This window comes from Ursus maritimus, unplaced genomic scaffold (assembly GCF_017311325.1).
Source record: "Ursus maritimus isolate PB19 unplaced genomic scaffold, ASM1731132v1 scaffold_27, whole genome shotgun sequence".
Lineage (NCBI taxonomy): Eukaryota > Metazoa > Chordata > Mammalia > Carnivora > Ursidae > Ursus > Ursus maritimus.
Genome location: NW_024425230.1, coordinates 3,548,489 through 3,692,667, shown reverse-complemented (window position 1 = coordinate 3,692,667; position 144,179 = coordinate 3,548,489). Strand labels below are relative to the sequence as shown.

Sequence of the window (144,179 nt, the reverse complement as noted above, 5' to 3'; positions counted from 1 at the left end):
GTTTGGATCTTCTCCAGTATGTGGTGTTCTAACTTGGTGTTAAACTTTGATCTGCTTGTTCCAATAACTCTGATCCTATTTCCACTAGCGCTAAAGCTTTGTAGCACTCTCTGATTGGTAGGCTTCATGCATGCCATAGGTTGGGGGGGGGGATTGTGCTGGTCGTCTGGGAAAAGGACCTGTTGTGTTGGTTCTCAGGATGACTTACTCTAGTAAAGATGCACCTACAGGGCACAGTGGAGTGGAGATTGGTATAAGCAGCTCCAGCCTCTACGGGGTGGGGGAGTGTACTGTGTTGCTCACTGAAGTCTGTCCCTATTGATGGGCAGGGAAAAAATGGCATAGCCCTGCTCTCCTGAGAGAGGGGACTTCCCACTCATGGCCGTTAAGGAAACCCTAACAGAAGATTGAAGAATCTCCCCTCATGTCCCAGGCTTCCATCTGATCCTTGCCTTCACCCTGTGTGTGTCCCAGCCTCTGCCTACCTAGAGGCACAATACTCTTGTGTTTTATCTCAGCCCTGTGGCTGGGTTTCAAAAACTCTAAATTTTAGGGACCTGGTGCAGTGCAGACTCATGCTGATCCTCTTGGGAAGGGTCTTGCCTCACTGTAGCTGGTGCCAGTTTGTCCCAGAAAAGCAGTCACGGGACTGGCAAGGACTCAGAGTTCATGGTAAAGCACAGCCAAAAGCTGGCTTCCAGGTTAGCCGCCTTCAGAAGGTGCCTCTACTGCTATGCGAATTAATGTAGCCAGTCAATGGTGCCCACTGTCTCTTATGGCCCACGAGAGGCACTGCCACCTCTCTCAAATGCATTCCAAGAAGAGGAGCTGTTTCTCCTGGTGCAACCCATGCTGTCCACTCCCAGGCCTCTGCCTTCTTCACCACAGGAACACTGTTAAGTCCACCAGGCACAACTCCAGCAATGGCATGGACTTCTTAAACTTCAGACTTTGAGCTCCGCTGCTTGTAAAAAATTGGGATAATCAGATCCTCGCCTTTTCCCAATCAATGGTTTTTGTTTTGCTTTGTTTTATTTCTAGGGTTTTTTATTATTATTATGTTAGTAACCATATAGTACATCATTAGTTTTTGATTTAGTGTTCCATGATTCAGTGTTTGCGTATAACACCCAGTGCTCCACGCAATACGTGCCCTCCTTAATATCCATACCAAGACACCCCATCTCCCACCCCCTCCCCTCTAAAAACCTCAGCCTATTTCCCGGAGTCCACATTCTCTCATGGTTCATCTCCCCCTCTGTTTCCCCCCTTTGTTTTCCCCTTCCTTCTCCTAATATCCTCCATGCTATTCCTTATGTTCCACAAATAAGTGAAACCATATGATAATTGTCCCTCTCTGCTTCACTTATTTTACTTAGCATAATCTGCTCCAGTTCCATCCATGTTGATGCAAATGTTGAGTAATCATCATTTCTGATGACTGAGTTATATGCTATTGTATATATGGACCACATCTATTTTTAAAAAATTTTTATTATGTTATGTTAGTCACCATACAGTACATCCTTGGTTTTTGAGGTAGAGTTCCGTGATTCATTCTTTGCACATAACAGCCAGTGCTCCATGCAATATGTGTGCTCCTTAATACCCATCACCAGCCTATCCCAGTCCCCCACCCCCCTAACCACTGAAACCCTGTTTGTTTTCCAAGGTCCATAGTCTCTCGTGGTTCATTCCCCCTTCTGTTTACCTCCCCTTCGTTCGTCCCTTCCTTCTCCTACTGATCTCCCTGCTATTTCTTATGTTCCATAAATGAGTGAAACCATATGATAATTGTCTTTCTCTGCTTGACTTATTTCACTTAGCATAATCTCTTCCAGTCCTGTACATGTTACTGCAAATGTTGGGTAACCATTCCCTCTGATGGCTGACTAATATTCCACTGTATATATGGACCACATCTTCTTTATCCACTTGTCTGTTGAAGGGCATCTCGGCTCCTTCCACAATTTCGCTATTGTGGACAATGCTGCTATGAACATTGGGGTGCATATAGACCTTCTCTTCACTACATCTGTATCTTTGGGGTAAATATCCAGTAGTGCAATTGCTGGATCATAGGTTAGCTCTATTTTTTACTTTTTGAGGGACCTCCACACTGTTTTCCAAAGTGCCTGTACCAACTTGCATTCTCGCCAACAATGTAAGAGGGATCCTCTTTGTTGGGGATTTGTTGTTTCCTGCCTTGTCCATTTTTGCCATTGTAACTGGTATAAGGTGGTATCTCAGTGTGGTTTTGATTTGAATTTCCCTGATGGCTAATGATTTTGAACATTTTTTCATGTGTCTGTTAGCCATTTGTATGTCTTCACTGGAAAAGTGTCTGTTCATATCTTGTGCCCATTTTTTGATTTGATGATTTGTTTCTCATGTATTGAGTTTGAGAAGTTCTTTATAGATCTTGGATATCAGCCTTTTATTGGTAGTGTCATTTGCAAGTATTTTCTCCCATTCCGTGGGCTGCCTCTTAGTTTTGTTGATTGTTTCCGTGGCTGTGCAGAAGCTTTTTATCTTGATGAAGTCCCACAAGTTCATCTTTTCTTTTGTATCTCTTGCCTTTGGAGATGTGTCATGAAAGAAGTTGCTGTGGCTGATGTCAAAGAGGTTACAGCCTATGTTCTCCTCTTTGATTTTGATGGATTCCTGTCTCACATCAAGGTCTTTCATCCATTTGGAGTTTATCTTTGTGTATGGTGTGAGAGAGTAATCAAGTTTCACTCTTTTGCATATACCTGTCCAATTTTTTCCAGAACTATTTATTGAAAAGACTGTCTTTTTCCACTGGATGTTTTTCCTGCTTTGTTAAATTTAGTTGCCCATAGAGCCGAGGGTCCATTTCTGGGTTCTCTCTTCTATTCCTTTCGTCTATGTGTCTGTTTCTGTGCCAGTACCATGCTGTCTTTGTGATCACAGCTTTGTACTATAGCTTGTAATCAGGCAATGTGATGCCCCCAATTTTGTTTTTCCTTTTCAACATTTTCTTGGCAATTTGGGGCCTTTTCTGGTTCCACACAAAGTTAAGGGCTGTTTGTTCCAGTTCTTTGAAAAATGTCATTGGTATTTTGATCGGGATGGCATTGAAAGTGTAGATTGCTCTGGGTAGCATAGACATTTTAACTATGTTTATTCTTTCGATCCATGAGCATGGAATGTTTTTCCATCTTTTTGTGTCTTCTTCAATGTCTTTCAACAGTGATCTGTAGTTTCTAGAATATACATTCTTTACCTCTCTATTTAAGTTAATTCTGAGACATCGTATGATTTTTGGTGCTATTGTAAATCGAATGGATTCCCTAATTTCTCTTTCTTCAGTATCATTGTTCGTGTATAGAAATGCAACTGATTTCTGAGCATTGATTTTGTATCCCGCCACATTACTGAATTCTTCTATAAGTTCTAATAATTTGGAGGTGGACTCTTTTGGGTTTTCCATATAAAGTATCACATCATCTGCGAAGAAAGACAGTCTGACTTTTTCTTTGCCTATTTGGATACGTTTTATCCCTTATTGTTGTCTGATTGCTGTGGACTTCTAGTACTATGTTGAATAATAATGGGGAGAGTGGGCATCCTTATCATGCTGCTGATATTAAGGGAAAGGATCTCAGCTTTTCCACACTGAGAATGATATTCGCTGTAGGCTTTTCATAGATGGCTTTTATGAAATTAAGGAATGTACCCTCTATCCCTACACTCTGAAGGGTTTTAATCAGGAAAGGATGCTGTATTTTGTCAAATGTTATTTCTGCATCAATTGAAAGGATCATATCGTTCTTGACTCTTTTCTTGTTGATGTGATCTAGCACACTGATAGATTTGCGAATGTCGAACCACCCTTGTATCCCAAGGATGAATCCCACTTGGTCGTGATGGATAATCCTTTTAATGTACTGTTGGATCCTATTAGCTAGGATCTTTTTGAGAATTTTGGCATCCATATTCATCAGGAATATGTGTCTGTAATTATTCTTTTTGATGGGGTCTTTGTGTGGTTTGGGGATCAAGGTAATACTGGCCTCATAGAATGAGTTTGGTAGTTTTCCTTCTCTTTCTATTTCTTGAAACAGCTTCAGGAGAATAGGTATTATTCCTCCTTGAATGTTTGGTAGAATTCCCCGGGGAATCTGTCAGACCCTGGACTCTTGTTTTTGGGGGAGGTTTTTAATCATTGCTTCAATCTCTTCATAATCAATCGGTCTGTTTAAATAATCAATTTCTTCCTGTTTCAATCTTGGTAGTTTATAGGTTTCCAGGAAGTTCTCCATCTCTTCCAGGTTGCTTAATTTATTGGCATAAAGCTGTTTATAAAAGTTTCTAGTGATCCTTAACTCATTGGTGTTGGTTGTGACCTCTCCCTTTTCATTCATAATTTTATTAATCTGGGTCCTTACTCTGTTCTTTTGAATAAGTCTGGCCAGTGGCTTATTGATCTTATTTATTCTTTCAAAAAACCAGCTTCTAGTTCTGTTGATCTGCTCTACTGTGTTCCTGGTTTCTAATTCATTGATCTCTGATCTAATCTTGATCAACTGCCTTCTCATGTGTGGGTTAGACCTGTTCTTCTCTTCCAGCTCCAGCTTCTTGAGGTGAGAATATAAAAACTGCATTTTAAATTTTTCTGTTCTTTTGAGTGAGGCTTGGGTGGCTATGTATTTTCCCCCTTAGGACCGCCTTCGCAGTGTCCCATAGGTTTTGGACCAAGGTGTTTTCATTTTCATTGGTCTCCAAAAATTGTTTAAATTGATTTTTAGTTTCCTGGTTTACCCAATCATTCTTGAGCAGGATGGCTCTTAGTCTCCAAGTGTTTGAGTTTCTTCCAAATTTTTCCTTGTGATTGAGTTCCAGTTTCAAAGCATTGTGGTTTGAGAATATGCAGGGAATAATCTCAGTCTTTTGGTATCGGTTGAGACTTGTTTTGTGACCCAGTATATGGTCTATTCTGGAGAAAGTTCCATGTACATTCAAAAAGAATGAGTATTCTGTTGTTCTGGGGTGTAGTGTTCTGTATATATCTATGAGGTCCATCTGGTCCAGTATGTCATTCAAAGCTCTTGGTTCTTTGTCGATTTTCTGCTTAGGTGATCTGTCTATTGCTGAGAGTGGAGTGTTGAGGTTCCCCTACTAGTAACGTATTATTATCTATATGTCTCTTTATCTGGTTAAGAGTTGGCTTGTGTATCTAGCTGCTCCCCTGTTGGGGGCATAGATATTTATAATTGTCATATCCACTTGTTGGATACATCCTTTAAGAATAATATAGTGCCCTTCTGTATCTCTAACTACAGTCTTTAGTTTAAAATCTAATCCATCTGATATCAGAATTGCTACCCCAGCTTTCTTTTGAGGTCCATTCTCATGAAAAATGGTTCTCTGTCCCTTCACTTTCAGTCTGGATGTATCTTTAGGTTCAAGATGAGTCTCTTGTAGACAGCAAATGGGTGGGTCATGTCTTATTATCCAATCTGCAACCCTGTGACATTTTATGGGAGCATTTAAGCCATTCACATTGAGAGTGATTATTGAAAGATATGATTTTAATAATGTCATTTTGCCTGTGAAGTCTTTGTTTCTATAGATTATAAATTTCTGTTCTGTTTCACCCTTGGGGCCTTTTTACTTTTAAAGACCCCCCCTTAATATCTCTTGTTGGGCTGGGTTGGTGGTTATGAATTCGGTCAGTTTCTGCCAATCCTGGAAGGTCCTTATCTCTCCATCAATTCTGAATTACAGCCTTGCTGGATAAAGGATCCTTGGCTGCATGTTCTTCTCAAACAGAGCTTTGAAAATACGCTGCCAACCCTTCCTAGCCTGCCAGGACTCTGTAGACAGGTCTGATGTTATTCTGATATTTTCCCCTCTCTGTAAGGATTTTCTTCCCTGGCCACTTTCAATACTGTTCCTTGGATCTAATATTTGCAAATTGCATTACGATGTGATGTGGTGTAGGTCTGTTGTCATCGACCTTGGGAGGGGTCCTCTCTGCCTCTTGGACACGAATGCTTGTTTCCTTTACCAGATTAGGGAAGTTCTCAGCTACAATTTGTTCAAGTATCTCTTCTAGATCTCTCTCTTTCTCCAACCCCTTGGGGATGCCGATGATTCTGACATTGGAACATTTCACTGAGTCAGTAATCTCCTGTAAACTACATTCTTGAGATTGGATTTTTTTGAGCCAGGTTTCCGTTTTTACCTTCCCTTCTACCATCCCATCCTCCAGTTCACTAATTCGTACTTCTGCCTCATTTACCTTGGCCATAATAGCGTCTAGTTTAGGCTGCAATTGATTCATAGCATTTTTAATTTCTGTGAGATTCGCTCTCATTTCTGCCCTTAGATATTCTATATTCTCGTTAAGATTTTCATTAATATTTTTTTCAAGTCTACACATCATCTTGACCATTGTTACTCTGAACTCCATTTCTGACAATTTGGTTATATCCATATCCATCAGTTCTGTGGCAGAGGCCACACACTCTGTCTCCTTTGCTGGGAGGGATTTCTCCTCCTTGTCATTCTGATGAGGAGGGGTTGCGGGGATGCCAAATTATTGACCAGGACCCAGGCAGTGTGCACTTGTTTTATAGGGATCTTAGGGATGTGGGCTTCTTGATTTTTCAGCTTGCCTTCTGGGGGAGGGTCCTGCCATGCTGATACTCAGGCAACCCTGTTTGGGTAGAGGTGCCCTGTCCCCTGCGAGGGGGTATGGGGATGGGCACAATGTGAGCTGGTATTTCTGGGCTTTTGTTCTCTGGTGGCTTTCCCTTGCTGTTTCCTGTGACTCTTCTGAGAGTCAGAGCAGCAATGGCCGTATCCCAGCCTCTATCTCAGAACAGAGAGATCGCAGTCTGCTCTCCACTGAGCGCTCCTGGCCACTTTAACTCTGTTTCTGTCGGTGCTGCTAAAAACTCTGCAGTGTCCTGGGTCGTGCGCCCACAGCAGCTCTCCCAGCCCTCACTTTCAGGGCCAGCACGTCTCTGTCCTTTGTGCTTCTGACACTGTCAGTTGTCCCTGGTTCCTGCGCACACTCCAGAGCTCCCTGTTTCAGTGTGGTTCGCAGGCGCTCCAGAGTGTTGGTTTTCAGTCTGACTGGGCACGATCCTGAGCTCCCAGTATCAGTCCGGTTCCAGTGAGTGCTCTGGAGCTCTGGTTTTCAGTCAGGTCACACGTGCACTCCTGAGCTTTTGGTTTCAGTATAGCTCAAGTGCGCGTTCTGGAGCTCCTGTTTTCAGTTTGGATGCGTGTGCGCCCCCGAGCCCCTGGTTTCAGTCCGGTTCCAGTGAGTGTTCCAGAGCTTCAGTTTTCAGTCTGGTCATGCACGTTCCCGTGCTCACGGTCTCAGTCTGCTTTCTAGCAGGTGCCAGTCCGGGAGTCTGGCCACCTCCCCAGTGCAGGTGCCTACCGCTTCCCAGTGCCCGAGGGTGGGGGCTCCCTCCCCCATCTGTTTATCTTCCGATATCTGTGCGCAGATTCACGGCTCCCCACTTCATACCTCAATACCGGGCGGTGGAGATGTTTGTTTGTAGAGATCCAGATGTATCTTCCTGCATCTCAGGCTGATTTTGCGGGTGTTCAGGATGGTCTGGTAGATATCCAGTTGACTCAGGGGACCAGCTGAAAAAGGGGTCCCCTACTCCTCTGCCATCTTTTCTCCTCCAACTATTTATTTTATTTTTCAGAGAGAGAGAGAGAGCATAAGCAGGGGAGCAGCAGGCAGAAGAGAAGCAGGCTTCCCACTGAGCAGGGAGCTCAATGTGGGACTCGATCCCAGGACCCCAGGATTATGACCTAACCAAAGGCAGATGCTTAACCAACTGAGCCACCCAAGTGTCCCTTCATTGTAGAATTGTTAAAAGAGTTAATTAGATATTCTGGATAGACATTTTTATATTTATCCATGTATTTACCCTTACCAGAGATTTTTATCTTCATACAGCTTTGAATTATTGTGTTGTGTCCTTCTATTTCAACCAGACAGACTCCTTTTAGCAATTCTTGTACAGCAAGTTTAGTGATAATGAAATCCCTCAGTTTTTATTTAGGAATGTTTTAATTTCTTCTTTATTTTTGAAGGACAGTTTTGCTGTTTATAGAATTATTAGTTGACAGATTTCTTTTCTTTCAGCCTTTTAAATGTATCATCCCAGTGCCATCTAGCTACCAAGATTTTTTTTGAAAGAATTCAGCTGATAATCTTATTGAAGATTCTTTGTAGATGATGAGTTGCTTCTCACTGCTTTCAAAATTCTGTCTTTGCCTTTTGACAGATTATAATGTGCCTTGATGTGGGTCTCTTTCTTTGAATGTATCTTACCTGGAGTTTGTTGGGATTCTTGGATTTTATAGATTCATGTCTTTCAACAAGTTTGGGTAGTTTTCAGGCATTTTTTTTAAAATCATATTTCCCTCTCCATCTGGGAACCCCATAATGCCTATATTGATTTACATAATGATGGCTTACAAGTCTTTTAAGTTCTTCTCTTTTCCTCAATCTTTTTCTCTTAGCTCCTTGAGCATTTAATTTGTCCTCTATTCAGTTTTTCTATTTTTTTTTCTTCTGCCTGCTCAAATCTGCTGTTGAACCCCCTAGTAAAATTTTCAATTCAAGTATTGTATTTTTCAGATCCAGAATTTCTGTTTGGTCCCTCTTTATAATTTTTATTTCCGTTGATATTCTCATTTTGTTCATGTATAATTTTCCTGATTTATTTGTTTATTTTTTGGCCTGTGCTTTCCTTGAGCTATGTGAACATATTTAAGAGACTTCTCTTAAAATATTTATCTACTAAGTCCAATTTCTGTACTTCTTTGGTGATAGTTTCTGCCAAATTTACTTTCTTCTTTTTAATTGTCTGCCTTTTTACTGTTTCTTTATATATATGCCTTGTGATTTTGTTGTTGTTGAAAATTGGCAATTGTGAAAACAGCCAGCTTTCCCATTCTTTGTAGACTGTTTCTGTGCCAGAACAGTCCTTCTCTGAGTAGCTGGAGCTTCTCTGAGTTTAGGGGTCAGCTGAGGTAAAGCTTTCCAAAGCATGTCTCTTGACTCTGCCTGTGTGTGACTTTCTCAATTCCCCTGTATACATACACAGCTTTGAATGTCTTAATTTCCCAAGAAGTCTCACCTCACTTCAGCTTCTCCTCAAGGGTTTGTATGGTCTGTTGTATATTTCCACCTATAATCTCTTACCCCAGTTGTCTGCATGTCTGTAATACCACTGCAGCTTTCACCACCAGTGGCTGCTGCATTTTCCTATCTGAGATCTGAGTTAGGTAAGACAGAGATCAGTCCTCTAGGGAGCCCCCAGGCAGGTTAGAATGTTGCAAATAAGGTCTGTTTTGCTCCTTCTGGCTTAAGGGTGGGCATTAGGAACTGAGTTTCACTTTCTCCAGACCAAGAGCATACTGTACCAAGAAGGTAGTGGGGCAAGTGGAAGTAAAAAAAAAAAAAAAAAACTACTATAAAATTTCCTACCATTTAGAACATGTTTGGTTTTTTTGTTTTGTTTTGTTTTTCTTGTTTGGGCATTTGATTGGTTGCTATAGACTTATATGTGTTTTCTAGAACTCCTACAAGGTTGTTTTAGACAATTTCTGGTTCTTTTCTGTTGTCTCCATGGGAAAACCACAGTTTAGAGCTTCCTAGTCCACCATTTTGCTGACGTCACTGTTATGTACTTACCTTTCAATATATTTATACCTATTTTATGGCCCAAAATACGATTTATCTTGACAAACATTCCATGTGCACTTGAAAAGTATGTGTATTGTGCTGCTGTTGTATGGAGTATTCTAGAAATGTCACTTAAATCAAGGTGATTGATAGTATTGTTTAAGTCTTTTATAACCTTGCTGATTTTATGCCCATTTATTCTATTGATAATTGAAAGAGATTTATGAAAATTTCTGACTTCAATTTTGGATTTGCCTTTTCCTTGCATTGCTATCAATTCGTGCTTCAAGTCTTTCAAAGTCAATTTGGTGAACAAACACTTCAGATTATTATGGCCATGTTAAATCTATTTCTTTATGATTCTGAAGTAAACTTTATTATCACTACTTATATTCTTTACTCCGAAACATACTTTGTGGATATTAATATACTCATCCCAGATTTCTTTGAATAGTGTTAGCGTGGTATATCTGTTCCCATCTTTTTACCTTTAACCTATTTATTATTATTATTATGTTCAATTAGCCAATATATCATTAGTTTTTCATATAGTGTTCAATGACTCTTTAGTTCCATATAACACCCAGTGCTCATCACAACACATGCTCTCCTTAATGCCCATCACCTGGTTACTCCATCACCCCACCCCCTCCTTCTGTAACCCTCAGTTTATTTCCTGGAGTCCAGAATCTCTCATGGTTTGTCTCCCTCTCTGATTTCTTCCTGTTCAGAGTTCCTTCCCTCTCTCTATGATCCTCTGTGCTATTTCTTATGTTCCACATATGAGTGAAACCATATGATAATTTTTCTCTGCTGGATTTATTTCACTTAACATAATCCCATTCCATTCATGTAGATGCAAATGGTGGGTATTCATCCTTTCTGATGGCTGAGTAATATTCCATTGTATATATAACGATGTGCTTCATATCCATTCATTATCCATTCATCTGTTGAAGGACAGCTCAGCTCCTTCTACAGTTTGGCTATTATGGATATTGCAGTTATGAACCTTTAACCTATTTGTGTCTTTAGATTTAAAGTGCATCTCTTGCAGAATGCATATGGTTGGGTCTTTTTAAAAAATTGTTTGTAATCCAATCTGATATTTTTTGCCTCTCCTTAGAGTTTTTATATGATTTACATTTAATATGATTATTGTTATGTCTAATATTAAGTCTATCATCCTATTATTTGGTTTCTACTTGTCTCCTGGGGTTATTTTTTCCCTTTTCTGCTTTCTTTTGGATTTTGTATTAGTTTCCTACAGCTGCTGTAATGAAGTGCTACAAACAGAATGGATCAAAACAAAAGAAATTCATTGTCTCACAGTTTTGGAGGGTAGTCATCTGAATAAAAATGTCAGCAAAGTCATATTCTCTCTGAAATCTATAAGAGAGAATCTTTCCTTGTCTCTTCTAGCTTCTGATGTTTTTCAGGAATCCATGGTATTCTTTGTCTTTTAGATGCATTTCTCCAATCTTTGCCTTCATCATTACATGTCCATCTTCACCATATGGGTCTCTGTTTTCTTCTAATAAGGACACCAGTCATATTGAATTCAGCCCGAACTTAATGATCTCACCTTAAGTTGATTACATCTGCAAAGGTCTTATTTCCAAAAAAGGCCACATTCACACTTATCAGGGATTAAGACTTCAAAATATCCTTTTAGGGGACACAATTTAACTCATAATAAATGAACTTTATAACTTAATTTTATGTCCTTTGTTGGCTTATTAGTTACAACTCTGCTTTGTTAACTTAGTGGTTGTTTTAGGGCTTATAGTATACATTTTTATCAAAGTCTACCTTCAAGTAGTATTATACCTATATAATATCTGTATAGTTTAAGAACCTGTATAATTTAAGAAGCTTATAATAATATATTCCATTTCTTCTCTCTGGCCTTTAGTCTATAATTTGCATAATTTGATTTACACTTATTTTATAAATCCCAAAATATGCCATTTGTGTTTGAGAAGTCAGTTATCTTTTAAAGAGATTAAAATAAGAAAAAATATATATTTACTCAAGTAGTAACCAGTTTTGATACTCTTCATTTCTTTGTGTATTCATATTCCCACTTGGTTTCTACTCCTTCTGCCTGAAAGCTATGTATAAGATTTTTTTTCTTTATCACTCTTTTTGAGCCATTTCATTATTATGTGTTTTGGTATTGTTTTCTTCTTGTACTTGGAATTCAGTGATATTTTTGATTCTGTGAATTTAGGGGCTTTTAAAATCAAATCTGGAAATCTTTGGCTATTATATCTTTAAATATATATCTTTTTAATTTTCCCTTTGCCTTTCCTGTCCCTAGGGAACTCTAATTTACATCTACCCATATCAGGCTTGTTGAAGTTATTCCAGGGCTTTTTTTTTTTTCTGTTTCATTTTAGATAGTTTCTACTGCTACAACTTCAAGTTTATTAATATTTTATTTTGTAATCTATGATATGCTGTTAACCACATTCAGTGGATTTTTCATTTCAAACATTATTGTTTTAATCTCTAGAATTTCATTTGAGTCCTTTAAAAATATCTTTCATGTCTTTACTTTTGAACATATGAAATATAGTTATAACGTTTTTTAATGTCCTTATGTGTGAATTCTAACATCCCTTTTTTATACCAATGAAAAATGAGTACTTAAAAAAGATGCTTGACATTATTAGGCACAATGGAAATTTAAATTGAAGCCATGAGATACCACTTGACTCTTACTATCATCAAAAAGACAGATAATAACAAGTGTTGGTGAGAACATGGAGAAATCAGACATTCATATATCACTGGTGGGAATCTAAAATGGTTCAGCACTTTGAAAAACAATTGGCATTTCTGATCAAGGTTAAACAGTTACCATCTGACATACAATCCATTTCTGGGTATGTATTCCAGGGAAATGAAAGCAAATGTCCACCCAAAACATGAATGCTAAAGTTCATAGCAGCATTATTCATAATAGCAAAATAGTAGAAAACACCTAAATGTCCATCTACTGATGAATGAATAAGCAAATTGTGGTATATCCATACAATGGAATATTATTCAGCAATAAAAATACGTGAAGAACTGACACATGCTACCTGAATAAAACTTGAACACATCATGCTAAATGAAAAAAAACTAAACAGAAAAGGCAACATATTATGATTCCATCTACATGAAATGTCCAGAATAAGCATATCCGTAGAGAGAAAAAATAGGTTCTTGGTTGCCTACAGCTGAGACTGTTAAAAGCTAATGGGGAGTGATAACTAATGGGTATAGAGTTTCTTTTTGAGGTGATAAAAATGTTCTGAAATTGATGTGGCAGTGGATATAAAACTCTGAACATACTAAAAACCACTGTATATTTTAAATTGGTGAGTTGTATGGTATACTAATTATATCTTAAGAAAGCTGTTATAAAAATACTACAGCATAAAAAGCTTAAAATTATCTGTGTTTCTGTTGGCCTTATACCCTGGGTGCTGCTAGTATTCACTCAGAAACTTATCCCCAGGTAGTCAGCTGACTATATGTTCAAGGGCATTGCTCTACAAGAAGCAACTATACATGCTTCAGTGATTTTATATCCAGTGTACATCAGAAGCTTTGCCAGTGCCATAATAAATGTTAATAATGGATTTTTATTGGTTAAAAATGGTGTTTTGTTAATTAGTGTGATATAAAAAATTGGCTTGCATTTGTAAAATTGAGGGTATTCAAGATATGTATTCTGGCTAAAATACTTTAGAGACCCTCTCCATGGATCAGCAGTTATCTACCTTGATAGGTGGCAAAGCCTGTCTCTGAATCACTTACAAATGATTCACAAAAACTTTTCATGTAAGTCGAAAGGTTGCAAATCTTGAAAGCATGGAGATCTTACAGTAACTCTTATGTGAACATTCCTATGTGTGCTTGCTAAGAAATGTGATTTAATTAATGTCTATGGCACAACTTAATATGACACTGGCTCTTTTTTATAAACTGCTAACAAAGTAATGGGGCAGAGATAACTCTTACCCACTATTTTGTTAGCTATCTCCTCAACAAGGTTATAAGCAGAGGCAACCCAGTATAGTACAGAGTACTGGGTTAATCCCTGGATATGGCTCTATGTGAAAACTTGGCAAGTCCCATAACCTTTTTGGCCTTCACCCCCCTCATCATTTGAGCTGTGTGATCCCTGGAAGCCTTTCTTACTTTTATATTCTGTAATCTCAGAGCCTGAATAAAGTGAGGATTAACCCATAAGGAAGTTCTCAGTTTCTATGAGATCAGAACTCACATAAACACAACACAGACAGAAAAAGCTACAGTATAAAGAGTGAGTCAGAAGATCCTAGTGGTTGATGCCATCAGATATTATTAACTCAAGGTACCAGTTCCTTATAGGTATATACTTCATAGCGAGGGCTATGTTCTTCACAGGTAAGAGTTTGTCCTCTTGGCCATTGGTTCCTCCAGAGCTAGCCTCTTTCAGTCTTTCTGTAGAGATTTCTGAGGCTGCTTAATCCTTTTCATTGATACAGGCCTTCACAAGAAGGGTCAGGGTATTGTGTCATGTTATAGGTCTGGGAATCCTGCTTTGTTAATCTTATTTCCATATTTCCAAATTCTATAGGGCGGTGAAATATCAAGGATGACCACATTGTGGCACTCAGATCCTAAGTCCCAGAAACAGGGCAAAAGATAGACTGAAGGGTCACAAAGGCCTCTTAGTCTATGTGATGGTAACTGGAGTGGTGGCCAAAGAGAAGAGATGATATTAAGACCATTTCTGCGATGATATATATAAGACTAGAGGGACAAATAGGGGGTGGTTAGAAACAAAGAGCTGGAGATGTCTTTAAGGTTCCCAACATAGGTAACATGTTATTTAAGAAAGCATCAACATGAGATTAAGGTATAGTCTATAGTCACTGAAATAAACCATAATTTCAATGTGTTTATTTCATGGATCTCAAGGGTATGGTGACCTGATTATCTGAGCTAATAGTCCTATGACTCCGGGAGAAAATCACATAGATTGGTGTCATGTCAGTGGTAAGTGTAAATGTCACTACCATAATCACAGTGGGATAATGCTATTGTTATTCATCTAGAACTTGGTGCTGTTCCCCATTTTGGTGGTGTTCACCTCCAACAAGGGCTTTTGGGGCCCTTTCCTCTCTTTTCCAACATCAGTAAGTCATTGCACAGCTAATCCTCATATAATAATGTGTTAAACTAATTGATCTCTAAGATCCCTTACAGTAGTAAAATTGTTCTATTATATGGACACATTAATAGACAACTATGGACACATCTCTAATTAAAGGCAGTATTTCAGGGGCTGATGGGTTTTCTGCTGCAATGGTTGTTTACATCCAGCATCTATTCCAGTTGGTTGGTGCCACATTGTCAAATTTTTGGAGATTGTCTATGGATGTTTTAAAGTGCTGGGCTGGGCTCTGTTTACTGTACAACAAACTAATGTTTCTAACCTGATCTACAAAGGCTCAGACTAGGAGAAACCACCATGAGGACGGAGGGAGAGACAGTCAGGTGTAACTGGGTAAATTCAGCCCCTTCACCAGTTGCAATAAGGCATTGCCCAAGCCATTATGATGGTCATCCTGCTATTTAAGGCTGATGAGGTCAAAGAGGGACCCTCCTGTACATTGTGCAGTGGATCAACATAATTTTTACAAGGCCTCTTGTTTTTCTTTCAAACAAATTATGGTACTTCACTAAGAAATAAAATTTTCTTAAGTCAGTTACAGGAGTTTATCAGTGAAGATACTGTTAGCTGAAGACTTCTAGGATGATTGGATGATACACCTCAACCACGTGATTTAAAATCTGTGTTCTGTCCCTTCAACAGCCATCCATGGGTCAGCATTATCTGAAGGCTGGGTGCCGTTGGTGGTAGGAAGGCTGATAATAGAAACTGGAGCCAAGAGAAACTAGAGAAATAAGTTTCCTTATTTAGGTAGAGTATTGCTTCCCAAAACTCATATAAGAGCAAGCACCTGGGTGGCTCTGTCAGTTAAGCATCCAACTCTTGATTTTGTCTCAGACCATGATCTCAGGATCTGGAGATGGAGCCCCACTTTGGACTCTGCATTCAGCTGGGTGTCTTCTTGAGATTCTCTCTCCCTCTCCCTCTACCCCCACCCTCACCTCTTTCTCTCTCTCTCTCAAATAGATAAATAAATCTAACAACAACAACAACAGCAGCAACAACAACAACAACAAAGTAAGCATATTTTTCCCCAAGCTGTACTAAACATTCTGTCATATCTTACAGGTTCACAGCGGTTTTGGCCAGCAAGACTCAAACCAATCACTATGGCAAGACAGGTTTTGCATTACCCTGATAGGCTTAGATAAATCTTCTTATCCCTGGAGCTGAGCACAGTTTGGGGGTCAGCTCTCCAAACTACATATAGCCATTCAGAGAGGAAGGGTGGCTTGGATGTTTGGGAGCAATCTGGATTTATGAAAACTCACTTAGATTTATTTAATATCTTCTCATTGAGAAACCACTTTTATACATTTCATTATACTGATATAAATACCACTTCTACTCTAAATGTAAGCAAAGGATAAGGTCCAGGTTTGTGGGGGAGCAATCAAAGCTTTGTGTTTTTACACAGTAGGGTTTGGCAAAGCAGTAACTGTTAAGGAAGGAGAACAAACACAGGGAAATCTAAGATTGCAAGAAGGTTTAGTGGGCTAAAGGAAGACACAGTTCTATTTTAGGAATACAGGGTTTGGATAAAAGAAGTTGGTGTCTGCTTCCTTTTTTTATTATTACTATTATGTTCAGTTAGCCATTGTATAGTACACCATTAGTTTTTGATGTAGTGTTCAATGATTCATTAGTTATGTATAACTACACATAACAACACATGCCCTCCTTCATACCCATCACCCTGTTACCCCCTCCCCTCTGAAGCCCTCAGTTTCCCAGGGTCCATAGTCTCATGGTTCATCTCCCTCTCTGATTTCTTGCCCTTGAGATTTGCCTCCTCGGTGCTATTGCTTATGTTCCACATATGAGTGAAACCGTATGATAATTGTCTTTCTCTACTTGACTTACTTCACTTAGCATAATCCCCTCCAGTTCCATCCATGTGGTTATAAATAGTGGGTATTTATCCTTTGTGATGGCTGAAACTTTATCTTCTTTATCCATTCAGTTGTTGATAGGCATCTTGGCTTCTTCCATAGTTTAGCTATTGTGGACATTGCTGCTATGAACACTGGGGTACATGTGCCCCTTCTTTTCACTACATCTGTATCTTTGGGGTAAATACCCAGTAGTGCAATTGCTGGGTCATAGGGTAGCTCTATTTTTAACACTTGAGGAACCTCCATACGGTTTTCCAAAATGGCTGTACCAGCTTGCATTCCCACCAACAGTGTAAGAGGGTTCCCCTTTCTCCACATCCTTGCCAACAATTTTGTTTCCTGTTTTGTTAATTTCTGCCATTCTAACTGGTGTAAGGTGGTATCTCATTGTGGTTTTGATTTATATTTCCCTGATGCCAAGAGATGTGGAGCATTTTTTCATGTGTCTCTTGGTCATTCATATGTCTTCTTTGGAGAAGTGTCTGTTCATGTCTTCTGCCCATTTTTTGACTGGGTTTATTGTTTTTTGAGTCTTGAGTTTGAGAAGTTCTTTATAGATCTTGGATACCAACCCTTTATCTGTAATGTCATTTGCAAGTATCTTCTCCCATTCTGTGGGTTGCCTCTTAGTTTTGTTGCTTGTTTCCTTTGCTGTGCAGAAGTTTTTTATCTTGATGAAGTCCCAAAAGTTCATTTTTGCTTTTGTTTCTCTTGGCTCTGGAGATGTGTCTTGAAAGAAGTTACTGTGGCCAATGTCAAAGAGGTTAGTGCCTACATTCTCCTCTAGGATTTTGATGTCTGCTTTCTTGAGGAAAAATGAGAATGGACTGGAAAACAGGAACAAGAGGGTGGGGAAAAAAGGATGGGGACAAGTGACTTACATATTACATGGGCAACACTTAATGGACCCTAAGGAGAGGAAGATTATAGTTGTTAAAAGCTTAGTTGTTAAAAAGAAGAAGAAGAAAGGAAAGAAAGGAGGGAGCGAGGGAGGGACAGATGGAGAGAGGAAGCAAAACTTTACAAGTAACAGTTTTGAGTTGCAAAGTGGCTGGGTCACACACACTCTAAATTCCTGGTAGAACAAATGTAACAGCTTACTTGAAGGTGCTTATGTAAATGGGGCTACAGTTTGAGGGATAAGAGCTGGGGTTAAAAATAATATTTTTTATTATATTATGTTAGTCACCATACAGTACATCCCTGGTTTTTGATGTAAAGTTCCATGATTCATTAGTTGCGTATAATACCCAGTGCACCACGCAATACGTGCCCTCCTTACTACCCATCACCAGCCTATCCTATTCCCCCACCCCCTGGAAGCCCTCAGTTTGTTTCTCAGAGTCCATAGTCTCTCATGCTTCATTCCCCCTTCTGATTACCCCCCCTTTCTTTATCCCTTTCTTCTCCTACCCATCTTCGTACTTCTTATATTCCATAAATGAGTGAAACCATATGATGATTGTCTTTCACTGCTTGACTTATTTCACTTAGCATTATCTCCTCCAGTGCTGTCCATGTTGCAGCAAATGTTGAGAAATCGTTCTTTTTGATAGCTGAGTAATATTCCATTGTATATATGGACCACAACTTCTTAATCCAGTCATCTGTTGAAGGGCATCTTGTCTCCTTCCACGATTTAGTTATTGTGGACAATGCTGCTATGAACATTTCTCGTGTATTGAGTTTGAGAATTTCATTGTAGATCTTAGATACCAGTCTTTTATCTGTAGTGTCATTTGCAAATATCTTCTCCCATTCCGTGGGCTGCCTCTTAGTTTTTTTGATTGTTTCCTTGGCTGTGCAGAAGCTTTTTATCTTGATGAAGTCCCACAAGTTCATTTTATTTTTTGTTTCTCTTGCCTTTGGAGATGTGTCATGAAAGAGTTTGCTATGGCCGATGTCGTAGAGGTTGCTGCCTATGCTCCTCTCTAGGATTTTGATGGATTCCTGTCTCACATCGAGGTCTTTCATCCATTTGGAGTTTATCATTGTGTATGGTGTGAGAGAGTGGTCAAGTTTCATTCTTTTGCATGTAGCTGTCCAATAATAAAAAAATATTATAATTAAAAAAAAAACTACAGTGAGATATCACATCTGTCAGAATAGCTAAATGTAACAACACAGGAAACAACAGGTGTTGGTAAGGATGTGGAGAAAGGGGAACCCCCTTGCACTGTTGGTAGGAATGCAAACTGGTGCAGCCACTCAGGAAAACAGCATGGAGGTTCCTCAAGGAGCTAAAAATAGAACTACTCTACAACCCAGCAATTGCATTACTAGGTATTTACCCAAAGGATAAAAAAATACAGATTCAGAGGGGCACATGCATCCCAGTGTTTATAGCAGCAATGTCCACGATAACCAAACTATGGAAAGAGCCCAAATGTCCACCAACTGATGACACACCAAACAGATTATTACTCAACCATAAAAAAAGAAACTTTGCCATTTGCTACGATGTAGATAGAGCTAGAATGTATTATGCTGGGTGAAATAAGTCAGAGAAAGACAAATACCATATGATTTCACTCATGTAGAATTTAAGAAACCAAACAGATGAACATAGGGTAAAGAAAAATAGAGAAGCAAATCATAAAATAGACTGTGAACTCTACAAAACAAACTGAGGGTTGCTGGAGGGAGATGGGAGGGGATGGACTAAATGGGTGATGGGCATTAAGGAGGGCACTTGTGGTGAGCACTGGGTGTTATATGTAAGTGATGAATCCCTAACTTCTCATGAAACAAATACTACACTATATGTTAACTAACTAGAATTTAAATAAAAACTTGAAACAAGAAAGAATAAAAAAATAAAAATAAATAAAAAATGAATTCTGATCATCAAAAAAAAATTAAAAAATGATCCTGCTCACAGTGAACTAGAAGTGACTCCAGTAGGAGGCTGAGGCAGAGATGCTGGGCCTAGAGAATGAAAGAGCAGGCATACATTGGAGAGAGCTGTCTGGTATAGAAGGGCCAGGAATTTGTGACTTATTGAGTGGGGAACATGAAAGTAGAACGCCCTTCAGTGAGAATCCTGGGATTGCTTCTAGATGTCTAACTTGGATGAATGATAAGATGGCATTTTTTGGTGAATGCTAAAGGAAAAGCAGCAGCAGAAAAAGTCTAAGAATGGCCCTTTAACATTTCACAGTGTCACATTTAAAGTAAACCTGGCATTCTTTTCTTTTCTCAATGAATGAAAATGCATTAATTGAAAACACACATTCACACACATACTAATATCTGCTCTTCTGCAATCAAGTATTTTCTGCATAATGTCTATCTATTCCAATTGAAATAGTGCTTAAGCACTCCAATATGCCTCTTTTGCCAAAAAGAAAAACAGTTGCTGTGATTATGTTTTCACATATTTTAATATATGTATCATCATTGCCAATTATCTGCTTTGCAAATACAAGTTTTCTATATAGTATTTAATATTCCCCTTTATTGAAAATATCATTGTTCAGGGGTACCTCGGTGGCTCAGTTGGTTAAGTGTCTGCCTATGGCTCAGGTCCTGATCCTGGGGTCCTGGGATTGAGCCCCCTGTCAGGCTCCCTGCTCAGCGGGGAATCTGCTTCTCCCTTTCCCTCTGCCCCTGCCCCCAACCTGTTGCTCTCTCTCTCTGTCTCAAATAAATAAAATCTTTGGGAAAAAAAAAGAGCTGGGGTTAAAAATTTAGGGCTTCTGAAGGCCAGCACCAGCATTATCTGGGGGCTTCTGTGGCACACCCTGCTGTGACCCTGTCTGAGGCTGTCTAGAGAAGGTCTGACATCCAGTTAGGGCCACATCTCTTGAGCTCAGCATCCAGGGGCAGACTGTTAACAGCCAATGTGCCTTCAACAAGAGGAGCCTCATTTATCCCTTCTCTTCTTCCTCCTTCTCCACCTCTCCCCTAGCCCCCCCCTTTTTTTCTTGGCTTTTGGGAGGTCTCATCTTTAGATAAAATTCGTATATATCACAGTTGAAGGGGTCCAACTTCAACCAACTGACCAATTTCATCCTTGAGAGGTTCACATAATATAACTATATAAAATACCTTTTTCAATCACCTACATAAACATTCTCCTATTAGATTATACTTTTTTATTATAATAATTTTTTTATTATGTTAGTCACCATACAGTACATCCTTCGTTTTTGATGTAAAGTTCCATGATTCATTAGTTGCCTATAACACCCAGTGCACCATGCAATACGTGCCTTCCTTAATACCCATCACCAGCCTATCCCATTCCCCCACCACCCTCCCCTCTGAAGCCCTCAGTTTGTTTCTCAGAGTCCATAGTCTCTCATGCTTCATTCCCCCTTCTGATAATCCCCCCTTTCTTTATCCCTTTCTTCTCCTACCGATCTTCCTACTTCTTATGTTCCATAGATGAGAGAAACCATATGGTAATTGTCTTTCTCTGCTTGACTTATTTCACTTAGCATTATCTCCTCCAGTGCCGTCCATGTTGCAGCAAATGTTGAGAAATCGTTCTTTTTGATAGCTGAGTAATATTCCATTGTATATATGGACCACATCTTCTTAATCCAGTCATCTGTTGAAGGGCATCTCGGCTCCTTCCACGATTTAGCTATTGTGGATAATGCTGCTAAATCTCGTATCTTTGTTAATAATCTTATTAAAAACTTCCCTATCGTCACTTCCCAGGGAGATAGAGAGAACTAAATTTAAGAAATCTCTAACACCTATAAGTTACTAAAAAGTAAACACATGGACCTTTCAGTCCTGCCTCTGAGAATTCAGTCCAGTCACACAGAGACAGGATAGGTGGTCTTCAAGCCCCCTTCCCCTTGGAAAAGGGACAGTTCTCAGGTGGTAGCTGGGCTTGCAGTAAACAGGCCAGTGAATATGTTTTCCGTATGTTCTTGAGAGAAGCTCTTGACAACCAGACTGTGTGCCCTGATAATCCACAGAGTTCTTAAAAACAAACACTGAAGCCCGGAATAGAACCCTTTGATCATAGTGCCCACATGTCACTAAGCACCATCGCAGGTCTCCTGACAGAATACTGGCTGCCATGTCCCAGGTAGGAAGAGAAATGTCTGATCCCCAGGTCCAACTGGGTATCTTATGGAGAAACCACCAGCAGAGCGATTATCAGAACTTGTTGGACAGCATCAGCAATCAGGGAAACAGACACTATTCTACGGTTGGAGAGAATGTAAAGCTTATGGAAACAGAGAAGTCCTACTCAATTCTGTCCTTCAACTGGAAAGAAGAGAACTTGTTGAAAAAGAAACTCAGTTTTCTGGAGTCCATGAAGAAATATGAAGCTAATGCCTTGCTAATGGAGCAGAAAGCCTTTTATAAACAATGCCACTTGAAGCTCCGAAGGTCAGAGCTAGGACATGCCCGGTTGTTAGGCAACAAGGACCTGGTCAAAAGGCTCACTTCCAAGAACTTGTTGTCCAACTACACCTCCACCTTGGTGGATGAGAGTGAGGCAGCAGTGAAGGCAATAGTCCAGAATAGGAGACGGTGGGAGAAGAACAAGATGATCTCAGACTTAGACTGGATAAGAACAGACTCTACCCACCTCTCAGCAGCAGTCTGTTAAAGAAGGTGGAGACCCAGCCAGCTTCCAGGGCAACTTTAACAGCAAACTCCAAGAAAGAGAATGTAAGGGCAACTGTAAAAATCAGGAGGTCTCCTTCCAGAGAGGAGGGCAAGCCAGCTCTGGTTTTATCTTTAGAGTCTCTGAATAGCCCACAGCAGGAAGCAAAACAGAAAAATCTTCATGTAGACAGCAGGCCATTGCTGGACAGGGAAGGAGTCACGAGGGACTTCTCCAGCAGGCCATCAAGCATTGTGCAGAGCCATCTCCAAGATTCAGCCCTTGGCAGGAAATCAAAAGGCAAACGTCTTAAATAGTGTATGGAGACAGAAGTGTGGAACACCCCAAAAAGAAAATGCCAAGACCCAGGAACAACCCCCATGGCTCAGAAAGTGTGCAAATGGACCCAGCACTGCTGACCCAGATTCAAGCCTTCCTAAGGCAAGAGTTTCTCATAAGTGAAAGAGCTACATATCTGGAGAACAGAATCCAAGGTCTGCCACAGCCCACACATTTTCTCTTTCAAGATTGCTCTTCCAACAGTCCCTTGGAGAAAAGAAGTGAGGGAGTACTGCATGCTCCAGTAATCAGAACGCATGGTGTAGGAAGAGAGCAGAAAATCATTCTTGAAGAGATCAGAAAACAAATTTGAAGCAATTCCATCACCAAGAACAAACACTTTTTTTTTTCCTAAGGTATCCTTCCCCTTTCTACCCGTTTATCATTCAGCAAAAATTTCTTAATACTTAACAAAGAAAGATATTACCCCTGACCTCAAACTGCTTCTGAACTCAGGGAGAAATGATTTTTTCCTCTTCTATAAAAACATGACAATTGAGGCAGGATTTAACAGCAAGAAAGTGGATGTGGGTCACGAGGCTCTGCAGCCCTTGAATATGAAGACATAGAAACAAGCAGAGAGCACAGGCTACACTGGGACCAGGGCATCTTGAACTTCCCACATCAGGCTTCATCTCCACATCAAACAACACTTCTCAAGGAGTAAGAGGAACATGATTCTGGAAAACTTTTTGCCAGTATTGCTTTTACTGTAAAAAAAGAGTGAAAGACAATAATTTGGGAAATGTTAGCAAATTTGCTTCTTCAGTGGCATGGAGAGGGAGTGGGAATGTGAACTTGACTCTAATTTCTCACCTTTTTATAATAAAAACAAACACATGAAAACTAGTTGACCTGAAAACTAGGAGAAATCTCTTTCTCTCTTTTCCTCCTCCAAACCTTCATCCTGAGAGCCTTATGGGGAGCCTCCTTACATTTCGTTAAGCAAAGACAGTGCTGACTGAAGGAGGCTGAAGTTTGTTGGCATGATAATGTGGAAAGAGCATGGAGCGGGAGGCAGAGGCTCTGTTTCTACCTTTATTTATATAAAGGCAATGGCCAGAGTAATCTTGGGCAAAGTGCTTCACAGTCTGACACCTGTTTCCTCATCTATAGTATGAGGGTTAGACAGTATGATCTTTTAGGTCACTTTTACCCCTAAACTTCCTCAGTACAATTACTTTGACTTGTCACAAAAACAGATATTGGATGGCTGCCCTTAGAGGAAAATAAAACATCTTCAGTCTTTTGTCCCTCCAGTGGTCTTTCCAGTGATGTTAGTATTTCAGACTTTTTTTCTGAAGTAACATGAGGCAGTTAAAATCTTTTTTTTTTATCAATTAGATGGTAATGAGATAAATATATAAGGTGGTAACTTTACATTTAAATAAATATTGGTCTCTCTTTAAATATTATTTCTGTATATTTCCTAAATATTTAAGTCCCATGATGACAACAAAGGTAACCTAAGAAAGTGGAATTCATGAAAGCACATGGCTTTTTTTTTTAAGATTTTATTTATTTATTTGACAGAGACAGCCAGTGAGAGAGGGAACACAAGCAGGGGGAGTGGGAGAGGAAGAAGCAGGCTCCTAGCAGAGGAGCCTGATGTGGGGCTCCATCCCAGAATGCTGGGATCACGCCCTGAGCCAAAGGCAGACGCTTAATGACTGCGCCACCCAGGCGCCCCAGCACATGGCTCTTTAATCACAGGTTTAGTGTCACCTGTGAAAATCAGATGGCTGAAATGAGTCCCATTTGCAGGCAGAGGATACTCCTGTCAAATATTGCAGTAGTCTGTGCTTTCCCAAATGACTGCTTCCACTTCATGTGGGTTCAATGTAAATTTTATTAATTTCCTCTATGGGTTACTTGAGTAGAAGCATTGAAAACACTCAGATGGTTATCATGAGAAACAAAAAGCCATCCTTAAATAAATAATGTGATTACAAGAGTGATTTTGGAGTGGGGGGGCTAGGTGGAGAACTGGGGTAGGGAGGAATAAAGCTGCTCTCTTTAAAGTCATTTAGGAAAATATGATCTATTTACTCACCATGTTCTTAGGAATATATGGAAAACAAACTGGTTTTCCTCTTACTGCTTTCCCAAACCAGCTACATTCATAAGGGTTGTGTTGCCCCTGAACAGTGGAAAGAAAGTGGGAGAAGCGCCTGAATGCCAGAAAAGCTCCAAGATCCTTCTTCACATTCAGGAACAATTCTTACACTATCTTTTACTGGTAGTTTCTATAGAGATCTGGAAGTCCAGTTGACAAATCAGGCCCTTCAGCTTCACAAATACAATTTCATTCATACACTCCTTCAACAGTTATGTACTGGACATTGAGGTAAAGAAAACAGACATGTTCATACTCTCCTGGAGTTTACAATTTAAGAAAGGAGTTAGGCAGTAATGAAGCAAACAAAAGAATACATTGTGATAGGCACTATAGAAATGATGAACATTTTGGAGAACACAATTTAAATTTGAAAAATATGTTGGTCCTATTAATAATACATATTGAAGTCAAATGGCATTTTCTCTGGGTTAGATTGCATTCACAGAATGCAAGCACAATGGGGGCAATTTTGAAATGCATTTTTAGATAAAATAACTTCCATATGACAGGCGCAAGTATACACTGTCTAGTTGTGGTGAGCTAGGATTGTCTCCATCTCAGCTTGAAGCACTTGAAGGTTATCTTCTTGCCATTGGTGTTATCTCTGGAGCAAACCTAATTCTTATTTGCCTCAAGCAACAGATTTGATATCACTACTGTTCCCTTTAGGGCTCACTGAGAAGTAGATCAAACCCAGCAGTGTCAGGCAGTGACAGGTCCTGAAAGGTGGATAATTGATGTAATTAATTTTGGAGTTTATATACCACATTTCAAAAGTTTTGAAATATTTTCACCTGGCTGATTTATGTTCATGTGATGTACATATATACCCTTCCTAAAAGCAAGGGTAAATTGTAAGAGGAATTGCAATTGAGGGGAGGGTGTCAGTCAGTGGTGTGCAAAGGTACCACAGTGAGGATGGAGAGGAGTTTCTGAGACACCAAGGTTGCTGTGTAGCTCCATAAAACATGTTTACATTCTGCTGTTGGCACTGGGGGCACAGCCATGAATAAGACAAAATCCTGCCTTCATTGGGCTTGGTTTCTAGTGGAGCACAGATAAAAATGAGCAAACGAACAAGAACAACATCAACATTAACAATTTTCCTTTACTGAAAGTTCCTTGTGTAACTCAAATGCTACCATTTTCTGGGGATACTGACCATGTTCTTCTTCCCTCCCTTTATTCCTTTTCCCTGGTTCCTACCTATGGGTTCAACTATGACCTATATGACCTATAGGCTGAAGAGACAACATTTTTATCTTCTGTGTATGCTTTTCTCTAGACACATATATATTTAACTCTCTCTGGACAGCTCCACTTGCAAATCTTTCAGATACTTCAACTAAAACAACTAAACCCAACTGTACTAGCTTTCCCTCCAAAATCTGCTCATTTTCTGTTTAGACCCAACAGCCCCACTATCTACCCAGTTACCCAAATCAGAAATGTGGTCGTTCTTATGACTCCTTTCTGTCCCGTGCAAGAATATCTAATCAGTCACCTGGTTCCAGTCCCTAACATGTCTTATATTGTTCCGTCCCTTCTATCCTCAGCTCTAATACGCATTTCTAGCATTTTGTCAATAGTTTCCTAACTACAAAGACCACATGGCACTTAAGCTCCTCCAGTTTATATTATAAAATAGATATAGAATGAAAAACTGATTATCTTTGCTTCTTAATGTCTGCAAAATAAAGTCCCAAATGTTTGGTATGGTATGGCCCTCCATGATCTGACCTATCATTGTCCTTTCCAATCCATTGACCATTTTATGCCTCATACTCAGGCATATTGAACACCCTCCACTTATCTGCCTAGTATATACCTACCCATCTGTTAAGATTGAGTTAAACCTTTATCTCCTAGTTGAAAATTTTTTGGATCTGAAATCTCTGCCCAAATTGTACCTTTACATACTTCTATTACCCTTAGTGGTTTGTACATGTCTGCCTATTAGATTGTCTCCCCATAATAGACGAAGCAGTTTTGAATCAATCATCTAAAACTTCCAACAAACCTGCAATGTGGCAAGCATTCAATTGGTATTTATTAGTAAGTGTTAATGAAAGGGAAAAAAATAAACTTCACACTTCAGTTAGAACAGGAGAAGATGCGTGTTTGGTACCTCCGGTAGAAATCTCTCCTTATCATATCATCATCACCTTATGTCCCAAGTTCTTTCCATCAGTCTGATTTACTAAATAATAAGGACTGTGTGTGTGTATGGGGGAGAGTGTGGAATAGCAGAAGACAACTTTCTTTTTGCAAACCTACTCTCTGGCTCTGAATTTTTTTTTTCAGGGATGAAATCTCAGGTCATGTAACATTTCTGGTATTAAGTCTACACTAGTGAAACTTTCTCTTAACTGAAAACATAACTCTCACTCAGGTCTTCCTATAGGTGGGAAGCCTAAAAATAGGTATAGGACCAACCAGTTTCTTTTCTCTTCCTCCCTTTACCTTTCTTCTTACTAAACAGCTGTTTCTGGCCCTTCTGGAAGTGAGGGATTTAGAGAAAAGGATTCTGCCATATCCAGTTGGTGCAGCTATAATAGGGTATTGGACCTTCAGGGAGAGGTGGGAGTTAATAGCTTTCTTTCATGAAATATGTCCTACTGGGAACCCCAACTGAGAATCTCTAGTTTGGCTGGCAGCTTCCCATTCTTTTCCCCTAAAAGCTTCTACATTTGATGGTGTTCAGATGTTGGGTGGTTGGCCACATGCAAGAAGCCAACATATGTAGGGCAATTTGCAAGATGGCTCATCTCTTACAACCACATGTGGCATATGGGAAACATACACCTCTGCCCCATTATTGGTGAATGTGCCTTTTATTCAGTTGTCATAGGCCCTGTCAGCCACATCTTACCGAAGGACCCTTTCCAGGAAGAGTCAAGTACCATCCTTGTGTTCCCCAAATCTAAAGATCACAGTGTCAAGGTCTCCAATTAGTTATTTTGAAACATACCTCACTGAGTTTAGGATGAAGAAAAGCCTCCAACTCATTCTATGAAACCAGTACTACCCTGATATCAAAACCAAAGATATAACAAGAAAACTACAGACCAATATTTCTTATCAACACAGATACAAATACTCTAAAAAAAAAAAATACTAGCAAACCAAATCCAGCAGCATATAGAAAGATTTGTGTACCATGGACAGGTAGGATTATCTCATGAATGCAAGGTTGGTTCAATCCATCAATGTAATAATATACCCCTTTAGATGCCGAAGCTTTTGAAATCCAATATCCTTTCTTGATAAAAACACTCAACAAATTAGGACTAGAAGAAAATTTCCTCAACCTGAAGCATCTATGAAAAACTCACAGCTAACATCACACTCGATAGTTAAAGACTGAATGTTTTCCTCCTAAAATCAAGAATAAGACAAAGATGTCTGTTCTTGCCACTTCTATTCAATATTATACTAGAAGTGCTAGCTAGGCACTTAGGCAAGAACAAGCAAAAAGAATCCAGAGTGGAAAGGAAGAAGTAAAACTATTTCTATTCACAGATGCATGATGCTGTTTGTACAAACTCCGAAGGAAGGAAGGAAGGAAGGAAGGAAGGAAGGAAGGAAGGAAGGAAGGAAATCAATATACAATAATCATTTATATTTTATATACTAGCAATTAGCAATCCAAAAATGAACTTCAGAAAACAATTCTGTTTATAGTAGCATCAAAAATAACAAATTAGGAAAATATCTAACCAAAGAAGCCAAGACTTGTACACTGAAATCTATAAAACATCAATGAAAAAAATTAAGGACCTGAACAAATGGAGAGACATCCCATGTTCATGGATTGGAAACCTTTATATTGTTAAAATAGCAATATTCCCTGTAAACACAACACAATCCCTATCAAAATTCCAGTTGTGTGTTTTGTTGATTATAAAATTCATAAGGAACTGCAAGGGACCTCAAATAGACAAAATGATCTTGGAAAGGAACAAAGATGGGGGACTGTCACATCCCAAATTCAAAACCTAGCTATAGTAATTAAGCTATGATAATCAAGACAGTGTGGTACTGGCATAAGGACAGACATATAGATCAATGGAATAAAATTGCAAGTCCAAAAATAAAGTCTAATATTTACAATCAATTACTTCTCAATAATGGTGCCAAGACCATTCATATGGAAACAAGTCTTTCAACAACTGTGCTTGGACAACTGGACATCCATATGCCAAAGAACAAAGCTGGACTCCTACAACATACAATATCCAAAAAATGGATCAAAGACCTAAAACTATAAGACACTTAAAAGAAAACAGGTATGACTTGCAGTAGGTTATTTTTTTCTTTTATCAAAAAAAAAAAAAAAAAAAGGAGAGAGAGAGAGAATTTGGACATCACCAAAATTGAAAACTTTTGTGCTTCAAAGAGCACCACCCAGAAAATGAAAATACTATCCAAAGAATGGGGGAAAAATTTGCAAGTAATTTATCTGGTAAGGAACTTGCATCTAGAATAAATAATTCAGTAATAAAAAGAACCCAATTAAGAAATGGGCAAAGGATATGAATAGACATTTCTCCAAAGATGAACAAATGACCAAAAGCACATGAAAAGATGCTCAACCTTATTAGTCATTAAGGAAATACAAATCAAAACCATGAAATGCATCACCTCCACCAGGATGGCTAGAATAAAAATGTCAATAATAACTGTTGGCTATGATGTAGAGAAATTGGAACTCTCACTGTTGATGGAAATGTCAAATAGTACAGCCACTTTGAAAAAGTTTGATAGTTCCTTGAAAGGAGTAGGCATACGACCCAGCAATTTCACTCCTATGTACATAGCCAAAAGAAATAGAAACTTATATCCACATAGAAACCTGTACACAAATGTTCATAGTAGTATTTATAATAGCCAACAAACAGTAATAATGCAAATATCCATCACGTGAGTGCACGAAAATATGGTATATCAATACAATGAAATATTATTCAGCCATAAAAAGGAATGAAATACTGATACAGGCTACAACATAGATGTACCTTGAAAACAGTGTTCTAAGAGAAAAGTCAGATACAAAAGGCCACATATTATACGATTCCATTGATGTGGAATGTCCCAAACAGGCGAATCTATAGACAGAAAGATTAGTGATTACCAGGGGCTTTGGTGTGTGTGTGGGGGGGGGGGAGGCATTGGGGAAACTATTGAGGATAGAATAAACAGTCCCTCCTAATGGGTAGAGGATTTTTTTTTTTTAACGGTGATAAAAATGCTCCATGTATAATGGTGATGATTGCAATTTTGTGAATATTCTAAAAGCCATTAAGTGCACATTTTAAAAGGGTGAATTTTGTTACGTGGATTTTATCTTAATTAAAACAAAAACAAAAATTAGGGAAGTACCCCTCCTCCACTTTGAGGTGGATGAGGGAGGGTCAACTCCTGCAAAAGATATCATAATTATCTCCAACCTCTCAATGGACTCATTTTAATTGGCAAATATTGAGAGAATTTATCTTAGTCTCTCTTACACCAGGTTGTCAAGCATCTATATCTCAATTTCATTGAATCCTAATAACTAGCAATGAGGTGGGCTTGGGTATGATAATCCAAGGTGAGGGAAGGATGGGGCCAGGACCCAGAGTCATTTGACACTGAAGGTTGTACCCTTGACAGCTGTGTACCATTTACCAGACACATGCTTATCCCATTTTCTATGGTTTTCTAAAGACCAGAAGATAGCTAGGATAATTATTCCAGGTCCTGTTCAAATGAACCTAAGAATCCTGACTTGTGGGTTGATTTGTTGGATGGTTGAATGGTTATGAGGTTCTGGATAAACAGGCATTCATTCATTGTGGTGCTTCATTTAGTATAAAAGGCAGGGTTTGGTAGAGGATTGTTCCTTCATAGACATGAGGGGCTGGCCACAGTGAGGTGGTGTAAGATGCCTGCCCCTATCTCCAATGGGAGAGGAGTGTGGCCACAGACAACGTGTATGCACAGAGGCTCCTTGTTGTGAGAGCACATCCAAAGTGTAAGGCTGAGGAAGTCACACAATCTTGCTCTCAAGGACATCTGTCCTTTTCATCCTTTCCCTCTTACTGTCTTTCCATGGGTTGGAACAGTCAGATCCAGGGGAGCCACTTCCTCCAGAAGCAAGTCCTTTAGCCACAAACATTTAAATATTTAATAATAATAAAAAAAAAACCAAACAAAACTTTTTTGAGGGGGGAGAAGTGACAGGAGACAAGGAGAAAGAGGTCATCTTTAGTGAAAAAACAGGAAGCTTCATTGTAGGCTGAGCCATTTTTTAATCATCCAAGTGGTGACAAGCTGGTTGAAAGATGATTAAAAAAACCACAATCTTTATCATGAATGTGCTCACATCCTGGGTAACGGTTATGTGTGGGTGGGGGGGGGGGAAGACGGAGTGAAAACCCTGGGTACTCCTCACTGTTTAAATAAGGAATGTGCCCCAGGGAGCGGAACTACCATGGGAGTGTGGGTTGCTGCGAGGTCACACAGACACTTGGGGCTCCATGTTGGTGGTTCAGGAAGTTCTTATGGGTGAAGTGCTTTTTAAATTTCCGTTTTGAAGGGTACTTGAGGATATGAAATAATTCTCAACTGAAGATGCTGGGTGGAGATGCAGGGAGAGAAGTGCCTATAACTGATGGCAAATTGGAAAAGCATTTGGGGCCCAGGTTACGGAAGGCTTTGGATGCCATGCTTGAAGAATATTCAAAGGGGAGCAAATTTTGAAGCGGAGGATATTTAAATTAACAAAATTGTTTTAGCAGAATGAGAAAGATTGGAAGAGGTGGTTATACTCAGGGCCGTTAGTTAGGAAGCTATTAAAAGCAACCAGGTGATTCAATGGACCAGGGCCTGAAAGGAAGTATGATGAACAACTGGGGAGACTGGGGGGCGGGGGAAGGAATTGATACACGCTGTGGCAGCTGAGGGATGAGGGATTTCGATGACTGGGTTGACAGTGATCCTTTTAAGGAAGAAACAAGCAACAAGTAGGTAGAGATGCAAGATGAAATTTGATATTAACTTTGAGGTACCAGAACGATTATCCTGGGGATAGGGTCTGAGCAAAAAACATGGATTTAGTCAAGAATCTTCTGGAGTGGTTGAGGTTGACCAGAGAGAACTGGACGAGACAAGAACTTTAAGTAGAATTATAGTATCCATCCAAGATCTGAATGGTATACACCCAACTGAAAAAGGAACAGAGTAGCAAATTAAGTTCGAGGTGTTGGGAAGGTTACACAGTTCACACTGGCAATTGAAGAGATTATGAGTTTCCTTCAGGAGAGCATTTTAGTGGCACAGAAATGGATTAGCAGCATTTCTCACAGTGAGACATTTGCATCAAAATCTTCAGCGTTTAACAAAGGCCAACCTACTGGATTTGAACAGGGAAGGGGGAAAAGCCTTGGGACTTTGAATTTGTTAATACAGCCTTCCCCAGGAAATTCTTTATAGAGTAACAACACAGAGTAGAAGATGAGAGGGAACAAATAGAAGTTTGTTTTAATTCTTTGGTGGCTCAGGGAAGGGGTGTGAAGGGTAAATGATCCTCAAGGAGCTGACAGAGGTTAAAAAAGAAATATATATATAGAGACAGAGAGAGAGGGAGAGAGAATGTGTATGTGTGAGAGAGCAGGTAAGGGGATCAAGACTACAAATAAAGTAGCCTTGGGAAAACAATCCTTCTCCTAAGAGACTCTTATGAAATTCCTGAAAACCCAAAAGGGGCCTGAAATGCCAGGAGTTGTGTTCTTATAGGAACAGGGAGTGATGCTGCTAGATCACAACCAACGAATGAACATCAGCAAGTTCAGTTTGAAACCTCATTTTCAAGGTTTTGTTTTTTGGATATTTACCTCCCTACACAGGTATGCATTCCAAAATAAAGCTAGGGAAGTTGGAGTTGTATGTTATCACACAATTAACCACAACCTAGGAAAGTAGTATAGAGGGCGAGGAAATGCAACTCATTTGCTGAAGCTGCCAGGCTCCCGAAAAGTTTGACAGCAGGTTGTATTTTTATGTTGTATGTTTGAAATTTTCTAAAATAGTAAAACGTAAAAGAAAGCTTCTATTTCATTTGGAAAGCTAATTATTTTAGTTTATGGTTCATTTTTTCCCCCAGAGCTTCCTGCAGACTGTGGGCTGATTCACAGATAACCAAAATATGTAAGAGTGTCCAGACAAAAAAGTACTTTAATAATAAGACATTTAGGGTAGAAGAAGTAGTCATTATAGTCAAGATTTCTGTTTTCCTCTTACTTGAGATATTGTTCAATGGCATTCTAGTAAACAGTAGTGAACAGGAGGCAATGGTAAGAGAAGTGGTAACATGCCCAGGATAATTACTAAGCAAGTGAGAGCAGCTAGTATGGACAACCAATGACTTTTTCTCTTAAAATATTTTTAAGGGTAGGTTTATTTTGAACTGTTTGTTAAAAGTCTATTTGATGTGAATTCTATATCTGATAACCTATACTCAATTACCATTCACAAACTTCATACAGATATGTTAATACAATTATAGAACTTCAATACTGTGATAATAGAACTTGAGAACTGAAGAGCACACATTTCTTCACGAATTTATTATATAAAATGCCCCCAGAGTATTTGATTTCTCTCCTTCTTTCATTATACACAAGCACATGGATGAGACGCTCTTTAAGATGACTGTAGTATCATGAGAGTCCCTTGCATCAAGGTAGTGTACATACCTTAACAGTGTTCTAAAGGCTGGCCCAGAAAACAACAACAACAAAAAAGTTACCTTATCACAGGAAAGCACTGTTTTCTTTTTCCTCTAAATTATGATGAAAAATGTCACTGTTTTATTTAGCATTATGGTACATAACAGATCTGTCTCAATTACTAAAATAATTAAAATAATCCTGAAAGATATCCTTTTTCCCCTCCAGTGATTTGAAAAGCTGTATTTTTCCTGCCAATTTCAAACAAATTATCAGGTTGATCTATCGTAGTCTGTTAAAACAATCATCAAAGCACAAGCTCAGCACATTAGCTGTATGTAGCTTGCAGTAAAAGGATATAACCGTATGTCTCTCCTCAGTTAAAAATACATAATCCTTTTATTTTATATTGCAATAAAAGAAATTAACATCACAGACACAGAAGACTAGAAAGGGGAAACTACTTACTTCTGAATGTCCAGTAATTTAAAACTATTTGTACTTTTCCACAGTACATGAAAGTAAAATTTAACACTTTTTGAAGTAAAACTTAATCTTTGGGGATATACAATGTAAATAGGACTTAAGAGTAATAGTTCCATTCATTTCCAGGTCTGCTTAATGTATGATTAAGTAAAACAAGGCACAATAGCCATCCTTTCCATTATGTTGCAACACTGATCATGTGCCTTGATAAAATGGCTGATTAGACAAGATGATGGCAACATGAAGGGAAGACTTTGGATTGTCTATTTAAAATGCAGGTAATAAGTAATTAATAAAAAATTTATTTTAAGTGCACTTTCACATGCTTTGCGTTTATAATAAACAACAAACTTCCTAGCCTTCTTGCAACAGGCTTGACTACCATTTCTTTTGGCCAAATGCACTTTTCCCCAGTAAACTTAAAACAACAACAACAACAACAACAATAACAACAACGACAACAAAATAATCCCTGTCCTTTCATATACTAAGAAAGAGGATTGGCTACTGAAACAGTTCATTGCAAGACACATGAAGACGACATACTGTGGCATGAGTTGTTTTTAATTTGTTGTGCTGTTACTAAAGTTCTGAGGGCTGCAGTTAAAACATTCCAAGTTCTCCCTTCCATCTTTATTGATTTCAAGATTTTGCACAGAAAACTCTTTGGGGACTAGAACAGCAGCAATTGCATCACACTGTTTTCAAGACTTCAAGTTTCAAAGCAAATTGTTTAAAAAAAAAAAAAAAGAAAAACAACACAGTTCCTGATTTGCGTTAGATACAGGGACGAAAATAGCACATACTTGAAGGTTACACAGTCTACAAATGGTGGCAATATTTTCCTTGGGAGAGTAGTTTTGTTGGTATATATTTTTTAAATACTCAAAAAGGCTCAACTTCAAGCAGTAATAAACACAAGCAAAAGTGATTTAACCCTTAAAATAAATATTCAGAAAAACCTCTCTGTACATACAAGTGAAAGAATAAGTAACACTTTCACGCAAAAAAAAAAAAAAAATTAATAATAATAAAGGATTTGTTCATATAAGTAGCTGAAATCTGCTGTTCCAGCCCACATATCCCCAATAAAGAAGGGAGGCACAGACATAGGTGACTACTGTGGTTCACTATCTTACAGCCTTTTTGTACTGGGACACTATCACCACCAATTTTATCCCTCTTGTTATATTTATTAAAATTTTAAATTTCTTTTTCTTTTCCTTTTTTTTTCATTTTTCTTTTTTATCTTTTTCTTTTCTTTTTTTTTTCTTTTTTTTTCTTTTTTTTACAGCATGCCAAATCCTTTGGCGTAAGTGATGGCCTTCAACAATCTTTCTTTAAGTTTTTCTTTGCTTGAATATTCCGGCAGTAAAAGGACATTAAAGCAAGTATGAGATGTAGGTAACCTAAACAGAGAGAAGGGGGAAAAATAGGAAAATAAATCATGGAGAATATGCGCAGTATTAAAAAATCCTTTTAGATGGTATGTATAGTTGAGATGGTTTGCAATGCAGAGTACACATTAATGAAACCCATAAACTTTTTGTTTTTCCTGTGCAACTACCAAATATCAGTTTATCTATTATTTAATACTAATGATGATGATGATGACTGATAACATATTATATCCACTGAGTTATTATGACATACCAGATATTGTTTTAGGTTTTCAACTGTTAGATCTCATTTAACTAAATCTTCTCACAATAAACCTATCATTATTCCCACTACAGAGTTGACATCACTGAGAAGTTAATTTACTCTAAGATGGAGATAATACTCAAACCTGGTTTTCGAGATGTCAAAGTCTGTGTTCTTTAATGCCAGTTGGAAATATTCTTGGGAATATGTTTATATAAATGACTTAATAACAAATATAAATAAATTTACATTAAAGCTATTATACATCAAAATAATGTGGAAAACTGTAATAGAAATGTCTCCATTCAAACCCTTAAATATGCTACTGTTCATGTATGACACTTACTCAACAAAAACGTTAACTTTTACAATGAAGAAAGAAAATTCAAGGTCAAGATTATGAAGTTGGATTCAAATGTTAAGATTATGAAATCTAGTGCTGAACAATTTTCTGAGCCTCAATTTAACCATTCTTAAATAGATTACATAATATGGCTTTCAATTAAAAAAACTCTGAACTAAAAACTGGATGAATCATATCAATTTGCAAAATTCCAAATCAAGTGAGCCCTGTAACAGTTTAGAACTAGGCCAGTGTTTTAAATATTTCCTCAAACAACAGTAGCAAAATATTCTCTGAACTACTAGTTCATATGATTTGGAGAGCTCCATGTAAAACTCTACAGTGCTCAGAAGCTCCTGGGCAGTTCCCATGTGCGTGATATGGAATGTACGGTTTTTGGTATATAGTCACAACTTAATAATTACCTTTCTGTGTCTGGGCCATTTTTGGCTATAATCATCTTTAATTTTCCTAGTCCGCCCACAGGTGCTCTGTCTGTGCCTGTTGTAAACTGCAAGAAAAGTCTTTTCTGCTCATCTGTAAATGAATGAACGATTTCCCAGAACTCCCTAATGAGAAAAGATAAGAGTACTAATTTTAGTTTGGCATTCATTTATAACTAGTACTAATATGAGTTTATGATTTATTAAAACCGTATTAGAGAGATAACTTGGAAGTTATATCAGAAATCCTAAACATTCATTCCTGTTGGTCAAGGAGCTACAAATTACTTATGCAAATTTATCTCATGGAAATACTTAAAAGCATAGTTCATGGTGACATTACCTAGAACAGTAAAAACTGGTAAACCGAAGTGTCCAATAACAGGAAATAATTATGAAAACTATGGTATACTCATACTGTATAATCAGTAACAAACAAAAGACAAACCCAAAACCCAATCGTGTGAATTGAAAATATGAGATTTTGGGGGGAAAAGGTGATAAAGATTAAGGTCAAAATTAAAAAAAAACATACACAAACATTCGTAATAGTAGGCATACGTTTTTTATATAAACCAGAACACTTGTTTTGTCACTGTGGAAGTGGGGATGGGGATAATTTTGATATTTCTGCTATATGCAATGATTTAGTCCCTGGCATTCCTAATACCTATGTGATAAAAGTCATGTTGTTATAGCGATGCTTGTTATACTCATTCTAAAAACAAAATGCAATTCATTAAGAGCAATCTTGGCATGCTTGTCTGAATAATGAGGTATCCATAAATTTAACATATGCACTAATCCTCAGCTAGAAAAATTTCAAGATTTTAGAAAAAAATGTTAATTGGTCAAGGAATACATTTTAATATTTATTTGAAAAGCTCTTTCCAGAATCTTGGCAGAGAACATCACACTTCCTACATGTGTAATTATAATTCTAGTTTCTGATATCCTAGTATTCCAGTACACAATTTCTATTATTAAAATGCGGGCATTTTTGTTGGTGCAATGCCAATGCTTCTAACAGGGTTAACAGCTTTATTAGACTTCCTGGCTCTCCTTCAATGTCTTCCCACTTCTTTTCCCTGACATTCTAACATCCTCCTCAGTTCCTACAAACCTCCCATTCACCTAGAGAAAACAATAAAGAACTACATCATAACAACAGAAAATTAGACATGGAACTTGCAGATGCATTTTTCAGGAAGAACTAAAATCATTCCACCGTCTAGATCATTCCTACTGGGTGGCTGACAAGAAAAGGTAAGTCTCCTGTGTCCCAGAGCTCTCTACCAGGGCAGAATGGCTCCCTTGCAAATGGGTGGTAATCAAGTCTTCTCACACTGTAAGAGTGCTCTGAAGCCTAACTGAACCAGCCACACCTGAAAAGGCAGATAGAAGGGTACCCTGACCAGTTTGCCTACATTATTTATTTATTTATTTGGTTCTTTCTATAATTTAAAATTAGAATTTAAAATACTGGGGTTACTATCAGTTTATATAATGAAAACATTTACTGGGCAAAATTCTTCTCTTCCTGTAAGTGCTATGTTCTATATTAAAATTCTGAATTAGGAACAACTATTTAGAAAACTGAAAATGAAAAAAAGCTTCTGTATTTCTACACTAAGTGGCAGCTTTATGGGTCATATCCCATTTACATCACCTAAAACCTATTCAGATCAAAAAGGAGAGAAAATCCAATAAAAACACCCATAACCTAAGCTTAGATTAAAACTAGGAAAACAGAGCAGCAAACTCCCAACTGACATTAAGTTATGAAGGGCAGAGCCCTACCCCAAGAGCGAACTACTAAGGAAATGTTAAGAGCACTGGCAACGGGGTGGCTAAAAGGGCAGGCCTTGGAAAAGTACCAGGGTAGAAATGACATATAGGCATGATGCCTGGAAGTGATGGGGAGCACCCTGGGAGACAGAGGTGCCCCTTGAAAGTAGCTTCGCTATAAAGGAATGGAAGCAGCTAATGAAAGAGGCCCTAATTAAACAAGTTAGAATTGAAGAATCAGAAGGTGCTAGGCCACATAACCATATATTAAAGAAACTGCTGTTACCCTAATAACAAAAGAGGGGACCATTTAATCAAGAGACCACTAACGCCACCCAAACTTCTCCCCACTCTACCATGAGATCTACTAATAGCAGGTCCAGAAAAACTCAACCAATAGAAACAGAAATCAAAGAAACAGAATTCCAAAATCCAAATAAAGGTATTATGAAACAAGTCCAGCAAATAAATAAGAAGCTAAATTATCTAGCAGAAAAAAAGTATACTTGAAAAATTCAGTGAAGAATGGAAAACCTTAATTCCCATATTCCAACATGAAGAGAAAATGCAACAGCAGATAGAAAAGAACGCCATTAATTAGAAATACAAAACTTAGACATGAACAAAACTGAAACAGAAATGAGAATACTTAAATACACTCAAGAAATATGCAAAATAAATTTGGAAACAGAAGGTTCACTTATAAGGTGACCAAAGGAAAAGTAGTCTGACCAAAATTTCTACTAGGGACACAGAGATTGGAAACAAAAGAACAAGAAAAAATATATATATTTGGAACATACATATGGAATAATCCATGTATGAGATGATTTACTGTGACATTACTTCTCATAGCAAAAGACTGGAAATAAACACTACATTCATGAATATTAATAATCTATATTGCTTTCACACAGTGACAGTATTCAGCCTTACAAAAGAACATGGAAGATATCTCCACATTGCTATGGAGTCATTTCCAGGATATAATGAAAAAAATTTCCTTGCTCTGTCCCCTGGAAGAAGTCTACATGCACTAATATTTAATAACAAAGGTCATACCTTTACCCCAAACTGACTTTTAAAGATGCCATTCCCCAATAATTTCTTATAAAAATGATTTATTTCAGGCTTAAGAGTTAAAACTGCTCAAGGTGAGCTAAAAATTTCAAAATGTAAAATGAAGTGATGTTAAAAGCATACCAAGACTAAGCAGTTTGAATATTACTAAGAATAATGACTGTGAAACACAATCAATATATAAAAATCCATCAGTTCAAAACAATATTCGGAAAGAGGAAAAAAAACAAAACCAAAAATGAAAACCCCCCCAAAAAAACAAAAAACAATTAAATGAACTCCAAACTCAACCGTCACTATTGAAATTATTACATTAACTTCTTACTCTAAAATATTTAATTACATTTTATTGTGCTTTTTCAGTAAAACTTTTACACAGTAATCAAATAGCAAACCTAATGAGGAAAAAGAATAGCAGGTATATATACAGAATGAACAGAAGAAATTTTTTTTCCCAATTACCATTTTGCAACCCCCAGGGAAACGATGGATTCAGGTAAGGATACTAACAGATACGAAAAATCAGAAGAAACATAGACTAAGGGGTTTAGGGAAGATGATGGTGGCACAGTTATTTTGTTTTCGGTTTTTTTCAATCTTCCTAATCTCTCCCATAAAATCAGAGCTAACTGGATGGAAAATGGAAGACCTACACATAACACCTTCAAAACTAGGTGACAAGATATCCTCCCACAAATTCTTCCATGTAAATGAAAAGGAACACACCACTGACAGCTAGAATACCTAGCTGGTATCCGTGTCACTGGGTGGCGAAGCAAAAGGAAGGCAACTGGTTTCTTACAGCCCTGGGAACAAGGGAACCTCAAAACCACCAACCCACTGGAAAGCACAGGCCAATTTGAGAAGACAGCTAAAAGAGAGTTATTCAATTTGTAGGCAAATGCAAGGGGATCATGATACAGTAAAAGGTCTGGGCCCTTAAAGCTCTCAAACACCAAAATTCCCTTCTAAAACTGAGGAGAAACTGCTGGAAATAAGGTCCAAATTCACCAAATCAAGAATAAAAAGGCCAAGAAAAATTCAAATAAATGTGGGAAAGGAGAGCAGAATAGGCAGTTTCAGAAGACACGAGGCTATACATTATGTACTTTTTTTTCTTTTTTAAAGCATTTTGCAAAAACAAAATGCACAGAGCTTTCCTGAAGCATGAAAACGCTGCCCTGGCCTATCTCTACCTCCTCCAAGCATGAGAAAATTCATCTCACTTAAGAAAAAAAAAGGCACAACAGAAAAAGATCACAAACACTAAGAGAGTTACTAAAAAGGAATAATATGTGCGTGTGTGCATGAGAATGATGTCTTTATAGAGAATAAAATTACACCGAGAGATCTGCCAACAAAACATATGAAAACTGGAAACAAACCTCAATGAAGCTAAAAATTTTTAAATAATAATAGAGGCTATGGAAGGGCAACTAAGAAACAAAATTTCAGAACAAGGGTAGTTAAAGAAAAGATTTTGGAAAATATGACAGAACTAGGGAGTAACTGTAAATAAAAAGAAAATAAATGTCAAATGGAGGAAACTAAAACTAATCTAGAGGAACCATAGGATAAATAAGCACAATGATAATATCACAGAAATAGAAGATAAAAATTACTTGAATCAAAAAGAAAAGAAGCCATGCCTGACAGTCTCCTTCTCAACCCAGAGACACAGTTGGCAGGGGACATCTGCCACAATTGGTGCTGGCCTGGGAAGTGCTCCCCTTCTTGTGAGCCCCAGAGTGCCTCCTAACCCAGAGACACTGAATGGCCATCAGCATGAGCAAAGGGGATCCTGCCACAATAGGCACAGAGCCCAGGAAGAGCTCTCCAGCCCCATGGGCTTGAGACACCATGCACCGCAGCCTGGAGAAGCTATTCATTCGCATCCCTCAAGCAACACCACCATCATGGACCACAGGGAGCCCCCATGGAGTGAGACAAATAAAGCAGAGTAGTGCCACGAAGGCTCTGAAAACTAAATTTGTCACTGGAACTACAACCCACAAAAAGCATGCCAGGACCTGCATGCTACACTTGGAAGAGGATGACTGCCTGCTGAAGTAAAAAAGTGCAAATAGGACCCAGAATCTCCTAACGGACATAATCCAAAACTACAACACGAAGGAAGAAAATCAAGCGGTGTCAACACTTGGATGACTAAGATGTTGGAACTGGGGCACCTGGGTGGCTCAGTCAGTTAAGCGTTTGCCTTCGGCTCAGGTCATGATCTCAGGGTCCTGGGATCAAGCCGCGCATCAGGCTCTCTGCTTAGCGGGGAGTCTGCTCCTCCCTCTCCCTCTGTGCTCTCTCTCTCAAATAAATAAATAAAATCTTAAGAAAAAATAAGATGTTGGAATTACCCGACAAGGATTTTAATGCAGTCATCATAAAAATGATTTTACAAATAAAAGTTCTATTGTTTCACAAATGAAACAAAACATCTCACAAAAGAAACAGAAGTTATAATTAAAAAGAGGCAAATGCAAATTATAGGACTGAAAAACACAGTAAGAGAAAAATACTGGATGGACTCAACAGTAAAGATGACAGAGGATAAAAAACCGAATGAGAGGAAACTGGAAAACAAAAAAACAAAAACAAAACCAAACAGGTACTTGTGGAACAATGACAAATGACTGAACACTGGTAATACTAGAGGCCCAGAAAGAAAGGAGAGTGGGGCTGAAAAAGTATTTGAAGAAATAATGGCCGAAAACCTCCCATGTTGGGCAAAAAACCAACCCACAAATTGAAGAAGCTGAACAAACCCCAAATGGCATAAACAAAACCACTCTTCAGCAATAAAGCGGAAATAAAGATATCACCAGACAAAGGAAAACTACAAGAATTTGTCATTAGCAGACCGGTCTTTGAAGAATGACTAAAAGGAGTGACAGAAGATGGACTCTTAAAGCAAATGGAAAGAAAAAGAGAAATAGCAGAAATATAGGTATATACAACAGACTACCATTCTCATCAATTTTGTAAATCCTATGTGATGACAGATACAAAAATTATAGCATTAAATTATTATAGCACAAAAATTATAATAGTATTAATATTCAACATAACATGTAAGCAAGGTTTCCACACTTCACTGGAAGAGATGTTGATCCACTTTCACATAAGCACACAGCAACCAGGAAGAACGCTATACTGAACAATACAACCCAAAAAACACTACAAATAAATCAAATAAAAAAAAAAGTTTGAGTAACTAAGTAACTCATGGAAGGCAAAAAGACGGAAACAAGCAATCATAAGAAGACAGAAACAGAAAACATAAAATGGTAGACATAAGCCCTAACGTATCAATAATTACCTTAAGTATGAACTGTCTAAATATACCAATTACAAGGCAGGCTGACAGAGTGGATGAAGGAAAAAACAGACTCAACCATACGATGTTTCTAAGAAATTCATTTCAAATTCAGCAATGGATAGGTTGAGAGTAAAACAACAGAAGAAGATACCATACAAACATTAAAAAATATTCATATTAGATTGACAGCAAAGAAAATTACAAATCATAAAGAGGGACCTTATGTAATGATAAAAAGACAAAATAACTCAAAATGGGTATGTCCAAAAAAAGAAAAAAGGTATGTACCAAAACACAGCCTCAAAATACATGAAGCAAAACCTGACAGAGATAAAAGAAGAGATAAATATCAGAAGTAACCTACAGAAATATGCTCAGCTGATTTTTGACATGTGAGAAAGTAATTCACTGGAGGAAAGATAAAGTAGTATGTCTAGACTATGCAAAGAACTCTCAAACTCAACAGTAAAAAACAATCAAGTGCACTCTTGGCATTTATCAGAGAAGTGAAAATGTGTGTTTACCTAAAAAACTGCACTTGATTATTTACAGCAATTTTATTCATAACAGCCCCAATTAGGAACAACCATGAAGTCTTTCAACAGTGAAATGGTTAAAAAGACTGGTGAATCCATATCAAGGAATAAATACTACTCAGCAATGAAAAGAAACTGTTGATATGTGGAAAAAATGTGGGTAATTCAAGGCTGAGTCAAAAAAAGCCAATCCCAAAAGGTGACGTATTATATGTGGTTCATTTAATACAACATTCTTGAAATGACAAAATTAAAGAAATAGAGAACAGATGGGTGGTTGGTTGTCAGGGGTTAGAGACCAGAGTAGGAATAGGGATAGGGTAAAGGTATGGGTATGTAAGTGTGACTGACTATAAAAGAGCAACAGGAGGAATTCTTGTAGCGACAGAATTTTTCTGTATCTTGACTGCATCCTACTTGTGATATTGAAATAATGTTTTATAAAAATTTGCCACTGAGGGAAAAATGGTAAAGTGTACACAGGGTCTCTGTGTGATTTCTTACAACTGTATGCCACTCTGTAATTATTTCACAATAAAAAAAATTTTTAAAAGTGTTAAAGAAGATTAACAGATCAGATAAGCAGATTTTGGAGGAAAGAAAATCAGTGGAGACAGAGAGCCACATCACATACCAATAAAGGATCAATCCACCAAAAAGACATACTAAGGCTCAAAGTGTATGTACCAATCAAGAGATCTTCAAAATACATAAAGTAAAAACTGATAGAGCTGAAAGGAGGAAGGGACACATCCACCATTACAGAGCATTCAACACCCCTCTCTCTGAGCAACTGGTAGAACTACAGATCAGAAAACCTGTAAAATCATCAACGAACAGAATCTAAATCAACATTTATAGAATATTCCACCCACCAACACAGAATACACAAATTCAAAGTATTAGGAGTCATGAAGACTAAGTTCTCTGACTAGAAAAGAATCAAACTAGAAATCAGTAACAGAGAAGAGGAAAATATCCGAAAACCCTGGAAATTAAACAAAATTTTGTTTAAATAACAAAGAGGAAGTCTCAAAATAAATTTTAGAAACACATACATAGGAAAAAAAGGGAAAATACAACATATAAAAAAATATGGGATATAGCTAAAGTAAGGATGAGAATAAAATTTAAAGCACTAAATGCTTACATTAGGAAAGAGGAAAGGTCTCAAATCAATGTTTCTATCCTCAGTAACCTAGAACGAGAAGAGCAAAATAAACCAAAACAAGGAAGGAACTAATAAAGAGCAGAAATCAATGAAATTAAAAACAGGAACAGTGAAATAAAAAGCTGACTTTTCAATATAATCAATAATTTGAACAAATCTCTCAAGCAAGACTAACAAGTTTAAAAAAGAAAAAAAACACAAATTACCACTATGAAGAATAAAAAAAACGGTATGATCAGTTCAGATCTGCAGACATCAAACGGATAAAAATGGAATATTATGAACTCTGTACACATAAATTTGACTACTCTAATAAAATGGATCAACTCCTCGAATAACGGAAATTACCATAACCCACCGAATATGAAAGAAAATTTTAATAGTCTTATAAACAGTGAAGAAATGGAATTTGAAATTAAAATGCACCCCCAAAAAGGAAATTTCTAGGCCCAGATGGTTTCATTGGAGAATTCCACCAAACATTTAAGAAATAATTAGTACCACTTTAACACAATCTCTCCTAGAAAACACACCACTTCCCAACTCTTTATGAGGTCAGAATTAACCATGATGTTAAAAAGAGACCAAGACAACGTAAAAAAAAAAAAAGACAAAAACTACAGACCAGTATTTTTTGTGAACTTAGACACAAAAATCATCAACCAATTACCAAGTCGAATTTGACAATCCATTAATGCAATGTGCCATATCAAATAGAGGATAAAGAAAAATCATACTTGTTTCAATAGATGCAGAAAAAGCATCTGACAAAAACGAAAAGCCTATTCACGACAAAACTCAACAAGCAAGGTATAGAGGGGAACCTCCTTGAATTTGTAGAGATAGCACTAACTACACTAATATCAAGCTTAATAAAGATAAGTGCTTTCTCCTAAATTTGGGAACAAGTCAAAAACAAGGCTTTTGCTTTTACTACTCTTATTCAGCACAGTGCTAAAAGTTCTAGCCAGCATAATAAGGCAGGAAAAAAGAAATAAAAGGCATACAAATTTAAAAAGAAGCATAACTATCCCTATTTACAGAATACATGAATGTCTATACAGAAAACCCCAAGATGTCTCAAGAAACAAAACAAAAATAAAAAAACAAAACAAAACAAAAAACCTTCTAAAATAAGTGAGGTTCAGCCAGGTCAAATGATATACAGTCAACATATAAAAAAAAAATCAATCACACTTCTATATACTAACAACATATGGAAACCAAAATTAAAAATACAATGCCATTAAAAAATAAAATAAAAATACGATACCATTTACAATCACTACAAAGGAAATCACAATCAAACAAAACATGTGCAGAATCTATATGCTGCAAATTACAATGATGATGAAATGAATAAAAAAAATACCTAAATAAATGGGGAACTATACTGTATTCACAGGTTGGAAGAGTCAACGTAGTAAAAATGCCAGTTCTCCCCAATTTGATCTTAGTGTAATTCCTATCAAAATTTCATCAAGGTTTTTTGTAGGCATAAACAAAGTGAATATAAAATTTATATGTTAAAGCAAAGAGTAGCTAAAATGTGGAAAAGACAAGAAATCTTTCATTTAAAATGGAAGTAAGCATTCTATCTGATGTTAATGCTTACCATTTACCTGTACTGTCGTATAAGTACCGTGCGCTAACCGATTGCGCCACTGGAGCTCCTACTATTTACCTGTACTAATAAAGACAGTACAGTACTGGCAGAGGGATGGATATGCACACAGATCAAGGGAAGACCATAGGGAATTCAGAAAAAGATTCACACAAACATTATAAACTGATTTTTGACAAAGATGCAAAAACAATTCAGTAAAGGAAGGATAGCCTTTTCAATAAATTATATGGGAACAAATGGACATCCATAGGCAAAAAAGTGAATCTTGACTTAAATCTCACATATTATATAAAAATCAACTACAAATGGACCAAGACTTCAATATAAAATGTAAAACTATAAAAATTTTAGGAAAAGAGAAAGACGGGGAGGGAGAGAGAGAGAGAGAATGAATCTTCAGCACCTAAGGCTGGCCAAGAGTTTTATATATGACTTCACCAAAAACATGATCCATAAAAGGAAAAATCAAAGCTCAAAATTAAAAACTTCTGCCATGCAAAAGATTCTGTTAAGATGAAAAGATCAGCCACAAGAGTAGGAGAATGTATTTGCAAATCACCCACCTCAAGAAGGACTAGAATATATGAAGAACTCAAAATTCAACAATAAAAAAAAACCAGACATTTCACCAAAAACAATATACAGATGGCAAATAGGTACATGAAAAGATTTTCCACTCACTGCCATTAAGGGTAATTCAAATTACAGTACAATGAGATATTATGACATACCTACCAGAATGGATAAAGCTAATGATTTTGACACCACCAAATGCTGGCAATGATATGGAGAAAGTGGATCACTCATACAATTCCCAGGGAAATTTAAAATGGTATAGCAACTCTGGAAAATAGTTCGGCAGTTTCTTAAAAAACTAAACACGTACTTATCATATGACCCAAGACTGCACTCCGGGACGTTTATTTATACCAGAGAAATGAAAACATGCTCTCGTAAAAATCTTTGCTTAAATGTTTAGTAGCTTTATTCCTAATAGCCAAATACTGACAACATCCCAAGTGTCCTTTAACAGCTCAATGGTTAAACCAAATACGGTACAATGTTGTCATGAAATACTATGCCGCAATAAAAAGGAATGAGCTGTTGATACATGTAAAAACTTTGATGGATCTCAGGAGAATCATGCTGGAGAAGTATAAGTATGCCTACAAAGGGATAGCAACAGGGACCCTTCTGGTGATGAAAAAGTTGTACACAATGATTGTTAATACTGGTTATGCGAATCTATATAATGTAATGAAAGTACGCAGAACTACACATACATAGAAATAAGTGCGTGAAAAACTGATGAAATCTGAATATGGTCCATAGATTGAACCAATATCAATTTCCTGAATTTGATACTGTGCTACAGTAATGTAAAATGTTACCACTGTGGGAAAGTGGATGGAGGGTACACGGGACCAACCTGTACTTTATTTATTTTTTTAAAGATTTTATTTATTTGACAGAGAGAGAGAGAGAGAGAGAAAGACAGAGACAGGCAGGCGAAGAGGGAGAGGGAGAAGCAGGCTCCCCGCTCAGCTGAGAGCCCAATGTGGGGCTCAATCCCAGGACCCTGGGATCGTGACCCGAGCCGAAGGCAGACGCTTGACCGACTGAGCCACCCAGGCGCCCCTCCAACCTGTATTGTAAAAGAAAATTCCAATAAATCTATAGGTATTTAAGATAAAATTTAAAAAAGAACCCAAAACCAAAATACCTTCCAACAAAGAAATGTCCAGGCCCAGACAGTCTCACTGGTGAATTTGAGCAAATATTTAAGAGAAAAAAAATACCAATCTTACAAAAGGAACAGCACTCTTTTCAACTCACTTATAAGGGTAGCAAAAACCTGATGAGTATTTAAAAAAAAGGAAATTACAGGTCAATATTCCTCATGAATAGAGACCAAAAAACCCTTAACAAAATGTTAATAAAATAAACAGAGCAACATATTTATAAACTAACAGGCCACAGCTAAGTCAGGCTTATCTAGAAATAAAAAGCTGATATAGTATTGAAAAATTAAATGAATCACATTAACTGTGAGGAGAGGTTAATGAAACCTGAATTTGACCAATCCTTTTTAAACAGAAACTCACTATCAACTAAAAAGAAACTGCAGTCCCTGCCTCTCACCCAAAAAGACTAATGAGGACCATTTAAAAAGATACTTCTAAGTCTTTCAGTAGTCAAATGAAATCAGGGAGAGTTTTATCAGCAACTGGAAAACATATACACAAAAACTTGATTGAGAGTCAACATTTTCACATTTTATTTTTATTAATGCGAGACTTTTAAATGTTCATGTTTTACATGTAGTTATTTTCTGAATAATTTATTTTCATTAACTATATTAGTGGTAAAAGTTGTGGTAGAATTATATTTTTAATATTAAAAACTAAAATATTTCTATAGGTTTTTTATATTACACCAAATGTTATGCTAATTTTTAGCTGAAATGTATTAAACAGCATTTCACTTCAATGAATTCTGAATATTTTAAATGAAATACCAACCAAGATACCAATATTGCCAATTTTTCCCTGGTATTGTAATAACTATTCCAAGTCTTCAACTTCCTACTAGTTGTAGATTCTATTTAATAAATTAATATTTTCATATATAGGTCGACAAAAAAAGAAGTTTGAATTTTGTTTAAAAAGATTTTAGAATACCATTAATGGTGAGAACGATTTGGAAGTTACTGTAACTCTTTTTCACTTGCCTTTCAAATCACACATTAACATGATCTTAAGATATATATCAAGAATTATGTTATTAAAAGCTAGAAATAAAATTAAAACTTTAATTTAAAAAATAATTTTTCCATAAAGAACACACAAAATATTTCCAAATATTCTCAGAGAAACATTAAGAGGCTACAAAATCCAATCTGTGATCAACATCACTAACAGAGATACTACTGCGAATTTCTTGTGACTCACAAGTGAGATTTTCTTTATCATGTTCTCAACCCTTTCATGTGTCAATTTTGAAACTTCAGGGAAGTAGTGTAATAATGGTTGCTTAGAGTAAATAAGCTCAATTGCTACTAGGAATGACTTAGGGTGTACTAACCTTAGTAACCTCCTACACACCAGGATGAAGAACAAAATAAGTAACATTAGAAAATAATGTAACATAATATAAAACAACATAAAATATTACTCATCTCTAGTTACAGTTGATACTCATTCTGGTGTTCACACTTACTGGAGTTTTAGAGCAATAACCTTCAGAGACAACCTCCAGGAAGTTATGCTTGCATTCCTCCCACCTTATCCCACCAGTGGGCATCAAAAAAGCATCTTTGTTCCCTTTTACCAATCTCCACAAGGGAGGAAGAAGCCTATGTCTTTTAAGATTGAATAGTGTAGTACAGAAAAGCAGATAGTATGGTAGGAACAGCGTTTGTTTGGAAACAGAAAAGACTGGGAATCTTTGCATTTTTCTATGACAATCTGGGGCTCAGTTTCTTCAGGGGTAAAAGAAATACTAATATGTATCTTGGCATGTGATCATGAAGATTAAATAAAGTAACATTTCACACAAAAGGTGCTTCATATGGGGTAGAGAGTAACAGTTCACAAACACAGCATTCAAAAGAAAGGAGAAATATTCAGACGGTAGCTCTATTTCCATCATTTTCTAAACATCAGTAAGCACATACTAGTCAGAATCACTAGGAATATTAGATAATTTAAATCCCAAATGCAGAAGAAAACATGTGACTTACATAAAACACTTCATTCAAGAAAAAAAAATCATAAGAATAACAATAAAAATGGTGATTATATTACAAATACACTTCTAATATTATAGATTGAGAACCTGTGAGTTTGCTTATTTGCTAAGTCTAAAGCATGAACTACACACCCCTTTGATGAATTAAATCTTCCTTTTAAGAATTAAGCACCTCACCTAATCAGAACAGAGTCCCTGGTATAGCCACCGTCATATTCCGTAGTTTCTTCTAGTGCTTGGAAATCTAGATTCTGCAAATTCAAGAAAATATGTCTTAACATATTTACCACACCATTACAAACAATAAATCAATAGGATATTTTTGCAGACACTTTGCTTTCTTACCCGGCTTCCACATATAAGCAATTCAATTTCCTCTGGTCTGAATAAATACTTTAAGGGAGATTCATTGGTCACCATATGAAAACCTCTCCGAAAGGCTTTGAACTGTTTTTCTACTGATTTATTGAGAATGTAGTCAGAATAGAGATTGACAAATTCCTGCAGAAAACATTAACCACAAGAACTTCTTATAATAAACACAACGAGATACTGGGCTACATATCCTTTTGTTTTGTTTTTATTTTCCCAAAGAAAGAGGAACATTCAAGAGTATTTTTAAAGATTCAAACTTTACACATACAAAGGAAAATACAGGCATACCTCAGAGATACTGTGCGTCCAGTTTCAGTCCACTGCAATAAAGCAAGTTATTGCAATAAAGCTAGTCAAATGAATTTTTTGGTTTCCCAAAGTGCATATAAAAGTTATGTTTACACTATACTGTAGTTTATTAAGTTTGTAATATGGTATGTCAAAAAAACCCAATGTATATACCTTAATTTTAAAAATACTTTATTGCTAAAAATGCTAACCATCATCTGAGCTTTCAGTGAATCATAATCACTGAGTACAGATGAAATACAATAATGATGAAAAAGTTTGAAAAGTCTGAATTACCCAAGTGTGACACAGAGACAGAGACAGAGTGAGCAAATGCTGTTGGAAAATGGTGCTGACAGACTTGCTCAACTCAGGGTTGCCATAAATCTTCAATTTATTTAAAAAAAAAAAAAAAGCAACACCTGCAAAGTGCAATAAAGTGCAATAAAACAAGGTATGCCTGTATCTTTAACAATTTCACAGCTCTCTGCAATAGCCAATATTGAACTATAAAAAGGTCATGTACATTAAATATACATATGTTTCAATTTTGATATTATATAAACAAGACAATATAAAAGCTGGGCCTCAATACAATTTTGAGTCTCTCAACCAGATATGCAAACACAAGAGACATTTAAACCATGTATACATCTATTCATAAAAGCTAACGATTCCAAGGTACCAGATTTGAGCAAACCAGGAAGCCTCATGTTGTCTATGCTAGAATATTTGAGAAGCTGCCTACTATATCCAGTTCAGCAAAAATGTTGGTGTTTTACTTGATACATAAGCTATTGTACCAAACCATAAAAGGTAAATGCACTTTGTATCCTAACTTAGAGAATATTTTATCAAAAATTATATTATTATAAACTGTTTTTAAAAGCTTAGTATATATTTATCTTAATTTTCCTGTCATGTTCTGGGTTATTCCCGTTTCCAGACGCATACAGAAAACATATATCTGACTTAAAGAACACTTTTCACTAGTGTTTTTAAGTCACATATGTATGTGTATACATTAAAGGCAACGATCATTTGTTGGGTGAGAAGGACCTTAATCATGAGCTCCCTGTTTCCCTCCCCTGTACAGTCTAGTATCAGAAATACACTGTTTCTTGCTTTTTATTACAACCACACTGTGTCATTCACTATTTCCTAGTCCTGTCCTCTTTCTTAAAAAGGGGTTAAGTGCCCAACTACAGGCTCTCATACCAGCTTATAGCCAAGACTCAGAAAACTGTGGCTATTTCTTTTATAAGAATTTGATTACTTGATTTCTTGAGTTTTGTATGACCTTAGATACTTCTTTAAAAATTACAAGCATATATGCTTTAAAACTGTTAATAAAGAGACCAAGACAATGATGATATTAAAACACTTATTACCTTCCTGTTTTCATTCGTAATTGGAATTTTATCACCATTTTCCTTTAGATCATACATCATGGGATTACCAAAGAGGTCTGTCTGAGATATCTGGAAAGTGATCATCATGTCATCTTCCACATTCCCTTCATATTCCAATAAATCTTTTAAACTCTGATATAGGACCTAACAACCAGAAATGAAAAATTAGGTTACCACAGAACTATAAAATACAACAGTTTGTATCCCTCTTCTTTGGAAGCAAAAAAAAATTGACAATAAGAACTAAAGCATGGAAAGTATCCTCTCTGTCCCCCAAACAGTTTACAATACAGAAAAAATGACAGTTACTGATGTGTCCAATTCTCTGTTGAGAAAACAACAGCGTTGTTTAGCAATGGATTTTTACCACTAAATCAATTTAGCAATGGATTTTTACCACTGTGCTCTATGAGAGAACCTCAAAGGTGTCTCAGTTAGGGAGGAGTTGGAGACAGAAACAGACTTACTAACTGTAGCCAGCAAACCCCTTATCCAGAGCAGCTCTGATTTCACCTGGCAATCTCATGTGGTTTCATTTATTAAAAAAAAACAAACAAAAAACCCCCAAAACCAAAACGACATGTTTAAAAACCCTTTTCTACAGAATCAATCCTACAAAACCTGCTTGCTGACTGTTATACTAAATTTCCCCTTTGAGTTTTTAAGTGTTCATGGTACTTCAACAGATTAAAACAACCTTATCTTACTACGTATAAATATTAAAAAATGAAAATGATTCCAAATGAAAACTTTAAATTTTTTACATAAATTAAATTTTAGTTTTGCTTTTAAATAAAATCTAAACATCAAATAAAAAATTACAGACTTACAGGGTGAGAATCTCCCAGGTCACGAAAAGTTCCTTTTTTCCCCATTAGCTTCCTGTAGACAACCATGGGAAAATGTACATCCAGTATACAGTTATTGTAAATAGCCAGACCCAGCACTATGCCAATTAGAGTGAACTGACCCTCAGTTTCAAAAGAGGATGGGTTAAACCAAAACAATTTTGTAGATTCATCATATGTGAACATACCTATAAAAAATGATTTTAAAAAATAAATTACTTTTATATTTTATTACTGATGAGCAATACAAATATAAATATAAAATAATGACACAATTCATATGTAGTAGGTGTACAAAATTTTTTTCTCTATTACATTAACACTTGAGATATCAAAGTTCAATTATATATGATCGTTACAAATTGTGGTAAATGGTAGTACGTCATTTTAAGAAGCCACGGAAACAAAGCAATGAGCAATTTTGGTTGCATTTTCCAAGAAGTTAGGGAAAATGTTCATTAAAGTTCTCTAATCTTCTACTAATACAAACAATAAATTAATTTGTATTGATATTTTATCCACTGAATGGTTGAAAATAAATACAAAACCAAAGGGAAAAAAGCTTCATAAAAACTTATTAAAACATATTTAATCTACATGTGGTTTCAAAAAACAATTCTGAATTTCATTAAAGAAGTTTCTGTTTTTTCAAAACTGCACAATGATCCCATGAAGTTTTTCTAGCACCTTTCAAAGTCAGGTGAAGCCAAGTACATAAGCTTAAAAAATCTAATGAAGTTAGATTATATCCAAAATCCAAAGCTATTTAATACTTACACATAACTGTGAGCTAATAAAAATAGCTTGCATTTGTAGTTTTCTTTCAATTTCACATGGTCTTCACTATTCAAAACCCAAGCTTAGAGATCTTTTTTGTATCATTCATTTTGAAAACTAGGAATGTTTGGTTTTACTTATCTGAATACCATTACTAAGGCAGAATTATCTTCCCCCCTTTAGACAAATAGAATATCTAAGGAAAAGGATACATGATATTTTTTGAATTTATGACTTTTCTCACTTTGCTAAAATGTTTTTCAATTGCTACTGTGCAACTGAATGAAAATATTTTAAGAATTAGGTCTGAGAAAAGGGCAATTTCCAATAGAACAAACTGTAGAAATCAATATGACACATAAATACATCAATTTATATGATTTTTGAAAGCTTTAAAATGTTTCTTTATTTTCACATTTAGTTTAACTTAAATACAAAAGGAACTGTGATTTGTTCCCTGGATCATAAGAGTATAAAGTAAGATAGGACATTTTTTAAATGAAAGTTAATGTTCATGAAATAAAAGTTTGAAAATTACCCAATTCTTACCTGAATTTGTTTTAGATCTAAACTTTTTTTACACACCCAAGTTACAAGATTCATTGAAGTGCTTAAAACTTCATTTAGATTGTAAATATGTTATTAACAGAGTCAAGAACCGTCAAAAATAAGTACAATTAATTAATAAATCTAGTGAAATCTCACAAATGTATGTCCTTGGTCTCAAGAGCAATAAACTAAAAATTAATCAGAATATAAATTACAGAGGTCATTACTCTCATCTCTGCATATGAAAGATAATTTTAAGATTCAAAGTGATTCCATTTTGGGCACATTTTTGCCAGTCCCTGGAAGAAATGCACCATAAAGAGTGGCTCTTCTAAAATATTCATTTTTGATAGTTTTATCTGCTACCATTTCAATTACCTTACTATCAAGTGGAACTATTAGATATATGTTTTTCTCTTAAAAGTATTTCTGTGTATAACGTTAAGTATGATTTACGACCAATGTTTAATGTGTCGAGACACGAAGGAACCCAGAGTTTAGGTCTACCAAACCTAAGAAGCTCACAAATTAATTTTCTATCACAAAAAAGGCATGGTTTTAGGTGTTCTGATTTACTTTGAACAAATTACATGCAAATTACATAGGCTTCTGATTAATAAACATTAGCTAAAATAGTCTTAACTATATGTCATGAACTCAAACATCTACTTCCATTTACATATATGTATATATACGACCAACTAAGAATAACAGAAAAGTCAATTCAATGTACACACGGAGAATCAACAAGCTCAATTCTCAAAGCTTAACGAAAATCATATTTGCATTATTCTATGTCACATTCTTCACAATTCTGACAGTACCTTTAGGGGAATCCTTTTCCTGTAATTGTTAGGCATTTAGTTTTTAAAAATAAGCAAACCTAGTAACCAAGTTAGTGGCTGTATTATAGAAACTCAATCAGTTCAGCTACCCAGTTAAGACTACAACCCAAGAAGCTGCAGTCTTTTACCAGTTCTACTTTATCTACTTTGTCTATCAGTAAAGCTCAAATCCTTCACTTTCAGACTGACATATGTAGATCAGTTTTTCCCAAACTGTTCAATAAGAAACATTACTTGGAGAAAAATTTTATTAGATGTGGGGTGGAAAAATGGTTCTGGAGTTCAAGAAGTTTGGGAAAACACTGTAATATTAAGCCCCATGAAATCCTGTAGCAAATAAAAGCCTAATTAATTTGATACCAGTCAGGGTTTCCAAACTTTGAGCATGTACACTTGTGAGACATTCTCAATATTCTTCAGACCACTGTTGTATGAACTCTTATTTCAGAAATGCTGTGATTTTGACGAATGTTTAAAAGAGTAAAAAGAGCAAGGAAATCATACCATTCGAAAGTGTTTTCAATTTATTTACCTAAGAGATAACTTCCTGTAGTAAAATATTTGTCTAAGTAATCTAGTAAGAACTTGAATAAATGAGTGATGGAAATCAGTCCCCCAAAGCCACAAATTCAATCATTATCTGTGATTCTAGGAAATCCATACCAAAACCTATTACTGTTCTTTGTAACTGAGAATATTTAATTTTATAAACCCTGGTTAACAAATCCTTAATTCAAAAAGATATGACATCATGATCACATCACTAAAATATTTACCAATATCTGGATTGAAGATTTCCTCCACAACCAGCTGAAAAAATTCTTTGGAAACACCTCCCTCATCAACTCCTTGTTCTCCTTCAAATTCCACATACAACTGTTTCTTCAAGTCTGCAGGATTTTCCATAGCGATCATCTCTAGCTAATGAGTGAAAAGATAAAAGTGAAAAGAAGATGACTGCCAGTTTAAGGATGAAAGCAAAATAAAAATAAGGAGAAGCAAAAAATAAAAACAAGGAGTAGGGCTATGGAGCAAATAAAAAATACTGACTTTTGGTCTGTTTTAAATGGAAACAGGAAGCAAACTGGTAAAAAGCCAGTAAAGGCAAAGATTCAGTCTCACAGATAATGGAAAAATAGAACAGTAAAGAAACCAGCATAGATTTATAAAAGGTTACTTTCTAACTACTGATTTGTTATGAAATTACCATATAGTAGAAAATTAAAATTAGATTTTTTTGTTACTTCTGTATAACAAACCTGGGCTGTAAGGTTAGGACATGGAAAGAAGTCAAGACAGCCAAATACGTAAGTGACTACTCAAACTAAATCATTTCAACAAAAACAATGGAGTGTAGAAGTTTTGACTTGAAATGTTTGTTAGTATTTCTTTATGTTTAATAGAACAGAAACTAAGGAATTAGGTCTTGTTAATCCATTCAGCCATAAATAAAATAATTTCAATTAAGAGAAAAAACACATTGAATAAATAGGGAAACAATATGGTCTCTTATAGTGCTTAGTATAAATTGCCACTTCTTAATGGATCACAACACATCTCATGTACACTTTTTTTTGAAAGCAGATGAGACATACGCTTGCTCATATCCTTACCCTTAATTCCTTACTAAAGTTATCAAATCTAGTATCTAGCATTTTTTAACTATAAATCTTTACCAGATACTGTTTTGTATCTATAGAATAATATACATAGTAACTGATCTCAGTCATTAAGAGATTAATCAGAAAACCCACACTAGATTCTAATGTGAAATAATTACACTGCTTTTTTTTTTTAATGTATCTGAAGTTTAGTAACAGAATGCCTGACTGATCACCCACCTTATTTGCTACATTGACTTTAAATGCCATTTGGCTGTTAAAAAATTTTTATATTTGCCAAAACAGAATATTTAAGGGTGTGTCAAGTTATTGTAACTATTCCACCTAGAATTTAAAAAATGGTTTTGAGCAATGCAAACATCATCAAAGTAACTGTACTAAAGTCCTAAAGTAATGACTTTAGGTAACAGCACTGGTTTGGACATTTCAGCAGATCTATTAAAAATAAAATCTCGTGAATTCATAAATCAAGCCAGTTGCCCTAGATCAATGTTTTTCAAACTGCTAACTGAAACTCATTAGTGGGTAGCCCAATTCATTTAGTGGTTTAAAACCAACAATGGGAGGAGAAAGTCAGAATGTATTCCACACAGTAATGGCATCTACTGTTTTATGAAACTTCTATTTCAATTGTATGTACAGACAGATATGCACGCATGTACCTATGCTATGCAAAATATCTTACTTGGGATTACAGTCAAAAAGGTTTTAAGAACAAGGGATGAAATGATCTCTTAGATCTATCTTCAACTTCAGAATTCTATAATTCTATGAATTTAGAATCTTTAGCTTTAAAAATGTCCTGTACAACAGTGGTCTCTCATATTTACAAAATCATTTTTATGCCAAGTTGTACTAGGATAACTTATTTTTGTGACAGAGTGCTGTGGAGACCGAGACAGAATACTCTGTACTAGTTCCAACTACCACTTAAGTTTTAAACTTTAAATTTTAGCAAGCGACTCAGGTAAGCCTCAGTTTCCTCATCTGCAAAGAAAAAAAAGGAACAGTACTCTTCATACTGGAAAGATGTGAAGGCTTAATAAAAATATACAACAAAGAGTTCTAGAGTGGGCAATCTTAAGATAACACATCATGTTGCAACCTTTTAAAACAACTTTGATCTTTGAAGAAAAGATTCACAATTTGGTTTTATAGCCTTGTCCCAAGTTTTGAAAATAACCTTGGGGGAAAATAGTTCCAGTTGGAAACCTGTTTCAAGCCACAGAAAATAAAGAATGCTGAGAACTAAATTAGAATTATCAGCTCCAATGTGGTTTACCCATCACGCCAACATCCCATATTGCCATGGAACGCATTCCTAGTTTCCTTCTTCCAGTTCCCACCTGCCTAGGTGTTAAAGGAATATAAGTCAATGTTTATATATGCCCTTATAACACAAAGACAAACCTGCTTATTACATCAAAAGTATAATGCATTCCAAGGTGAAAAAAATGATTATCTGATATTTAAATTATGCTTCCTATAGTTCTTCCTCATTAACATTCATAAATGAGAGTTGACTCCATTATCAATGCGACTGTATCTTTTAAAGGATTTGGTGGTGTTTCTACAGGATTCAGAGACCATGTGTTGCAGTCTTAGCTCCACCAGAGACATTTTACATGACACTGAAACAAATTTATCTTTATTCTTAATATTAAATATTACATTTCTGTCCATCCCCACCAATCTCCACTCTGCTCCCCACCCTGACTGCCAAAAATAATTCAATGCAATGTTCTATAATTATAATTGTAAACATATAGCTTTATCTTTCTGTTACTGTCATCTATAAAATGAGAATGATATATTAAGAAGAAATAAACATGTGAAACACTTAGATGAATTCCCTGTACAATAATGCCTTATAAGTACTAGCTTTTGTTGTTACTGTTACTTTAAAAATTTTTTCAGGCTTGCCTGAAAACCAAACAACCCAGACATTACAGAAAAAGAATATTCAGTAACAATAACACAACAATATATAGCACTTATGTATCAGGGGACTATTCTAAGCACTTTACATATATCAATTTGCTTCATTTTCACAACAACCTTATGTGGCCAGTAATATTATCAACCCGATTTTACAGATGAAGACCCCAAAGTAATGAGACATTCAATAACTTGGTTTCAGTATCAGTAAATGGTAGAACAGAGTTCTAATCCAGGCAGCAAGCTCTTAACTACTATGCCTTCCTGCTCCCCTCAAAGACTAGCAATAATCTTTTTTGAGATTACAAGTAACTTTTATTTTCTTCCTTATGCTTTTGTATATTTTTAATTATTTTTTACAATAAACATATATTTTAGAATCAAATGCAAATATGTAAAAGAATGATTTGAAAAATAGGTAGCAACTGAACACTGCAGATAAAAATTTCCCATTATTATCTATGTTAGATTATAATTCTCAGGTACATATTAAGTGGTTCTGTAATACTTTTATCATTTCTGTATACATGGGTAGCCTACCTTTAAAGAACAATTTTTTTTCAATTGTAACAAAATTTACCAGATATCATTTTGACAAAGGCCATTATTAAGTAACGGATTGCACTTACTTTTATTTTTCTTAAAACAACAACTTCTGACCCATTATTCAATTAGAGAATGATTTAAGACCTGAACGGTACAGGTGTTATCACTTTCTATAATACATACATACCATTTAAAACAGAATTTTGAAAACCAAAAGCTGTCCTGAATGCAGTAGGATATTTGGAAACTTAAAAGACTGTGTCAGTGAACATTCATTCTGAAAAGGAGAATTTGTATGCATCCTTGAACTGAAATCATTTAGTATACAGACCTGTATTTTTATATTAGATTTTCTTAAAGAGGGGTATATTAATTTAATATGGAGACTGGCAAAAGACAGACTGCTGGGGAAAAATCAACAAAAAAAGACTGGATGTAATGACATCTACCTCTTCCTTATATGACTTCCTCTTCTTACTAAGACTCTTGATTTCATCAATTGTTGGACAAAACGATTTTCAATTTCTGAACTTTTAATTGGCCATGATGATGAAATCCTAGAGAGATCATTTTTTAAAAAATTGATCTGGTATCAAAGCATTCCCAGAATACGTAGGTAGGATAACATCTTAATATAAAAAATCCCACTTGCCAGATTTACAAGTCAAAAGGAAAACCCCATCCTTTAAAATCTTACAGGATTCTGGGCTACTATTATTCATGATAAAGTCATCTTTATCCATAATTGAAAAAAAAATTCCTTAATGGTACAGACATTTAAGCAGAAGTAGTAGTCACATAAAATAGACCTAAGACTTAAGAATATCTAGGATCTCTAAGAATGGCTGGCTTAAGTAACTTCGGTCAACTTACTAGACTCTATGGTTAAACACTTTGTTTATAACTTTAAGCTACCGGCTAGAATAAGACCTTTAGATTATTCAGATATATTTAATTTTTTTTATTTCTCTAAAAACAGATGAAGGAAAGTTCATCTCATATATCTCACATATAAACATCTCAAAAACTCACATATAAAGTTGAGATGTTTGGGTAACAACCATATCACATAATCACATCTGCTTTTGAGCCAGGAACCCTGAGTTCTACTTCCAATTCTGCCATTAATTTCTGTAGGCCAGAATCTCTCTGAATTTCTTTTTTCTCACATATAAAGCTAAGGAGTTTGACAAGTTTCGTTGTTTCAGATTATTATGTGATGCTGAGAATCTAAATAGATCTACTTCATTCTCTTAATCTCTCTTATAAATTAGGCATAAAGTTCTTCATTTCATTTAGAATAAATTATAAGAAACAATAATGGTCATCGCATTAAGCACAACATATTGAATGTACAAGATACACTATATCATATTCAGAGCAGCACAGGATAATCTTTTTTTTTTTTTTTTTTAAGATTTATTTATTTATTAGACAGGGAGAGACAGCCAGAGAGAGAGGGAACACAAGCAGGGGGAGTGGAAGAGGAAGAAGCAGGCTCATAGCGGAGGAGCCTGATGTGGGGCTCGATCCCAGAACGCCGGGATCACGCCCTGAGCCGAAGGCAGACGCTTAACCGCTGTGCCACCCAGGCGCCCCAGGATAATCTTATTCTTAAAGCACTGTAGGTCAATTGTTAAATAAAAGAATCAAGTTTTATTTCAATAATAACTAAGGGTGTTTGCCAAGGAAAATGGTGGGGACTGGGATAGACAGCACTGTTAGAGCCAGAAAAAAACATTAATCGTTTTTTTAGAGGGGATTGAGCAGAACCAATTGGTAGTAGGGCTATTCATTTGTGTCTATCACCTTGATCTGTTCTGGTTCATATTTTTGGATTTTCCTATATGGTTCTCCATTTCAGCCATTCTTTTCAGTCCTTAGATCCCTAGTCAGAATTCTAGGATTCCCTGACTAATCTGAACCAAGTCCCACACCACTGTAAATCCTTACTCTAAATCTGCTATTTTCATCATCCTCTCAAAGACTGCCAGTTTCCTAAACATGTGCTTATATATAAAAATGGCCTCAATAAATATGTATATATAAACTGTACCAATAGCCATGTTTCCAAATACTGGTTTGCAGTCTGGCTTTATCAGGGAGTATCTGGGGGGCACTATGAGAAATTTAATTCCTACACCAGAACTCCTAATCTGAATCTCTAGAAGGTAGAACCTTGGACTATTTTTTTTAAAAAAACATATTTCCTGTTCAGATGTGAAGGCAGTTTTGGTTATGTCACAGATGGCAATATTGTCTTCCATGATATTGTCCTCTCCTAACATAATCTCCTAAAATAAAAAGTAATGAAAAAATTTTTTCATACCCTTTTCCTTTGGAAATGCTTTGTCTAAGAAAAATGACAAATTATCTACTTTTAAAGGAATACACTAACAGATAAATGTTATTAGTAAAATACTGTAAAAGCCGTTTGGATTGTTTTAATTCAAGTGAGCTCATGAGTGTCATTGTACTATTTTCTAAGAAACAACAACAACAAATAGTGAAAATAAGTCCTAGGAAGAAATACTGCAATAATTCACAAATGTGGGGTAGTTCTTAAATGACTCTGAGACACCTACTTGTGAAAAGGCAACTTATATTTTACCATATCTCATTGATTCTAAAATTTCTGTTTTCACATTTTAACATCTCTGAAATCAGGATATACCATAAAACCGGTAGGATCTCACAACTAATTGGCAGCATTTTTTCCTACTACTAAAAGTAGTAAGAGTAATAGTGTATCCTACAATCAACAATATCTAAGTTTCAATAAAATACTGTAAAGACTAATTCTTCAGCTGTCATCGAAGACAGTTCCTCTAGGGGCGCCTGGGTGGTACAGCTGGTTAAGGGTCCAACTCTTAGTCTGGGCTCAAGTCGTGATCTCAAGCCCCGCATTGTTGTATAGAGCCAACTTGAGATTCTCTTCCCCTTCCCCTCTGCCCCTCCCACTCATGCTCTCTTTCTCTGTCTCTTATAAATAAAATCTTTAATACAAACAAAACCCAGTTCCTCTAAAAACTCCAGTTAGGAAATAATTTGCTAATCTGGTTTGAATTACATGGTAAAGTAAGGAACACAGTTTCTCTAAAAAAAAAAAAAAAAACTATAGGGGCGCCTGGGTGGCACAGCGGTTAAGCGTCTGCCTTCGGCTCAGGGCGTGATCCCGGTGTTCCGGGATCGAGCCCCACATCAGGCTCCTCCGCTATGAGCCTGCTTCTTCCTCTTCCACTCCCCCTGCTTGTGTTCCCTCTCTCGCTGGCTGTCTCTATCTCTGTCAAATAAATAAATAAAATCTTAAAAAAAAAAAAACTATAATCATTAATGGAAGGTACTACTCCTCCCTTTTCCACCATGCCCGTTAGCCTTACAATTAATAACTAAAAAGTAAAACCTAACAGAAAACATACTCAAGAGTGTCATATATGCAGTCATTATTTTCTGGGCCTCATTTGTAAACTAAGTAGATGAACTCTAAGGCTCCTTTCAGCTCTTAGAAGTCTAAGACTCTATAACCTTAATTATTTATTAATCCTGAGCTCACCACAATTCTCATTTCCTCTTCTCTCCCCAACCCTACTCTGTACTTCAAATTAGAAGGTCATAAAAAATAGTCAATAGGTTTATTTTGTTTGTCAAACTGTTACAGAAAAGGCTTTAAAAAAGCAAGTAGATCCCTGATGTTAAAAATCCATCAGTACTTTTGAGAGTTCAGCTGAAAGGATGACCTTAAACTATGTTTTGTTGTAAACCTTCTACTTTTTTTTTCTTTTAAAGATTTTATTTACTTATTTATTTGAGAGAGAGAGACAGCCAGTGAGAGAGGGAACACAAGCAGGGGGAGTGGGAGAGGAAGAAGCAGGCTCCCAGCAGAGCAGGAAGCCCGATGCGGGGCTCGACCCAAGGACCCTGGGATCACGCCCTGAGCCGAAGGCAGATGCTGAATGACTGAGCCACCCAGGCGCCCCTAAACCTTCTACATTTTGTTCCTAAAATACTATGACTTTATCATAATCACACCAGCTATGAGTATTATTTTTAAAAGAGTATCAATTTGACTCACTCACAAGGCCTATTTTGATGTTCTTATTTTTCTATCCTTTTCACATTGTTATTAAAAAAGAAGAAAAAAGGAAAGACGAGTAAAATTTGTTTAGTATGAGCATTCAGCACCCCTAAGAAGCTTCTCAGTCGTCATAATTCATCTTTACATCTCTACTGCTTAGCAAAGTGCACACACAAGATTTCTAAAGCAAACTGCTTTTGTGGACAGGTAATATTCAGGTACAGATATTATCTAGTGAATCCGTCAAATTATAATATTCAGGTTTGACAGAATTAAGCAGAACTCACTAAAAAAACCACTGTTAGTATAATTAAGAAGTCCACAGTTTTACTCTAAAACCCGCTTTTAAAAAAGGCCTTATAAACCAAAATGACTGTTTCCTCAAAATTCTAGATGATAAAGTAAGTATACAACAAGTACTTAAAGTTTTGTTGGTTCTTAGCCTTGCTTTACTAAGAGAGGGTGGTGGTGGGAAACAAGGCAGAGGAAGGAAAATAAGGTTGGGTAGATTTCTTAGCTTACAGCAGATAAGGAAGGTGGACAACTTTTTTTTTTTTTTTAATTTCTAACTCTGGATTAATCTTACAGAGAGTAACTTCACTGCTTTTTTAAAGGCCAGGCATAGCTTTTACAGGAAATAGGTGAAAGGATCCCAACCCAAGAAGCCAAACATAAAATTGTATGGTCTTCGGATTTGCAGTTCTGCTATAACAACCGAAATTCATACAGACCTCAATGTACTTTTCATAAAACATCACTCACATCCTTATTACGATACCCTACCATTCTGCTAAACTATGTAAAGTAAGTTGCTGGCTGCCTGATTATCAGTTATTAAGTACATTAATTATTTATGTAGCCCCAAACTACAAGAGTAGAATAAAAAGAGCACCAGAAAGCAAGCAATGATAATTACTCCAAACAACTAATGCCTCTTTCTGCCTCTGTTGAAAAACTGCTTGAGTTGCTTAAATAATGTATAATCTTTCCTTAACACTAGAAACATATTTGGTATTTTTAAAAACCAGTAACAAAAGAGACACACAATCCCTGCAACTTTTAAATTTCTGAAATGTCAAACAACTTTTTCCACTGGTTTACAGTTTTATAATACTCAGATTTAGACAAATCCATCCTAAAACTAAAATATACTTTACAATAAGTATCACTATTTCCTAGTTGTGTCACGGGTTCTTATCTTCTATTAGTATGGAAGGTTGACCGTATCTTAATTTTACCTGACATCAAATTTTAAGTTGTTTAAAAAAAAAAAAAAAAAAGGAACTAGTAATGATGGGTTATGTATATGATGAATACACAATAAAACCCTGTGATAAAGGGGGCGGTACCTGGCTGATACAGCATGGGGACTCTTCATCTTGGGGTTGTGAGTTCGAGTCCTAACATGGGCGTAGAGATTACTTAAAAATAAAACCTTAAAAAAAAAACACACACAAAAAACCCCACAACCTGTGATAAAGCACCCTAGGGCAAATGCAAATTTGGTATGTGATTGGCAACTGGTTTCTGTCTTTTGCCCAGGCCTGCATTCTTAAATGGGGACACAAATATTATATTCTGTGGAGGCAAGGAATTAACAAAAGGCAGCCAATCTGGAGAAACAGGAAGTTAGAAGGTAGATACCTGTGTTCCCAATATTCTCCCAGCTCTATCTCCCTGGATTGGGTTGACGATACAAAGCACCATAAATTTCAAGATTCCTGGAATGGCTGCTGTTTTCCCAGTGGTTCCGACCAACTCCAAGATATTTACGTAGTAAGAAAATACCACAATGAGGCAGTGCTACACAGGGGCATTCAGAGGGATCCAGCAGGAACCCTTACTAGCAGCACCCATTAAACTGCCCAGATAGCTTCACCTTCACAATAACTTAACTCTAAATTTTATGCCATAGAATTTTTGGATACCACTTACTATTTTATGTATGATTTTATTGTACCACTTTTCCCAGTTAAGATTTTACATTCACACTTATTATTGGGTATCTCTACATTCCCCTTGTTCCTGTGCTCTGGTCTTTTCCCAACATCTACTTGTCTTCTGAATAGAGAAGAAACTTTTGGGGTTAGTTGTTGATATTTAGAAAATCTATTCTTTTTCAAAGAGAGAGTCAGCCTTATTCAAGACAATCGATACTTTGTGGAACACATTTATAAATTTGGACAGGAATAACAAAAGTATAATATTTACACTTACAATATAAAAACATCCATATACTCCTATACCATATGATGCCATATTTTTTTTCAAACGGTCATGTAAAATGAATCCACTGAACTGTGTTACAATCGCCCCAATATTACGTATTTATTCTAGTACTAATTTTTAAGCATAGGCCCAACTTACCCGGACAAGTGCATCATCTATGATATGGTCACGTCTGACTTTGAGTCTCAAATACGGATTCAACTGCTGTCCTTGAACTAAGCTGTAGAGAACAGTGATTCTTCGTTCACTGTACATGCGAATTCTATTGTCATAATATAATCCCAAATTCTTTGTGACAGCATTCAATATAAAGGGACATGTCATGAAAGAGAATTTGTTCTCTGTTTCTACTTTGAAAAAAGTATAATCTTTATCCATTTCTAGAACATCATTCAGTGGTTCATTAATAAACTCTTCAAAAGGGATAAGTGGTTTTCGACAATCCAGAGTTTTAACACCAAGTTCAGTTTCCAGTGGGTCCACTCGAGGACCCTTCTTGTTTCTTCTTTCCTCTCCCAAAAGCTCCTGAAGTGTCAATTCACTGGACTCTGGGATGGGCTCTTCATCATCTTCTTCATTATGATTTGTGTCCACTTCCCCACCCACTACATTTGCATAGTAAACCATTTTCAAGCACTTTGAAGCAGCAACAATTGCATCATCGTCATTCACTAGATTCCGACTGTTAAATTCATTGCTTATGACTTTGTAAGTAATAAGTTGCTGAAATGTTTCCATCATTCTACGAATCTGGTCTGCACTGTATTTAGACCACAGTCTAACCAATTTTCCTTGGGCTGCAAGGGGTAGCTTACTCATTGCTTTGCAAAATAATGGCAAAGCCATTTCCAGATATTCAGGACTGTGGAGATTTCTATTCTCCATTACAATAATGAATAAATTCAGATAATTAGGATCTCGAGAGTACACATTGTGATACGTCAAGTCACATTCCACATTAGGTGACAAATATACAAGTGCATTGAGAAAAGCAGTTTCTATTTTTTCATTAGAGAGTAATCTGATGTAGACCCTTCTAATGGCCTCAATATCCACAGACACATCATCAGGGCCTAATTTTTGTAAGTTGTTATCTCCTTGTGAAGTATCACTTATCCTTGAAGAAGATGCTTCTGAATCTTCTTCCATAGCAGCAGCAGAACATGCAGCTTTTTCCTTTTCATCTTCATCTTTGTCTTCATCCTTTCCTTGAAGAGATTTCAGTTCTTCCTTGGTGTGTTGTTTGACTTTCCGAAAGCTCTGTACCAATGCTTCAGCACTAGAAAAAACTCTTCCAATAACACGGATTAAAGGGGAATAATCCTCTCTCTCTCTACATAATTCAAGAATTTCATATACCGTCTCTTCTGTTAGGTAAGTCACATCTAAAAAATTAGAGAAAAAAAAGGAGAATGTTTATTTTTTGTAAGTATGTTTACTTTTAGTTCTAGTGTAAAGTAAAACAGCCATTTTGTACTCAATACCATTTATGACTTACAACTCTTTTAAAACATATCTAATACTTAGATTCAACAAACAAAATATATTTCCTTATTTTTGTCAATGAACTATTATTAATAGCAACAACCTCACCCATTCTTTTACTTTCTTTCAATAATATGTAGCTTTTAATGAGCTCAAACTCTTTTCATAATCATAGTGGAAATTAACATGTAGCTTTAATTTATAAATCTGAACCAAGAAAATCATGTGCTGACTTGATTCATCACAATACACCTCTTACAACCTCACTTTAGTGAAGAAACACTACTGTTCCGAGAGGTTTCCTTCTTATTTCACTACTCTTCTTGAAAGACTGAGGAAGGCAAGAAAGGTTCCTTCAGCATCTGCTTTGGGAAACAGCCCTTGTCTTACTTTTATATATCTTAAAATAAAACTGGTTCCTTTTGAGTCTTCCCTTTTAGTTTTTTCCAGGGTGGTCAATTCTGTGGATGATTGAAAAGAATTACTATACCATTTCTCATAAGATCTGAAGTTGACAAACACTGCCATCTGTAGTCAGGAATCAGGTTGAAATAAAAAGGAAATAGTTATGAAGTAATAATAAGAGTGATAGAAGGCAACTTATAAGCAGATAAGTGAAACCAAAATCTTTTTCCTCTCCTTTCTGGGCAGATTTGGACCACATCTTCCAGACTTCCCAGGTTTTTGAGGTTAAGTGCTACTTCAGGACAAAGCTTTTCCTTCTGGCTAATGGGATGATGTTCCCAGGATGCTCTGGAAGCCATGTGCTGAAGATAACAATGTCACTACAGCAGCATTTCTGAATGATTATGTGAAGCAGAACTCTGCCAACCTAGAATACCATGGCTATTAGATGAGCCAGAAATAAATTTCCACTTTGTTCAATAAACTAGTGCTCTTTCTGGTATGTACTTAATATTGCAGTCTAATTGATCCTTACTAATATAGAAAGAAGCTTTTCACCTTTCCCCACCTTGCCTTCAAAGTCTTTAAAATACCAGTGGACTGTCTAAATTATGCTTAATCCTTCTTGATCCTTTTCCAGTAATAAAAATTTTATAAGTGACATAAGCTGATTGTTTTTGCAGCTTATTACCATTATTTTTGCAGTCTGTATTACTTAAATCCAAGGGAGTTTTATTTTGTTTTTCTATCACATCCATTCTCCCCCATAAAGAAAGAACCACCGTAAGAGGCAAAAATGACAGGAGGCAATGAAAGGCCAGACCAAATATCAATTTATTACACATTTTCAGATTTATAGTAATGTTAACAAGCTGAAATTCTAATGAAATCACAGAAGAAACAAAGAAAAGAACATTTCAAGGATTTTTGAGATAAAAATCTCTGGAACCAGGGACTACCGCAGTGGTAAAAGAGTCTATAGCAGTCTGCTGGCATTCATTTTACTTCTTTCTCACATCTGTCTCTAAACAGTAGCTTAGACCTCCATTATCACCTTTTGAAATACTTTTATATTTGCCATTATTACCTTTCAGATGAAAACCAGATAAACAAATGGCTCTAATTCTCTTCACCATCAAAATTTAAATCTATACACATATATCCCCTTGAGAGGAATGAAGAGTAAGTTTGGAGGTTATGGAATGCATAAGCATTCCACTCCCAAATGGGAATGCTACTGGATTAAACACATTAGAACAAAAAAGGAAAAGTCCATGTGTGTTCTCTCTCTTATGGTTTGCTTACTCACACAAAAAAAAGAATTTTAACATGCTGTTGTCTAAAACTCCAAGTTGTCATCTTCTACTCAAATGTTAATTTATTTCACATAGTTTAATCTGAGCTTTCATAACATTTGACTTTTTCATAGAAAGCACTGAATACAGTGATCAAAGAGAAAAACCATGTAAAACATTCCAACTCAAGGAGTAGTAAATCTCAATGCTTGGACAAATCATAGATTCAACACCTCAAATAATAAACTCCCTGGTACTTACCATGATTTTCAATTTTAAAAAAGAAGGGGAAAAAAAGAGCATTGTAAAATTAAAATTAGCTTAGCTCTCATGTACTCACTCTCACGATCTATTCTCAAAAGAAAAACAAAACCCCACCCTTCATTTTCTCACTTATAATCTGAGATAAGCTAAATAATCACAAAATTTCACCTTACCAAAGCTGAGAAATATACCTCGACAACACTATTTTTTTTCTTATGACATGCATGAATATCAGGTAACTGGGGATAAAATAAACTGTTTTAATATTCAAACAAGAACATAAATGACTGTATTTCAAATGAAAATACAGAAACAAAAATATTCTGACCTATTAATAAAGAAGTGAAAATACCCTTTAAACATTAGATAATCGAATTTCACTTTACAAATCAACTATATCACCTGTTCTGACAGCTAAAGGAAGAATGAATGCTCTGGGCAAAGATAATTCAAAAAACTTGAAAGTTCTATGTTACTTATTTGTACATGTGTGTTTTTTTGTGATCCCTAAGGACTATCGCACATTTCTGACATTGCTAAAGTATTCAAATGTTGGTAGACAGGTTAAGACTAACCAATTACTAAAAGCATATGAAACCATTAATGAACGACCAAAGGACATCATTTTCAACTGACATAAAGATGTCAACATTCAATGCTGGATAGTACCCCAAGAGTTCTGTATCCTGAGTTATACTAGTTTAGTTCACATGAATATGCCAACTTAAATTTTCTACTGAGATTATTTCTAATTCCAAATTAGAATTATTATTAACCATCAGTACCTAAAAGGTGATCTTATGAAACTCTGGTCTTCCTCCAACTCTCTAATATATCTGGGCAGACATTGTAGACTGGCTAACTCCAACAAATCTATTCACCCCTCTTCTCTGACATGCCATCATAACAGATAACTGTAAAAACTAAACACTAGTATTCCAATCCTCATTTGCACCTGGAGGATGACATGTGGCCCAGGTCTGCCAATTACCTAAGTGGAAGTCCACTGATGAACTTCTGAGGGTTTATTTTCCTGAGAAATGGGGTCAAACATGATTAACTCATTGTGAGTACAACAAAAGAATCTCCTAATTTTTATTAGTATATAAAATAAGCTAATATCATCTTCAAATTATCTAAGCAAAAGCTATACATGTCTCTACAAATTATAAAATATTGTCCTTCAAATTAAAAAATAAAAAACAATGTTTATTAATATTTCAAGACCATTTTCCATTAGGCAGTACTATACAGGTCAATAAAAGCACCACCAAATTGTGGAAGAAATAAAAATGGAGCACCCCAAATAGTATCTGCATTTTGAAAAAACTATTCAGAGAAATTATTTTACAGGAAAGAGAACAATTGATATATTTTGTCTATTAATTTTATGGAGATTATATTGGTCAAATATAATACACTGTAATACTGACAAAAGTCTTAATCTATCAAGGAAGTGGCAGGGCTGTCAACAAGTATTTAAATTAAGCAGAGGATAATTTTAGAGGCACATAGGTAATTCAATCTTCACTGTGACAAATGGACAACATATAAAATTTCTTAATATGATTTCTACCTCTTTTAATATTTGTTCCATAGTAAAAGACAAGATATGCAAATGATCATTAAATGAACAGCTGTAAAAGTTCAACCACAAAAATACCAAATTTTACCAAACCATGAATCTGATCTTTGGCCCCTGCTACCAGACTGTCAACACCCATAGTTTCTTTTATGGGCTTTAACTCTCTAAGAGTTAATCTTTAGATTTGTTCTATTATGACATGTAGATATCCTCTGCTTTTCCAAAGTTCCCACTAGGCTACTTCACTTATAGTAAGAAAGTTAAAAAGCAAAAAAGCATTTAGTGTTTGTTTTACTGCAAGCCATTATAGAGGCAACATCTACTCTGAGGACCAAGAGTGGCACTAAGAATCTCCTTCCCCAGGAATTACACTCAGCATCTCAGCCTCAAGTCACCATAGCTTTAAACTGTGTCTGTGGGCGTCTGTGTTTATCTCAATTCATTTTGTACATCCATTAGCAAGATGTGTCCTAAGGTATCAGAAAAGGCGAAGAGAGGCTATTTTGTGAATAAGGGAACCTCAAAATGTTTTCCGTATAAATTAATGGTAATTGCTTCTTCACTGAGTATGCCATTTTGTCTCACGAAAGTTTCACAGGAATGCTCTACTTTCAGATAGTGGGGGAAACTGTACAGACATCTTCTGCTAAACATCAGTAATCTCTTCCTGAAAAGTGTTAAAACTACTACCTGGGAGCTTATTTCTCATTATTTTAATCGGAAAAAATTATAACACCTTCTTACAAAACAACGAAAAACCCCTTATTTCCTAAAATGTAGCCAAAAGAGTAAATAACTATTATAAGTAACTAGCTTAAGACACAAAACACTCTGCTTCCTAAATCATCAAATCGTAAACTTAGTAACAAAAAGTTGTTTTTCATGCATAACATGACCTACCTTAAGGGACAGCAACACTCTAGACCCCAATATCCTTTGTTGACATGCTGTTCAGAATGCCTTCAAGTGATTCTGACATTGTACTAATTCCATATAAACGTACCAATACTTTCTCTAGATAGTATTTTGTTTAAAATGCTGAACTGAGTTTTTCAGACATAAATTAGTTTAAAGAACATTATAATTAGAGATAAAAACATTCACAATGTTTTATCAAGAAAAAGAGATGTTCTACTAAGAAAATGTTAAATGAAGAGACATTCCTGTATGGTATATCTTGTGTATTTTGTAATGTATGTATATTCTTGAAAATACACTTCATCTACAAAATTCTACACTTAAGAAAATTTTTATGCAAAAACAGTTTGGGGCAGACTATCCAATACATACAGAATTTTGTAACAAGAACCAACAAATATAATTAACAATCCAAAGTACTAGTGTAGTTAATGCATTTGTAATTCCTAGTAGAAAAATACTACAGTAAATAGAAAGTTACAGAAAAAAGGGAGCAGAAGGAGAGAGTAGCATATTGTAAGAAAGTATAAGGAACTGCTAAATTACACAGACTTGAGCAAAAATAGGAAAGAAACACTGGGAAAAACCACTCAATAAGCACCTATGATGAAGCACATAGACAAAAAGATGTGTCCATCCACCCTGTACTATAATCCCCTACAGCTGGCTGCATTCAACTGCACCAGCACATTTTACATTTAATAACTGTTACTCTGTGGTGCACACCTGCTGGAGAAATGTGCATAATGGAATCGATGGAACTTCCCCATTACACATACTGACAACACTCACCTACTTTATCCACAGCGTGTGAGCTAAATCATGTAATGGAACCACACATTTTGAAGCTGTGTAAAGTTGTTATCAAGTTATGAAAACACCTTTACTGTGAGGTTAGAGTAAAAGATAAAACACAATTCTATGTCACCAATTAAATTAAATCTGCATTTAAATCATGCTACTATAAAAAGCTTCCTCTTTTAAAATAGAATTACCTTTGGTAGGGCTGAGCCCTGTCAGTGATTCAGAAATTCAATTACCTTGTTACTAACACTGATTATCTTCACTGAGGAAAAGAAAGCTTGGATTTGAAGATTTTAAAAAATATATATATTAAACAATTTTGGAATACAGGATCATTTAGAAAACAAGGGCTTAGGTGAAGACTGCCATTGGTAGGTGATGATGATTCTTGGCAGCATGAGTGCGCCAAATGCCCAGAAGAATCTGAGCAGGATATGGGAAGCATATTAGAAAGAAAAATCAAATTATTTCTCAAGTAACAGCTACAAAATTTTTATTTTTGCTTTGCCCTCAGAAATGGAAAAGACTGACAACACTTCTTTCTGCTTCCTTCACCTCATAGTACTAAGGTTCTACAACTCATTCCACATATTAAGTCCAGCTACTTGATAATTTAATTAGATTTTGTGGTCTCGTTTAGGAGATTACCACTTAATACATTTTTCCTAGTGGAAAATGTTCAAAACTTCCAATCAATCCATTAAAAAAGGAACTTTTGGAATATAATCTGCTTCTAATTAGGGACCATGAGAAAACTAAAATGTTGTTAAATCATTAGTTCAATTATTAGTTTTGTCCTTTACCACAATCAATCAATCAATCGATATATAAATACCACTACACTATACTATCATGTCCTAATGTCACACAATTAGACAAAACAAACAAAAACCTCACACATTTTAATAAATCTCCAATCTGGTTTTCAGTCAAAAATTCTCAATTAAAAATTGAACATCTTACCTCTAAAATCATCTCTTGCTCCTTGTCCTTCCTTCTTGTTCATTTTTATGTCAGAGCAGGAGTTGTTAGGGGCACCTTTCGAGTTTTCAAGGTAAGCTGAGCTTGCTCCTTTCTTGGAGGGATGAGGATCACAGAGTTTTGCATTAATCTTATAAAGCTCGAGGGCTTTAATAGCTGCTGCATTGTTATCCATACGAAGAAAAGTTGGACAGGAAGCACAAAACTCATTCGTGCAGGCCTCATTTCCACAGCCCTCAGTTAACTGGTGGTAGTAGCGTTCTATTAGATGCTTTGCAGCTGCTCGCTTCCTGTAGCAAACATTCAAACAATAAGCACAGTGATTAAGATTAGTATAGCTCTCATGTAAAAAGCTTAATATATCTTAAGGCAAGTTAGTCAAGCAATAAAGTAATAAATGCATATTAAGATGAGGTGCAGAAAATGGAGACCCACTGTTTATACAAAACTTTTAACTAGTAGAATGTTTGATAAAATACTGCCTAAGATACTATGAAAAGAACAGCAATGAAAATATGGTTTTTTTTGGTTTAAAAAAAGGGAGAAAAAAAACTCGTTTGATGGTATATATGCTTAAATTATTTAGCACAACAGATGAAAATCACAAGTTTTATGGCTAAGAGTTTTAGTACTTTATCATTTTAAAAAACTAACATTAAGAAAATGAGAGTCTAGTTAAAAGTATCAATCCAACTTCCCTTTATGTAATTGCTATTTTGTTTTAATAGTTTTTAATACCTGATTTATAGTTAACACGGAACTTCTATCTGGAAAGAAAGTTTTTCTCCAATTACCTACCATATGAGAGATTTAAAAATAAAGTTATAGGGGCGCCTGGGTGGCACAGCGGTTAAGCGTCTGCCTTCGGCTCAGGGCGTGATCCCGGTGTTATGGGATCGAGCCCCATATCAGGCTCCTCCGCTATGAGCCTGCTTCTTCCTCTCCCACTCCCCCTGCTTGTGTTCCCTCTCTCGCTGGCTATCTCTATCTCTGTCGAATAAATAAATAAAATCTTTAAAAAAATAAATAAATAAATAAAAATAAAGTTATAAATGAAATATCCAAAGCTGTGTTACACTGCAAGAAAATGATTCTGAGCATACAATCTTGAACCCAAAACATGTCACTGAACTTGCTCATTAACCCCATGTCATTAAGAACATGGAATATTCAAGTTCCCTTAGGGCAAAATCTTACATTTCACTATGTTCATTGTGAACCTAAAATATGTAGATTCATGTTCTTAACTGGCTGGTCCAGCAGAGCTTCCAAAGATACTGAAGAGATTATTTCATCAAGCAAGAAGATGGGCTATATCCACGGTTTATTCAAATCTATGCTTCTACTGTCTGATGATGTGAGATTGCCAGAATTTAAAGAAAGTAGTCTACTGGATCCAAAGAAACGTAATTCATAGTTTTTCCTTTTGGTCTCAAAGTCACATGCATGGGAATAAAAACTACAAAGAATCAAAACTATTAAAAAAATTTACCTCTCAAAATGTTCCTACAATTATTTTACTAACACGTAAGACTAAATGGCAATGAAGTTCACATCTTGTTAATTGTGAGATATATTTTGTTAATCATGAGAAACTGAACAAGAAGGCAAATAAGTAAATAAGGCACATATTAAGTCCAATTTTGGCTCAAAAATAGAACTTTGTCTCTAAACTATCAAGGTAAGTGACAAAAACTAGCACAATTAACCCTTGAATAATGTTGGCATTAGGGGTGCCACCCCCTTGCACAGTTGAAAATCTGCATGTATAACCTTAGATTCCCCTATAACTACAAATAGTCTACCACTGACCAGAAGCCTTACCAATAACATAAAAAGGCAATTAACACGTATTTCATGTTATATGTATTATATACTATATTCTTAAAGTTAGAGAAAAGAGAAGTATTTATAAAATCTTAAGGAAGACAAAATATATTTACAGTACTATACTGGATTTACCAGTACTTAAGTTTATTTTTTCTATTTAAAAAAACCCACATGTAAGTGGACCCACACAGTTCAAACCTATGTTGTTCAAGGGTCAATTGTAATTCAAAAACATTCAATTTACCTTGATGCTTCTATTTTTCAAATGTTCCATGCAAATCCATGCATGCAAAGAAAAAAAAAAAAACCCTACAAAACACACTTAAAAACTGCACAGGCATCACTTAATAGTTATTTTATTACATGTGGCTACAAATAATTCAACTTTTGAAAATTAAAGATGATTATTCCAGATATATCACTGTGCAAAGTATTAAAGTGACAACATGTAAAGAAAAAGAAATATAGAATCCAGAAGATTTATACCATATGTTACTATCCTTTACTAAAGAATGGGAGATTAATAATACCACCCTCTCCTGAAATACAGTAGCTTTCCCTAAAGAAAATGTAAATGGAATGTATTTCTACTCTGTAGGAAAATTATGAACATATATCAAAGTCTTAAAAATTAACGGAGAATGAATCATACAAATCAGAGATCAAGTGAAAATAATTGGACAATTTTGTAAAAATACATTGTTTCTACAATACATTGAAATCTGGAAAAAATGACATGCCCAACAATAGGGATTACTTAAATGAACTGATGACCATTCAGAGACTGGAATAAATGAACATTACCAACCTATGAATCTGGCAAGGAACAGTCTTCCTCATTCATCACTAATTGATAAAAAATCAGTTACAAAGTTGTAAGATGAGGTCACTTTTATTTCAAAGTGTTAACATTTTCTCTAACGGATGTGACTGAATGGATTTTTTAAAAATTCTTCCATGTTTTTGCTTCTAATTTATTTTTTCTATAATAAACATGCTACTTGTGTATTAAAAATAAATAAATATGGAGAAAATGTATTAACATTTTGATCTGAATAGCCTCAAGGCTTATTAAATTGTCCATATGACTTTTTAATAATTATCAAAATTCAAAATACTAAACACTAGTTATTTTCTTAATGTCATGTTTTGTCAAAACCCAGTCATATTAAATACTGCTTCTGTATGTAATGCATAAAGGAGTATGAACAGTAAAAATAGGACAAGACTGAGAAATTAGCAGATCTGCATTAAGTGACATCTCCTTCTGCCTCTAATAACCTGTACGATCCTAAACAAGTAATTCTCTGAGCCTCAGTTTTCCCATCTTTCAGTTCTAAAGTTTAGGGTAGTCTATGCAATAGGCAAACACTGCACTAGTGTTTGATGAGTGGTAACATACTAGGCACTCTGGCATAGGTTATCTCATTTGAATCCCATGATGAGGATTATCTTCAGTTCATACAGCTAAAAGAGAAGTGAAAGAGTAAAATCACGTACTCAAGATCATATGAAGGAAAATGCAGAATCAGGACAAGAACGAGAGTTAGGGGTCTTCTGGCTCTGGAGTCTAAGTTATTTCCACTATATTGTCGCACAGAAAGTGATTCATTTCAAAATAATTCTTAACAATAGTACTAAAAACTCCTATAGAAAAAAATCCCATAAATAATATGTAACTGAAAAAAAGCAAAAACCCTGAAAAATCAAAATTTGTATCTCGTATTTATGTGAATCTACTATCTCACAAGTACACCAAGTTTTTTGAGGAAGAGATACCACCATATTCTGTAAAGTTAATGTATCTCTAAGTTCTTGAGAACCTATATGTTATGTTCCCACTTTAAAAGGTTATAAACGCTACCAGCTAAGAGCTTGCACTCTGAAGCCAGACTCCCAAGGTTCACATGTTGGCTCTGCCACTTTTAACTATGTGACCTTGAATGAGTTACTTAACATTTCTGTGTCTCAGATTCCTCATTATTAAAGTGATGGTATACATAACAATTATCATGGCTGTGAGAGAATTAAATGAGTTAATATATATAAAGTAGTTAGAACACTGCCTGGCACCTAGTAAGCACCATGTGTTAGCTGCTATTACCTTTATGATTATTACTAAGATCCTCATAAGTCTATGAGTATATAAACCATCATTCTGCTGATGCTCAGAGCAGTTACATAATAAGTCACACAACTAATAAGAGATTTGAGCCCAGGCTTAACTCAAAACTTGGGTTTTTAATACCACTAAGGGGAGATTTAATACCAGACAGAGGAAAGTAGGCCCCTCTATTTAGTCTGCTTCTCTGCCCAAGACCTAGAAATAGCAGCTACACAGATGAGACAGGACTGAAAGGAGGCCATGCCAGAACCTCCATGTTATCAGGGGAATCAACCATATTAAACATTTTTCTTCTTTACTCACACCAATGATAACCTGAATTATCTGTACAATTCTGTATCCCCACCTATTTTATAGCATATAAAAGGCCTCTATGTTGGGAATGTGTACATGAATAATGACATTTAAATAAATAAGGTGTGCAGGGTTAATCCCTATATAGTAGAAGTCACCAAATCTTAGCTTGTGGGCCAAATCTAGCCTGCCACTTGGTTTTTGTAGCCCCCAAGATAAAAATGGTTTTCACAATTTTAAATGTCTGACAAGTCAGAAAAAAAATATTTTGTGAAGTGCAGAAATTATATGGGAATCAAATTTCAGTGACTAAAAGTCTTATTAAAACATAAGATTATTAATTTAATTATTATTTATGCCTGTTTTCACACTACAACAGCAGAGTTGAGTAGTTTTAAGAGACTGTACGGCTTGCAAATCCTAAAATAAATACCACCTGGCCCTTTACAGAAAAAATTTCCCAACTCTTAATTTAGAGTCTTGTTCTTTGCTCTCCAGTGACATTTCCATCTAAGCACATGGCCTGCTCACTCTTTCTCCTCAGCAAATCAATGCAGCAAAATGTGTACTTTTCCCTAACTATGATTAAAGGGGAAAGAAAGAAAAAGGAGGAGGACAAGAGAAAAAAAAAAAAAAAGAAAACGAATAAAATGACATAGAAAAAAGGAAAGAAATGAAGAGAGATTCCTTCCTTAACCAGATCCCTTTAGGGACACCTTATCTGCCACTCATAATCAAAACTACAAGAAGAGGAGCTATGGCTTACTTCCTTTTTAAAAAAGTTTTTATTTAAATTCCAGTTAGTTAACATACAGTGTATATTAGTTTCAGGTGTACAATATGATTCAACACCTCCACACAACATTCAGTGCTCATCACAAGTACATTCCTTAATCTCTATCACCTATTTAACCCATCTCCCCAGCCATCTCCTCTCTGGTAACCATCAGTTTGTTCTCTATAGTTAACAGTCTGTTTCTTGTTTTTTTTGCTCTTTATCCCCTCATGTTCCTTGGTTTTGTTTCTTAAATTCCACATATGAGTGAAATTATATGGTATTTGTCTTTCTCTAACTTATTTCACTTAGCGTAATACTCTCTAGCTCCATTCATGGTGCTGCAAACGGCAAGATTTTATTCTGTTTTTATGGCTGAACAATATTCCATTGTGTATATATACCACACCTTCCTTAACCATTCATCAGTCGATGGACACTAAGGCTGTTTTCATAATCTGGCTTTTGTAGATAATGCTGCTTTAAACATTGAGGTGCATGTATCCCTCTGAATTAGTATTTTTGTATTCTTTGAGTAAATACCTAGCAGTACAACTGAAACTACAAAAATCCTAGAGAAGAACGCACACAGTAACCTCTTTGACACTGGTCATAGCAACTTCTTTCTAGTTATGCCTCCTGAGGCAAGGGAAACAAAAGCAAAAATGAACTACTGGGACTTCATCAAGATAAAAAACATCTGCACAACAAAGGAAACAATCAACAAAACTAAAAGGCAATCCATGGAATGGGAGAAGATATTTGCAAATGACATATCTGATAAAGGGTTAGTATGCAAAATATCTAAAAAACTTATAAAACACCCCCAAAAAATCCAATTTGAAAATGGGCAGAAGACATGAATAGGTATTTTCCCAAAGAAGACATACAAATGGCCAAAAGACACATGAAAAGATGCTCAATATCACTCATCATCAGGGCAGTACAAATCAAAACTACAATAAGGTATCACACCTCATGTGTCAGAATGGCTAAAATCAACACCACAAAGAACAACAGCTACTGGTGAGGATGTGGAGAAGGGGGAACCCCTCTTGCACTGTTGGTGGGAATGCAAACTGGTGCAGCCACTATGGAAAACAATATTGAAGTTCTACAAAAAGTTAAAAATATGGCTTACTTCCTATAATTTCCTTACATTTCATGGACTTTTCTTATTGAGTCAATAATGATAGAGGGCAAGTGAGATCTTCTAGTGAGAAAGCTCTCAAAGTAGACAACTGCATTTAAAACAGACAACACTTTCTATTTATTTTATTTCTAAGGCTCAATTAGTGAGACAGTTCTACAAATGAATTACATGTGATGGGCCAAAATTACTCTAGAAAAATTGACAGAAATCTTTAAAAAATAGTTTCACCTGAGGGGGAAGGGCACTGAGGTCTGCAATTTGCAATGCACGAGGAAAAAAAAAAGATGGAATGATGGACAAAAGGATATGTGATAAAACAAGGTAAATATTGTTAGTAAAATCTAGATGATAAGCATATTGTGTCAATTGCAAAAATCAACTTTGCTGCATGTTTGTTAAGTTTTCAAAATAAAACACTGGGGGAGGGGCGCCTGGGTGGCTCAGTCATTGAGCATCTGCCTTCGGCTCAGGGCATGATCCCAGGGTCCTGGGATCTAGCCCCACATCAGGCTCCCTGCTCCACTGAGAAGCCTGCTTCTTCCTCTCCCACTCCCCCTGCTTGTGTTCCCTCTCTCGCTGGTTGTCTCTCTCTGTCAAATAAATAAATAAAATCTTTAAAAAAAAAAAAAAAAAAAAAAAACACTGGGGGAAAATACTGTCACCATACTATAACTTTTTAGAGTGGTTAACGGGCAGAAGAAATGGTTTTAGCCATCAGTAGCTGAAAAAGGAAAACCAACATGTCATCAATGGCACTATTACTGTGTTTTCTGACTTTAACTCTAGTTTTTGATCAATCCAGTATTTAACAAACAAACAAAAAACCCCACCTACAATAATGATAAAAATAAAAGTTATGACTGTAACTATGCATAGCAACTTAACTACTCATCAAGGAGACAAATACTAGGAAAGTATGTTTAATATTCCTGTATCAATGGCAAGCCACTGGTGTTAGAACCACTGAAATGGCTGCCAACAATATAGAAGATGAAAGTTGAAAAAAGATCTTAAAACTTAACAGGTAGTTGGAAAATAAATAATGAATACAGGAACGAAGAAGATGAAGCCACAAAAATTGCTACTGTCTAAAAAGTGAAGATGTGTTAGTGAATAATGAGCAAAGAAGATTGAAATCAGAATTAAAAACAATGATAGAAAATAGAAGAAATCGTAATTGTAACATGCAACATTAAAAACTAATGGTAGATAAAGTACAGGATAATTAAAGGAGATAAAAAGGCAAAGATCAAAAAAATGTCAATGTAAGCAGAGTGACTTTAATTGAATATGAAGTTAAATAAAGATGTGACAAGTTAAGCCAGAGAAAAAGGCTTGTATAATGTCTATAAAGCTAGTAACCACTTACTCAGTGGTTTCCCAAAGTACATCTCTTTATTCCTTCCGGGATGTTGCCTTTGTAAGCACTCCACCCCCTCCCTCAAAGTTGCATTTAACATAAAAATTTTGGATAGTGAACAATGGCATCCTAGATATATTACACCTCTTAGAAATGGATGACATAAAACATCTGTGACAGTTATGGTAGGTTTAAAGTTGGGTCTGTTACAATGGAATTACATGAAATATTAGACTATTTCAAGACCGAATCTATTATTGTGAAGTCATTACTACCATATCCAACCAAAAAGCCATTAACTATAGAGTAAGATACAATTTTCAGGGAAAAATTGTAATTATAATTCAGTATTTTTACTATAATAAACACGTTTAACATAATAATAATCCCTAAGCATTACTTCATTGAGGTTTATCATCTCAATGCCCAGAGTGCCTGTTACACGTTAAACATGAAGTAAAACTGTACAACTAAATATTTATATAAAATTATTCAACTTTACCCTGTTTTTGTTTTTTAAAAAGTGTCACATTTTACAATGAAGTTATAATGAACAAAAACAAACTACATCCATCTACTTCCCTCCAATAAGATCCTAAAAGGAGAGAAACACAAAATATTTGTTGGCATTAGTGTAGTACATCTATCAACTCTCTGTGATAATCATGAAATACAGTGTTTGATCTTTTTTTCTGATTCAAATAGAATCAAAACAGAAAATTTATTCCTTGGTTAATTATATACTTGAGTATCTACCACTGACCAGCAATATGTTATGAATTCTGTGATAAAGAGTTCAAAAACTGATTATTTTGCATTATAAAGATTTGGATCACTCTTAAAAAAATCTTTTTTAGGGGTTTAGGGAGCTGAGTAAACCTTGGAGTGATCAGAAAACATAACAGCTTTTATAGATACTATTTGGGAAACAGGTAGAGTTCTTTCAGTGTTATAATGAGAAAATCCTTAAAACAGATCTTTGAACCTGTACTAAGGATTAGTTACTGTACATCAAAGTTAGCTCTGTATAGATGATAAATGAATCTTCTGGCATTTTCTCCAACTAAACTGGAGAAATATCTGAACAAAGATAAAAAGCCAACCAAGGAGCGATGTCAGCAACGGAGGAAAAAGAGGCCCCAGAACTTATTCCCTCACAGAAACGCTAACTTATACATGGTCTAAAAACCCGTTATGAGACCTCTAGAACTACCAGTTAGAAAGTTGCAGTACCCAACACAAGCTCAAAGCCAAAAACAGCCAGAAATGTGTAAGAACAGCTGTTTCATTTCAACTGCTTCAATCCCTCCCCAAGCTGGCACAGTTAATTATCATGATGAAAAGCCCAACCAGCAGCTTTACCCACTGCAATTATGTCCAACATTCCTGTTTTTTGGGGGGTGAAGGGAGCTGCGGAAGGGGACTAGTTTCTGTCTGGCCTGACTTGGAGCACTATAAGCTCTTGAAAAAGAAATCAACAAACCACTTCAATTGGGAAACTACAAGCATAAGTCCAAAGAAGATACACTCTAATAAAAGGTTTTAGAGATACCAAAAATCTCCAATGAAGGTCTGCCCCTCTATGAAGCCAGTTCATTGAGACTGTTAGAGGTGGCTGTTTTTTTAAAAGCAAAATCCACACAAAAAAATTCAAAGGCACATTAACATACACACACACAGAGGGAAATCACAGTCCAATTCCAATCAAAGGAACAAAATAAAGCTCTAGAAATGACCTTAAAGAAGCAGAGATCTGGGGCACCTGGGCAGCTCAACTGGTTAAGCATATACCTTTGTCTCAGGTCAGGGTGCTGGGATCAGCCCCTATTGGGCTCCCTGCTCAGTGGGGAGTCTGCTTCTCCCTCTGTCCCTCACCTGCTTGTGCGCTCTCTCTCTCCCTCTCAAAAAAAAAAAAAACAAAAAACCAAAAACAAAACAAAAGACAAAAAACCCAAACAAAAAAATGAAGATATCTATGAATTACCTGACAAGAATGCAACATAATTGCCTTAAGGAAATTCAATTTGCTACAAGAGAACACAGGAGACAACTAGATGAAATCACCATGCATGAACAAAGTAAGACTACCAACAAAAAGAGAACAGAAAACAAGAACCAAACAAAAATTCTAGAGGCAAAGGATAAAATAAGTGAACTGAAAATTCAAGAGACGATCAACAGCAGACTTAATCAAACAGAAGAAAATAAACTCAAAGGCAGGCCACTTGAAATTACTGAGTCAGAGGAAATTTTAAAAAATGAGAAAAGCGAAGAAAGCCTAAGACACCTATAGGATACCACCAAGCTGACCAATATATGCATTAGGAGAATCCTAGAGGAGAGAATGTGGCAGACAGCTCACCTGAAAAAGTAATGGTCAAACACAAAATGTGAGGAAGGAAATGGGACACCTAATTTTAAAAGGTTTGAAGGGCTCCAAGTATAATGAACCCAAACAGATGGATACTAAAACACACTATAATTACTATCAAAAGTCAAAGACAGAGGGAATCTTGAAAGCAGCAAAAGAAAAATGGCTAGTCAGGTATAAGGCAGCTAGCATTAGACTATCAGCAGATTTCTCAGCAGAAACCTTGCACAGAGATCAGAAAGAAGTGGGACAATATATGCAGAGTGCTGAAAAAAATAACTACCAACCAAAAGTACTATATCTGGCAAAACTGACCTTCAAAAATGAAGAAGAAATAAGGACCTCCAAGTATAAACAAAAAGCTGACAGTTTATCACTACTAGACCCACCTTACAAAAAATGCAAAAGGAAGTTCTTCAACTTAAAAAAAAAAAGGACTGTAAACAATACAAAATCATGCAAAAGTGTAAAGATGTTTGGTAAATGTAAATATATAGACAAATACAGAATCCTGTAATACTGTAATGGTGGTGAGTAAATAAATTCAGGTAGATCTGAAAGATGAAAACATTTTTTAGAACTATAAATATATGGTGAATGACACAAAACATAAAAAGATGTAATTTGTGTCATCAATAACAAAAGGGGGGAGAGATGTAAAGGAGTAGAGTTTTTGTATGCAACTAAAATTGCTCTCAGTTTTAAACAGATTACAACTGTAAGATGTCTTGTGTAATCTTCATGGTAAATGGAAAGAAAATGCTTATATAAAATACACAAAATTAAGTGAGACAGGAATCAAAGCATGTCACCACAAAAAATATCAATGAAACACAAAGGAAGACCTCACAGGCAGGAAGAAAAAAACAAATACAAGATATATAAAAAACAAAAAAAATAGCAATAATTAATCTTCCCCATCAGTAATTACTTTAAATGTAAGTGGATTGAACTCCCTAGTCAAAAGACACAGAGTAGCTGAATGGATTTACAAAAAGAAAAGAAACAGCTATATGCTACCTGTAAGAGACTCACATTAGATAAAGGATATACAGACGGAAAAATGAAAGGATTGAGAAAGAGATCCTATGCAAATAATCACCAAAGAAGAGAAGGAATGGTCTCACACATATATACCAAATACATATATGAGACACACACACACACACACACACACACATAGAAAAAAAGACTTTCAAGTCAAAAACTGTAAGAAACAAGTAACACATTATATAATAATAAAAGGGTTAAGTCATCAGAAATATATTACAATTATAAATATATGTGCCCCTAACAGAAGAGCACCCAGATATGTTAAACAATGACAAAAAACTAAAGAGAGAAATAAATAGTAACACAGTAATAGGACATTTCCATACCCAACTTTCAATAATGGGGAATATCTACACTGATGCCACAAGAATAAAAAGGACCTAAGAGACTACTGCCGACGATATATGCCAACAAACTGGATAACCTAGAAAAAACGAATATATTTCTAGAAACATATAATCTAACAGAACAGAATCACGAGGAAATAAAAAACCTGAGGCAACCTCTAACTATTAAAAAGATTGAATCAGTAACCCAAAGCCTCCCAACAAAGAAAAACACAGAACCAGATAGTTTCTATGGAGAATTCTACCAAAGAATTAATAAGAATCCCTCTTCAATTCCTGCAAAAAACTGAAGAAAACACCTCCAAACTCATTCCATGAGGCCAGCATTACCCTGATACCGAAATGAGACAAAGAAAAGAAAAATACAGGCCAATACCCTGACTACTAATGCAAAAATCCTCAATAAAATACTAGTCAAGTAGAAATCAACAATACATTAAAAGAGTTATATCATTACCAAGTGGGATTTATTCCTGGAATGTAAGAATGCTTCATCATACAAAAATCTATCAATCTAACACACTCAATTACCACAATGAAGGACAAAAATAACATCATCACCTCAACTGACACAGAAAAAGCATCTGACAAAAATCAACATCCTTTCATAATAAAAACACTCGACAAACTAGACAAATAAAATTAACTCAACATAACAAAGGCCATATATGAAAAGCTAAGATTATACCTAATGTGTAAAACTGAAAGCTTTCCTTCTAAAATCAGGAACTATGCAAGGATTCCCGCTCTTACCATTTCTTTTTAAAACAGTACTGGAAATCCTAACCAGAGAAATCAGGCAAGAAAAAGAAATAAAAGCATCTAAATTGGAAAGGAAGAAACAAAATTATCTCTGTTTGCAGATGACATGATCTTATATCTAGAAAACTCCAAAACCCCACAAAAACACTATCAGAACTAATAAAACAAATTTAGTAAAGTTGTAGGATACAAAAGTCAGCCAATGCAAAAACCAGTTTTCTATGAACAATGAACAAAAGGAAATTTTTAAAATATTCTGATTTACAACAGCATCAAAGAGAATAAAACACTTTACTAATAAACTTAACCCAGGAGGTGGAAGACTTGTATAAAAGTCCCCCCTTTTTCCCATGGGAGATACATTCAAAGGCCTCTAATGAATGCCTGAAACACAACAGTGCCAAACCCTATATATATTGTTTTTTTCCTATAAATACATACTTATGATAAAATTTAATTTATAAATTAGCCATGGTTAAGAGACTAACGGTAATAACTAATAATGAAACTACAAAATACTGCTGAAAGAAACTAAAGACATAAATGCAAAGATCCTGTGTTCCTGGACTGTAAGACTTGATATTGTTAAAATGTCCATACTACCCAAAGCAATCTACACATTCAAGTCCTACTGAAATCTCAATGGCATTTTTTAATTAAAAAAAAAAAAATCTAAAATTCCTGGATATGGAATCTCAGTGGAAACCCAAACATCAAAAACAATCTGGAGAAAGAAAAACAAAGCCAGTCTCATATTTCCTGATTTCGGTGTTTTTTTTTTTTTAGATTTTATTTATTCATTTGACAGAGATAGAGACAGCCAGCGAGAGAGGGAACACAAGCAGGGGGAGTAGGAGAGGAAGAAGCAGGCTTCCAGTCGAGGAGCCTGATGTGGGGCTCGATCCCAGAACACCGGGATCACGCCCTGAGCCAAAGGCAGACGCTTAACGACTGAGCCACCCACGCACCCCTCATACTTCCTGATTTCAAAACATCTTACAAAGCTACAGGAATCAGAACAGTATGGTACTGGCATAAAGACACACAGACCAATGGAACACATCAGAGAACCAAGAAATAAACCCTTACATCTATTGTCAAATGAGCTTTGTCACAGGTGCCAAGGCTACACAATGGGGAAAGGAGAGTCTCTCCCACAAATGGTACTGCAAAAACTGTATATCCATATGCAAAAGAATGAAGTTGGACCCTTACATCTTACACTACATTAAAAAAAGGTTAACTCAAAATGGATTAAAGAGCGAAACATAAAACCTGACATAAAATTCCCAAAATAAACACAGGGAAACAGCTTCACAACATTGGATTTGGCAGTCATTCTTCAATATAACACCAAAGGCACACACAAGAAAAGCAAAAATAGACAAACAGGACTATAGTGAACTTAACTTCTGTATAGCAAAGAGAACAATCAACTGAGTGAAAAGGGAAAATATGGAATATGATCTATTCCATCTCCTGGGTCTGAAACTCCATGTCAGGAAGTAGAAGAACCAGAGGGTTTAGACTGGAAGACAGTAGAGGGGCCACAGGATACCTCTCAAAGACAAGGAAAAACAGATGAGATGAGAGAAAGCAAAGAAAGCATACAAACACTACAACCTGAGGTGGGTGTTTTAATTAACATTAAACAATAAACATTAGAATGCCCAAGGGAATGAGAAGGCGCAGCAAAGCAGAGGTGAAGATTATTAAAGATAAAATGGTTGGGAATTTCAATGCTAGGGAGTTGGAAGTTAAGCACATAAACAAAGACTTCATGGATCTGGTGTAGAGTGGAAAAGTATGAGTTCCTCAAAGCCTGAGAAGTGACTGGGAGATCACTGAAGAATAAAGACAGAGGATGACATACCCAGAAGGAATAGCTTCAAAGGAGCAGGAATTTTCTCGCTGAGAGAACAATAGTCCAGAAGCATCAGTGGAGAACAAGAATGCCAGCGTGTGGGAAACAAACAGGTCAAGGCTCACTGCACCTAGTGATGTAGAAACTATTCTTGCCGAGTCATCACTTTTCACTCCTTATTTTGTTTAACTTTGCTGAGAAATGCAGACCTTCTGGAAATTTACTGTGGGCTTTCAGGATACCATTTCCTGATTTCCTCCTTTCTCTCTGGTTGTTCTTCAGAGCCTTCCCTTCCTAATCTGGATCCCCAGGGACCAGTCATTAGACACTTTCTCTTTTAAACTCCCTTTGGGTAGTTTCATCTTCTTTCAAGGTAAAACCTGGTGACTTCCAATGCCTCCTTCAGCACAGTTCAATCTCTGCTTGAGAATCTAGTACTATTAAAGGGCCTCTGACTATCTTCATATGGGCTCTTTCTTCAAGAAACTTACTATTTTAAGGAGGTGAAAGCCAGATGATTTTAATATCATAGGAAATACAGAGGTATGGCAATTTAAAGAAAGGGAACTTAGCCAAGATAAGTCACAAAGGATGACTAGCAGCTGATAACACAAAAAAATAATGTTTCTCGTAGGAAGGAAATGAGGAAGTAAAGGCACAAAGGCTGAGAACCTCTTATGACAACTTAAGATCAACAGTATAAAGTTCAAAAAAGGACTCAAAAATATGAAGTGGCAGGGAGGAGTCAGATTATGAGACTTTCTAAGAAATAAGGAATTCTGATTTCAGCCAGCAGAGGAGTATTCTAATAAAGGCGACTTTCTCCCCATAAAAATGAACATGTACTCCAGCTTGCAAAAACTTTCACAAGATTCATATACCCTTCATAAACCACTAAATTAAGAACACCTGCAATACAAGTCACTAAAGGGTTTAAGAAAGTCAGTGACTAAGTCAAATCTGCCTTTATGATTAACTACATTTTGTAAACTGGGATCAAAGCTGGCAAAAGTGGAGGCAGGCAATCCAGTTAGGTGTTGACTACTGTAAAAGACCAGGGAAAGAAAGCAGTTAGTATCGGGAATGAATAGAAGGAAACTAATGCAAGAAATATTCAAAAGATGTAGTTTGTAGGGCCTAAATGCCTAGGTTTCTGTCATGGGCAACTGGATAGAAGGTAGTGCTACAAACAAATAACAAAAACAATGAACATTCATTAACCTACAGTGAATGGTTTTTGTTATGTTGTGTCTTTTAATACTTACAATTATCCCAGGAAGGAGAATGGAGAAGGCAATAAAGGACCTAGTAAATCAGAAAGTCCTGCTTTTAAGTAATTTAGGGGGAATAGCATTTTTTTCTTTTCATTGACCTCTTTTAGCTTTGAATCCCATTTACAGGTAACAAGTTCTATGTAATAAAAGTACACCATTCCTATTAATGTTTCTTAAAACCTTTTTAGGGACACATAAGATATAATGAATAAAATGCATAATTCACATTGATTCTAACAACCCTTTTATTAGAATACCTCAACAAAAATAACCAGGTTTTGCTCATTCTACTTCCTGAGAAGACTCAGCCAGAGGCAGTTCATCTACTCATCCATCTCTACCATGAACAAGAAGCATGATACCTTCTATTTAAAAGAGAATGTATAGGGGTGCCTGGGTGGCTCAGTCGGTTAAGTGTCTGACTCTTGATCTCAGCTCAGGTCATGATCTCAGGGTTGTGAGATCCAGCCTGCAGGCTCCACACTGTGCATGGAGCCTGCTTAAGATTCTCTCTCCTTCTGACTCTTGCCCCCCTCAAAAAAAAAAACAAAAACAAAAAGATAAAAGAGAATGTATATATAAGCTTATATGATGTTGGTAAACAGACTATGATTCAGGCCACTTCTATGGCTAACACTTTTCATTACCTCTTATGTCTATCAGGAGAAAACCCAGGACTTTTCAGTAGTGTCAAGGCCTTTCACTATCTGATCTAGACTTTCTACTTCCAGCTACATTTTTTAGCAAATCTCCCCTCATCTCCTAAATCTACATTCCAGCAATACCGAACTTCCTACAGTTCAAAGGAGTTATTCTTGCTGTCTTCACTGGCTCTAGGTCTCAGAAAAGTTTTCTTCTTGTCTAGAATACTATGATCCTTATTTATACCAAATCATCCTCAAAGACTCAGCTTAGATATAATTTCCAAGATGATTACATAGCCTTTCTCTGCTCCCACAGCAATCTGTACCTACTCTCAGTACACCTCATTATAACTGCCTATTATTTAAACGGTAAGCTCCCTGAGACACATAACCAAATAACTTCTTTACAGTTATATTCTCAGAACCTAGCAAAGTATGAAACTTTAATAAAGATCCTTCAATTTCTCTTCTGATATAATCTAGATAACAGTGTCAATTAACCCTACCTTTTTCTAGTATTTAACCATAACACCCCAGGTTTCAGAAAAAGGAACCCTCGTGCACTGTTGGTTGGAATGCAAACTGTGCAACCACTTGTGGAAAACAGTATGGAGTTTCCTCAGAAAATTTAAAATAGAATTAACATATGATCCAGTAATTCCACTACTGGGTATTTACCCTATGAAAACATTAATTCAAAAAGATATTTTCACCCTATGTTCACTAAAGCATTATTTACAATAGCCAAGATATGGAAGCAATTCAAGCATCCATCAACAGATGAATGGATAAAGATGTGGTGTGTGTAATATACATCTAGTATCTAAACACACATGCGCGCACACACGCACACACACACACAATGGAGTATCACTCAGCCATAAAAAAAGAATGAAATCTTGCCATTTGCAACAACATGGAAGGAACGAAAGGGTAAAATGCTAAGTGCAATAAATCAGTCAGAGAGAAACAAATACTATATGATTTCACTCATACACAGAATTAAAAAAACAAAACAAAACAAAGAGACAACCCAAAAAACAGACTCTTAACTACAGAGACCAAACTGATAGCTACCAGAGGGATGGTAACCAAGGGTAGGGGAGAGATGAAATAGGTAAAGGGGATTATGAGTATATACTTACTGTGATGAGCACTGAGTAATGCAGAGAACTGTTGAATCACTATACTGCATCTGAAACTGACCTAACACTGTATGTTAATTATACTGGAATTTAAAACAAAATGGAACAAAAATAAATAAAAGTATGTATTAAAAAAAAAAACTCCCAGTTTCATAGGTATTTGAGAAGTATAAAAAGAATACGCAAAGGAAAGAACATGATATCAGAACCTACAGGAGAGGATCTTGAAAAAGGATCTCTATTTGATTAAAGAGTTTGTATCTTACTTCAGAATGTACTTTAAGATGTTATTTAATCCATAAATGCCATTATACACATTAAGTATACCTCAACTGAAAGTCATACAGAAACATCTTCTCCCATTCCATATAGAAAATAAAAGCAACCAAGCTGTATCTCAATTTCTCATTTCTCAGCTCCATATAGAAGAGCTAGGAAGCTGCTACTCCAAACTAATAACAAGTAAAACGCTGAACACACTAAAAAATTAACAACTCTTCCTCTACTGAAAGAGAGAGGACTACAGAACAAACTGCTGCCCCAAAGACTGGACAGAAAGGCAAATATAGGGAGCCATGGCTTACTGAACCAGAGAGCAGGAAATTGCCAGAAGAACCTGTGATGGGATAGGAAAACCTAAACTCCATGCACAAATTCCTGGAGGTTCAGCACAGAAAAGTCTAATCGTTAAAAACTCCAGGGGGACCTAGTCCTAGCAGAGCCCCCACAATCTTGTGATATTTACGTCAAGAAGCGTGATCACGTTCTCAAAGCAAACGTTGGAGAAAAATCCCCTCACGCTTCTAGCAGGGGAGCGAAAAAGGAACCATTGTAAGATACACCAGAGCACTTTATTCTTAATAAGGGTTGGCCTCAGAAGAAACTACTTAACCCAAGCCTAATCTGCCAGGTATTCTCAGAGCCTAATGGACCTGTGTAAGAGAAACATCCAACTCCAGCCCACTCTAGTCATCCTGTTCCAATTAAGAGGGGAGGAAAAAAAAACAAGAAATATTACTAAAGGCCTATTTATGGCAAGTCCTTTTACCTGGGAAATCATACCCAGCTATCAAGAAAAATTATGAGGCATACTAAAGGCAAAAAAAACAGTCTGAAAAGACAGCAAGCATAAGAACTAAATACAGCAGGGATACTGGAATTATCACACAAAAAATTTAAAACGACTACGATTAACATGTAGGGGCTCTAATGGATAAAGCAGATGGCATGAAAGAACAGCTGAGCATTATAAGCAGAGAAAAACCAGAGACCCAAACAAAAAAAGCCAGAGTTCAAAAACACTGTAACAGAAATCTTTGATGAGCTTAATAATGAACAAGAAACTGAAGAAAGAAACTCTGAACTTGCAGATGTCAAAAGAAACTTCGACAACTGAAAAGCAAAGAGAAAAAAAGACTGACAAAAACAGAGTATGCGAGGACTGTGGGAAAACTACAAAAGCAGAACCTACACATAATGGGAATATCAGAAGAAAGTAAGACAGAATGGGAAGAAATATCTGAAACAATAAAGACTGAGAATGCCTCCTTTTTAATTAATCTCAGACACCAAACCACAGAGCCAGGAAACTCAGAAAACACCAAGAAGGATAAATGTAAAAAAACAAACAAAAACAAAACGAAACAAAACTCCCCAAAACAAAAAAACAGAAACAAAAAAACCCACACCAAAACCCACAAAAAAAAATATACCCAAACCAAAAACCTAATCTCAGGCTTATCATTTTCAAACTAGAAATAATCAAAGAAAAAATTAAGATTATTTTGTTATTATTTACAAAACTTATAGGTTATATATAACATATAATTATATAAACTCATACAATTATATAAGCTTTATATAATTACATATATTATATATAACATATATACATATTATATATATAATTATATGTGTATATAATTATAAGTTACTCACACTCCCTTTATAATATAGTGTTATTTAAAAGTAGACAAGGTTAAGATAGAAAAAACTCTGGGTAGCTCAGTCGGTTAAGCGGCCAACTCTTGATTTTCGCTCAGGTCATGATCTCAAGCTCATCAGGGAGCCTGCCTGAGTTCTCTCCCTCGGCCCCTCCCTGCTTGTGTGCTTGTTCATAGTCTCTCTCTCTCTCTCTAAAATATATAAATAAGTCTTAACAGCAACAACAACAAAAAAGATACAGAAACACTAGGACAACCCCAAAAATTAAAGTAAAAATGAAGGGTAACTCTACTTACAAAGGAGACAAAATGGAACAATATAATATGCTTACGTAAAACCACAAAAGGACGAGAGTAGAAGACAAAAACAGGAAAAAGAACAAGGGCAATAAATAGAAAACAGTAACAAAAATGTTAGGTATTAATCCAACTATATCAATAATCACTTTATTTTTTAAAATTTTTTAAAAGATTTTATTTATTTTTTGGTTTATTTATTTGGGAGAGACACAAAGAAAGTGGGGGAGAAGCAGAGAAAGAAGGACAAGCAGACTTCATGCTGAGGGCAGACCTAGGACCCTAGCTCAAACCTAGGACCCTAAGAATATGATCCAAGCTGAAATCAAGAGTTGGACCCTTAACTAACTGAGCCACCTAGGCACCCCAATAATCACTTTAAACATTAGTGGTCTAAATGCATCAATTGAAAGACACAGATTGCCAGAATGGATCAAAAAATAAGACCCCAACTATATACTATTTACACTTGAAACATAAAGATACAGTTTAAAAAGAGAGAGAAAAATTATCATGCTAAAATTATCATGCTAGAGTAGCTATACTAATTTCAGACAGAACTGACTTCAAAGCAATGTAAATCATCACCGTTAAAGAGTGGCACAACATAATGATAAATAGATCAATTCTCCAAGAAGACAAAACAATCCTTAATGTGTACGTACCTAACAAAAGAGCATCAAACTACATAAAAACTGATGGAACTACAAGAAAAAAACAGATCAACCCACTATCGTAGTTGCAGACTTCAACAGCCCTCTATCAGAGATGGACAGATCTAGCAGGCAGAAAATAGTAAAGACATAGTTGAACTCAACAGCACCATCAATCAACTAGGTATAATGGACATCTCTGGACTACTTCATCCAACAGTAGCAGATTACACGTTCTTTTCAAGCTCACATGGAACATGCATCAAGATATATCACATTCTGGGCCACAAAATATACCTTAACAAATGTTAAAGAATAGAAATCATGCAAAGTCTACTCTCAGACTACAATAAAATTAAACGAGAATCAGTAACAGAAACATAACTGAAAAATCTCAAAATACTTGGAAATTAAGTCAACAAAGAAATCCCAAGATACACTAAAAACTCTTCTGAACTAAATAAAAATGAAAACACAATTTACCAAAATTTGTGGGATGCAGTGAAAACAGTGCTTAGAGGGAAATTTGTACTTTGAATGCATATATTAGAAACAAAGAAAAAAATTAATCTACACACCCACCTTAATAAACCAGAAAAAGAACAAATTAAATCCAAAGTAAGCAAAAGAAAAGAAATAACATTATAACACAAGTCCATGAAATTGAAAAATGGAAACCAACAGAGAAAAATCAACATCAAAAGCTGATTCTTTGAAAAGATTAATAAAATCAATACTCCTCTAGCCAGGCCAACTAAGAAAAAAAAAAAAAAAGAGGACACAAATTACTAGTATCACAAATGAAACAGGGTCATCACAACAGATCCCACAAACATTAAAAGGATAAAAAAGATATACTATGAATAACTCTATGCCCACAAATTTGATAACCCAGATGTAATGAACCAATTCCTTGAAAGACACAATCTGCCAAAACTCACAAAAAGAAACAAACTGATAGGCCTATATCTGATATGAAAACTGAATAAGTAAGTACCTTTCCAAAACAGAAAGTGCCAGAACCAGATTGGTTCACTGGTGAATTTTACCAAAAATTTAAGGAAGAAATTGTACCAGTTCCCTGCGGTCTCAGAGGATACAAGCTGTATCTCCATAGGCTTAGCTTTAAAAGCAACATTATCTTGCCACTTAAGACAACATTGAGGGACCTAGAGGGCACTATTCTAAGTGAAGTAATCAGAGAAAGACAAAGGCCATATGATTTCACTTGCATATATAATCTTAAAAAAAAAAACCCAAACCAAACAAAATGAAAAACCACACAAAAACCAACAAAAAAGCAGAAAAAAAACCCATAAATACAGAGAACAAACTGGTGGCTGCTGGGGGAGAAGAGATGGGCAGGGTAGTAGGACGAGCAAAATGGGTAAAGGGGAGTGGGAGGTACAGGATTTCAGTTATGGAGTGAAGAAGTCACAGGGATGAAAGATACAGCACAGGCAATATAGTCAATGGTATTGTAATAGCACCGTATGGTGACAAATGGTAGTAGCTACACTTGTGGTGAGCATGGTATAATGTAGAAAGTTGTTGAATAACTATGCTCTATACCTGAATTTAATGTAACCCTGAATTTAATGACTGTCAACTACATGTCAATAAATAAATAAAATGCAAACTTAAGAAATTAAACTTTATATACCTAAAGAAATTAATAAAATATTTTAGTTATTGTTTGTTTTTAAAGAAGGCTCACCTTTCCTATCAAATGACAGAATGCACGTAGAATACTGAGCATAATGGCTTGTCATAATGTTAAGTGTTCAAGATGTTAGGTCCTACTACACAAGTTCTATGGGCTGTGTACATATTTATCACTTATTTACACATAAACTGGTGCCAGAAAATTCTTCCTACATTTCTGTAAGGGAATTAAAAAGGCAGAAATAAACATTTTGCATTAATTTAGTAATTTCACTTTTTCATATATTAAGTATTTACTACCTATTGTAGACCAGGCACTCTCATTAGGCTTCCACTCTAGAATTAAATGAACCAGACAAGAAAGAAATCAATACGCAACAAAGAAATCAATATGCAACAAGTCAAGTGACATTAAATCCCATGATGATAAATCTAACAGGGTAAGGGTAATAGACAACACAGGACATGACCATTCTTTGATGAAGTTGGTCAATGAAGGCTTCTCTAATAAGGCATCATTTGAGCAGAGAGCTCTGAGGCAACTAAAAGGAAGCCATGTAGATATCAGAGAAGTGTCACAAACAATAGGCACGAGTCTTAAGAACATCAAAACGTCAGGGCAAGACCATAGAGCCAGTGCAAATATGAGCAAGAGAAACAAAATGGCCACACAAATGCAAGGGAGCTCATACAGGGCCTTGCAGATCCTCAGATTTTACTCTAAGATAGGAAGGCCTTGAAAGATTTTGAGCATAAACAACATGGTTTAACTTTGATTTAAAAAGATCACTCTGGGGAGGACTGACCAGGTAGTGCAGTCGGTTAAGTATTCAACTCTTGGTTTTGGCTCAGGTCATGATCTCAGGGTTGTGGGATCGAGCCCTGAGTCTGGCTCCCATACTCAGCATGGAGTCTACTTCAGATTCTCTCTCCTCTGCCTCTCCCCCATCTGCTCTCATTCTTTCTCTAAAATAAATAAATCTTTTAAAAAAATCACTCTGGCTGCTACGTAGAAATACACTGAAAGGGACAATGATGGAAGCAGCAAGACTACTGGGAAACAATTTCATTCTTTCGGCAAAAGATTATGGCTTTAATCAGAGTGATAATAGTGGAAATAGTGTAAAAAGACAAGTGATGAATTATGATATTTTAAAGGTGGAGCCAACATGATTTGCTGATAATCTGAGTGAGACAAATAGAGACAAAGATGCTTCTAAAGTTTTGGATAAACTGGAAGAAAAAAAAAAGAGCTGCTACCAACTGAGATGGCAAAAAGACAAGCATATTTGAGAGGATGAAAATCAAGAGCTATTTTGGACTCATTAAGTTTGAGAATCAGACATTCAATTATTGGATCTATGAGTCTACAATTCAGAGGGTAAGTCAGAGTTGGAGACAGAAATATGAGAGCTGATAAAGCTCTTACCTAGAGAGAACAGATAATGATAGGCCTGAGACTTGGGTCTTAGGTCATACAAACATTTAGAGAAAACTAAGTATTTATTTAAACAGCCTTAAATATATACTGAACCATAAATCACTTGTTCCATTTACTGTCTTGTTATACACCTGAAAACAATCTAAGCATTAAGGATAGAGGTGGAGAGTAAATACCAAAAGATGAGAAATCTGAAGTTACTAGAAATTGCTTTAAAATCATTTAAGGGGCACCTGGGTGGCACAGATGGTTAAGCATCTGCCTTCGGCTCAGGTCATCATCTCCAGGTCCTGAGATTGAGCCCCATGTCGGGAATCGCAGCTCAGCAGGGAGTCTACTTCTCCCTCTGCCTCTCCCCTGGCTTGTGCTCTGTTTCTCTCTCTCTCTCAAATGAATAAATAAAATCTTAAAAAAAAAAACAAAATAAAATAATTTAAAAAATTAAAGAGTCTAAGTTATTATGTGCGAAAAGAAACCACAAGATGTAAGTTTAAACAAAATACAGAGAGAATATATACATACAAATGGATAAAAAGATCTGGGTTATTGTGTTAGTTGTATTTCTAGGCTAAACTACAGAATGGCATGCAAATGTTAATTTTTTTTTTTTAAAGATATTATTTATTTGAGAGAGGAATGAGAGAGAGAGAGAGTATGAGAGGGGGGAGGGTCAGAGGGAGAAGCAGACTCCCCGCTGAGCAGGCAGCCTGATGAGATGATCCAGCCTGAGACTGGATCCTGAGACTCCAGGATCATGACCTGAGCTGAAAGCAGTTGCTTAAACAACTAAGCCACCCAGGTACCCCAAATGTTAAAAATTTTTACTATGTTCTTCTGCACCCTAGAGAATAGACAACATTAAGAATTCTTAAAAACAAACAGGTATATGCTCTAATTTTAATTTTATATAATTATCATTTAAAATGCACCCAAGACATTTCCTAGTTAAAAGATGCCAAATGCAAATGTGTCTGCAAGTGCCCCAAAAATCATACTTCAATAAATGTAAGATGCTGCCATTAATCAAAGACCCTAGCTAATTCTTAGGTAAAACCAAGAATCCTTCATTATCTATTCTGTAAATCAAGACTCACAAAATTATGGCAGAACAAATGTTGACCTATTCACCTTACTAAACTACTGCCTAGTATGGTTTCCACAGGTATAGGAATTTGAGAAATGGGTGCAGAAAGGAAGAATTAGACCTATATTACCTCGATTATGTCTGCAACCTTACACACCATTATCGAGACATCGTGGTAGGTCTAATATCCTGCTATTTTACCTTAACATGGTCAAGTTAAACAGTGTAAGCTTGCTGAATTCAACCAGAACTTAATACCAGAGCTTCATCTGGAATCTTGTGAAAAATATCCTATCATGCCTCACATTCTTGCCATCCTTGATTTTTACTACAAAGTACCAAGCTTTACCTACCCTTTTCTATTCTTTACTATTGATCTGTCCCACTAATCTAACTCTAAGATCTCTAGAAAACCATTTATAATACAGGCTGTCCCTAATCTTCAACTGCTTTATATAGTGGTTCCCCAACCTCTTAGCTTTCACTAAAGCCTGGCTTAACCCAAAAGAAAATCTTGTATCCCTTTTCTGTGAACTATTTCACAGACAACTAAAACCCATTAAATCCACTATTATTCTTCTAATTCCTTGTATTTAAAACAATGCCCACCTAAACAAAATAAAACATAACACCTACACAACTTACACTTTGAAAGTCATGTTACCCACCTGAATACCTTTCTCTTCTCTTCAGGTAAATTATACCCATTATACTAAAGGCTCCATTTTGCCCCCAGTTACATCACCGGCATGCCACCTTCGATGTCTGTGTTCATGCTCTATCCCAACACTGTAGCCCCCTCTCACCCAAAATACTTAACTTTCTTCAAAAGTCTTCACCTCCTCTCTATGTCAGCCAATCACTACCGTAGGCATATTCAACACCCAACCCTTTTTTTTTTAAAGATTTTATTTATTTATGTGACAGAGAGACAGCCAGCGAGAGAGGGAACACAGCAGGGGAGAGGAAGCAGGTTCCCAGCCAAGGAGCCTGATGTGGGACTTGATCACAGAACGCCGGGAACACGCCCTGAGCCGAAGGCAGACACTTAACGACTGCGCTACCCAGGCGCCCCTAAACACCCAACCCTTGATCATCATCATCTATCCTTCTAAAAATTTCATTTACAATGAACTATCACTTTGATCTATCAGGCTTTTTATAACCAACCCAACACTTCTACCTGGCCCGACAACCCATCTGATCATGGCCATCACCAATCACATATAAATTCAACTACTTCAGTGTTAACAACCTATGCACATGCCATTAGTAGTTCTGTCCTATCTGCTCTGCTAACACCCAACCTTGAAATACCATGCCTCTTTTCAGGCTATTAAAGAAAAGTCTTTAAACTCCAACTATGGTAAGTTTCCTAACTTCAACCGGCCACTCAATAACATGAGACTCAATAATATTTGGTCTACTTCTTTACCCATTCTCCCCAGACACTTTCCAAGTTTACATAGTCTCCTCAAGTTCCCTAATCAAACTCTGTGTTCCACAAAATACTATTAAAACATATTTCTTAAAAAAGTTACACAGTCGCAAAGATACAATTAAAAAAAATCACTTCATTAGAATGGCAACTATCAAAACCAGATAATTACAAGTACTGACGAGAATGTGGAAAAATTATAACCCTTGGATGGAATGTAAAATGGTACAGTCACTATGGAAAACAGTATGGAGGTTCCTCAAAAAATTAAACAAAGAATTACCATATGATCCAGGAATCCCACGTGTGGGTATATACCCAAAGAAATGAAAGCAGGGTCTCAAGGAGATACTTGTACACCCATGTTCATGGAAGCATTATTCATGATAGCAAAAACATGAAAGTAACCCAAGTGTCCATCGATGGGTGAAAGGATAAACAAAATGCCACACACACACACACACACAGAATATTATTCAGCCATAAAAAGAAAGAAAATTCTCACATATGTGACCATGTCGATGAACCCTGAGAACATTATGCTAAGTGAAATAAGCCATCACAAAAAGACAAATATAAATGATTCCATTTATATGAGACAGAGTAGTCAAAATCATAGACCTAGAAAGTAGAATGATGGTTGCCAGAGGATGGGGAGAAGGGGGAATCGGGAGTTATTGTTTAAAGGATATAGTTTCAGTATTGCAAGATGAAGAGCTGTAGAGATGATGGTGGCAACGGTTGCACAACAATATTAACATAACTGAATTACACAGTTAAAAATAATAAAAATGGTAAACTTTGTTACGTGTATTTTACCACAATAAAATTTTTGGAAAAAAAAAAAAAAGGAAAGTTACATAGATACATAAATTTGAGAAATAAATCTCATAGTCCCTTCTTGGAGACTCACAATGTGTATCAGCACTTCAAAGTACATTTCCATTATTTCCAGTAAAGAAACCTGTTTAACTCTGCAGTTGCCAAACTTACTCAACAATTGAACCTCCTTTACAAGAAGAGTCTAGTATCATCTCAAAGGAGACAGAAACAGTGTGTGTAGCAGACCTAAACGAATTTACTGAGAAAAATACTTCAGGTAAAAATGACCTTGACTTCCCCATTCTCACCTACAAACACAGTTAACATCACATATCCATCTTTACCTCCTAGTTTCACAAGATGGGGTCTTTGCTCTTATTCAAGAGCAATCCCTATACCTATCTCTTCTTTCCAACCCTAACTACCTCAAAAACTTTGCCTCAATAATTACCACCTTCCCATTATCTTAAACTTCTTAAATTCTTACAAGCAATCACTAAAGTCTTACGTATTTCACTTTCCAAATATTTTTCTTACATCCAGAGAATGCTGTCTTGAATTCCCATTATGTCACTGCCCTTAAGCCTTTCACTGACTGAACTGCTGAAGCCCTGGTCACCCTACCACCACACACTTCTCTTCGATTCAGTTTCTCTGCTGCCAAAACTATTAAAATTTTATGTCTAACAAGGTTACTGCCCGTTCCTTAGTAAATTCTTTATTGACTCCCAAATACCTATGAGACAGGCCTAGGTCTTTCACATAGCATTCAAGGCTCTAGCCCTTTCTGTCAAGTCTTAGCGTCTTCATTTTCCTGCCTTTCAGTCAGCTCATGATCTAAAAATCCTCAACTGCCTACTGTTCCCTATGCTCACTATGCCACTTTATAACTTCACCCATACTTCCACCTAGAACAACCCTGCCGATGCTTTCTGCTACCTAACTCCCATTTACACTTCAAGATTTAATCTGGCCTACCTTGCCACCCCTACTTCCCTGCCACATGGATTAGGCTCCTACTGTATACCTAGGTAGCCCAGTACTCCTTTATGTTCCTGTTGCATCCTGGGTATCCTTCTACCACAATGACTAATTTGCTTCTCTGTCTTTCACACTGAGTAGACTATAAAATTCTGTGGGTTAGGAACTAATTATTACGCATCTTTGTATCCATAACACATTACCAGCTGAATAGTGAATATTTAATAAATGATTGTTAACCTGAACTCTTTCCCCTATTTCCCCACAACTGCTAGGTACCAAAAACACATTAGAATCCAGGAGTATACAACTATCTACCTAAAAGCAGAAATCCAGTGACATGGTACCAAAGTTCAGAGGTATTCACTTGGTAGGAAAAACAGTACGCACACTCCTCTCTCCCAAGTTATTTTTTAAAGTATTACTCTCATAACTAGAAATTATTTTCAAATAATTTAATACCTTTAAAGCAATCTAGAGTAACTTAAAAGACACCACAGCCGCAACCAAGTTACACTTACATTCGGCTAGCTTCGATGTCGTCAGACTGAGGTTCTCCTGGCGATCTGTAAAATGCAATTGAGGAAAGTTAAGCAAAATATTCCATACTCCGAAAAGGGGCAGACATGTTATATTAGTAGACAAATTTGAAAACAAGATTTAATCGTTAACAGTTTTTAAAGTAACTAAAGATTTCAACAGAAGAAAAAAGTGATCAAATCAGATTGCCATTCAACACGTTTATTATAAAAGCTGGACTAATAAAAACGTCAGTGCATTTTTTTAAGGAAAGGAAACTGTAAACACTGTATTTAGATACCAACATACAAAACAGTAAAATGTATAATAAATCATAATTATTCACAAATTCAAATATTTATAATAAAAACATACAACTATGAAACTTTCTACAGCCAACTATTGGTTATCCAAAATATCAAAAGTATTCACTGGTATTCACAGTCCCAAACTACATTTAGATCAGGGGTCAGCAAACTATTTCCTGGGACAACAAACTAAGGCCTGGGTCAGGCATCTATTTTTGTAGTATTATTAGAATACAGCCACAACTCATTCATTTACGTGTATCATCTATGGCTGCTTTGACACTACAAGAGCAGAGCTGAAAAACTCCGACAGAGACATATGCCCCACAAAGCCTAAAGTAGTTATTGTCTGGCCCACTGAGAAAAAGTTTGCTAACTTCTGCTCTAGATAATTCCAATTTTAATCTAAGAGCCTTAGTGAATTTTAAGACACTTTAATAAAAGTCAGATTTACCATTCTAAGCATGATTGTCTTGGTTCAACAATAAATTAACCTTCCCTGAAAATGTACTGGCAAGATGCACTACCTATCAAAAGTGTACCAAGCTGGGGTATTAAAATTTTACTATGGATAACTGTGAACTGATTTCAGTTATAAATTTTTGCCAGTTGTTGTCTATTATTTTTAAATATACTTTTACTCTCTTGCATAGAAATATTCAAAATTCTAAGACATTAAAAACTCTTATTTTCATTTTGGGGTATGAATGAATTTTGCCTGTTCCTACCATGGTGTTAAAAAAATAAATCCCTGTTACCCTATTCAGTTTTATAAACAGCATCAGTCAATGTATACTAAGTTAAATCAACAATATTGATTGCTAACACTCCAATTCTCAAAATTTTTTTAGATATCAAAAACTAAATTTTCTAAATGACATTACAACGACCTGACCTGTAAATTCATCACTGACCTGGGACTTCTAATTCTGAACAACTTTAATAAAAGAATCTTAAAATCAGAGCCACCAGCAAAAAAATAAAAAAACAAAAACAAAAACAAACTGTTTTCCACATTTCTTAGCTTTTAAAAATCTTACTTCTTTATTAGACTTTCAAAATTACCCCTCATGGCAGTTCATTCAGAGTCCAAGGGCAAGAATGCCAAAAAAAAAAAAAAAAAAAAGAGAGAGAGAGACTCCAGCAGCTCAAATATTATAGATCCTCTTTGCAGTATATTTACACTTTAAATTTTGCATGAAGTTATATTAGAACTAAAAATTGGGGCATGCTGGAGGTGGCAGTGACTTGGCACTGACACAAATGCAAAAATTTCACTCCACCCTCTCCCCCAGGGAGCAAGCAAATCACCTTTGTGACACACCTGGTCTCCACCAGCCTTGTGGGTAAGTACCCCAAGATTGCTTCCAAACTTGTTTGTATGTCTCAGACAGAAGAGCTAAAAACTGATGATAACCCCATGTACCAGCTGACTCATTTTTGAAAGTGCGACCCTCCAGCATCAGATGTCATACTGTAAGGAGGCAGAGCAGGCTTGCAAAACAAAAAATAAACCTGCTGGCACTAAGGGAAGAGAGGCAGATTAGAAGCTTTCAAACACGCAGGCGGCAAAACTTTCAAAATTAACAGGGAAAGAGAAAGAGAGAGGGAAAAAAATGAGGACACAATGACAGGAAAATTAAAATACTACTGCAAAAAGGTAAGACACAAGCAGAAGGAAAACAAATCCCAGTCTTAGAAGCACAATATATAACTGCTACAAAGTTTTGAGAAATGGGATAGAAGTTAAATACATCATCAAATGGTAACTACACTGTTTTCTAATTTCTGTTCCCTAAACAAGAGAATATGTAAACATTAGCATCAAACTGTCACCAAATTATTATAAATATAGTAATTATCATTTAATATTAACATATATTCAAGTGAGCTACAAAAAAACATTTATTTGTCAAACCAAGTAATTTAAACCAATTCAGTCTAACAGAAGGACAAAAGAATAAGAAAGAATTGAAAGAGTATTACCCTAAAACAGGTCTATCCTGGATCTCTTAAACATGGTTATTAGCCCAAGTTGTTTTCTACTCAAACTGGAAACTGTTTCTAATTAAAAGAAAAGTGAATATACAAAGAACAAACACTTTTCTTGCAGTAATAATAGTACATGTCTGAATAAATTTCTAGTCATTCTGCTTATATTTCTGTAATATTGTAAATAACTTACCAAAAAATACCCTAAGTTAGCATTCCTTTCCAAAACTATGAAATTATCAAACATCTAGCAATTGTTTCCAAGATTTACTTTGGCCACTAAAGAGTCTCTTTATTCATTACTGCCCAGTTTTGGGACGTAAGGATCTAGTACGTGCTTGTAACTTTACCAAATTCAGGACATAATCAAAGGGGGGAAAAAAAAAACAAAACAGAAAGTACTGACTTAGCTTAACCTAAATTTGTGACAACAAACCAGAAAAGAAATTTTAAAACAAACAATAAGTAACATTAGAAAAAAGAAAATAAATCTTGGAAGTCTCTATTTTAGGTCTTGACTTGGAACACAGAAAAGTGATCACAAAATGCCTCCTAATCTAAATACTGCAGCATGAGCCAGAACATTCAAATGGAGGCTCACTTCCAAAAATAACGGGTGCAGCTTGTCCAGCCTGCAAGCCACTCCTTTTACCTTCACTGAAACTCTTTAGGAAAGAAAATTATACCAGTTTTATTAAAGTTGTAAAAATTTCTAGAGAAGCATTTTAATTAAAACTCTCACCACATAAAATGCACACTGAGAATTTTCATGGTTTTTATAATGTTCATAATAACTTATTTATTTAAAAACTTGAAATTTTTGAGAAATAACTTTCCTGCTTACTTATTATATACATAGATCTGGGGCAGAGGGAAAGCATAAAATATTTTAGGAAGGATATTAAATAGAGAAGCACATTAACACTTAGGTAAACTATTCACATTATTCCTGCCAACTATACATTTTCTTCATTTTTTACAGCACGTATTTTACTTTACAGTAACAGCCTTTTAAAGGCTGTAAAATAACATTCAAAATTACCTTTTACAAGCTGTGGCCATTCGGTGACATCAGGGTGATCACAGCTTTGAGTCACTGATTAAAAACAGGCTGTCACACCAGTCTAGCTGCTAACTTGATCTGAGCGTAGGTTTAATAACTCTAATAAATTAAACAAATCTTTAGTTAGAACACTTTAATATATAAATCCAATCCATTGTTCAAAAAATAATCTTCAAAGCTTCAAATTAGGTGTCAATGCAACATTCATCAGAAAAGTAATTATTATATAAATGCTTTTAAGGACTATTTTCCAGCATTATTTTTTCCCCTTAAATGATCTCTCCTCTTGAGAAAATGTGGTGATATTCTCTTGTACTTTTATGGAGTGTTACAGTTTACAAAGCACTTTGGTCAATAGTATCTTGCTTGAATCTCATGACAACTTTGGCTCTACCTAATCAGGGCAGATACTACAGTAAGAATTTAAGAAAACAAACAAAAAACAAATTAAGCAGACTTAGAGTGATTAACTGACTTGCCCAAGATTTTAGATTAGTGTTAAAGGTAAGATTAAAACTCAGATCTACTGATTTCCTATCCAGGGTTAGAATTTTTTGGTCTTAGTTTTACTGTACGAGAGATTCATAAGTTAAGTATATGCAATTGAGCAAAGATTTAGAATATGGATTGAGATCCCACTATTATGGCAACTGTTTAAATGAGACTAACAGTCATAGGGTTTTCCAAGTAGCCAAATGCTTAAGAGATAATTATATACATACACATACATACACACACACATACATACACTCAAATCTAGTCCTATTTATTCTATATTTAAGTAGGGTAATCTAACACTGGCCCAAACCTCTTGGGTACTTCATGAAAATGTGTTCTATTCTTTCTCAGCCATAAATCTACTAATACTCAATTTTATGAGAGAGATTGGCAAAATATAAAAAAGTATGTCCTCCTCCCTCAATCTAGTATCTTTTGATTCCCTTACTTGGCCTTAGCTGAACGTTCTTGATTGTCACGGTTAAATTTATCACGCATCCTAATCCTATATAGTTCTGTCAAAGATACACATCTGAACTATCCCAGTATTGAGAACTCATTTTGTGTAGCTAGTTTTTCCCCTTAATTATTTCCCTACCAAACTGTATATCCAGGCCAAATCTGGAAAGTGAACTAAAGAAAAATGAGAAAATTAAGAGGGAGAAAAAAAAAATACCCTTGATAGTTAGCACTTCCAGAGTGACAAGAGACAACTATAGATGGTAGTTACCGGCATGGACCCAGAACTCAATATAAAATAGTAAGGTATCTGAGAATACCAAGAGAAGAGTTTAAATACCAGTGCTTAGGCCCATACCTCTGCAGCAGCCTATAAACTTGGGCTTCAAGTTCAAATAAGGGTGAAGGTTGGCCTTAGTATATATAAATAACTTTAGGTGACTTCAATAAATGTGACTTATAATCCCTGGAAGAAATAATACAATTTCCCTATCACAGCTACATGTCTCTTAGTAAGAGTCTAGGACATTCCAGAGGCCACATGAGGAAGAGGCAATGACGTCCCTGAAATGAACAATGTTCCCTCTTGGGTTCTCTTTCATAAGACTAAATGTGTATGTAAATTTAGAAAATCCAAAGAAGTCTAACTTTCTAATCTATCAACATAAAAATAATAAAGTTAAAATACCTCTTAACTAATCAACTGAAGTAAATTAAGTCATTAAAGAGCTACATGTATTCTGAAAACTACTGAGTCAAGTTCTCTCTACTAGTCTCCTTTTTTATAAGGTCCAGTGCTCAACAGAGCACAAACAAGCTCCAGAGCCAATCAGGATTCAAGTCCATGTTTGGTCACTTACTAGATGGCAACTCTTGGGCAAGTCCCTTAACCATTCCAAGCCTCGTTTCATTCACAGGGAGAACTAAGACGATAGTAGTGTCTTTTTCAGAGGGCTGTCCTGAGGATGAACAAACCAACATATAAATTGCTCAGAACAGTGCCTGGCACATAGTAAGAGCTCAACAAATGGAAGCTATTATTAACTCATATAGTCTAACAGCCAAACCTGCCCCGTCCATGCATAAGATTTCACTTCTCAAGACACACTAACGTCTTCTGATTTCTTTCAGAATCCCACTTATGTACCTCATAGTCTACCTGGTAGCACAGTGATTTAGCACCTAGCACAATGCTTTAAAAATGGCAAGCACCTGAATTTGCTGAAAATGTTTGTCATTATTCTAACTATGACATTAAGATATACATGCAATTTTGAATTCCAAAAAATAAAAACAGAAACATACCATATTTCGCCAAACTTCTGAGGAGCTGGTGAATTCTAAAATCAGGTTCTTACAGATTTTTAACCTAAAATATAAAACACCTCACTCAATTCTTTTCACATAAACAACTGGATAAACTCAAAAGAAATTTTCCCCAAATCCATTAAAAGGAAATTCATTTTGTTAATATTTATGAATATCCAAAAACATACAGACAAGTGTCCCTAATGCTGCTGCCAGGATGCATGCAAGGGTGGTTAGACACCACCACCACTGTTGCCTCAAGTGCTTTCAGAGGGCACAGCCATATTTCCCATACTCATCCACAGAGCTTAGAGCCTGCCATTTCTTTACCCTTCCCTCCCTCCAAAAGGGCAGAAAGTGTTTGAAAACTATTTGACTATATGCCTCTAATTCCTTCAGATACCTGTAACAGTTTAGCTTTTAATTAAATTCTCTATGCTGAGCATCTGCTATGTTAGTGAGGTACATTTTACAGCCACTTGTCCACCACCCCCTAGATTAGCAGCCTTGGGCAGGTCCTTTCATCTCTGAGTCTCAGGCATCAGGTCATTGCGAGTTTTAGAGAAAATGTTTTCAAAGTATATAGGACAATGCTTCCTGGTACATAACACGAGCTCAATACATGGCAGAAATGACTATTTCTTAAATCAAATATTTAACATTTCTATTAAAATTTAACTCACCAAAAACCAAATTCTGAGCTTGAAGCATGCACCCAAATAATCACTGTAAATTCTTAACTCATTTGTATATGATCAGAGCATTTCTCAGTGGAATAAGAACTGCAATCTTTTAATCCATTTCCTCTCATCATATACGAAGAAACCAATTCCCAAAGATTAAGAAACCAACCCAGTGCCCTACAGGTTGATGGTAAGAGAATTATATATATATATATATATATATATATTTTTTTTTTTAAATAACCAAGTTTTAAGACCTTGGAGGACCAAGTCTCAAACTATTCAATAACAGAATCAGCTGGGAAAATCTATAAAAAATGGATACTTGATCTCTACTTTTAGTGCACAAAGTGGGGGAACATGAATGTGTATTTTTAACATACATTTCAGGCAATGCATAGATCCCAATTTGAGAAACTTTGCCTTAGAAGATTAGGAACACACAATCACAGGGAAATATACCAAATCAAGAATGATACAGGATAAGTAAGATGAACTGTAAGAACCAGAAATGTTAGGTAATCTCTGCAAATTTACCATTAGCACCGAGAGTGGACCTGGGGCCTTTATTTCTGTGTCCCTCTCCAACAGAGGGCTCAGTCTAATAATAATCTAAGAACGAGAAATGCAATCTAATAAATGCCTTTATTGGTCTACATTTATCTGCCCCTCTAACCTTTTCATTATTCTTAAAATGGTCCATCTTCCAACTCTCACTCACTCAATGTATACATAACACGTATATACATGTGTCTCTATGTTATTATTACTACATCTGGTATGTGCTTCATCTCCTCTCCAATAGCCTATTTCCTTCACATTCTAAACCTAGGTCAAAACTTAATTTCACAGACTACTTTTTCTATCAATTTTTTGTTGTGTTCCCTTAGCACTTCTCTTCTCCTTTGCACCATGGTTATGTCTTAAATTTACGGGTAAAGCTACCTGTTGAAACTCTTAAATTCTGTACATTTATAAATTTCACAACTGACCAAAGACAGTTCTCATCCATTCTGTAGTCAGACTAAAATGTTTAAATATTGCTTTCAAATAGTATTCCCCACATAATCCCCTCAACTCCATTAACCCCTGAGTACCAGCTCCTTATTTTCCCTCCTTTAACTGCTGAAAGACCTGAAAACCATTAGCTCAGCAGCTGACATACAAAACCTTCCACCTACTGACATTGTTCTTACAGAAGTCATCATCCCTGTGTATTCTAAGTCCTGTGGCCCCTAATCCTACTCTATTTCTGTAGCATTTCACACCACTAATCGTTCCTCACCTCCTCTCACTTCCATAATGTGGTACCTACCTACATTCTTCTACCCCTGACAGCAACTAAGTCTTCTGCTAGTTCATCTTCCTAGCTCTCATTCCTGGTCACTCAAGTTTCTTGCACTAGTCCCTTTTCTTAACCTAAATTATCTGTGCAATTCCACCCATTTCTATAGCACCTCTACACTTAGGATCCCTACCTAACTCTACATCTTTAAGCCTGCTACTCTCAATTACCAATGGTACACATACACTTGATGTATCTTTAGCATCTAAAATCAAACTCCCAAAAAACTCACTCCACCTTAAATGTGTCTCACCTTGCTGTTCTTCTAGTTAAAGACTGAAAAAATTGTTGCCATTCTTTATTTTCTCCCTCTCCCTCCTTTTTATTTAGCCTAACCACTATGCGGGTTGATACTTCCTAACCTTCAAATTCTTATTCATTCATTCAAAAAAATGTCTACTAGTTGAAACTAATACAATGTTATACATCAATTATATCTCAAAAAAAGTGTAATAGATTTTGAGTGCCTATGAAGTGGATAAAAACACAGTTAAAGAAATTAGACATAATCTCTTGTCCTCGTGTAATAAGCAAAATGGGCACAAATAATAAAAACCACAATAAATTATGCAATTGCAATGCATAATTCAGTGTTATGAGAGAGAAACATAGGATATGGTAAGTGTATAGAGAGTTCTGACTTAATCTGGGAAAACAGGAAAGGCATTCTTCATGAAGTGACATATAAACTAAGCTCTGAGGCATGAGCAAGACTTATCACACATAAGAAAAACTCTGTGAGGTAAAAATGGCTCTATCAGTCCATTTGCCCAAATTGGAAATTTTTGAGTCATATTCTAGAAGGCCCCCTCTTTCCCATACAGCTAATTGCTCACCCAGTGCTACCAATTCTATCTCAGAAATCCCCCATATTCCAACACTACCCCCAATTCTTCCTTTGTTGACTTTTAGTTGCTTTCAGAATAAAACCAAATCTCCCAAACATTTCAGCTCATACACAATTTGGCCCAAACCTGCCAGTCCAGACTCTGGATCATTCATTTTTATACTTCTAATGCTTGAAGATGCTCATAGAGAGGAGAGTTTTCTCTTAGGTCATTTAATTTAGGTCATTTAACTAGTAAATAAAGGTTATGATTCAAACACAAGTTGTCTGATTCTAAAGGCCATGCTCATTTCATTGTACCACACTTCTAATTCATAATCAAATTCTATAAATTTTACCTTTGAAACACCTCTTGCTTCTTTTTTTTCCTCCATCCAGACCAAAATAGTACAGACCCTCGTTACTTCACCTGGTTTCCCATTTGCCTTTATTCTTTACTTCCTGTGCTAGAATTATCTTCCCGACTTTGGTCATATCACTCTCAAGCTCAAGATATTCTATGCTTCCCCAATGCCTACAGGATAAATTTCAAACTCCACGATCATATGAGGTCCTTGTCACTGATCCCTCCCTACCCATTTATACAAGCCTTACTGCCCACTACATAATATTACTACCAGGTACTTGATGATCTAGTCCCATCACTGGATTTTTGGTTACTACATGCTGGCCATCAGTATTTCTGACTTCAGTGTTTTGTTTCTCAGGTCACTTCACTCAGAAATACTTCCCTATCCTTTGCTAACTAAACTCCATCTCCCAACAATCTACCATACCCTATTAAAAACTCTGTTCATTCTAAAGGCTGTATCTCACAGGGTTCTCTAAGATCTTCTGTAAATAACCACTGTCTTTTGGGTCTTATGATATGTTACTAACACAATACACTTATTAATTTCTACCCCGTATTTATTATTTTCTACCTTATAGCTATCTGTATACATTTATCAGTGCTTCTAGCTGTAAACTGGTTCATGGTATGGCTCATCATATCCATATTTTTATTCCCATAGTAATGGAGACTATGTTCTCTTGATACCACACATATCCCCTCTACCAAAAAAAAAAAAAAAAAGGAAGAAAAAAAAATCAGCATCCTGACAAAGCATTTTGGGCTAGTTCCAAATGGAATTCATGTATAAACAAACAAGGGTATCATTTTTGCCCAATTAACACAAATTTAATCCAATGCCAACTTAATAAAAAGTTTGAAGACCAAGCATACCAAAATAACCAAGAAAATTTCACTTTTTAATGGAAGAATAATGTCTCTCTCTCCCAAGAAACTTGTTCTACCAGAGATTAAACCACAGAATATTAAACAGTATAATTAAAATCAGTACAACTCTCAAAAATCTGACAGTATTTACTTAAAACTAAATGCATGCATACCCTAGGACTTAAAACTTCCACTCCTAAGTATACATCAAACAGAAATGAGTACCTATTTAGTGGCATGTTTAGAACAGCAATATTCTAAGTAGTCCCAATCCAAAAATAACTAAATTATCTGTCCATCAACAGCACAATGAGTAAATTGTGGTATATTCCTAAAGTGGAATACTATACAAAAACTATCATAAACTATCGATGACTACAACCAACAACATGGATGAATGTCATAAATATGTTAAGTGAGAGAAGACAGACACAACTAAATATGATGGATTCTACTTATATAAAGCATAAAAACAAGAAAAATCTAATCTATGCTGTTAGAAGTCAGGATAGTGGCTACTCTTGGGAGAAGAGAAGTAGTAACAAAGAGTATAAGGGGCATCAGAGTTGCTGCTGCTGCTGTTTCTTGATCTGACGGCTGGCTAAACATGTGCTCAGTGTGTGAAAGGTTGACAAGCTATGTACATCTTATGTGCACTCTTCTGTATGTATATTATATTTCAATCAAGTTTATTTTAAGGCAAGGTATAAGCATTAGATAGATAGGTAAGCGAAACAAAAGGTAAGCCCAGAGATCCAAAGTATGTTAACCGTTGCTTCTTGTCAAAAAAAAAGAAAAAAAAATATATGAAACAGCTGTTTTCAGATCTGGATAACAGGCAGTGCAGGACTGTGATCCATGAGAGAACCAACAGAAATGAAGTGAGCCCCCCCAATGCTCAGATTTCTGTCTGGAGGCACTTTCCAGTCTGTAGCCAAAGAAGGGGAAATCTAATCAGAGGACAACAGTATCACTAAAGGGAAAACCAAGAACTCAAGAGTTCCAGAGGCTGAATGGCAGAATTTGTAAAACAGAATGAGAGGAAGGCAGCTATGCAGAGAAAAGGCTCCAGAAATCCGCCACTTGGCAGTCCTTTGATTCTGCTCCTAAACCGTAAGGTAAGAGACTCCTTGAAGCTAGAGAAAGAGGAGTAGTGTGTTAAAATATTCCCCGTGCTCATACAGGACTGGGAAATCCCTAAACTCTCCCCAACCAGAGTGAAGAGAATATACTGACACTGGGGATATTTTGTAGAAAACTAAGAAGGACCATGCCTTTGTAGAAGATATTAGCCTTAAATAAAGACTTTAGTAGACACACCCTAATACAGCCTTGAGGGATCAAAGTGACCAGCAAGTTACTTAGCTGGCTGCCAAAACAAAGTTTAATACTCTAAAAAGAAAACAAAATCTAGTCACTCAACAACAGACTATTATGATGTGCAGCAACCAATAAGAAATTACTAAATATGCAAACAGGGAAATATGACCCAGGATCAAAAGAAAAACCAATCAATGGACCCTGAAATGAAGGAACTGATGCGACCAGTAGATAAGGGCTTTCAAATACTCTTATATATATGCTGAAAAATTCAAAGGCTATTTGAGTTAAGAAATGGAAAACACAAAAACAAATCAAATCGAAGTTTCAGAAATACAAACTAAGATATCTGAAAGTATTTGACGCTATAGGAAGATAAAAAGGAACAATGACACAGAAAACAAAGCAAACTGAAGCACAGAGAGACCAAAAGACTAAAAATAATATGTTAATGACCTGAAGACAAGATCAAATGGTCTAACACACATGTAACTAGTGTCCCAGGAAAAACAGACCACGTAAGAGGAAGGGAAGTGATTTAAAAAATACATAGAATAATGGCTGACACTTATTTCAAATTTGATGAAACCATAAATGCACAGATCAAAAAAACAAAAACAAAAACAGAAAAACTGAATAAATCCTAAGCAGGATAATCACAAAGGAAACCAGTGATCATGAGAAAATCTTAAAAGGGGGCCAGAGAGAAAAGACTTTAGGTACAGGGGAAGGAAGATAAGTATAACCATAGACTTCTCATCAGAAACAAAAGCTAAAATGGGGCACCTGGGTGGCTCAGCTGGGTAAGCATCAGACTCTTGGTTTCGGCTCAGGTCATGATCTTGGGGTCATGGGATCAAGCCCTGCATTGGGTTCCATGCCCAGCACAGTGTGTTGAGATTCATTCCCCATCCCTCTTCCTCCTCCTCTGTTCCTGCCCCTATTCACACACGTGTGCACACTAAAATAAAATCTTTGAAAATATATATATATAAATAAATAGAATCTTAAAAAAAAACAACAAAGACTGAAAGAAAAACAGGTCAATCTAGAATTATATATCAAGTGAAAATACCCTTCAAAATATGAAGAGAAACTACTATAAATCTACCAGAATAGCTAGATGCAAATAACTAACAGCTCTGAATGTTGACAAGGACATTGGGCAACTTGAAATCTCATATACTGCTGGCAGGAGTGTAAAACAAGACAAACCAATCTGGAGAAAAGATCTGGTATTATAACTACCCTATAACCCAAAAATCACACTCCTAGGCATTTATCCAAAAGAAATCATATATAGCCACACAGACTTTCAAATAATTGTTCATTTTAGCTTTATTCGTAACAGCTAGGAACTGCAAACAGTACAACAATGAAGTTACAAACAACTGATACAGGCAGTAACATGAATGAATCTCAAAAATATTTTGTTGAGTAAAACAAATCTCATACAAATTCTGCAAGGTAAACTAACATAGGATGAAAGTGATCAAAACAAGGATTGATTTAAAGAAGTCATGTGGGAACAGGAACTGTCTAGGAATGGGTATAGGTTCTATAACTTGATAGGACTTAAGTGCTGCAAAAATGTATACATTTCTCAAAACTCATGGAATGATGTATGTGGCAGATTTTATTTTCCAAAGATTGCCACCACAATATAATCCATCACACATGCTCTTTTTACAAGGTCAACACGGCATTCTCCATCAGGTGGTGGGGTCTATGTCTCTTCTCCTTTGAGTGGCCTCTGTGATTCTTTCAGTCAAGACAGTATGGTGCTCTGTGACTTACTTAACGCTAGGTCATAAAAACTCCATGTACTTCCGCCTTGCTCTTTTGAGATACTCTTAGAATTTAGCCACCACATATTGAGCAAGTCAGCCACTTGGCAAGGAAGCCAAGCAACCACATACGTATAAAGGCAACATGTAAGTGTTCTAGACCTGAACTCTAGATGAAGTCCTGACAGTCAGCATCAATCTCCAGATTTGTGAGCCATCCTTCAGATGGATCCAGCCTCCAATTATCAAGTTACAACAGTTATCAAGCCACTCTGACACGTTTGAAGCCAAAACAAGCTATGCTTTCCAGTCTCTGCACAAAGCACAGATTCATAAGCAAACTAAATGCTGACATTTAAGGGTGATTTGTCACATGGAAATAAATAACTGGAACAATATACTAAAATCAGTTAAATTCAATATACTAAAGTTAATTAATAATAAATTACTAAGTTTTAGTTGACAAGACACATGCTGAAGGATGTGGAATACTAATAACTACGACTTACTTTGAAAAGCATCAAAAAAATAAAACAAATTAATAGATGGATAGATATGACACAAAGCAAATGCTAATTGTGGAATTACATTCTACAGTTATTTCACACCTGTGTGAATCTGAGTATTTTTTCCTAATAAAATAATAAAAGTGAAATAGAGGCATTTTCATGCAAATAAAACCTGAAAGTTTTTTGGCCAACAGATTTGCACTTCAAAAATGTCTAAATTCTTCAAACCTGGGTCTACATAAAGAAATCTATACAAATCTACACAAAGTAAAGTGAAAATGGTAAGTATGAGCATAAATATCAAAAAATGTTGATAAATTTGGTTTAATAACTTGGTTTGGTATTTCTTTTTTTTTTTTTTTTTTTAAGATTTTATTTATTTATTCGACAGGATAGAGACAGTCAGCGAGAAAGGGAACACAAGCAGGGGGAGTGGGAGAGGAAGAAGCAGGCTCATAGCGGAGGAGCCTGATGTGGGGCTCGATCCCAGAACGCCGGGATCACGCCCTGAGCCGAAGGCAGACGCTTAACCGCTGTGCCACCCAGGCGCCCCTTGGTTTGGTATTTCTTGGTTTTTAAATTTCTTTACAAAAAATTGGCCGTTTAAAAGAAATAATTACAAATAAGACTGTGGAGTTTATAACTTATACAGAAGTAAAATATAAGACTACAATACCAAAAAGGATGACAGACGGTAAACAAATTTATACTGTATTAGAATTCTCACAATATACTCTAAGAGGTATATTTCTGAAAGTAGACGGATATAAAGTAAGGGATACTGTAAGTACTAGCACAACCACTCGTGTCAGAGGAAGAATAAGGTATAAGGTAATAGCAAAGATCAAACAAACTTCTGTAAAAATGCTCAATCCAAAAGAAAACAGGAAAGGGGAGAAAGAAGACAGATGGTACAAACAGAAACTTGGTAGTCTTAAACCCAACCATACAGTCAATTATAATAAATGCATGCACTGAACACTCAGAAAACAGGAAACTGTAAAAATCAATCAAAAAGCAAGATGCAACTATGCACTGTCAAACTAAAAGAAAGACAGTATACAGGTAAGTTGGGAAAGATACAATATTCAAACATGAATCATAACAAAGGAGGAGCGGTAATACTAACACCAGACAAAGTAGACTTTAGGACAAAGAACATTACCAGAGAATCACAGAGATATTTCGTAACAATAAAGAATCAATTCATCAAAGAGATCTAACAGTCCTAAATGTGAATGCACCTAATAGCTACAGCTTCAAAATACGAGGCAAAAATGGACAGACCTCAAAGAAAAGACAGCAAGCTCATAATTACAGTGAAGGTTTCAATACTTCTCTCTTGGTAATTAATAAAATAATAAACCAAAAAACCTATAATATAACAGAAGAAATACATATATCTAATAAAGAGTTTGTATCCTGAAAAGAATAAGCAAAGCATATGGACACTCAAAAAAGACATACACATGGCCAATAAACACATGAAAACTTCTCAACATCATTCTTCATCAGGGAAACGTAAAAACCATGACACTTCACACCCTTTAGTGGGAAAATTATTTTTTTAAAATAACAAAATAACAAGTGTTAGCAAGGATGTGGAGAAACTGGAACCTTGTGATTGCTGGCAGGAATGTAAAATGGGTACCGTTACTGTGGAAAATGGGATGTTGATCCCCCCCCCCAAAAAAATTAAACAGAATTACCATATGACCCAGCAATACCATTCCTAGGTATATATACCCAAGAACAAACATGCCAAGAGCTGAAAGCAAGGACTTAAAGACTTCGGTTATTTGTACACCCATGTTCACAGCAGCCTATTCACCATACCCAAAAGGAAGAAGCATCCAGTGAATGAATGGTTAAACAAAATGTGGTATTTTTGCACACAATGAAATACTATGCAGCCTTTAAAAGGAGGGGCACCTTGATGGCTCAGTCACTTGAGCATCAGCTACTTATATTAAGTAGCTGGAATAATCAAATTCTTAGAGACAGAAAGTAGAACAGTGGTCACTAGAGGCTGGAAGGAGGGGGAAGATAACAGGGGTAAGGGAATGTTACTGTTTAATGAGTACAGAATTTGAGTTTGGGATGATGAAAAAGTTCCAGAGATGAGTAAGTGATGGCTGCACAAAAACATGAATGTTCTTTATGCCACTGAAATGTACACTTAAAAGAGTTAAAATTATGGATTTTGGGGCGCCTGGGTGGCTCAGTTGTTAGGCGTCTGCCTTTGGCTCAGGGCGTGATCCTGGCGTTCTGGGATCAAGCCCCACGTCAGGCTCCTCCGCTGGGAGCCTGCTTCTTCCTCTCCCACTTCCCCTGCTTGTGTTCCCTCTCTCGCTGGCTGTCTCTCTCTCACTCTGTCAAATGAATAAATAAAATCTTTAAAAAAAAAAATTATGGATTTTATGTTATGTGTATTTTACTACAGTTAAAGAAAAAGAAACTAATGGGATACCACCACACACCAATCAGAATGTCTGCAATTTGAGAGTATCAAATGCTGACAAGGATTTGGAAGAGCTGGAACTTTCATACATTACTCATGGGAATGCAAAACTCTGTATCTGGAAAATAATACCTTATAAATTTGAACATAAACTTGTCATGTGATCCAGTAATTACAACTTAAGGTGTTTACCCTGGAGAAATGAAAATATGTTCACACAGAGACACATGCAAAGAGTACCTTTATTCACAACAGCCTAATTCTGGAAAAAAAATCTAACGTTCACCAAAAAAATGAGAAGAAAAATGTGGCATAGCCATACTGTATTTTTAAAAAAAGTAATAAACACAAAATGGAAAAATCTCAAATACATGCTAAAGGAACAAAGCCAAAAGAAGAGCATATAACTTATGATATTATTTATATGCAATTCTAGAAGACGCAAAACATCAGTGGTTGCCCAGAGCCAAAAGGGAGAAAAGACCATTACTACTCTTAATTGTGGTAGTTGCTACGGTATACATATATGCATCAAAATACATCAAACTGTACACTTAAAAACGGGTACACTTTATAGGATATAAATTATACCTCAAAAAACTTCATTTTTTTAGTTTATGAAAACTTAATATATAAAAAGGTGGCATTTTGGGGCACCTGGGTGGCTCAGTTGGTTAAACACCCAACACTTTGTTTCAGTTTAGGTCATGATCTCAGGGTTGTGGGACTGAGCCCTAAGTCGGGCTGGGTGCTCAGCACAGAGTCTGCTTGAGATTCTCTCTCCCTCTCTCTCTGCCCCTCCCCTGCTCACACACACAGGTACTCCCTCTCTCTCCCTAAAATAAATAATCTTTGAATAAAAGAAAAAGGTGCCATTTTAAGTCAGTGAGGAAAGGATCCCTCAAGTGGTCTAGAGAATTAGCTACCCAAGTGGAAAAAAATAAAAGGTAGCTATTTGTATGCCATATCCAAAAACATGCCGAATGCAATCCAGATCTAAACCTAAATCATACCTATGCAAAAATTAAAACAGATGAGAGACCTAAATTTAGAACTAAAACTACAAAATTCTTAGAAGAAAATAGGCATAAACCTTTATGACCTTAGATTAGGCAATGGTTTCTTAAATAACACCACCAAAGGCAACGAAAGAAAAATACATAAGTTGGACTTCACCAAAAATTAAAACTTGGGTGCTTCAAGGAAACACAATCATGAAAGTGAAAAGATAACCCTACAGAATGGGGAGAAATGTGTGGTAATCATCTATCTGATAAGGGACTTGTAACCAGAACATATAAAGAATGCTTAAAACTCAATAAGAAAAAAAAAAAAATTAAAGTACAGCAAAGGATTTGGATAGATCTTCTCCAAAGAGCACCAATCAGCACATGAAATGTTGTTATCATCATTAATCATTAAGCAAATGCAAACCAAAACCACAAAGAGATACCTTCACACCGTAAAAATTACTAAAATAAAGAGACGATCAACTTTGGCATAGAAGTAGAGCTGTCAGAAACAACTTTCATACATTGCTGATGCAACTGTAAAATGGTACAGCCACTGGGAGGATTCTGGCAGCTCCTCAAAATGTTAAACAAAAATACCCTATGACCCAGCAGTTTCACTCCTAGATATATCCAAGAGCTGAATATATATGTTCACACAAAAGCTTGTATATGAATGTTCATAGCAACGTGATTCATAACCAAAAAATGGAAACAATCCAAATAGTTATCAACTGATGACTGAATGAACAGTGCATATATTCATAGTGTAATATTCAGCCACAAAAAAAATAAAATGCTGTTATATGCTACAAGCAAACCCTGAAAATACAATACTATGTAAAAGCCGCCATACACAAAAGGGCACATATTTTATAATTCCATGTATATGAAATGTACATAGAATAGGCAAATCCATATAGAAAGCAAGCAGATTAGTGGTTGTCAGAGGCTGGAGGACAGAAAAATAGGGAATGACTACTAATAGGTATAGAGTTTCTTTATGAGATGATGAAATGTTCTAAAATTAGTGGTGGTAAATATACGAAAACCCAAATATACTAAATACAAATACACTAAAAATTAATTGTATGCTTTAAAAGGGTGAATTTTACGGTATGTGAATTATATCTCAATAAAGTTGGAAACTGTAAAAACTATGCTGCGATTTTTTTTTTAAACCTCTCAAAAAAGGAAAAAAGCTACATGTATCTGTAGTTACACAGATAACACTTATTTGGTATTTGCCAGGCAATTTCATGCTTTTCTACACTTGTATTTAACAACTGTTGTTTTAGAATTAGCTAAGAAAGGAAAAGGAAACTATCATTTATTTTTGTGCTTAAAAATATAAAGCTATCTACCTGTATTTCCTCACTCAAAAATAATTCTACATACCAATATTTAAGGCAGGGAGAGGGACCAACCAGGAAATACAACAGGAAATATAAGAGGCTCTCTGGAAATATGAAAATGCTAAAATTCTTGGTTTTATGATTTATGAGAATAACCTAATATTTAAAATTGAGGCTGTGCTGCAAATCTAGGTTGTACAATCAGTTATATATAGGAAAAGAACTCTGGGATCACAACCACTGTGCACTGGAAAAGAACTGAATGCTCCAAATGACAACTGGCCCGGCCCTCCCTCTGGGTTCTGTGAACAGTTCAGAAATTAAATAAGTTATGCTTATTTACCTACCTGAATAACTACAGAAAGTACACTCATGATTGGCCAATATTAAAATGCTCTCTTCCCCCCATAAGCTATCTTTATTTAAGTGTTTTACTACATGGCTTACTAGCACTAGCACTAGCACTAGGAGTATCTTATCTACTTGTAGATCAAATGTCATCTATGGAGATCCTTTAGAAATTCTAAATTACCAGAATTATTTCAATTTCCTGGCTTTAATGATAAACCACTCATTCTGGTCAACAATTCTATGATCTGAAAACAGAAACAAATGTGCTATACATAGTTCCAAGGGCTTACTATTGTGAAATTTTCCCCTGGGTTCTTTTTGCACTTACAGTTCACCTGAGTTCAATCTTATATAGTGCCTAACCTAAAATTAAACCTAGAATTATGCTAGCTTTCAGCCTGTGTTATACACACAAATAAAGATGTATAGTAGAAGATACTAAAATAACTAAAGGTAGGTGGGTTTTCCTTGAAATAATCATGAACACTTATTTTCAGGTTTATTATATTTCATCTGTGTATCAAATGTAGTATCTAAACTCGTAAAATCTGATTTAAGGATAACAAGAGACTGGCTTCTAATTTAACTTCAAAATGCTCTTAAGAAAACTTACTACATATAATTTTAAGTCAACTAGACTGCCTCTATTAAAAGACAGAAAATTGTTGTTCTAAAGACCAGCCATACTTGAAGGCCTTAAATAATAAAAATTGAGGGCATTTAATTTTCTATGAATGTCTAGTAAAATACCTCAAAGTAGCCTGATTATATTCTTTTGAGCAGTTACCAACTGGAATAGTATTTCTAGATCAATCAGTAGACGAACATTCATTCATTCACCCAGCACTCACAAATGCCTGAAACTGCACATTAAAAAGGAGAGAGAGGGTGCCTGGCTGGCTCAGTAAGGTGGAACATGAGACTCTTGATCTTGGGGTGAGCCCCAATGCTGGGTACAGAGACTACTTTAAAAAAATCTTTAAATAAATAAAATAGAGGCAAGCATTTACCTTTCTCATAGAATCTTCAACTCAGGAGTAAAGAAATTATTTAATTGCAGTTGAAATTATATACTTACTCAGGAAAAGCAAAATTCATTAACAGCATAATACAAGGAAGCACTAAAACCAATGAGTGCAAGGAGATTCTCAGGGAAGGCTTCCCTAAGTAATATTTGGGAATATTTAGCAACATCCTGAGACCTAAAGGATGGGTGAAATTTGTTGTTTAGCTGTATTCCAAGCAACCTGAAACACACTGGCAAAGGGTTTGGCACAGAAAGAGGTTAGAAAGCTCAAAAAACTGAAAAGGCCAATACTGTTAGATGGTTCTGCTCAATGAGGAGTGTGGAGAAAGGTAAGGCTGAAATAGTACAAAATCTAGATCATGTGGGACTTTATAAACTAATAAAGGATTCTGAATTTTACTCTAAAAGCAATGGAAAACCAAAGAAGAATTTTAAATAGAAAGTTACAAGGTTAGAATTCTATTTTTAAAAGATCACTTGAAAAGACAAGTATTTGTTCACAATCCAAAATAATTACAAACTATTAGAAATGATGGAGTTCACCCAAACTGATGGATACAAAATCAATACCAGCAATGATCAAATGTCATTAAAAAGGGATGCTATTTACAATGCAAAAAAATTAATCAAATATCTAAGAATAAATTTAATAATGTATAAAAGGCATTTATGAAGAAAACGGCAAAATACTGAAGAATCAAATAAATAGCAAGATAAGCCATATCAGTTCTCAATTTATATATTCAATGCAATTCCAAATAATATCCCCAAAGGAATTTGATAAACTGGTTTTAAATTATTATGAAAGAATAAAAGTCTAAGAGCCAAGACAGTTCTGAAAATGAATAAAGGGGAGGCCTGTACGCTCAGATTTCAAAGCTTAATATAAAAAGCTTATTTAAAATAAAACAACGTAGTACTGGTGTTTTTTAAAAAAGAGAAAGACAAAAAAAAAAAAAAAACCAAAAACACCAAAGAAACTAAAATCAAACCCAAGCACATGGCAGATAATACAGATGACAATTACAAAATAATACAATAATGGGGGAAGAATTCAATACTTAATGTTGGGACAAGTCACTTATCATATGAAAAAAAAATCCGATTCCCAACTCCCTCCCTAAATGCAAAAACAAAAACAAAAAACATAAACCTCTCAACTATTAGCGGACAATATGAAGAATTTTTGAACAAAAAATTCACATCATAAAGGAAAAGTCTCATGATTTCAACACTGAACGTTGAGATTCTATATCCCAAAAGAGAAATACCATAATAGGCAAACAGCAGTATTTTATCCGTATTCTGATAACTTTCATGGCTGCATTATAAAAGAAGGTTGGATGAGATGAGTCAAGGTCCTTTACAACATAAATACTGTATGTTAATGTCTCATTCTTTTTAAAACAATTCTTTAATTTATAAACACTTAAAAGATGCCCAAAATAATAAAATCCATTTACCCACCATTTACACCATTTAATGTAAATTAAAATGAGGCATATTAAAAAAAAGTTATCATTTCACATGCATCAAGTTTGCAAAAATTTTCAAATAGGACAATCCCAAGCGAGGGCTAGGATGCTGGAAAACAAAGTGCGCATATAAAGTATACACTAGCATAATGATTTTAAAGAATTTAGAAATATATAGTAAAGTCAAAGTTATTCACAACCTATTCCCAGACAATTCACTTTCATGAATCTTCCTAAACACCTACACCAAAATATGTGTAAAAGCAACCACTGCAGCATTATTTATGGTAACAAAAAAGGAGATAACTCAAAATATCAATCAATAGTGAAATACATACATTTTATATATCCATACAATGGAGTACCATACAACAAATTGAATGAACAATACATATATCGTATTATCTTAAAAAAATGCTAAGTTTTTTAAAAAAAGGAATCTGATGAAAAATTATGTACAATATAGTACCATTTTGTAAAAATTTAAAACACAAACACTTATCACTTATGGATACTTGTACAGGGACACAGTAAAAGTATAAACAAGAATACGATGTATACTCAAGAGCCTCAGGATAGTTATTACCTTAAAGAGGGTGACAGGACTGGGAAAGATTGGGAGGACATTGCTGTAAGTGAATACCTAAGACTGCATTTACTTACCAAAGAATCAAAAGTAGCAGAATTTATAGCTCTGGATGGTGTGTTTTTCCTATATTATTTACTGTAAGTTTTAAATATTTTATAATTAAGATATATACATATATTCAAAAAGAAAAAAATGAATATATATTATATAAACTGAATATTACCTTGGAGATCATCTAACCCAACGTACTTACTTTATTAAAGAAAACACATCAGAGTAAGAATATAGAATGAATACTATTGTACTCACGGCAGTTTTAAACATATGCTACAATGTCTAAAATAGCAAAATAGCACTTAGGGGAATTAAATCTTGATCACTTAAGAGACTTGTAGGCCACAGTGATCAGCCTCAATTTCTCAAAATCTGATGTCAGCTAGAAATATGGAGAACACAACAAACACACCCCTCCTAGGAAAGCCTTGTCAAATTCAGCACAGGCAGAGGCAGCAAAGTGGGGCTGTAATACAGGTATGTCTTTGGCCCACTATCCAGGCTGACTCCTAGTCCTTTATCTACTTAAAATTAGTTAAAAGTTCTGAAGCCTAGAGGATTTTGTTCCTGATGATTCTTATTTATCAGCCCACAGCAGACACCTAAAAGTAGTCCCGAACTGGAAAGCAGTTCATTCATCAGGCACTTACAAATACATAAAACTGCACGTGAGAAGAAAAAAAAAGAGACACACAGAAATTATTCTCACTGAATCTTCAATCTAGGAAGAAGGATTTAATTTCAGTTGAGGTAAGTGACTTACCTATCTTCCAGTTGAGATCCAACTATTTTTAAGTTCACCCCTCCTTGCCTTTCATTTAGTCCAAAAGATGGAAGAGGAGTTTTAGGTGGGGTGAACTGACTCCCTACTGAGTTAGATGAGACCATAACACTTCACTTTTTCATTTGAAATACAGTACACTGGGCAGTAATTAAAGAAATATACAATAATATATGGAATGCAGAAATTTAGTTTTGTGTGTTTAAAAGACTAAAGTTAGCTTGTTTTTTCTAATACATCTTCCTTAAGTGTTCTCATTTAAACACTATGGTCAACTTTTAAGCACTTCCATTCTGTCAGGCACAGTGTATTCCTACTTTAGCTACCAAACTTTATCCGTTTAATTTTCTATTTTCCCTCTCTGTTCTTTAAACATGTTTAATGTGTCCTAGTCCATTTCAGGCTGCTAAAACAAAATACCACAGACTGGGTGGCTTATAAACAGAAACTTATTTTTCAAATATCTGGAGCCTAAGAAGCCGAGTATCAAGGTGCTGGCAGATTCGGTGTCTGGCAAGAACCAGCCTCCTGGTTCACAGACAGCTGTCTTCTGGCTGGGTCCTCATATGGCAGAAGAGTCAAGGGAACTCTGAAATCTTTAATAAGGCACTAATCCCATTCATGAGGACTCTACTCTCATGATTTAATCACCTCAGGAAGGCCCCACTTCCTAATACCATTACAATGGGTGTTACAATTCCAAACATGAATTTTGAGAGGCCATAATCATTCACTCTATAGCAGTATGTCACCGACATAGCAAAATGTGTAAGAAATTGAATATGAATGAAGCAGCTTAAGTAATCAGGGAAATTTTCCATTTCTTAGAAGCTCTAAATTTAGAATATCTTAAACAGCATAGTTTCTATCACCAACATGGAATATGATGCACTGGTCAGCCCAAGCCCACTTCAGAAAACTAGAAAAGAAAAATGTTACCCAATTATTTTTTGTGTGAAATGGGATTTATTGATCAGTATACACATCACATACAATAGGTGCTCAAAAGACATGTATTTCCCCCCAAACAAAAACTTTATTTAACAAAGGTAAATACTTAACATTCTTATTTATGGCACACTATAAGGTATCAATATTAGCACATAAACACACAGAGACACAATAAATAGAATTCATAAGAAAAAATACTAAAATAATTAATAAGCTGGAAATACCCATATTTCACCCTATGACCCATTAGCTTTATATAGAAAACACTGGTGGGCATTTCATCTTTTCCCTTCCAAAGAACAGGATTATGCTTTACATCTGGTAAGAGAAAGGAAGTGTTTGTTGGCCATATGAAGAAATTCCCATAGTGGTAGCTGCAGGGCTAGAATTATCATCTCAGAAGAAAATAAAGAGCACCAGTTTTAAAGATGGAGCTAAAGAGTGCAAGGAGATGACAAAATGTGACATTTGTCCATACTGAATGGTAGATACATGATTATTACATTATTCTCTGGACTGTCTGCATATTTTAGAGGGAAAATTCAGAATTTATTCTGCATCACAAAGAATATAAAGTAAATAGGTTAGGATAGTAGTTACAGGCCACAAAAGCAATTCTAAGACTACCTTCTCACATCCAAGAATAGAAGTCTATTATATTAGAAGCTGGAAACGGATAAGGTATTGCTTTTGATACAAGGAGAAAGTCATCACATTAAGAACAAAGAGTTACAAGCCTGCATACCACAAAGACACAGGTCAAAAAATTTTTTCATGTTTTATTTCTGTAATATAAAAGGATATGTGCTTGACTAACCTCAATTAGCCCCGAAGGGTACAGATGGTCAACTTCTATAACACACTTAACTGTTAAGAGTCACCATATTAAGCTCCATATTGGCCAGCCAAGAGTTTCATTTAAGGAACATTTCATCCTACTTGTATAGTAAGTGTTCAGGGCTCAAATGCAACTTCTATGCTTTTTATTTGTGGCATAGATGCTGACTTCAGTAAAGTCTTATACAGGATTCTTTTCTATGATCCACACGTGATATCTTATAGATTCTAGCAGACTTCCTAGGATGGAACTTCTGGAATAATCTTATCCAATAAGAATCTACGTCTCCAAAACCCCTTTTCCTTTCAGGTCAACCTTATGATTAACCTGCCATTTATCAAATTAACAGGAGAGGTCAAAAGTAAAGCAAATTAGGGTGCCAGGGTGGTTTAGTCGGTTAAGCGTGTGCCTTCAGCTCAGGTCATGATCCTGGAGTCCTGGAATTGAGTCCTGTGCGGGGCTCTCTGCTCAGCGGGGAGTCTGCTTCTCCCTCTGACCCTCCCCCACCTCGTGCTTTCTTTTGCACTCTCTCTCTCAAATAAATAAATAAAATCTTAAAAAAAAAAAAGTAAAGCAAATTACAGAAGGGGTCTAAGGATTAATAATACTGAATAGAGCATCACTAATTATCAAGATCTATTGTTTATTTCAAATGTAGTTAACAAATTTAAAATAAACTCACACATTAAATATTTCCCAAAACAATACTTCTGAAAGTATGAAAAGGTTAAAAATGTTTATAGAGAAAAGCATGAAAATATACCAAGGTTCCAATCACTTGTTTACCACTAACTAACTTTTCTTGAACAAGTCACTAAGTCACATATAAGGTCATTTTATACAGTATTATTCTACTTTTTTGAGAATAAACACATCTGAAAAACAACCCTTTGAAACAGACCAAGTAAGTATCACCTTCATTTAACAGAAGTTAACAGAACACAGGCTTTGAAAGATAAATGACCTGCTCATGACCAGCTAGGAAGCTAGATTGGAAGGATGAACCCATGATCTTCTGACACCAAAGTTAGTGCTTCCTCATCAGTAGTTCTTGGTGGCTTTTGTTCACTGAACCTGTTGAGAGTCTGAAACTTAAAATTTATATATAATTTTAGGGAGTTCACAGTCATGAAGCTTAGAAACAAATGCCAGCTAAATCTCACTTAGAAAAAGGAATATTAAAAAAAAAGGTATTAGCTTTATTTCATTCTCAGATTGTCCTCAAACTTTAAAAAAAACTTCATTTTGACTTATTATCCATAATGATGTTTACTTATTTATGATAACTTAGATCAAAGCACACTACAGGTAACATTTCTGAGAGTAAATGAAAATTAAAGTTGGCAAAGAAATTTATTATCTCTATTAGTAAGTTATTTCACTTAAGAAATTATATAGCATCTTTAAGTATTTTATACATCTGTTCTGGACATAGAATATGTAAATTAACACCATTTCTATTTACTGTAATTTTACTTGACTTCCTTTATTAGAAGAAAAAGCCCCATTTCCTGCACTAACTGTTATGCTCAGAAAAGGCGCAATGATGGCATCTTGTAAAGTCTGCCTCCTAGCGTAGAAAACATTCAAATGAAGCAAACTACTACTCTCAACAGGTAGGACAAAACACGCGCCATTGTATACAAAGAGTCCTGAACTCTAGTCCAGAGACTCAGACTGTGGTTCTGGCTCTGCCACCTGGATGACTTTAAGAAAATCATTTTAAAGCTTTGTACTTCAATTTCTTCATGTGTAAAATGAATGGAGCGACTGGCCTCAGGAACAGTCCTACTCAGGTTTGAAACTTCTATAAATCTAGAACCAGATGACAGAATGATAATCACCCCAGAAAAACATCAAAGTATTTATAGGAAACTGCCAAGTAATTTTTTTTTTCATACCCATTCACACACACACACACACACACACACACACACACACACACTATGTGCCAGATTTTGGATTAGAGTAGGACCAAGGTAAAAATATAAAGTATTTCACATATGCCAAATAGTTGTATAAAGAGGTAAAAACAACATTTTTTAGAATAGCAGCCGCAGGTGGGGAGTGTTGAGTCCACAGAACTTCCCTAAGACTGGAAGAGCACAGAAAAATGAGGTTCCATTACGTGACAGGATTTCACAAAAAATGGTGTTGAGAAAGTCACTAGATTATAAGCTTCCAAACAACAGACATGATTCTTGTCTTTGTAGCTCCTACACCTAACCCAGCTCATAGCAGTCACAGTAGGTACCCAATAAATGTTGACTATTTACTGATAACTAATTCATCCATATGCTGGCAACACACTTTCTGGTAAACACTAGGAGTCCGTCCATGCCCTTGAAGAGTTCGTTCACAGCTAGTGAGAATGAAAACAATGTAAAGGATAACATGCTAGAGTTCACTGAATGTAAGGTGCTTTGAGAACAAAATAAATAACAGGGTAGGAAGACTTCAAATGATAATACTTATTAAGGGCCTATGTGTTAGACATTTACAAACTCTAATCCTCAAAACAACTCTGAGTTAGTTTCACTATCCCATTTTACAGATGACAAAACTGCAGCTCACCAAGACTAAGCAACTTGCCAAGATCAGACAACTAAGGTGAGCCCAGAATTAAAAATGGGATCTAATTCCAAAGCTATTTTCACTGCACATACTGCAATGTTTTTGAATTTATCTTTACATTTGCAGTGGGGGGAGTCAAAATCAGCCAAAATTCTGTTATCCTGAATTATCCTGAAAAGAGAAAATTTGTCTTCACTCATAAAAATCAAAAAACTTTTTAACAGCTCCATGTGTATTTAACGTAATGTCTTCATGTTTTGACCAATACAAGTTTAGGTCTAAACAAAAATGTGCAACACGAGAAGACCATAACCAGCAATCATTTAAGAAAATAAACATTTGTAAATATTTCAAGTGCTTGGGTTGAAAAATTTAGATATGATCCACAGTTTTGGATTATCCTACTGACTGCTTATTTGAAACAGCAAATTTCTTCACACTGGGGGGGAGGGGGTTGGAGGGGAGAGAAGATCATTTTTTTAATAATAATTTTTTATTATATTATGTTAGTCACCATACAGTACATCCCTAGTTTTTTATGTAAAGTTCCATGATTCATTACTTGCATGTAACACCCAGTGCACCATGCAATATGTGCCCTCCTTAATACCCATCACCGGCCTATCCCAATCCCCCACACCCCTCCCCTCTAAAGCCCTCAGTTAAGAAAGATCATTTTTAAAATGACTTAAAGTTTAAGAAATACAACTGATTAAAGGTTAAATATCCAAGATACTCTAAGTACCCAATAACTCTTATTAGATGAACTGAACAAGTGGGATGAGAATGTGTCTTCCTCACACTTCTAGTAAGTATACTTAAGATATTTTTTAAGCCATGAAAAAAAAATGTACAATTTAAGAGAGGTAAAATAAAAACGGCTTACAAAATCTCTACAAAGAAATCAAAGCACTGTAAGTTGTATCTCTGTGTAAAGTTAAACTCCTCAGGAACTAGGCAATGTCCAGACAACAGTGTACATAACACTTAGCATACTAATGCTAGTTAATAAATATTGATACAAAAAGACTTTCTTAGTTTCCAATTCTAATTTTGTAAAGAGAGGGTCATTATTTCTTGAATCTGTTTCTTGCTTTTGTTGTGATTACTACTTTCTTTAGAGGGCTTCTGGGTCATTCTTTGGGCTTATCAGCACCATCATTAATACTGTATTCATTTTATTACAAATGTGGTAAGTAACTCAGATTTATAAGCAAGATCTAATTCTAAAACTATTTCCACTACACATACCATGGCAAAAATTTTATTTTTTATCTTCCTAAATTCTAAACTTTTTTACCTGGTTTACACAGTAATCTACTAACTAAGAGTACTCACTACTCAGAGGTTATGAAGAGGTTATGAAGTAAATACTTCTCATCCCTCTTGTCTAATTCACTCAAGATTTACTGGGTATCTACTGTGACTCTGACAGGTAACTTTTTAACAGTTACACTTCCAAACTTTAGGTCATTTCCATTTCAAGCCCCCTTCCACCACCACCCCCCAGAATATTCTGGAATAATTTCCTGCTTCTTTCAATACTGCAGGCAGTGGAATTCTCCAAAATTATGGGTCATATCTATATTCCCTCATGATTTACGGAGGGTAACTCTGGATTGTAAATCTCATTTTGCTATTCGTTTACATTTTCAAAAGCACCCTAGCCACTTAATAAATATCCCAGACAGATTTAGTAATGCTTCTATTTTAGTATTACCATAGGACGTTTTTAAAAATTCAGAGACTAAATTATCTTTGAAAGATTCTAAGCTCAGTGTCTATGTTAAAATTATTTCTAACAATTTTATGGACTAAAGCATTAGCCAACATTCAATTCTGACTTTACCAACAAAACCTCCACGCCATAACGAAGAAAGAGTCCTTTTCATTTTCTCAACTGAAAAGGGAAAATAATAAAATGCCAACTGTTTGCAGGTTTGCATTTAAAAGAATCTCTGGCAAACCCGGTAGCTCACGTTTAATTTGAAAAGGCCGATAATCTGTGAACACAACCCTTGGGCTTGATTTCCCACTTCATCCGTCCTCCCTCCCCACCAGTCTACCCCCAAAACCCCAATCCACCAAAGCACACGTCTAAGCATTTTTCACCAACAGGGCCAAAACCTCGAAAAAAGAGCTCCCCTTGGAAGGAAAAGGCCAGCCCTACCCTGCCTGGGCCCAGGCCTGCTCCGCGAGCTCCGCTCCAAGGAGGGCCAACTCTCGACGCCCTGCACGCCCCGCCCCGGGCCCGCTCGCGTCCCCTTAGGCGACAAAACCCTCCCTCCGGCCCTCAGCCAGGACTGACAGTTACGGTAGCAGCACCCGCTGCTACCAGAGGCCTACTTCTGGCACCGACCCCTCCAAACCATGCGCCCCCAAACACTCTCCGTGGCGCGGGTTGGGAGCGTCCCTACCTTGTCCAGAGCCAGCCCCGAAGGGTGGTTTGGGCGACAGACAGAAGGGAAATGCCGCCCAGCCTCCCCGGCCCAGGCCCGGTTCTCGGCCAAACTGACCTGCTGTCGCCCCCGCGCCTGGGCTGTGGCCCTCGCAGCAGCGGCTGCCTCACTGGTCGCAGTCGCCCTCGCTCGCCGCCTCCGCCCGCCACCGCCTCGTTCCCTTTCGCTGCCTCCACCGCCGGGGCTCATGCGGGACCCGCGCTTCCTTCTCCGGAGACTAAGGCCGGGAAAGGGGGCGCCGGGGCCGCAGAAAACCCCGCGCTCGTCGCCAGCCGCTGCTCCGCCGCTGCCTGTCCCCACTGGGGAGCTGCGGGGCCCGCCGAGCCGGGGCTAGGCTGCGAGCTGCTCCGAGCGCGACCCCAAGGAGGAGCCGAGGGAGGCGCCGCTGCCCGCGGCCGTAATCGTTGGGTCCGCAGAGATGAAGCTCAAGTCGGAGGCGGCAGCGGAAGGCGAGCGCCCAGGCCAGCGGATGGCTAAGTGGCAGCGGGGTGCGCGAGCGGGAGGAAGGCGGTGTGTCGAGGTTCTGGCGAAGGGGATTCAGGCTCTGTCGTCTCCTGCAGTCACCCCGAACCCAGCGCCACCATCTTGGGAAAAACGCGGATCTCGCGGCCGCAGCGCAAGCCGGGAGGACTGGCTGGGCGGGCCGAGTATCCCAGCAGGCAGCGCGGGCCGCCCGGTCGGGCGAGAGCTCCGGGCCGGGACGCAGAGACGTGGGGAGGGGCCGGGGTGCGCGCGGGAGGGCGCAGCGTTGTGCCCCGCCCTTTCTTGCCGGCTCCTCCCCCTTCCTGCTTGCCGTCGTCGCCAGCGCAGGGGCTGTTGGGAAGGGGAAGTTGCTCGCGGCTCCCTGGAGTCCTAGCAGGGTTGGTCGCCATTTTGGGATCTGGCAGAGGCTCAGTGTTTCTGTTGAGCCACGACTGTCTGTGGCCCCACCGAAAGAAGAGGGTACACGCCGGAAGCCCCCTGGAGCCCCCAGGAGTGTTGGAGACCCCCTGGTATACCCAAGTCGAGGAACTTTCTAGGACTTAAACGCCCCCGAATTTAGGGAGACGAATCGGCTCTGAAAATGCGCCGAGGGAGGGGGGTGGCTTTGATAGCTCCCAGCGCTACCGCAAGGCTGCAGCCTCCGGATACCAGGCTCCGACCCCAACCCGTTTCGGTCCAGTGCTGCCTTTGTAAATACTGCAGAGGTACCCCGAGAGTATGAGACATCTTTCAGGGGACCAAGGTCATTTGCTTAGGCCTCTTTCCAATACCATGTCGTTAGTTCACTAGAAGATGAAAGCCCGTCTCGCAGTTCTGACGTTCGGTGGGTTGTTAGTTGTTAAAGAGATTGTGACCTCTTGGTTAACACCAGTTGGATGAATGTTAATTTTGATCCATATGACAACTGAACCCAATTAAAGCCATGCGTCTTCATATTTAGTATCAAGGTCATCATTTTATTTAAAAGGTTTTTTTTAGGGCTCTGCGATACTTAACTAGAAAATACAGTGGAATCACTGACAAGTTATAGTCTTAACGGCTTGCAACTCTGCTAAGCCCTAAAATACTACTATATGAGATCCCGTTCATCTAGTATTCAAAGAATTTTTTTCAAATCAACAATCTTACATAGCAGTGTATTTAGCTGCCATTCTTAGAACATTGTAAGGCAAGGATATATTTATGTATACTGCTTCCCAGTTATAACCAACTGTAAAAAACTTAAACTGTAAAAAATAAGCTAGTGGAATTTAAATCATCCCAGGACAATTTATGATAAATGACAGTATTAAATCATGTCCAATTTAACTTAGTTCCTCATTCTTTTTCTCATTTTCCCCCATTACAGATCCTCATTTGGAAACAATTTGTAGTTATATATTATAGAAGAGGCTAGTTAAAATCGTAATCTTCTAAGGATTTTTTTTTTCCATATTATCAAAATAGGCAAATGAGAATGAAAATCTTTAAAGATTTTTTTATAATCAAAGCAAAATTTTACTGCAGTATCTAGCCTGTGAAGATACTTTTAACTATTCTCAAGTAGAAATTGCCTGAATAAATGAAATTAATTTTATATAACCTGGTGCATCAAAATGGAACAAATTCCTGAGTATTTACCAAAAAAATTAAAGACTGAAGAGAAATAAATCTGCTCTCAGTTAAATGTCAGAATGACTATCCAGGTCTTTACTAAAATCAAGAAGGATCCCAGCTCCTCCTTTGAATATGGAGAAATTACACATAGGCCTTTTTAGTTCATTAATAGGTATTCTGTGTGACATTAGTGTCAGACCTGATTCAAGACTCCACTGTGCTCTTCGTCTTAACCCATTTTCAAATTTTGTGATGTTTGCTGATAAAAATTACTAGCACATTGATGGCATAAGTGCCTAGTAAATGTTAGGGTTTAGTAATAGTAGTATTAGTATTATCAATACCACTGTTTAGCATTACACATTTCATGAACTCCTTCACACCTCCACCCTTAATACCTACAGATCTACCTAAATTTGCATTCACCCTGATCTCCTGTCTTAAAGAATGAGCCATTCTTTCTAGGCTTTTTTTTTTTTGGGGGGGGGGGGGTTGGGGGCTGGCAGGTGAGTGGTAGGACCCTCAAGACTCAGTCCCTTGGTTGTTCCCTCTCTTGTTCATAAATTCTTCCTCTACTAACTCTGTTCCTTCTATTTAGAAGAGTTGTCTGTGCTTGGATTGTCATTTCTAAGTCCCTCTTTACTGAAATTTTAGCATTTGCCCCCATTTTAGTATATACACTGCTTGTATTAACGTCTGTAATAGCACATTGGCCACATCTAAAAGTCACTTCTCAATTTTCATGGTATCTGACCTTTTTCAAGTTTCTGCACTGCTAACTATTGCCTCCTGGAAACTGCTCCCTTGGTTCCTGTGTATTGGGCCCTCTTCTTCAAGTCTACTTTGCAGCATGTTCTTCTCCATCCTTGGTTCTTTTTGCCTACTGTATTATATAGTCTCTGACAGTACCATATACACACACTCTTCCTCTATCATTTATTTCAGTCAGGGATCAAGGCTGAATCTTGAACACTGATCTCACTCAAAACCAGACATATCTTCAACCCCTTATTAAAAATTTGTACTAGATGTTCTACAGCACCTTAAAACTCAGCATGTCTAAAATTGAACTCCTTTGTTCCATTTTCCACCATTAACTGAGTGGGAATAATTTTGGAGAAGAGCAAGTTTTGGAAGAACAAGCAGGAATTGGGTTTTGCAAATGTTAAATTACAGACACCTATATCTCTGTAGTGGATATCTGTAATAGAGATTGACTGCTAGTTGACCTCTACTATGCATTCTCCTCTTCATCCATGATAATGGAGTTCTGTAGCCAGATACATGGTTGCCTATAATTAATTCTCTAAATACGGCCATGTCGGTAAGGTTCTGGCCAGTGGGATGTGAGAAAAAATTATGTAAGCAATTTCCAGATGATACTCTAAAATAATAGGATGACTCTTTCCCTTTCTCCCTTTCTGATGATCAGAATGTGAGAGGGGTTGTGAGCTATTTTGGAGTTACAACAAGGTGGGTCCCTGAAGACTTCATGAGTCAGAGCTTGTGTACCAGGTTGAGCTTTGGTGTGAGATGGCTAACTACTATAACCTGTATGGTTATTCTAGACACTTTTTACTGAAGCTGACCTTGTATCCTAATATCCAAGTGAGGAAATCAAGGAGGCATTTGGATGTGGGTGTCTGGAGTTAAGGGAGAATGAAACCAGCTCATCCTACATTCCCTGACTTGATGACTCTTCCATCTGTGGCGGTCCTCAATCATAATAATGTTAGTAATCCCAGATTTCTTCCTCTGTCTCACTCTCCTGGCAATTAGGAGGCAAAGTCACATATTCCTTAAAGCACCGGTTTTAAAATTAGGTAACATAGCAAAATGGTTAAGAGTATAGGCTCCCAATTTATTAGCAAGTGCAAAAATGCCAGGCAAAATCATAAATCCCTCTTGGATTTATTTTTCTCATCTGTAAATGGGGTTATTGTGAGGATTAAGTGTTAATATATGTAAAGCTCTTATAATAGTGCTGGGCAAGTAATAATTAAAGTGAGCTTTTTTTTTTTTAATTCCATGCAAATCCCAGTTCTGACACCAGATACAGAACCTTCAATTAAATAAACCTTCAATTGATGTCTCTGTTTCCTCATCAATGAAGTGGGAAAAAATGGTCGCATTGACCTCATAGGGCCACCGTAAGCCTTCATTCATCCATTCAATACATATTTATTAGGTAGATATGTACCAGCACTGTTTTAGGTGTCAAGAATACAGCAGTGAACAAAGCCTGCCCTCATGGGGTTTAAGTACTAGTAGAGAAAAAAACCAAAACAAAACAAATCTGGTGTGTTAGAAAGTGATAAATGTTAAGGAGAAATATAAAATGAGGTGAAGAGGATAGAGAATGCCACAAGTGTTATATCATGCAGGTTGGCCAGAGAGGTGTCATTGAAAAGATGATATTTAAGCAGGGGCTTGACAGAAGAGACAGGATAAGATGTGGAATATAAGGGAAAGAGCATTCAAGACAGAGAGGACCCTGAAGCGGAAAGGTTCCTACAGCAGTCTAGGATCCCCTAGGAAATTTGGACCACCCATGGTGGCTGGAACGCAATAAGAGAAGGAGTTGAGATGAGCTCAGGGAAGTCAGGGTGGGCCACAGCAAGGGCTTTGTACCTCATCCTGAGGACATGAGTATTTGCACAGAATGAGGTGGAAAGTCCCTAGAAGTGTTTGAGAGAGATATGACAAATTCAACCCATGGGAATCATTCTGGCTGTTGTGTGGAGAATGGACAGCACATGTGAAGTGTTTAGTGCCTGACATATGGGAAATGTTCAATAAGTGGTAAGAAATACTATTATTAATTAGCTATTATGTTCATTATTATTGTAACATCCATTTCCTTCTATGTGATCCCACTGATACTACCTTAATTTAGATCCTTTGTTCTTCTTACTTGAACTCAAATGTAAGCTCCGGAAAGGCAGGGTCATACTACTGTATTCATTACTATATCCCCTACACCCAACACAGTGCTGGTCCATATTACAGTACTTTGCTACTGAATCTCATTGCAGAATGTTTTTAAAAGAAACAAATATGGTTTCATGGCATCCTTGCTTAACTCTATCACTGGTTCTTTATAGCTTTCTGGATAATGTATAGACTCCAAGACCAACCCCCATTGGATGTAGGCCCTACATCCCTTCCAGCCCCAACTCCTTCCACTCCCCACATGAATCCATTGCTGGAGAAGTACTTTAAACACTAACAAGTCATTTGGAGCTCTTTGCATGCAATTTCATTTTTTTTTCTTAATTTTCCAATTACAGTGTAGTTAACTGTTATATTGGTTTCAGGTATACAATATAGTACAATTACAATATAATTACTCAGTGCTCATCAAGATAGGTGTACTCTTAATCCCCTTCAACACCAAAACTAAAGACAACCTAATGTATGGAAGAAGATATTTACAAATGACATATCTGATAAAGGGTTAGTATCCAAAATACACAAAGAACTTCTACAACTCAATACCAAAAAAACAGTCTAATAAACAAATGGGCAGAAGACATGAACAGACATTTCTCCAAAGAAGACCTACAGATGGACAATAGACACTGAAAAGATGTTCAACTTCACTCATCAGGGAACTGCAACTGAAAACCACAAGAAGATACGACCTTACACCTGTCAGAATGGCTAAAATTAACAACATAAGAAACAAGTGTTGGCAAGAATGTGGAGAGAAAGAAACCCTCCTGTGCTGCTGGTGGGAATGCAAACTGTGCAGCTACTGTGGGAAGCAGTATGGAGTTTCCTCAGAAAGTTAAAATTACCCTACGATCCAGTAATTGCATTACTATTTACCAAAAAAATAGAAGAACGCTAATTCAAAGGGATACATGCACCCCTATGTTTATTGCAGCATTATTTACAATAGCCAAATTATGGAAGCACAAGAGTCCATGGATAAACGAAGAGATAAGAGGTGATTATATATCTATAGAATATTATTCATCCATAAAAAAGAATGAAATCATGCCATTTGCAATGACATGGATGGAGCTAAAGGGTATAATGCTAAGCAAAATAAGTCAAAGAAAGACAAATACCATATGATTTCACACATATATGGACTTTAAGAAACAAAACAAGTGGGGGAAAAGGGACAAACCAAGAAACAGACTCAACTATAGAGAACAAACTGATGGTTACCAGAGGGTAGGTTGGTGGGCAGATGGGTGAAATAGATGATGGGTATTAAGGAGGGTACTTGTGATGAGTACAGGGTGATGTATGGAATTGTTGAATCACTATACTGTACAACTGAAACTAATATATAACACTGTATGTTAACTATACTGGAATTTAAAAAAAAAAAGTCATTCAAGCAAAAAACCTGGAAGTGTATCATACTTTGACCTTGGTCATTTCAGTCTCTTTGTGCCTACCTTAAACCCAGCAGGAGAGTAGGTGGAAAAGGTTTCATTGACTACCAGCTGCTGCTATTGCTGCTAGTCTGAACTGTTCTGAATAAAACAGTTCGACTGAAACCAATGAAGCCATCCTTAGAAATCTTGCCTTCTGACAGGTGCGTCTTTTAGTTCTTTGAAATCATTCACATTGCATTCATATGTCTAATACTATTTTTAATACTTATACTCATTCTAACAGGAATTCTAACAAAATACTTCTTTAAATCTAAGAAAGTGCATTGGTTAAATAAAATCAATTATTAAAAATCGTGCAGGGAAGCCTGGGTGGCTCAGTCGGTTAAGCGTCTGCCTTCAGCTCAGGTCATGATCTCCAAGTCCTTGGATCAAGTCCCACATCAGACTCCTTGCTCAGCAGGGAGACTGCTTCTCCCTCTGCCTGCTCTGCCTGCCACTGCCCCTGCTTGTGCTCTGTCTCTCTTACATAAATAAAAATCTTTAAAAAATAATAAAAAAGTGATTAATTCATTTAAAATGGTGCAGACTACACTTTTTTTCTTCAGAATATCTCGACAAAAGAAAACATCTGGCTAGGGCAGAATCATGAGTATAGTTTTCAACTGATAATATTTCATTTTTTTATTCTTGCTTGGCAGTAACAAATAATACAGAATTATCAAAATGATAAAATTTACTGTTGGGCTCTTTGAAATTGCTTCAAACAATTTTATACCTAACGCTTGCCTGTTTTTTGTTTGTTTTTAGTTTTGCTTCGTGACAGTAAACCATCATCATGATATAGAAAGATAAAGGTTTTTAAAGATAACAATGTAGATATTATTCATGTTTTATTTATTTTTTGGTTTGGTTGAACATGGTACCAACTGCATCTATATTTTAGTACTTAACATAGACTTTCTGAAATGACAGATTATTTCCACAGATTACATTTGTGCACCCATTAGGTGCTAGTTGCCTGAATAAATCCCATTAATTCTTACAACAATTTCGAGTATTACACATTTTACAGATTAGGAAATTAAGCTTAGAATAAGTAACTTGTCTATGTCTTACAGCTGAAACCTAGTAGATGTAGGATTTAAATCCAGATGTGTGTGTGTGTGCGTGTGTGTGTGTGTGTGTGTGTGTGCGCGCGCGACTGTCTGTCTTGTTGCTGCTTTCCTAGAAAATATAATTTTTTTTGAATTTCAAATGTTTCACTGAAGTGCTTTTTAAGTCAGTCATCCCTAACAGTATTACAGGTTTTCCCTGCTTTTCAAAAGTAGAATGTTTCCATGAAATCTTTCATTAGCTGAAATGACAGAAAGCAAAAAAGGAAATACCATGAATTTACATGGAAAATTTTTTTAGCATTCCCAGACCCCAAAAAAGAACCTCTCTTTTCTAATACCTTAGGACACATCTTGCCGATGGATGCACACAATGAATGGAGTTAAAACACATAGGCACAGTTCAAAGTTATGGCAGCTTGATGCTGAGATGCTGAGTGTAGTTCCTGAAGAAGAAGCTGGGTGGTGACACTGTCACTGCTCTGGGTGTGTGCTGCTTCTATCATGGCTAGCTGCAAAACAAATACTGAACACTATTTTCACTCTTCACCATTCTTTGTAAAAGCAAAAATCTTCAGATTTCTTTCAGTCAGTAAAATTAGGTATGTGCTAATGTGCGTCTTTCATAAAAGCAAAGTGGTGTAATATGAGCTTCCAAAAGCAGAAAAATACCAGAAAATATTCTCAACTTGTTACCCCAACAGAAACCTCCTTTTCCATACTGTTCAACTAAAAACTCGGATTCTGAGCCTCAGCCAACCTGACCTGCCACCATTCCCTTCCATCACTCAGTCCTATTTTGTGATGTTGGACCAGCTGCTTAACTTCTTTAAGCATCAATTTCTTCTTTTGTAAAGAGGTTGATATGAATAACGATGAAAGAGACCATGCATTGCTAAGGAGTTGACTCAGTGCCTGGCACATGATAAATGCTCAGTAAATGTTAATGAATGAATGGGTGAGTAGATGAAATGGTCTTAATTTGGAATTCCTCAGAAGCAGATTTGAGACAATAATTTGAGTACAAGTAGTTTCTTTGGGAGGTGATCCCAAAAACTTTGGTAGGGGAGAAAGGAAGTAAGTTAGAGGAGGAGGACAAACAATAAAGTGTGCGTTATCAATCAAGTATCCACTGTGGGCAACTAGTACTTAATTCTGCTAAGGACCTCTGGGAGAAAGTGTAGAATATTTACTTCAATTATCCTGTCAGTAAGGAGAGGGAGCTGTTACTGTGCACTGACTATCCCAGTGAGTACTCACACTGCTGGCTTGCTGTGGTAGGGGCATGGCAGTTCCAGCTGGTCGGAGAGTGCCCAAAGCAAAAAAAAAAAAGGGGGGGGGGGCAAATGCTGTCAATTGGAACTAGAACTGGCATGTACTACATTGATAAGACCCAGGTCTCCAACAGCATCTGTTACACGAATAAATGCACAAATAAAGGGACAAATGAGCCAAATTTGATGCATTTACCACATTCAGATGGCCCTCATGGTTGCAGGTTTAGAAGCCTATGTGAGCAGTTCACCAACTAAATTAACATTAACTAAGCTGAAGAGATGGAATTTTAAAATTATAATGCCAGTTTATTGATTTAAATTGAGAAATAACTATTACAGGGACTGGAATACTGGCAGTGCATATGAATAGAGTATTCTTTCCCTATAAGAAGACATACAGAGTCCTCAATAACAGCAACTTGCTTATGAAGCTTGACTTCCATTAAGAATCATCTTGACCTGGGTGGCTCAGTCGGTTAAGCATCCAACTCTTGATTTTAGCTTAGGTCATGATTCCAGAGTTGTGAGATCAAGCCCCATGTCAGGCTCTGTGCTAGGCATGGAGAGCCTGCTTAAGATTTTCTCTTTCTCTCTCCCTCTCCCTCTACTGCTTTGTGCCCCCCCCAAAGAATCATCTTGACAGAAGAATGAGAATATTTGAGCTCATTGGCCAATGTCCCTGAAGAAAGTTATAGCCAGCATTTCCTAGTCTGACTCTATTCGATTTTTCCACCGATGACTGGCCCCCTTCTTTAGAAATGTCACATTTCAGTTATGTCTTGCAGGCCTGGAAACCAATTTCCTTTTTTAAAAAGTGACTTATGCCAGCCTATGCCCTCTGGCCCAGTATGTGGCTAATCCAAAAGTGTAACACTCAAAAGGCAATCTTATATTCCTTCATTGCCATGTTTTTGTGGCACTTCTCACAGTTAGCACTGAGTACCAACAATATTATACTCTATTACCTAAATGTTTGTAATCTCCTCTCATCCAGAAGTTTTTTTCTGCTACGTACAGTCTGAACTTCTTCAGACCTCTCAAACTTGGGACACCTACTCACTAGCTCCCAGTAACTTTTCTATTTCTCTTTCACGTCAAATGTTTCTCATATGAAACATAACATACTTGCTCTTACTTCCCCATTTTCTAGTCATTATTTAACACTAAAGAAAAGCTTAAAGAATAGTGCAGTCAACACACACATTTCTGTTACCTAGATTTCACAATAGCTTATATTTTGCTATATTTGCTCAATTATTTATTATCTCTGTGGAACCATTTGACACAAATTACAGACGTCATGACACTACTCTTACATATCTCAGCATATTTTTCCTAAGAACACCAGCATTCTTTTTTTTTTTTTAATTTTATTTATTTATTTGACAGAGAGCGAGAGAACACAAGCAGGGGGAGCACAAGCCAGAAGGAAAGGGAGAAGCAGGCTCCCCACTGAGTAGGGAGCTTGATGTTGGACTTGATCCCAGGACCCTGGGACAATGACCCGAGCCGAAGGCAGGCACTTAACTGTCTGAACCACCCAGGTGCCCCAGGCATTCTTATATATTACCAGAACACCATATAATATTTAACATTGACCAAATAATATTATCTAATATGCAATCCATATTCAGGTTTCCCCAATTTTTCCAATAATATTGCTTATAGATTTTTATGTTTTTTTTCAAGTATAGTTAATATACAGTGTTATATTAGTTTTAGGTGTACAACATACTGATTCCACAATTAACTCAGTGCTCATCATGATAAGTGTACTCTTAATCCCCTTCATCTATTTCACCTGTCCCCATACCCACCACCCATCTTGTAATCATCAGTTTGTTCTCTATAGTTGTCTTTTTCATTTGTTTGTCTGTTTTTTCCTTTGTTCATTTATTTTGTTTCTTAAATTCCACATATGAATGAAACCGTTTGGCATTTGTCTTTCTCTGATAAGACCCAATTAAATAACACACCTTTAGTTTTCATGTTTCTTTAGTCCTTATTTATCTAGAAACCATGCATAACATTTTTTTTCTTTTATGACCTTGATTCTTTAAAGATATCAGAGCACTAGTTTTATAGGAATCCTCACTCTCATTCATCTGATTGTTTCCTCATGATGAGATTCACATTATATATTTTTGGAACTGATATATAGGTGATGTTACATACTCTTTGCATCACCAAAGCGGGCACATTTAGTAGTTTGTTGTATTATTGGTAATGCTAAGTTTTACTACTTGGTTAATGCTAGATTTCCCCATTCTAAATGTTTGTTGTCCTTAATAAGTAATTTGAGTAGTGGTGCTTTGAGAATTGAATAAATATTTCACATTTTACCTACTCGTTTTTGTATCTATGTGTGATTATTGTCTGAATGAACATTACACTGGTGGTTGTACAACAATTCTCCCTCCATTCCTTTTACATCTATTAGCTATATTTTTTAGTAAAGAAGAGCTTTTCCTCCTACCCACCATTTTTCTTTAGAATTAATACGGAATCATGGATTTTCTTTTTATTCAATATGACAATATACATTACATCATTATTCTTTTTAGTGCTCAAATTGTCCCAAATTTGGCAAGTTGGGGCCCTTCAAGCCGATTTTGTGTTCTTTTGGGTTGTCCCTATCAATCTGAGTATTTCTTTTGTTTTTAGCACAATAAGGTGCTCAGGATTATTCTACTCCAGATCTGAACTCAAACATTTCTCAAAAACCTTGTGGGGTTTTGTTTCTTTGTTTTGTTTTAGTAAACATGGACACTAGTGATTGCATCAATGGCCATATATATGGAATATATATATAACATTTTAAAATTTTGTGTTCAAAATTATATTTTACATCCAATACTCCTGGGTTCTTCTGCATCTTCTGTCACTCCACATTTATTTCTCCAATCTCCCACAGTGAGAACTCAATATACTTTTCATATGCTCTCTTACATTACACAAATTACCAACACCACTTTCAACAGCAAATCTAATAGTAAAATTCAAGATTTTTTGCAGATTTTTAGTTCTTAAACTAAAACCCCAAAAGATGATCAGAGTATTTTATCCAGAAGTTTCTTAAATTAGTTCTTATCAGTTTGATACATAGTTAGGTTTATTTGTTTCTGTCTGTAGAAATTTTGATCTTTCATTTTCATTAATTTCAGTTTTGAGTTTATAAAACATTTTGATGTTTCAAATATAAAAACTACATAAAAAAGATATATTTGGGGATGTTTCACTAAAATTCCCATCCTTTCAGGGCTGAATATGTGACTCAGTCGGTTAAGCATCTGCCTTCAGCTCATGCTGTAATTTTGGGGTCCTGTAATCAAACCCTGCATTAGGCTCCCTGCTCAGTGGGTAGTCTGCTGCTCCCTCTCCTTCTGTCCCTCTCCCACCACTCATGCTCTCCCTCTCTCAATAAATAAATAAATAAATAAATAAATAAATAAATAAATAAAATCTTTAAAAATAAATAAATAAGTAAATAAATCCCATCCTTTCAACCTCATTCCAACTCAATCCCTATAAGAAACCATTTTCAGCTTTTTAGATTATTTTTCCCAACATTTTTTAAAAAGATTTTATTTATTTATTTGTCAGAGAAAGAGAGAGCACAAGCAGGGGGAACAACAGGCAGAGGGAGAAGCAGACTCCCAGCTGAACAAGGAGCTTGTTGCGGGACTCGATCCCAGTACCCTGGGATCATGACATGAGCTTAAGGCAGCCACTGAACCTACTTAGCCACCCAAGCATCACTTTCCTGACACTTTTTAACTAAAATTTTATTTTTAATCAAAATAACCCCCACACACCTCATACATATTTTATATGTATATGTAACATATATATATGTAATTATTAGTATTGTTCCTTTCTCCTTTGTATGTAATCAGTTTGTTGCTTTTGGTATTTAAGAAGTGTAAATTAGTAGAGAAAAAATTTACACTAGTGCTTTATATAATCTCTTCAGTCTACTTCATTTATATTTTGACTATTCTATTTAACAAATCTGCAATAAACTGAATTCTGTCATTTGCTTATACAACAATAAGGAACATATTCTACTCTCCCTGTTATCTCTCCATTCTGTTCGTATTTTAAAAATGGCATAAGGGCACCTGGGTAGCTCATTTGGTTGAGTGCCTGACATTTGGTTTCAGCTCAGGTCATGATCTCAGGGTCATGAGATTGAGCCTCACATTGGGCTCAGCAGTGAGTCGGCTGGATATTCTCTCCTTCTCCCTCTGCCCATCCTGGCACACACTCTCTTTCTCTCTAAAAATGAATAAATATTTTTAAAAATGGTTAAGTTCTACTTTGCAATAACATATAATTTTTATATACTATTCTTTATAGCAATTTGTTTAAGGGTTAGAGCTAGAAGTTATACATTCAAAGCCTATAACCAGTACTTTTACTGTTTCTACTGTTACTTTTAATGTTTTTACGATTATATTTTGGTTTGATAAAGGTCATCTTTCAGATGACTTACATCAGACCTATCCACAGAGACCTGGCAAGCCAGAAAGAGTTGGGATGATATATTCAGGGTACTAAATGAGACAAACATGCAGCCAAGAATACTTTGTTCAGGAAGGCTATCATTTGGAATGGAAGGAGAGATAAAGAGCTTCCAAGAAACACAGAAATTAAAGAATTTGAGATAACTAAACCAGTCCTACAAGAAATATTAAAGGGGATCTTGTAAGCAAAGAGAGAGTCCAAGTGTAACAAGGACCAGAAAGGAACAAAGACAATCCACAGAAACAGGGACTTTACAGGTAATACAATGACATTAAATTCATATCTTTCAATAGTTACTCAATGTAAATGTGCTAAACTCTCCAATCAAAAGACACAGGGTATCAGATTGGATAAAAAAGCAAAACAATCCATATGCTGCCTACAAGAGACTCATGTTAGACCTAAAGAAACCACCAGACTGAAAGTGAGGGGGTGGAGAATGATTTATCATGCTAATGGACCTCAAACAAAAGCTGGGGTCCAATCCTCCTATCAGACAAATTAAATTTTAAACCAAAAATTGTAGTAAGAGATGTAGAGGGACACTATATCATACTAAAAGAGTCTATCCAATAAGAAAATCTAACAAATGTAAATATCTATGCCCCTAATTAGGGAGCAGCTGATTATATCAGCCAATTAACCAAATTAAAGAAACAGATAATATTACACTAATAGTAGGGGACTTCAACACCCCACTCACAGCAATGGACAGATCATGTAAGCAGATCAAAAAGG

At 36.2% G+C, this 144,179-nt stretch overlaps 1 protein-coding gene across 3 annotated transcripts; it reads right to left on the bottom strand.

Moving 5' to 3' along the window:
* Positions 1 to 34,652: 34,652 nt before the first annotated feature.
* UBE3A (ubiquitin protein ligase E3A) lies at positions 34,653 to 130,643 on the bottom strand. Of its 3 annotated transcripts, XM_040642657.1 has the most exons (13): positions 130,149 to 130,643; positions 106,454 to 106,517; positions 104,171 to 104,290; positions 100,831 to 100,875; positions 72,971 to 73,278; positions 65,390 to 66,636; positions 55,618 to 55,762; positions 52,653 to 52,858; positions 51,802 to 51,966; positions 50,093 to 50,248; positions 49,925 to 49,998; positions 36,447 to 36,590; positions 34,653 to 35,443 (listed from the first exon to the last, which is right to left on the bottom strand). In XM_040642657.1, exons 3-13 carry the CDS (start codon positions 104,188 to 104,190, stop codon positions 35,323 to 35,325), a joined length of 2,631 nt encoding a protein of 876 aa, XP_040498591.1. In that variant the 5' UTR covers positions 104,191 to 104,290; positions 106,454 to 106,517; positions 130,149 to 130,643; the 3' UTR covers positions 34,653 to 35,322. The 3 variants fall into 3 exon arrangements, with proteins under 3 accessions (XP_040498591.1, XP_040498592.1, XP_040498593.1); XM_040642658.1 differs by lacking the exon at positions 104,171 to 104,290; XM_040642659.1 differs by lacking the exons at positions 104,171 to 104,290; positions 106,454 to 106,517.
* Between the last annotated feature and the right edge of the window lie 13,536 nt (positions 130,644 to 144,179).

Excerpts from the sequence above, each read along its gene's own strand:
- UBE3A (XM_040642657.1), bottom strand. The coding sequence starts at position 104,190 with ATGGCCACAGCTTGTAAAAG. Across the intron at positions 49,999-50,092 it reads TGCTTATATGTGGAAGCCGG|AATCTAGATTTCCAAGCACT; the intron begins GTAAGAAAGCAA and ends TTGAATTTGCAG. Across the intron at positions 35,444-36,446 it reads AATGGCCCAGACACAGAAAG|GTTACCTACATCTCATACTT; the intron begins GTAATTATTAAG and ends CTCTCTGTTTAG.